Source organism: Jaculus jaculus, chromosome 2 (assembly GCF_020740685.1).
Source record: "Jaculus jaculus isolate mJacJac1 chromosome 2, mJacJac1.mat.Y.cur, whole genome shotgun sequence".
Lineage (NCBI taxonomy): Eukaryota > Metazoa > Chordata > Mammalia > Rodentia > Dipodidae > Jaculus > Jaculus jaculus.
In genome coordinates, this window is record NC_059103.1 from 104,338,485 (window position 1) to 104,474,156 (window position 135,672).

The 135,672-nt window shown below is 40.3% G+C and overlaps 2 protein-coding genes across 3 annotated transcripts; both read left to right on the forward strand.

The window, feature by feature from the left end:
• The first annotated feature begins 58,334 nt into the window (after positions 1-58,334).
• Positions 58,335-60,481, forward strand: LOC101593524 (histone H2A.Z). The gene is made up of 5 exons (XM_004661643.2): positions 58,335-58,490; positions 58,939-59,016; positions 59,297-59,410; positions 59,704-59,833; positions 60,042-60,481. Exons 1-5 carry the CDS (start codon positions 58,488-58,490, stop codon positions 60,101-60,103), a joined length of 387 nt encoding a protein of 128 aa, XP_004661700.1. The 5' UTR covers positions 58,335-58,487; the 3' UTR covers positions 60,104-60,481.
• Positions 60,482-61,387: 906 nt separating this feature from the next.
• On the forward strand, positions 61,388-114,752 carry Dnajb14 (DnaJ heat shock protein family (Hsp40) member B14). 2 transcript variants are annotated; one of them, XM_045144036.1, is made up of 8 exons: positions 61,388-61,580; positions 77,106-77,280; positions 94,673-94,818; positions 105,830-106,015; positions 108,549-108,643; positions 109,543-109,652; positions 110,674-110,846; positions 114,365-114,752. In XM_045144036.1, the coding sequence occupies exons 1-8, from the start codon at positions 61,448-61,450 to the stop codon at positions 114,487-114,489; spliced, it is 1,143 nt and encodes a 380-aa protein (XP_044999971.1). In that variant the 5' UTR covers positions 61,388-61,447; the 3' UTR covers positions 114,490-114,752. The 2 variants fall into 2 exon arrangements, with proteins under 2 accessions (XP_044999971.1, XP_044999972.1); XM_045144037.1 differs by lacking the exon at positions 77,106-77,280 and having other exon boundaries at positions 61,477-61,580.
• Positions 114,753-135,672: the final 20,920 nt, after the last annotated feature.

The window sequence follows — 135,672 nt, forward strand, 5'->3', positions numbered from 1 at the left end:
GAATTCATTATGGAATCTCAGGGTGGCCTCGAACTCAGGGCAATCCTCCTACCTCTGCCTCCCGAGTGCTGGGATTAAAGGCGTGTGCCACCAAACCCAGCGGTTTAAAAATAATTTTATAAAAGAAATATTTTGGGCTGGAGAGATGGGTCAGCAGCAAAGGTGCTTGGCTGCAAAGCCTAAGGACCCAGGTTTGATTCCCAACATAAAGCCAGATACCCAAGGTAGCACATGCATCATCTGGAGTTTGTTTGCAGCAGCTGGAGGCCCTGGCATGTCCTTGCTCTCTCTCACTCTCTCTCTCTCTCTCTGCTTACAAATAACTTAATTAGTTAAATATTTTTTTAAAAAAATTTAATTGGGAGGTAGACCCTACCTTTAAAAAAACAATAAATAAATTAGAGTTGCTTGTGTGGCAATGGATGACAATGGATTCAGGGCTTATTTACTGGAGCATCAGCAACTTATCACTACTGACTAGTCCTCGGAAGAACATGAGGCCCTCTCCCCAGCCACCACTAACTGCCCAGAGCTACTCTGAGAGGAATGGGATTTCTTGAGCCCTTCTGTATCCATGATGGAATGTTGACAGGCTTAGTCTTGTGCAGGAAAGCTGCTGTGAGTTCATGAGTGTCCAGAAGACAGCACTCCTACCCATCCTCAAGACTTGCATTCTTGTTGCCCTCTCTTCCATAATGTTCCCTAGCCTTCAACGGGGTGATATAAATATCCCATTTAGAGTAGCCATATTTCTAAACAAAGAAGCACATGCATATTTTCTAGTTTAATTTAGTCAGAGACAGTAATGCCTGGGCTTGAACCCAGGACCTGACACATGCTAGGCAGGCATTATGCCCCTGAGTTATCACCCCAACCCCCACCCAAGATATATATATTCTTTTTTTTTTTTTTTTCCCAAGGCAGAGTCTCACTCTAGCTCAGGCTGACCTGGAATTCACTATGTAGTCTCAGGATGGCCTCAAACTCACAGCGATCCTCCTACCTCTATTTCCCGAGTCCTGGGATTAAAGGGGTGTGCTACTACCATGCCTGGCAAGAGTTATATTTTTAAGGCATAAGAAACAAAGCTGACTAAAAGAACATGCAAAATGCCTAATGCCTGCCTAGAGCTACTAAGCGAGTTCCAGGTCAGCCTGGGCTAAAGTGAGACCCTACCTCGAAGACCAAAATAAATAAATAAATAAACTTTATTGTGTTTATGTATTATAAGAAATTGCAGTGCCATTTTTATTAGGCAAGTGTTCTACACCTGAGCTACATCCCTAGCTCTGAAAATAAATGTTCTAAATCTGGCATGGTGGCTCATGCCTTTAATCCCAACACTCTGGAGGCTGGGGTAGGAGGATTGCCATGAGCTTAAAGCCAGCCTGGAGATATAGAATGAAATTTCAGGTCAGCCTGAGCTAGAGTGAAACCCTACTTTGAACCACAAAAAAAAAAAAAAAAGAAAAAAGAAAAAGAAAAATGTTTTTAGGCCTTGAAATAAATCATAATAAATAAATAAATAAATCATAACAGGAAAGACAAACACCTGGCATGGCATGGTATGTGTGTGTGTGTGTGTGTGTGTGTTTATAATCCCAATACTAGGAATCAGAGAAAGTAAAGTCCTTGAGGCTCAATAGCCACCCAATCCAGTGTATTTGGTGAGTTTTGGTCATTAAGAAAACCTCTTCTTCTTTTTTTTTTTTTTTTTTTAAGGGTAGACAGTAACAAAGGAATACACACACACACACACACACACACACACACACACAAATAGGCCAGTATGAAATCCTTTCACTAATGAAAGTATGTTAGCTGTCATGGCATTCTTGTCTCTGCTTATCAGAGAAAAATTTGGGGGTCTGTTTTGAAGGCACTTTATAGTTCTTAAGTCATCAGCTGAATAAATGAATATCTTTTTTATAACAAATGAGTATCTTTAAAGAGATATTCATGGTCTTTCCTATGGCCTATGAGTTTCCAAAGAAAATATGAGAGTAAGTTTAAGTTTTCCTCAGTTCTCTCTTCATGATTTACAGTTACATTGTAAGAACAATTTTATTTTATTTGGGTTTTCAAGATAAGAACAATTTTTCATTAATGCCTTAAAATATTTCTTAAAAAGCTGAGTACAGCTAGGAGTGGTGGCGCACGCCTTTAATACCAGCACTCTGGGGGCAGAGGTAGGAGGATCGCTGTGAGTTCGAGAGGCCACCCTGAGAATCCATAGTGAAATAGTGAATTCCAGGTCCACCTGGGCAAGAGTGATACCCTACCTCAAAAAACCAAAAAAGAAAAAAAAAATACAAATAACAAGCAGTGATGCCACATTGAAATACAAATTACTCAACACAGTTGGAGTAACCATTAACATTGCCTGATATTTCTCAATAGGGACTCAATTTATATATATATTATTTTGAGACAATACAACTGTATGAGATACTAAAATAATAACAAACACAGATACAAACTTGATATATTAAAAATAAAGAAAGCAGCCAGGTGTGGTGGTGCACACCTCTAATCCCAGCACCCAGGAAGCAGAGGTAGGAGGATCACTGTGAATTCGAGGCCACCCTGAGACTACATAGTGAAAAAAATAAACCAACTGTGGTAGTTGGAATGTGTGCCCCTCCCCATAGGCTCAGATGCTTTACTTAGCTTGTAACTTAGATCTCCAGCCACCTAACTGGAAGAGGTGTCACTGGGAGGTGGATCCTAGAGTACAGCTTTAAGGTGTGTTTGGGGGCAGGTCTGACTTCTAGCCCAAAGTATGAGCTCTGGTGGGGACCCTGCTCTTTACTGCTGGTTGGTTTTGGTGTTTGCTGGCTGGTGATGTTTTCTCTGCTTGCATGGATGGAAGCAGCTTCTTCTGTCACTGATGGAACTTCCCCTTGTATCTGTAAACTTGACATAAAGCCCTTCTTCCCCTAATCTGTATCTAGTTTGGATGTTCATTCCAGCAACCAGAAACTGACACTGTGATGGTTAAGTTTTGTTGTCAACTTGACGTGTTTAGGAATCCACAGACATTCCTCATGAGTGGGGCTCTGAAGTTGGTTCCAGGAAAGATGAACTGAAGGAGGATGTCCTTTCCCCAGAATGAGCCCTCCCCCAGAGTGGGTAGCCCCTATTGGATGTAGGGGGGGCTTATTAAGGAGGCTCTGGGAAAAAAAGAAACCCTTCCTCCCACCTGGCAACAATGTTGCTTGCTGCCTTCCAGTGTGAACTGCAGACAAACATGGACTGCAGCTATTGGGTTCCTTGACTCTCAGGCCTACAGATTGATTGGACTGCCTTAGGCTAAGCCAATAAACTTTCTTTTAATACAATTCATTCTGTTCCTCTAGAGAACCCTGATTAATACAAACACCAACCAAACAACAAACACACTAATAAAGCAGTAAAACTGAGGTCATTTTCTGCATTATGAAGTTATTTCTTTACAACTATGATATCTTTTTAAAACTTTTTACACTTTCCATATACTTTTTAAACTAATTTATTTTTATGTATTTATTTAAGAGAGAGAGAGGAAAAAGAGACACATAGGGAGATAAAGAATGGGCATGCCTTGGCCTCCAGCCACTACAAATAAACTCCAGACACATGCACCACCCTGTGAATCTGGCTTATATGGGTTCTGGGGAATTGAGCCTGGTTCCCTTGGCTTTGCAGGCAAATGCCTTAACTGCTAAGCCATCTCTCCAGCCCGAAATTTTTTTTATTGACAATTTCCATACTTATAGACAATAAACCATGATGACTCCCTCCCTTCACCCCCTTTCCCTTCATAAATCCACGCTCCATCATATCCCCTTCCTCTCTCAATCAGTCTCTCTTTTCTTTTATGTTATCACCTTTTCCTCCTAATATGAGGGTCTTGTGAAGGTAGTGCTAGGTGCTGATGAGGTCATGGATATTGAAACTAATTTTTCTCTGTTTGAAGTCTATCCAGTCTGATATTAGGATAGAAACACCTGCTTGTTTTTTCAGCCCATTTGCTTGAAATACCATTTTCCATCCTTTTACTATTCTAAGATAGTGTCTGTCTTTTACCAAAAGGTGAGTTTCTTGGAGGCAACAAAGAGAAGGATCCTGCCTTTTAATCCAGCCTACATCCTGTGTCTTTCGCTTGAGGCATTGATGTCATTGATATTAAGAGTTATTATTAGCCGGGCGTGGTGGCGCACGCCTTTAATCCCAGCACTTGGGAGGCAGAGGTAGGAGGATCGCCATGAGTTCAAGGCCACCCTGAGACTACAGAGTTAATTCCAGGTCAGCCTGGACCAGAGTGAGACCCTACCTCAAAAAAACAAAAAAAAACAAAAAAGAAAAAAAAAAAAAGAGTTATTATTGAGCCATGTTTATTGCCACTCTATTCACAGTAGCTAGGAAATGGAATCATCCTAAATGTCCCTTAACCAATGAATAGATAATTAAGATGTGGTGCATTTATAAAGTGGAATTCTATTCAGCAGAAAGAAAAATGAAATTATGAAATTTGCAGGAAAATGAATGGATCTGGAAAGGATTATACTAAGTGAGGTAACCCAGACCCAGAAACCCAAATGTCATATGTTTTCTCTCATATGTGTATCTTAGTTACAAATGTTCAGACTTGTGGGTGAGTTGGAGTGAAAATCAGTAGCAGAGGCACCAGTACACTAGAAAAGGACTATAATGGAGGGAGGAAAGGAGTAGACTTAAGGAGATAGTGCTATATATGTAAGTAGATAGACAGATTATTGCAAGTGGAATGGCCCAAGTGAGGTCAGGAGAAGAGATTGAGTAAAAGGAATGTGGAGGAGTGGTAATCAAAATTCAGGATATTGTGAATAAGCCACATGATAACCCAGAAGCCATAGACTGTTACTCAAAAAATTTTAGTGTCAGGGTGGGATACCGTCCAGTGAGTTGTTGGCCATGGAAGTCCCTGATGCCCCAAAACATTACAGGCCATTGCCAAGGCTTCCCAGGTTTCCCACCAGGAATAGATGATAAAACCCTATTGAGGAAGACTCCACATGCCTGGGCTGCAAGGTCACCAAGAAATCAAACTGGAGCTAAGCTGAAAACTTTCTCCTGGTAGACCAGCTGACAGAAAGCTGGAAAAAGCTGCACTGCATACAGCCTTATGGGAGACAGAAGCCATCAGTCGTGAAAACAATTTATACTGCAAGCCTCAAGTTTGGCCAGCCAGTCCAAATGAGCCAACAGGTACAATACTGGCATATTTGTTATGGGGGAAATCAACTACTCTAATTGGACTAGAAATCTGCTCTATGGGAGGTAATACATGTCTGGGACTGAAAACCTAATCAAAAGCCTATGGTTGGGAACTTCCAGGTAAGATGGTGGCATAGGAACCACACCAAACCAGCCTAGGGAGGAATTTAAGCAAATCCCCAGCAAAATATACTCTTCTTCTGAAAAGTGAAGGAGTATACATTATTGTTAGACACAATGGAGAAGCCAGACAGACCAAGATTAACCAGAAAGTAGGAAAATGGCCACAGTCCCACTGAGGCACTCGTGGCCAACAATCCACGATCTGCACTCCGTGCACCCACATATTGCTGCCCTGCCAGGTGCTCCAGGTGGCAGCAGATTTTTTAACTTCATCAGCCTTCTTGAAAAGTTAAGAAATCTGAAGGAAAGAGAACTGAGATCAACTAAAGAGCTACTGAAAGTGAAAGCAACTCCAGAAGTCTGAACTTGAATGATGATAATACACATACCAAAACTTTTGGGACACAATGAAGGCAGTCCCAAGAGGGAAATTTATAGCTCTAAGTGCATATATTAAGAAATTAGAGGGCTGGGGAGATGGCTTAGTGGTTAAGCGCTTGCCTATGAAGCCTAAGGACCCCGGTTCGAGGCTTGATTCCCCAGGACCCACATTAGCCAGATGCACAAGGGGGCGCACGCATCTGGAATTCATTTGCAGCGGCTGGAGGCCCTGGTGCACTCATTCTCTCTCTCTCTCTGCCTCTTTCTCTCTCTGTCTGTCGCTCTCAAATAAATAAATTAAATTAAAAAAAAAAGAAATTAGAGTTAAAAATAAATAATTTAATGCTTCACCTTAAGGCCTTAGAAAAAGAAGAACAAGGGACACTAAAAATCAGAAGATGAGAAGAAATAAATATTAGGGCAGAAATTAATGAAATAGAAACCAAAAAAAGAAAAATATCCAAAGAATCAATAAAACAAAAAATTGGTTCTTTGAAAGAATAAACAAAATTGATAAACCTTTAGCAAATTTGACCAGAAGAAAGAGAGAAGAAACAAAAATCAATAAAATTAGAGATGAAAAAGGTACCATTACAACAGATACCAAAGAAATTCAGACAATCATAAAGACATACTTTAAGAATATATGTGTCTCTAAGTTTGAAAATCTGAAAGAAATGATTTCCTTGATTCATATGACCTACCAAAATTAAGTCAAGATGAGATAAACCATTTAAGCATATCCCAAAATAATAAAAAGCTATTTATGACAAACATACAGCCAACATAACACTAAATAGGGAAAAACTTGAAGCTTTTCCACTAAATTCAGGAACAAGACAAGGTTGTCCACTGTCCCACTTTTATTTAATATAGTACTAGAAGTCTTAGCTATAGTAATAAGGCAAGAGACACTCATAAAAGGGATACACATTTGAAAGGAAGAGATCAAGTTATCATTATTTGCAGACGATATGATTCTCTACATAAAGAACCTTAGAGATTCTACCAGCAAACTATTAAAGCTGATAAAAACTTTTAGCAATGTAGCAGGATACAAAATAAACATACAGAAATCAGTAGCTTTCCTATATACTAACAACAAACATGCAGAGGATAAAGTCAGGGAATCTCTCCCATTCATAATTGCCTCAAAAAAATAAATAAATAAAGTACTTTTGAATAAACTTAACTAAGTAAGTGAAGGGTCTCTACAATGAGAACTTTAAAACACTCAAGTGAGAAATTTCAGAAGACAAAGAAATGAAAAGACATTCCATGTTCTTGGATTGGAAGAATCAATATTGTGAAAATGTCAATCTTACCAAAAGCAATCTACACATATAATGCAGTCCCCATTAAAATTCCAGTGGAATTCTTCACAGGAATAAAAAAAAATCCTAAAATTCATTTGGAAGCACAAAAAACCTCAAATAGCCAAACCAATTTTGAGGAACAAAAATAAGCTGGTGGTACCACCATACTAGATTTTAAGCTATATTACAAAGCCAAGTAACAAAAACAGCATGGTACTGGCACAAAAACAGACATGTAGATCAATGGAACAAAATAGAGGACCCAGATGTTAATCCAGGCAGCTACAGCCAGCTGATTTTTGACAAAGTGCCAAAAATATTCACTGGAGAAATGACAGCCTCTTCAACAAGTGGTGCTGGGAAAACTGGATTTCTATATGTAGAAAGATGAAAATAGATCCTTATCTTTCTCCAGGCACAAGAATTAAATCCAAGTGGATCAAGGACCTTATATCAGACATGAAACTCTGAAATTAGTAGAGGAAAAGGTAGGGGAAATCCTTCAACATATTGGCATAGGTAATGATTTTCTGAATATAACCCCAATTGTTCAGCAAATAAAACCACTAATCAGCCACTGGGATCTCATGAAATTACAAAGCTTTTGTACAGCAAAAGACCCTGCAAACAGAACAAAGAGACAACCTACATAATGGGAGAAAATCTTTGCCAGCTACACATCTGAAAGAGGATTAATATCCAAAATATACAAAGAACTCAAAAAACAGAACAATAAGAAATCAAACAACCCAATCAAAAAAAAATGGGCTATGGAACTAAATAGAGGATTCTCCTCACAAGAAATACAAATGGCATATACACATCTAAAAAAGTGTTCTACATCCTTAGCCATCACAGAAATGCAAATTAAAACTACCTTGAGATTCCATCTCTCTCCTATCAGAATGGCTACCATCAAAAAAAAAAAAAAAAAAAAGACAATAAATGTTGGCAAGGATGTAGTAAAAGGGGAACCCTTCTATACTGTTGATGGGAATGTAATCTGGTACAGCCATTGTGGAAATCAGTGTGAAGGTTCTTGAGACATCTAAAAATAGATTTGCGGGGGAGGGAGGGAATTACCATGGGTTTTTTTTTTTTTTATAATCATGGAAAATGTTAATAAAAATTTAAAAATTAAAAAAATAAAATAAAATAAAAATTGATTTGCCATATGATCCAGCTATAGCACTTCTACGCATATATCCTAATGACACTTCTCACTACCTTAGAGATACTTGCACAACCATGTTTATTGCTGCTCTATTCACAATGGCTCAGTGGAACCAGCCCAGATGTCCATCCACAGATGAATGGATAATAAAGATGTGGTACATCTACACAATGGAGTTCTTCTCAGCAGTGAAGAAAAATAAAGTTATGAAATTTGTAGGAAAATGGATGGATCTAGAAAGAATTATACAAACTGAGGTAACCCAGGCCCAGAAAGCCAAACATTGCATGTTCTGTCTCATATGTGGATCCTAGCTACAAATTTATAGACTTGTATGTGATCTAGAACTAAAAATCAGTAGAAGAGGCCCATAGTTAGAAAAAGGCTATAAGGGAGGGAGGAGAGGGAAGGTCTTAAGGGGATGATATTGTATATAAGCAAAGAGGACAGATTGTAGGGAGGGGAAAGGCCTATGCAAAGTCAGGGGAAGAGATTTTATAAAAGAAAGGTAAGGGGGAGGGTCAGTCAAAATTCAAGATATTCTGAATAAGACATATGAAAATCTACTGTCTTGAATAATGGCACATCCAGAAGCCATATATTGTTACTAGAACATTTTTAGTGCCAGGGTTGGGATACCTTCCAGTGAGTTGTTGTCCAGGGAGGTCCCTGCTACCTCAACATTCTAGGCTATTGTCAAGACCATTGGTTTCCCATGAGAAAGAGGTGGTAAAACCCTATTGCTGAAGACTTCACATGCATGAGCATCAGAGTCACTGAGAAATCAAGCTGGTGCTGAGCAGAAAACCTTCTCCCTGTAGCCCAGCCAACTCAAATCTGAAGAAAAGCTGCACTTTATGCAGCCTTATGGGAGACCGAAGTCATCAGCAGTGAAAACAGTGGACACTGGAAGCCTCAACTTTGTTCAGACAGGCCAAATGACTGAACAAGTCCAATAGTGGCATGTCTGCTCTGGAGGAAACCAACTGCTCTCTAATTAGGCTGAAGGCCCTCTCTATGGGAGGGAATACATGCCTGATACTGCAAACCTAATCAAAAGCCTATGGCAGGGGAGGTCATGAGCCTTAGCAGTATAAAGCCTGTTCTTATCAGTATAAATGCATATATTACTCCCACCAAATTGCCCTGAAAGCACTACACTTAATGTTCATGCTCATATATTAATGCTACTCTCACTTCTGGTTAGAGAAGCTTCTTTTGTCAGATGGCAATGACCACTGGAATGACTCAAAAGGCAGCATAGTGCTGAGAAGAAGGGGTGGAGGAATATCCAGCACTAAAACATCTCTATCATACCCTCCAAGGGTCAGGATCCATTGCAAAAGAGGTGGCAGAAAGAATGTAAGAGCCAAAGGAAGGGTATCACTCCTTACATACAACTGTCTGGACAGAATTTGACCTCAATATCCAAGACCTCACAGTGCCTAGCGATACCTACACAAGACCCTCATAATAGGAGAAAAAGATCATGACATCAAATTAAAAGAGAGACTAATGGAGAGAGGGAGGATATAAGACGGAGAGCAGAGTGATAAAGGGGAAAGTGGGGGAGGGAAGGAAAATACCATGGTTTGTTTTCTGTAAGTATAGAAGTTATATATATATAAAATTTTTTAAAGCCTGTGGTAGGGGAGGTCATAAGCACTAGGAGTGTAATGCCTGCTCTTGTCTGGCTAAATGCACATATTATGCTGACCAAACTCCCCTGTAAGCACTTTTCTTAATGTTAATACCTATATATTAATGCTACTCTCACTTTTGGTTAGAGAAACTTCTCTTTTCAGATGACAGTGACCAGGGGGATGACCCAAAAGGCACCATAGTGCTGAGAAGACATGACAGAGGAGTGCTCAGCACTGAAACAACTCTATCACACCTTCTAAGGCTCAGAGTCTATTGTGGAAGAAGTGGCAGAAAGAATGTAAGAGCTGACAGAAGGGTAGTGTTGCAGTCAGGTTCGCATTGATGGTAGAAATCACCCAACCTAGAGCAGCTTGTGGGAAAAAGAGGCTTATTTTGGCTTACAGGCTCAAGGGGGAAGCTCCATGATGGCAGGGAAAATGATGGCATGAGCAGAGGGTGAGATCACCCCCTGGCCTACATTAAGGTAGACAACAGGAACAGGAGAGTGTGTCAAACACTGGCAAGGGGAAAATGGCTATAACACACATAACTCCATCCCCAACAATACGCTCTCTCCAGGAGGCAAAAATAATTCCCAAATCTCCATCAGCTGGGAACCTAGCATTCAGAACACCTAAGTTTACGGGGGACACCTGAATCACACTACCACAGGTAGGTCTGCTTGCAATGCAATCGACCAGACAAGAATTGGCCTTGATATTCAAGACCTCACAGTGCCTAACACTATCTTCACAAGACCTTCATAATAGGAGGAAAAGATTATGATATCAAAACAAAAGAGAGACTAATGGAGAGAGGGAGGGGATATGATGGCATGTGGATTTGTGAAGGGGAAAGTGGTGGAGGAGGAGAATTATCATGGTTTATTTTCTGTAAGTATGGAAGCTGTCAATAGAAAAGGAAAAATGGAAAAAAAAGTAAAAAAGAGTTATTATTGAAAGGTGGATATTTATTCTTGCCATTTGTCTTGCTTTATATTGTTTCCTGTTTTCCCTTTATGCTCTTATATTATGTATTGTTTGAGTATGGTTTACTTTTTTCCTGTTTCCTCATGTGTGTGGTTTCCTTTTTCTTCATCATGAAGGATCCCTTCAAGTATTTTCTATAAAACTTGCTAGTGGTCATATATTCCTTTAGTGTGTTTTTTGTTTTTCTTTTGGTTTTTTGTTTTTTTCTTGTGGAATGTCTTTATTTCATCATCAATTTGGATGGATAGCTTTGCTGGATAAAGAAACCTTGGTTGACAGCTGTTAACTTTTAGAACTTGGCATACATCACTCCAAGCCCTTCTGGTTTTTAAGGTTTATGTTGAGTAATCTGCTGTTATCCTGGTGGGCTTCCCTCTATAAATGACTTGTACTTTCTCTCTAATAGCCTTCAATATAAGTTCTTTGGTTTGTGTTTAGTAGGTGAATTATAATATGGCAAGGATCAGGGTGTGGTGGTGCACACCTTTAATCCCAGCACTTGGGAGGTAGAGGTAGGAAAATTGCTATGAGTTCAAGGCCACCATGAAACTACATAGTGAATTCCATGTCAGCCTAAGATAGGGTGAGACCCTACCTCAAAGAAAGAAAGAAAGAAAGAAAGAAAGAAAGAAAGAAAGAAAGAAAGAAAGAAAGAAAGAAAGAAAGAAAGAAAGAAAGAAAGAGAGAAAGAAGGAAAGAAAGAAAGAGATAATGATATGGCAAGGAGAAGTTCTTGCCTAATTTTTTTTGTTTATTTATTATTTATTTATTTATTTGAGAGTGACAGACAGAAAGAGAAAGAGGCAGAGAAAGAAAGAGAGAGAATGGATGTGCCAGGACCTCCAGCCACTGCAAACAAACTCCAGATGCATGTGACACCTTGAGCATCTGGCTTACGTGGGTCTTGGGGAATGGAGCCTCGAACCAGGGTCCTTAGGCTTAACAGGCAAGCGCTTAGCCACTAAGCCATCTCTCCAGCCTCCTTACCCGATTTTTTTTGTTGTTTGGTGTTCTAAAGGCTTCCTGATTTTGTTGAAAATACCTGTTATGCTTTTGGAGTGAAATTCTCTTTCTAGTATACCCTGTATTCTTTTTTAAAAAATATTTATTTATTTATTTAAGAGAGAAAAACAGGAAGAGCGAGAGAGAGAATGGGCACCCCAGGGTCTCCAGCCACTGCAATGAACTCCAGATGCATGTGCCCCCTTGTACATCTGGCTTAATGGGTCCTGGAGAATTGAACCAGTATCCTTTGGCTTTGCAGGCAAATGCCTTAACCACTGAGCCATCTCTCCAGCCCTACCCTTTATTCTTATGTTTGATCTCCTCATAGTGTCCCAAATGTCTTTATTTATTTTTTAATTTTTATTAACATTTTCCATGATTACAAAATATATCCCATGATAATTCCCTCCCTCCCCACCCCCACACTTTCCTATTTGAAATTCCATTCTCCATCATATTACCACCCCATTACAATCATTGTAATTACATATATACAATATCAACCTATTAAGTATCCTCCTCCCTTCCTTTCTCTTCCCTTTATGTCTCCTTTTCAACTTACTGGCCTCTGCTACTAAGTATTTTCATTCTCACACAGAAGTCCAATCATTTATAGCTAGGATCCACATATGAGAGAGAACATGTGGTGCTTGGCTTTCTGGGCCTGGGTTACCTCACTTAGTATAATCCTTTCCAGGTCCATCCATTTTTCTGCAAATTTCATAACTTCAGTTTTCTTTATCGCTGAGTAGAACTCCATTGCATAAATGTGCCACATCTTCATTATCCACTCATCAGTTGAGGGACATCTAGGCTGGTTCCATTTCCCAGCTCTTATAAATTGAGCAGCAATAAACATGGCTGAGCACGTACTTCTAAGGTAATGAGATGAGTCCTTTGGATATATGCCTAGGAGTGCTATAGCTGGTTCATATGGAAGATCAATCTTTAGCTGTTTTAGGAACCTCCACACTGACTTCCACAATGGCTGGACCAGATTGGATTCCCACCAGCAGTGTAGAAGGGTTCCTCTTTTTCCACATCCCTGCCAGCATTTATGATCATTTGTTTTCATGATGGTGGCCAATCTGACAGGAGTGAGATGGAATCTCAATATGGTTTTAATCTGCATTTCCCTGATGACTAGTGACGTAGAACATTTTTTTAGATGCTTATATGCCATTCGTATTTCTTCCTTTGAGAATGCTCTATTTAGCTCCATAACCCATTTTTTTATTGGCTTGTTTGATTCCTTATTATTTAACTTTTTGAGTTCTTTGTATATCCTAGATATTAGTCCTCTATCAGATATATAGCTGGCGAAGATTTTTTCCCATTCTGTAGGTTGCCTCTTTGCTTTTTTCACTGTGTCCTTTGCAGTGCAAAATCATTGTAATTTCATGAGGTCCCAGTGATTAATATGTAGTTTTATTGCCTGAGCAAATGGGGTTGTATTCAGTAAGTCTTTGTCAAGACCAATGTGTTGAAGGGTTTCCCCTACTTTTTCCTCTAGCAGTTTCAGAGTTTCAGGTCTGATGTTAAGGTCTTTAATCCATTTGGACTTAATCCTTGTGCATGGAGAGAGAGAAGAATCTACTTTCATCCTTCTACAGATATATATCCAGGTTTCCCAATACCATTTGCTGAAGAGGCTGTCTTTTCTCCAATGAGTATTTTTGGCACTTTTATCAAATATCAGGTGGCTATAGGTACCTGGACTTACATCTGGGTCCTCTATTCTGTTCCACTGATCTACATGTCTGTTTTTGTGCCAGTACCATGCAGTTTTTGTTACTATGGCTCTGTAGTATAGGTTAAAATCAGGTATGGTGATACTACCAGCCTTACTTTTGTTGCTCAGTATTATTTTAGATATTCGAGTTTTTTTGTGATTCCAAATGAATTTTTGGATTGTTTTTCTATTTCCATGAAGAATGCCTTTGGAATTTTGATAGGGATTGCATCAAATGTGTAGACTGCTTTTGGTAAGATTGTCATTTTCACAATATTGATTCTTCCAATCCAGGAACAAGAGATGTTTCTCCACTTCCTAGTGCCTGCTGCAGTTTCTTGCTTGAGTGTTTTAAAGTTCTCATTGTAGAAATTCTTTACTTCCTAGGTTAGGTTTATTCCAGGGTACTTTATTTTTTTTGATGAAATTGTGAATGGGAGTGATTCTCAGATTTCATCCTCTGTGTGTTTGTTGTGAGCATATATGAAGGCTACTGATTTCTGTGTATTTATTTTGTATCCTGCTACATTGCTGTAGGTTTTGATCAGCTCTAACAGTTTGCTAGTAGAGTCTTTAGGGTCCTTTATGTATAGAATCATGTCATCTTCAGATAATGATAACTTGATCTCTTCCTTTCCAATTTGTATCCCTTTTATGTGTGTCTCTTGCCTTATTGCTATGGCTAAGACTTCCAAAACTATATTAAATAAAAGTGGAGACAGTGGACACCCTTGTCTTGTTCCTGATTTTAGTGGAAAAGCTTCCATTTTTTCCCATTTAGTAATATGTTGGCTGTAGGCTTGTCATAAATAGCTTTTATTATATTGAGATATGTTCCTTCTATTCCCAGTCTCTGTAGGACTTTTATCATAAAGGGTTGTTGGGTTTTGTCAAACGCTTTCTCTGCGTCTAATGGGATGATCATGTCCTTCAACCCATTTATATAATGTATTGCATTCATAGATTTACATATATTCAACCATCCCTGCATCTCTGGGATAAAGCCTACTTGGTCAGGGTGAATGATCTTTTTGATATACTCTTGTATTCTGTTTGCCAATATTTTGTTGAGAATTTTTGCATCTATATTCATGAGGGAGATTGGTCTGTAATTTTCTTTTTTTGTTCTATCTTTGCCTGGTTTTGGTATCAGGGTGATGCTGGCTTCATAGAAGGAGTTTGGTAGAACTCCTTCTTTTTCTATTTCCTGGAAAAGCTTAAGAAACAATGCTGTTAGCTCTTCCTTGAAGGTTTAGTAAAATTCAGCAGTGAATCCATCTGGGCCTGGGCTTTTTTTAGTTGGGAGATTATTGATAACTGTTTGGAACTCCATGCTTGTTATACGTCTATTTAAGTGATTAATCTCATCTTGATTTAATTTAGTTAGGTCATATAAATCAAGGAAATCATCCATTTCTTTCAGATTTTCATACTTTGTGGAGTATATGCTTTTATAGTAAGTCCCTATGATTTTTTGAATTTCTCTGGAATCTGTTGTGATGTTACCTTTTTCCCCTCTGATTTTATTAATTTGTGTCTCTTCTCTCTTTATTTTGGTCAGATTTGCTAAGGGTTTATCAATCTTGTTTATCCTTTCAAAGAACCAACTCTTTGTTTCATTAATTCTTTGGATTGGTTTTTTTGTTGTTGTTTGTTTGTTTGTTTGTTTCTATTTCATTAATTTCTGCCCTAATCTTTATTATTTCTTCCCGTGTACTGATTTTTGGTTTGCCTTTTTCTTCTTTTTCCAAGGCTTTAAGGTGAAGCATTAGATTGTTTACTTGTGACCTTTCTAGTTTCTTAATATAGGCACTTAAGGCTATAAATTTACCTCTTAGAACTGCCTTCATTGTGTCCCAGAGATTTTGGTATGTTGTGTTCTCATTATCGTTTGACTCTATACATTTTTTGATTTCCTTCTTGATTTCTTCAGTGACCCATTCATCATTTAGTAGTGTATTGTTTAGTTTCCATGATTTTGTGTATGCTCTATAGCCTTTCTTGCTACTGATTTATTGTTTAATTGCATTGTGGTCAGATAGAATGCAAGGAATTATTTCAATTTTCCTGAATTTGTTAAGATTTGTTTTGTGTCCTAATATATGGTCTATTTTAGAGAATGTTCCATGTGCTGCTGAAAAGAATGTATATTTTGCAGCCTTTGGATGAAATGTCCTGTATATATCTGTTAGGTCCATTCCTTCTTTCATGACCTCATTTAGTCCAGATGCTTCTCTGTTTATTTTTTCCCAGGATGACCTGTCAATTGATGAGAGTGGGGTGTTAAAGTCACCCACTACCACTGTGTTTGATGTTATCTGTGACCTTAGTTCTAATAGTGTTTGTTTGATAAATTTGGGAGCCCCTATGTTAGGTTTAGGATTATGTTTAGGATTGTAATGTCCTCCTGTTGGAGTGTGCCCTTAATCAATATAAAGTGACCTTCCTTATCTTTCTTGACTAACATTGGACTAAAGTCTACCTTGTCAGATATTAGAATAGCAACCCCTGCTTGTTTCCTAGGCCCATTTGCTTGAAACACCTTTTTCCATCCTTTCACCCTAAGATAATGTCTACCCTTTGTAGAAAGGTGAGTTTCTTGGAAATAACAAATTGTAGGATCCTGCTTTTTAACCCAGTCTGCAAACCTATGTCTTTTGTTTGGGGCATTGAGGCTGTTGATATTAACAGGTATTATTGGAAGGTGTGTATTTATGTTTGCCTTTTTTTTTTTTTTTTGTAGTTCCGGTTCTACCTTTGCTTTCTTGTGTTAACTAGTATTTGAGTATTACTTGTTTTTTCCAGGTTCCTTATATGTGTGTTTTTCCTTTTCTTCTGCATTGAGGATCATATCAAGTATTTTCTGTAGAGCTGGTTTTGTCTTCAAATACTCCTTTAACCTGCTTTTGTCATGGAATGTCCTTATTTCTCCATCTATTTGAATGGATAGCTTTGCAATCTAAAGTAACTTTGGTTGACAGTTGTTATCTTTCAGAACTTGGAATACATCACTCCAAGCCTTCTGGCTTTTAAAGTTTCTGTTGAATAATATGCTGTAATCCTGATGGGCTTGACTTTGTAGGTAACTTGGTTTTTCTCTCTAAGTGTTTTCAATATTTTTTCCTTGTTTTGTGTGTTTGGTAATTTGATTATAATATGATGAGGAGAGGTTCTTTCCAGGTTTTGTCTGGCTGGGGTTCTAAAGGCTTCCTGTATCTGCACTAGCACCTCTTTCCCAATTTGGGGGAAATTTTCTTCTATGATTTTGTTGAAGATGCCTACTATGCCTTTGGAGTGGAATTCTTCTCCTTCTACTATGCCCTGAATTCTTATATTGGATCTTTTCATAGTGTCCCTAATATCTTGAAATTCCCACTCATACTTTTCTATAAGTTTATCTTTCTCTTTGTTGGCCTGTATTAGATCTGCCACCTGGTCTTCTAGCTTAGATATTCTGTCCTCTCCTTCTTCCATTCTACTGGGGAGATTTTCTACAGAGTTTTTTATTTCATTAACTGTGTTCTTCATTGCTAATAATTCTGACTGGTTTTTCTTTATTATTTCTACTTCCTTATTTATGTCTTGTATTGCCTTCTTTATTTCATTAAATTAAATTTCATCTTCTTTGATTTCCTCTTTGATTCCTTTGATTTCTTCTTTCATTCCTTTTATTTGTTGTTTGACTTCTTTGAACATGTTTACAATCATTCTTTTGAAATCTTTCTCAGGCATTTCCTCTAACTCGTTTTCACTGGAGGTCATTTCTGATGCATTAATACTGTTAGGTGGATTTATATTTTCTTGCTTTTTAGTGTTTCTTGTGTTATAATGTATATATTTTTGCATCTTGGATTAATTTAATGGTTGGATTTTCTAGCTAGCTATGTATCCTGAGCTGTATCAATTGATTTGATGTTATATATATTCAGGATAGGAGCTTAAGGTGTTAGGTGTGGCTCTTAAGGCTATCAGAGTATACAAAGTTGTTCCTAGGGGTTGAGTTTCCCTGCTATGGGAGTATTCAAATAGACTGAGTGGAATAAAATACAGGTAGATTCTAAAATTGAACTAAACACTGTACACATTCAATCAAAATCAGCACCAAATATTTATGCAAGAGTAGTTATTATAACAACCAGATCCTCTATCAACAAAGAGATTAAGATTTCTGGTCTGCTGAGGGATCCAAGTCAGCTTGTGACCAAATGAGACTGTTCCCTGGTGCAATCAATACATTACCTTTTTGGATGATTTTGGTCTCAGTCCAGTTACTGGCTGGGTCATTGGACTGCTATCCTGATTTCTGGAGCTGGGAACTGGCTTTTCCTGCAGGGCAAACAGAGGCTGGCAACTGTGGCCCTGTAGATCGGCACCCCCGCTGCTGGAACCACTACTGCTGCTGCTGCTGAAGCTGCTGCTGCTGCTGGTGGTTCCGCCCCTGTTGCCTCTGAAGCTGCTGCTGCTGGATCAGCAGCTGCTGCTGCTGGATCAGCAGCTGCTGCTGCTGGATCAGCTGCTGCTGCCTCTGAAGCTGCCGCTAGTGGATCTGCCACTGCTGGGGCCACTATTTTCAGTGCCAGAGCCACTGTTGTTGGTGCTGGACCCTGCTCCTGCTTGGGTTCCACTGTCGGCTCAAGTGGGCATGGCTGGGTCCCGGGACCGCTGCTCTGTTCACTGGAGCTGGTTTCAGGTGGGGAGGGAGGGGAGGGACCATAGCTGCTCTAGTTCTCTCGCTGTTACACGTGTTCTTCTATCTCATGATCTGCTCCTCCGTTGTTCACTGCTGCTCTCCCTTCATGTTTCTTGAGTTGTGGAGAGCTCCAGTGTGAGTGGAAGCTCCCCTCACCTGTCTTTTCCTGTGGCTCAAGCTGATCCTGGGAGCTTTCTGGTACACTGCTGCCGCCACTGCAGTCAGCAGACCTGCCGGGGCCACTTTTGCCAGCCTGTGCAGGCTCTGGATGCTCTGGATCTCTTCTACTTCTCCCCTGCCATTTCAATTTCCTATACACCTCACTTTTTAGTAAAAGTGTGTACTTTGCTGAGTTTTTTTGGTCTTTTTCCCCCTAGGCTGCTTTGGCGTGGTACCTATGCCACCATCTTAGCCAGAAGTCTTGTTTTCTTCTTTGATTCCTTTGATCTTCTTTGATTTCTTTGAACATAGTTATAATCATTCTTTTGGAATGTTTTTCATGCATTTCATCTAAATCAGTCTCACTGGAGGTCATTTCTAATGGATTTATAATTTTTTTATTTTTATTTATTTTTTTATTTATTTGGGTTTTTTTTTTGGTTTTTCAAGGTAGGGTCTCACTCTGGTCCAGGCTGACATGGAATTAACTATGTAGTTTCAGGGTGGCCTGAAACTCTCGATGATCCTCCCACCTCTGCCTCCCAAGTGCTGGGTTTAAAGGCGTGCACCACCATGCCCAGTGGATTTATAATTTATTTTTTATTTATTTTAATTTTTTTTAATTTTTTTTTTCCTTTGGTTTTTTTGAGGTAGGGTCTCACTCTAGCCCAGGCTGACCTGGAATTTACTAAGGAATCTCAGGGTGGCCTCGAACTCATGGCAATCCTCCTACCTCTGCCTCCCGAGTGCTGGGATTAAAGGTGTGCACCACCACGCCCGGCCAGATTTATAATTTTTGATGGAATTGTTTGGATTAATTTTTTGTTTCTTGTATTATAATGTAGAGATTTTTGCATCTTGATTTAATTTGATGCTTGGGTTTTCTAAATATCTGCAGTATTCTTATATGTGTAAAGCTGACATTATATATCTTCAGGGTAGGAACTTAAGGTGCCAGGTATGGCTCTTATTTACTCCCAGCGTAACAGCAGAAGTGACTCTAGTGTTGAGTTTGCCTGCTATGCAAGTATTCTAATAGGCTGGATGGAGCAAAATACAGGCAAACTCTAAAGTTCAACTGAGCAATATACATACTGTCAAAAGCAGCACAAGTATTTATGTAAGTGGTATTATTATTATTATTATTATTATTATTATTATTTTGGTTTTTTGAGGTAGGGTCTCACTCTAGCCCAGGCTGACCTGGAATTCACTATGGAGTCTCAGGCTGGCCTTGAACTCAAGGCAATCCTCCTACCTCTGCCTCCCGAGTGCTGGGATTAAAGGTGTGTACCACCATGCCCTGCTTATGAGTGAGTTTTAAAACAAACAGGTAATCTAACAAAGTCAAAGTCCCTAAGGGTGTGTGTGTTGCCCCACACCCATAATCCTGTCAATTGGGAGGCTGAGATTTCTGGTCTATGAAGGGCACCAGGTCAGTTTGGGGCTGAGTGAGACCCTGCCTGCAACAGTGACCAAAGAAGACAAATGCCCTATAAATCATGAAGCAAGAAAAGACAACCCCAAAATAGAGCCTATTTAAGAATGGCAAAGATGACCATCAATGAAATCTAACATATCTCTCACCCTGATATGGAAGAGACAATTAGCACTTCCAATTCAGGCCTATCTACCAGGTCTTAGGGCAGGTATTGACCTGGTGTAAGTAGATCATTATCTTTTGTGATGGCTTCAGTATCACCTATTCTGTATGTCTGCTTGGATCCTATTTTACTCCGCGGTGGGTTCAGCTAGGTTGGATGGAGCAGTCGGTCTGCTGTTATCATCTATGCTGGATGCAGTGTGGCTGATCTTCCTTCTCCAGATCTCCAGTGGTTGTTGGCACTGGTGGTTGGGGGAAGGGAGGCTGTGGAAGATGCCTGAAGTTGTACTGGAGCTGCACAGCTGGTCCCCATGGTCCTCTTCCTCAGGAGCTGCTCAGCTGGTCCCTGCTGGCTTCTACTTTAGGTTTTTGACTTTGCAAGGAGGCTGATGTGGAGAGTCCCCCCATCTGGGTTCTTCTCCTGTGGCAGAGGCACATAGCTCTTCCCAGAGACCAAGATTAGGACTGGTACCAGCGCTACAGCAGGACCAATTTTGGCCGCTTCTATGACTGCTAGAAGCTCTGGGTCTCTGCTGTGCTTGATAATTCCTTATACACCTTCACTTTTTTGTAGAAGAGTGTATTATGGTGTTTTCTGCTTATTTCTCCCCTTAGGCTGGTTCGGTGTGGCTACTACACCACTATCTTAAACCATAAGTTTTTTTTTTTTTTAACTTTTTATTGACAGCTTCCAAAAGTATAGACAATAAACCATGATAATTCCCTCCCTCCACTCCCATTCTTCCCTCCTTCTCAAATTCACCCTTCACAATTCCCCTTCCCCTTCCAATTAGTCTCTCTTATTTTGATGTCATCATCTTTTCCTCCTATTATGAAGGACGTTTTTAGGTAGTTTCAGGAACTGCAAGGTCATGAATATCAAATCCACTTTATGTTTGCAAGATTTCTTGGTTCTTACATTCCTTCTGCTACATCTTCCACTTTGGACCCTAAGCCTTGAAAGGTGTGATAAAGATGTCTCAGTGCTGAACACTCCACTGTCACTTCTTCTCAGCACTGTGGTGACTTTTGAGTCAACTGTGATATTTTTTATATTGTTTATTTTTTGTTGTTATTGTTGTTTATTTTTATTTATTTGAGAGCCACAGAGAAAGAGGCAAAGAGAAAGAGAGATAGGGAGAGAATGGGCATGCCAGGGCCTCCAGCCACTGCAAATGAACTCCAGATGCATGAGCCCCCTTGTGCATCTGGCTAACGTGGGTCCTGGGGAATCAAGCCTTGAACCAGGATCCTTAGACTTCACAGACAAGCGTTTGACCACTAAACCATCTCTCCAGTCCAACTGTGATATTTTTAATGGAAAATTTTCTATAATTTGACTTTTATTTTGAGCCAATAATTTTTCACTTGTGTAAAATGAAAGTGGATTCATTTCCAACATTCATTCTTAAAAAAAAAAAAAAAAACTTGCAAGCACAGAGAGAGATAATGAGTATGCCAGGTCCTCTTACTACTGCAAATGAACTCCAGATACTCCAGATTGTCACTTTGTGTATCCAGCTTCAAGTGGGTACTAGAGAATCAAACTTAGACCATCATGTTTTGCAAGCAAGTGCCTTGAACTGCTGAGCCATCTCTCCAGCCCCAACTACAGAATGTTTTTGTTTGTTTGTTTTGAGGTAGGGTCTCACTCTACTTCAGGCTGACCTAGAATTCACTACATAGTCTCGGTGTGGCCTCAAAGGCACAGTAATCCTTCTACTTTTGCCTCTCAAGTGCTGGGATTAAAGGCATGTGCCACCATGCCCAGCTTCCAATTGTGAATTTTTTAATGTAGTAATAGAGCACAGATTCCCAAAGTACAGGGCTTGTTTGGTGACTCTTTATATATATTTGGTTTTTTTGAGGTAGGGCCTCACTCTGGCCCAGGCTGGCCTGGAACTCACTATGTAGTCTCAGGGTGGCCTTGAACTCATAGTGATCCTCCCTCCTACCTCTGCCTCCTGAGTGCTGGGATTAAAGGCGTGTGCCACCATGCCCGGCCGCCCCCATGTTTTCTAACAAGCCCACAAAAAATATCATGTGGAATAGTTCTTATTTCTTTGGCCCAGACAGCCTTGTTTTAGCTGGTATCAGAGTATACCTCTGATGTCCTGTTTCCTATTGGTAGATTTCTGGATCTAGTCCCTGAGTGCCTGAGGGGCATACTTCTTGCAGCCCACTCTCATGGATGAGTTTATGAATGCTGATGGCAGAAAGGCCATCGTTTCCTCAGTATCTTTCGTTGTGGGCAGCCATTCTGCCCCTCCTACCAATGATGTAGCCCAGGCTGGCCTCAAACTCATGATGCTCCTGCCTCTGCCTTCTGAGTTCTAGGATTACAGGCTGTATCTAGCCTAGCATTCATTCTTCTTTTTTTTTTTAAAGATTTTATTTTTATTTATTTGGTTATTAGAGAGAGAGAGAAAGAATGGGCACACTCGGGCCTCTAGCCACTGCAAACAGACTCCAGATGCATGTGCTACCATGTGCATCTGGCTTACATGGGACCTGGAGAATTGAACCTGGGTCCTTAGGCTTTGCAGGCATGCACCTTAACTGCTAAGCCATCTCTCCAGCCCTATGCTAGCATTCATTCTTAATAGTATTTTGTCTGGATATGATGCATTAGCATTGAACAAACACTTCATGTAGGTCATACAAACCCATTGTACTCAAGAAGTGTAACATTCACAAAGGTTAATTAAACTAGTATCTCTTAGCTGGGACATAACAACATCAAATTCAGGCTATCTGAATTCAATTTTCCTCTTTGTTTCACTTTGGCATCATTATTTATTATCTTTTGTGGTCCATGTTGGTATCCTGTGAATGTTTATACAAGTTCCTTGCATGTTATTTTAGTATAACCCAAGCAAAATAAAATTTGCAACAAAAACATTTATACAGATAAATTTAGCTTTAAAGACAGTTAAGTCAGCCTCAGACACTAAAGTGTCCTTTATGTGGTAAAACTAGAGGGCTTGGGAAGCCAGTCTGGGTTGCTGGAATCAAATATTGGGGTTGTTCTTTATACAAAGTGAAAAGATTAAAGCTAAAACCACAATCCAAAACTCCAGATCTCAAGCAAGGATTACTGCACAACCACAAAGCAGAGTCCATGTGTTTTCCCTCCTTTAACCATGAGTGCTCTCATCACTAACAGCTTTATTGCCTTTTCTTTCAGTTCCAACTTTTCCTGAAAAGTTCAAACTGTTAAGTGCAGTAATTAACAATAATCAATATTTTTCCATGTATTTTTATTCCATCTGTACTTAAAAATTATTTTGGGGAGAGGGAACACATTGAAATCCAGAATCACTTCACTTGCCCTTGAATACCCTTAAATATTTTTAGTGAATGAGTCTTTATAATTTTGTTAAAGTGATGAGTTTATTGGGGTTACTTACAGGTGCATGGGTAGATCAGATGTGATGTGAGCCATCACAATGTCCCACCCCATCATGGAAGGAGACCTCATGGAAGCTATACCATGGAGTCCTCCTTTCATTAATCTTCTAGTTTCTATTTTCTTTCTTTTTCTTTTCTGTTTTATGTTTGTTTGTTTGTTTGTTTTTGAGGTAGGGTTTCACTCTAGCTCAGGCTGACCTGGAATTCACTATGTAGTCTCAGGGTGGCCTTGAATGCATGGTTTTTCAAGGTAGGCTGACTGAAATTCACTATACAGTCTCATTGTGGTCTCAAAATCACAGCAATCCTCCTAACTCTGCCCGTGAGCACTGGATTAAAGGCATGTGCCACCATACCTAGCTTTGAATTCTTCTTAAATATATATATATATATATAAATATATATACACACATATATATATTTATGTATCAATCTTAGAGAGAAAGACAGAGAAGGACATCCTGCCATTGCAAACAAACTGCAGAAGTTTGTACCACTTTGTGGGTCTGGCTTTATAGGGGCACTGGGGAATTTACATGTAAGCACCTTTAATAACTGAGCTATGTCTCCAGCCCCTTTAGCTAGAATTCCTTTTTTTTTTTTAGTTCCCTCCTGTATTTTTGTGGTTGGGTCTCGCTCTAGCCCAGGCCTGGAATTCACTATGTAGTCTCAGCATGGGCTTAAACTCCCAGCAATCCTCCACTTCCTCCTAAGTACTTGAGATTAAAAGCATGCACCACCATACCCAGTGTATGTAGAATACTTTAGAAGAATTTTTCCTTGTTAATTAGTTCAGTATAAACAAAAAATATAGTTCATGAGCCAGGTATGGGAAGATAAGGTTGGGGGATCATCCTGAGTTCCAGGACAGCCTGGGCTACAGAGTGAATACCAAGTCAGCCTAGGCTAGAATGAGATCCTACCTTGAAAATAAATAAATAAATAAATCATAATTCAAAGCACACAGATGAGATAACTGCTTAATTAGCTTTGTCAGTCTCTCACACTCCAGTTTCTGGGGACCAAATCAGGGCCTTGTTAACCCAGTACCTTGTGCTTCCTAGGCAAGACCTCCACCAATGAGCTAAATCCCTAACCCCTAATTATAAGTCTTGACAACAAAGAGTTGTGCTGTGGAAAAATCATTCACTGAATTTTCTTCTTCAATTTTTGCTCCCTCTTTCTCTCCTCCTAACCATTGTCTCTCATCGTCTTCTCTCTCCTCTCTTTGATATGCTTCTATTTGAATCCATTTCTTTTCTACTTTTAAACTTTTTATTGACAACTTCTATAATTGTAGACAATAAACCATGATATTTCCCTCCCCCACTTTCTGCTTCACAACTCCACTCCCCATAATATCCCCTCCCCCTCTCAACTTACCTCTCTTTTATTTTGATGTCATCATCTTTTTCTCCTATTATGATGGTCTTCTGTAGGTAGTACCAGGCATTGTGAGGTCATGGACATCCAGGACATTTTGTGTCTGGAGGAGTGCATTATAAGCAGTCCTGCCCTTCCTTTGGTTCTTACATTCTTTCTGCTACCACTTTCACAATGGATCCTGAGCCTTGGAGGATGTGATAGAGATGTTTCCATGCTGAACACTCCTCTGTCTTTTCTTCTAAGCACTATGGTGCCTTTCTGAGTCATCCCACATGTAACCACCATCTGAAAAGAAAAGCTTCCCTAATCCAAAAGTGAGAGTAACATTAATATATGATCATAAACTTTAAGAGAAGTGCTTACTAGGCAGTCTGGTGAGCATAACATATGCATTTAGCCAGATACCAGCAGGTGTTACACCCCTAGGGCTCATGACCTCCCCATATAGGCTTTCAGTACCAGGCATATATTTCCTCCCATGGAGTGGGCCTCCCGTCCAATTAGTGAGTGGTTGGATTCCCCCATAAGAGACATGCCACCATTGCACCCATTTGCTCATTTCTTTGGCTGGTCAAACTTAAGGATTGCAGTGTGCACTGTTGTTTATCTTCACTGATGACTTCTTTCCCATAGCACTGCATGCAACATAGCTTTTTCGAGCTTTCTGTTAGCTGGTCTACAGGGAGGAGGTTTTCAGCTCAGCTCCAGCAAGACTTCTCAGTTAGCTTGAAGCCCAAGCATAAGGAGTCTTCAGCAATAGGGTCTTACTCTCTACTCCTGGTGGGACACCAAGAGCCTTGACAATGGCCTCTAATATTTGGGGGGCATCAGGGACCTCCCTGGTCAACAACTCACTGGAAGGTATCCCATCCCTGGAACTGAAATTTTTCTAGTAACAATCTATGGCTTCTGGGTGTGCCATTATCAGGTGTGCCATTATCAGTATGTTTCCATATGGCTTATTCATACCTTTTAACTTTTGAATAACCCTCCCCCCACACACAACTTTCTTTTACTCAATCTTTTCCCCTGACCTCACCTAGGCAATTCCACCCTAGTAATCTATTGAGCTATTTACATGTATACAACACCATTACCTTAAGTCCTACTCTCTCCTCCATCCCTTATAGCCCCTTTCTAGCATACTGGCCTCTGCTACCAATTTTCATTCCCCAACTCACATACAAGTTTAAACATTTGTAGCTAGGATTCACATATGAGAGAGAACATGTGGCATTTGGCTTTCTGGGCCTGGGTTACATCACTTAGTACAATCCTTTCCAGATCCATCCATTTCCCTGCAAATTTCATAATTTCATTTTGCTTTACCACTGAAGAAAACTCCATTACATAACTTTACTGCATCTTTATTATTTATTCATCTGTTGAGGGACATCTAGGCTGATTCCATCTCCTAGCTATTGTGAATAGAATGGCAATAAACATGGTTCAACAAATATCTCTAAGGTATTGTTACAATTCCATAGGATATATGCCTAGGAGTGATATAGCTGGGTCATATGCTAAATCTATTATTACCTGTCTCAAGCACTTCCACACTGATTTCTACAATGGCTGTACCAGTTGACATTCCCACCAAGAGTGTAGAAGGGTTCCTCTTTTTCTAAGTCTTCACAGCGTTTATTGTCATTTGTTTTCTTGATGTTAGCCATTCTCACAGGAGTAAGATGGAATCTCAGAATAGTTTTAATTTGTATTTCCCTAATGGCTAAGTTTATATAACACTTTTTCAATGTTTATAGGTGTTCCATATTTCTTCCTTTGAGAACTCTCTATTTAGTTCCATAGCCCATTTTTAAATTTTTTTTTATTAACAACTTCCATGATTATAAAAAAATACCCCATGGTGATGCCCTCCCTTCCCCCACTTACCCCTTTGAAACTCCACTCTCCACCATACCCCTCCCCATCTCAACCAGTCTCTCTTTTACTTTTGATGTCTTCATCTTTCCCTCCTCTTATGATGGTCTTATGCAGGTAGTGTCAGGCACTGTGAGGCCATGGACATCCAGGCCATTTTGTGTCTGGAGGGAGCATGTTGTATGGAGTCCTGCCCTTCCTTTGGCTCTTACATTCTTTCTACCACCTCTTCTGCATTAGACCCTGAGCCTTGGAAGGTATGATACAGATATTACAGTACTGAGCACTACAGTCATTTCTTTCCATCATGATACCTTCTGAGCCATCCCAAGGTCACTGACATCTGAAAAGAGAAGATTTTCAACCAAAAGTGAGAGTAGCATTAATATAAGGGTGTGAACATTAACAGAAGTGCTTACTGGGCAGTTTGATGAGCATAGTATATACATTTGGCCAGACAACAGCTGATGTTACACCCCCTAGGGCTCATGACTACCCCTGTTTTAAGTTTTCAGTATCAGGGATGTATTCACTTCCCATGGAGCAGGCCTCCAGTCCAATTAGAGGGCAGTTGGTTTCCCCCATAACAGACATGCCACTATTGCACCTGTTGGCTCATTTGGCCTGGCTGGCCAATTATAAGGTTTTCAGTGTCCACTGATGAGTATCTTCACTGGTGACTTCTCTTTCTCCCATTGCACTCCATGCAGAATGGCTTCTTCCAGCTTTCTGTCAGCTGGTCTACATGGAGGAGGTTATCAGTTCAGTTCCAGTGAGATTTCTCAGTCATAGCCCATTTTTAAATTGGGTTTATTTCTGACTATTTAGTTTATTGAATTATTTTTATACACTGTATACTAATCCTCTGTCAAATGTATAGCTGGCAAAGATTTTTTCCCATTCTGTAGGTTGCCTCTTTGCTCTATTCACAGTGTCCTTTAACATACACAAGCTTTTTAATTTCATGAGGTTCTCAGTGGTTTATTAGTGGTTTTATTTCCTGAGCAACTGGTATTATATTCAGAAAGTCAATGTCTATGCCAATATATTAAAGGGTTTCCCCTACTTTTTCCTCTAGTAGGTTCAAAGTTTCACATCTGATATTAAGGAATTTTATCCATTTGGACTTGATTCTTGTGCATGGAGAGAGATAAGGATCTATTTTCATCTGTCTACATGTAGATATCCAGTTTTCCCATAACCATTTGTTAAAGAAGCTGTCATTTCTCCAATAAATAGTTTTGGCATTTTTGTCAAAAATTATATGGATGTAGATTCCTGGACTTACATGTGGGTCCTCTATTCTGTTCCATTGATCTACATGTCTGCTTTTGTGCCAGTACCATGCTATATTCTGTAGCATCTAGATGGAATGTTCTGTAGATATCTGTTAGGTCCGTTTGTTGCAGGAGTTCATTTAATCCAGATGCTTCTCTGATTATTTTTTGCTGGGATGACCTGTCAGTTGATGAGACTGGGGAATTTAAGTCACCCAGCACAAGTTTGTTTGGTGTTATGTGTGACCTAAGTGTGAGGGTGTTTGGTGAAATTGGGAGCACCCATTTTAGGTGCATATATGTTTTAATTGTAATATTCCTGTTGGATTGTTTCTTCAATCAATGTAAAGTGACTTCCCTAACTTATTTTGGTTTGAACCCTATCCTGTCAGATATTAGGATAGCAATACCTGTTTGTCTTCTAGGCCTGTTTGCTTGAAATACCATTTTCCAACCTTTCACCCTAAAATAGTGTCTGTCTTTTATGGAAAGGTGAGTTTCTTGGAGGCAACAATTAGAAGGATCCTGTTTTGTAACCCACTCTGTGAGCCCATGTCTTTTGGTTAGGGCATTGAGGTCATTGGTATTGAGTTATTATTGAAAGGTATGTATTTATTCTCACCAGTCTTCTTGTTTGTAGTGCTTCCTGTTTTCCCTTTATTCTCTTGTATTAACTGCTATTTGAGTATTGTTTATTTTTTCCTGTTTCCTTCTGTGTATGCTTTTCTTTCTCTTCAGCATAAAAAATCCCTTTGAATGTTTTCTGTAGAGCTGGCTTAGTGGTCATATATACCTTTAGCCTGTTTTTGTTGTAGAATGTCCTTATTTCTCCATCAATTTGTATGGATAGCTTTTCTGGATAACATAATCTTGGTTGGTTGGCAGTTGTTAACTTTCAGAGCATGATATATATCATTCTAAACACTTATGGCTTTTAAAGTTTGTGGTCGTTTGATTCAGGTGTCCCCCATAAACTTAGATGTTCTGAATGCTAGGTTCCAAGCTAGTGGAGATTTGGGAATTAATGTCTTCTGGAGGTAGTGTATTGTTGAGGATGGGCTTATGGGTATTATAGCCAGTTTTCCCATGCCAGTGTGTGGCACACACTCCTGTTGCTATTGTCCACCTTATGTTGTCCAGGAGGTGATGTCCACCCTCTGCTCATGCCATCATTTTCTCCTGCCATTGTGGAGCTTCCCCTCAAGCCTGTTAACCAAAATAAACCTCTTTTTCCCACAAACTGCTCTTGGTCAGGTGATTTCTGCCAGCAATGTGAACCTGACTACAACAGAGTTTTTGTTGAGTAATCTGCTGTTATCCTGATGGGCTTGCCTTTATATGTGACTTGATTTTTTTCTAACTACTTTCTGTATATGTTCTTTGGTTTATGTGTTTTGTAGATTAATTACAATATGGTGGTGAGAGATTCTTTCCTGATACTGTCTGTTTGGCATTCTAAAGGCTTCCTGTATCTATATTAGCATCACATTCCCTGTTTAGGAGAAATTTTCTTTTATGATTTTGTTTAGAATTCCCAGCATTCCTTTGGAATGAAATTCTTATCCTTCTGCTATACCCGGAATTATGATGCTTGATCTTTTCATAGTGTCCCAAAATGTCTTAAAATTCCCATTAATGCCTTCCTATTTGTTTCTTTCTCTTTGTTGGACTGTATTAGAGCTGCCACCTGGTCATCTAGTTTAGATATTCTGTCCTCTCCTTGATCCATTCTACTGGTGAGACTTTCTACAGAGTTTTCTATTTGACTTACTCTGTTTTTCATTTGAAGTATATCTGATTGGTATTTTTTCATTATTTCTATTTACTTCCTCATGTCTTGTATTGACCTCCTTATTTTATTAAGTTGGTTTCCTGTGTTCTCCTGAGATTCCTTCAGGAGTTTGTTTTCTTCTTTGATTCCTTTGATTTCTTTGAGTATAGATGCAATCTTTTTTTTTAAATCTTTCACATAGCCAGGCATGGTGGTGCACTCCTTTAATCCCAGCTCTTGGGAAGCAGAGGTAGGAGGATCACCATGAGTTAAAGGCCACCCTGAGACTACCTATAGTTAATTCTAGGTCAGCCTGGACCAGAGTACAACCCTATCTTGAAAAGAAGAGAGAGAGAGAAAAAAAAAAATCTTTGACAGGCATTTCATCTAAATCAGTCTTACTGAGTGTCATTTCTGATGGGGTTATAACGATTTTGTGGAATTTTATTGTCTTGATTTTTGTGTGTGTGTTTCTTGTATTATAATGTAGAGATTTTTGCAACTTGAGTTAATTTGATGCTTGGGTTTTCTAATTATCTTCGGTAGTCTTAAACATGCAAATCTGACTTTATATATCTTCAGGGTAGGAGTTTAAGATGAAAATGTGGCTCTTATGTTGCTCCCAGAGTAACAGCAAAAATGACTGTAGGTATTGAGTATGCCTGCTTTGAAAGTATTATAGTAGGCTGAGTAGAACAAATTACTGACAAATTCTAAAATTCAAATGAGCAATATACACATTCAATCAAAAACAGCACAGAGTATTTATGTAAGAGTGGGGAGTAAAACAAATAGATAATCTAATAAAGCCAAAGTCCCTAAAGTGTGTGTTGGCCCACACCTTTAATCCTATCAACTGTGAGGCTGAGATTTCTGGTCTGAAATGGGCTCCAGGTTAGCCTGAGGCCAAGTAATACCCTGCCTCCAATAATGACAGAAGGGAAAGACAAAGGCTGTATGAATCAAAGGCAACAATAGCATCAAAACAGCTTATTTCAGAATTGTAAAGCTGACCAAGTAGACATCAGTCTAATCTAACAGATAACCTGCCCTGAAATGGAAAGTGAAATTAGAACTTCCTATGTACCTGGCTTTGTGTAAGCAGGGCTTTGGGGATGGCTTCCAATCTCATCAATGCTGAGTGCCCACCTTGATCCCTCTCTGTTGTGCTGTGGACTTGGTTAGGCTGCTTGGGTCATTGGAACTGGTGTTCTGATCATTTGTGCTAGATGCTGTGCAGCTAGGGAATAGATGCATTCTCTAGTGGCTCATGGCACTGGTGGTTGGGGGAAAGGAGGCTATGCAGGATGCCTGGAGTTGTACCAGAGCTGCTCAGCTGGTCCCATTTGTGTTCTTCTTCATCAGCTGCTCAGTTGGTCCCTGCTGTCTTCCCCTTCCAGTTTCTTGACTTTGCAAGGAGGCTGGTGTGAGTAAAAATCCTTTCACCTGGCTTCTGCTCCTGAAGCTCTGTGCTTGCTAGGTGGGTGTGCAGACTGGGGCTGCAGACACCTCAGGGGGATTCGGGCTGGCTTCCTGCTTGCTGGAAAATCTGAGTCTCTCCTGCTTTTCTGCTGTGGTTGATAATTCCTTATACACCTTCACTTTTCAGTAGAAGAGTATATTTTGCTGCTTCTCTGATTATTTCCCTCTGTAAGCTGCTTTTGCATGCTACTATGCCACCTTCTCACCCAGAAGTCCTGATTTCTTTCAGCTATTGAAGTTTTGGGATTTTTGTTTTGTTTTGTGGTGCTTGAGATTGAATGTAGGCCTCCTAGATGGTAGGCAGTTCATTTCTGGTCATTCTTCCTTCTTCTCTTTTTGTCTCTACAGCATATACCCTGAAGACTGTGAGTAAGACTACTCTGTTAGCATATGGCAACAATTTTCACTTAGGTTTACTTAATCCAATTTTAAAGAATTACAGATTGCTCATTAATTTTTAGTTATATAAAAACATTTACAGGGCTGAGGAGATAGGTCCATGGATAAAGCACTTGTCACACAAGTATTGAGTATCTGAGTGTGGATCCCAGAACCCACACAAAGCACACATAGTGGCAGGTGTTTGCAATCCCAGCATGCCTACTGCAAGAATGAAGGCAGAGATGGAAGAACCTGCTAGGAGCCCAAGGGCCAGTTAGCCTGGTGAATGCAGGGTGGTAAACAAGAGACCCTGCCTCAAATGAAGTAGAAGGTGAAGACCAACATCTTTGACCTCCACACTTGCACCTACATTCACATAAACACATACATGCACACTCTCTCACATTTAAACATATTAACCTAAAAATTAGAAAATTATAGCATCTAGCCAGGTGTGGTCGTGCATGCCTTTAATCCCAGCACTTGGGAGGCAGAGGAAGGAGGATTGCCATATATTCAAGGCTATCCTGAGATTACATAATGAATTCCAGGTAAGCCTGGGCTACCTGGGGGGAAAAAAAGAGAGAAAGAGAGAGAGAATGTTTATAAACTGAGCATGGTGGTCATGCCTTCAATCCAAGCACTTAAGAGGCTGAGGCTGGAGTTCAAAACCAGAATGGAGCTACAAAAAGTGAGTTCCAGGTCAGCTTGGGCTAGAATGAGACCCTGCCTGGAAAAACAAAACAAAAGAGTGTTTATAAATCAATTTCACAGAAAACATGAAATGTAGACAAGCCTGTTTTAAAAGGCCTTGACTTTGATACATAGTGATCCTCCTATCTCTACCTCCGGAGTGCTGGAGTGCTGGGATCTAAGGCATGCACCACTGTACATTTTTAAATGCTATTGTAAATTCCCTTTTTGTTTAATGCTATTGTCAATCCATTTTCTTATCTTTGTTTTTTACACAATTGCTTAGTAGCCACTTGGAATTTTCGATATTCATATGTAGAAGTAGCTAGGTGTGGTGGCTCACTCCTTTAATCCCAGCTCTCAGGAAGCAGCAGAGGTAGAAGGATTGCTGAGGATTCAAGGCCTGCTTGGTGCTACAGAATGAGTTCCAGGTCAGCCTGGGCTAGAGTGAGACCCTACCTCAAAAAAGGTGTCATAATGTAGAAGTATTTATACGTTTGCCATACATATATATTCTACCTTCAAGTATTATATAATTCATAATATTAACTAATCTGTGTATCCCTTTCTTCAAGGGAGTACTTTTTCTACAGTATCATGTTAATGATGTGAAACAAGCCCTTATAATAACACAATAACACTGACTTGCCAACTCTTTTTCCCTACAGATTTTGTAAAATTTCTGAATTCTCAGCTCAGTTTGGAAGGAAATGTAACTTGTTTCTTGGTGGGGACAGTGTCTCTTATGACCAGACTAATCTTGAAATCCTTAGAAAGCTGAGGATGGCCTTGAACTCCTGAGCTTCCTGTCCCCATGTCCTAAGTGCTGGGAGTCATTGAGCCTAGCTTTGTTTCATTTGTGAGTGTGGAGATGAGGACATTGCTTTAAGACAGGGAATAATAAATAAAATAATATAAATAAAATAAAATTAATAAAAAATAAAAACAGCATTTTCCCAGAGTTGTTGGGCTAAAGAATTAATGGAAGAAGAGATGTTTGACTGCTTCCTGTTGAGATTCTGAGCAATTAGGTTCAAAGAAATTAATGACTATTTTATAAGCCATCAGGTTGTTAGAAAAAAAAAACAGTATCCCCCTAAAAAAAAGTGAATAATAAATAAAATAATATAAATAAAATAAAATTAATAAAAAATAAAAACAGCATTTTCCCAGAGTTGTTGGGCTAAAGAATTAATGGAAGAAGAGATGTTTGACTGCTTCCTGTTGAGATTCTGAGCAATTAGGTTCAAAGAAATTAATGACTATTTTATAAGCCATCAGGTTGCTAGAAAAAAAAAACAGTATCCTCCTAGAAAAAAGTGACATTGGTTTGTGCAAATTTGTTCAAGAACAATTTGAATTCCAGCACTTGGGAGGCAGAGGTAGGAGGATAGCTGAGAGTTCAAGGCCAGTCTGGTCAGTCTGGTACTACAGACTGGGTTCCAGGTCAGCCTGGTAATAAGCTATGCTTATGTCTAATCTGAAATGTAGTCAGATCAAAAAGGGACACAGAGTACAATCCAAGGAAAATTTACCAAATGCAACAGAAATACAAATAATCATTAGGAAATATTTTACAGGGCTGGAAATATGGCTTAGCCGTTAAGGTGTTTGCCTGCAAAGCCAAAGGACCCAGATTCAACAACTCAGGACCCATATAAACCAGATGCACAAGAGGACGCATCTGCCTGGAGTTCGTTTGCACTCACTGGAGGCCACTATCTGCCCATTTCTCTCCTCTCTCTTTCTCAAATAAATAAATATATTTAAGTAAATATTTTACAGCAGTTATATTCATTAACAGCATGACTCAAACATCCTAAACCAAGTCTTTTGTTTTATTTTATTTTTTTATTTTATTGTTATTTTATTTTGTTTTGTTTTGTTTTTTGCATTTTTGAGAAAGGATCTTGCTAGTCTAGTTTGGCCTAGAATTTGAGACCCCTTGCCTCTACCTTCCAAGTGCCACCACACCCTACTTGATTCTCAGGTATACTGACAGTTGTTTTGCTGTCGCGTAGTGCCGATGGATGGGGAAGAACTTCACGACCTGTGGTACTCTTGGCCTTGTCTCTGTTCCCTGAAGACGTCTGTGAAGCCAGCATCTAGGACCTAATGATGAACAGGAAAGCAGTCTGCATTATCTGTACAAACACGCAGTGAAATCCCCAAAGCTTTTCCTACTGTGCACATCTCTCCAGTCTGCTTACGTGATTTCTTCTTCATTACTTTCTTTTATTTCTATATATATAGTGTCATAGACTTTTGTTAACTAATTCTTTTCTCCTTTTAGTGATTAAGCACGATCATGTCCCTTTTTGTAAGCCTTACCTGAGAGAAGCAATGCCATAAAATAAAATTTTAAAAAAGCATTAATGAAACTCTGCACAAAATAACTTTCCTCTACTTATCTGTACTTTGTCCCCATGGGTGTCAATGTTCTGTGAAGATGCACACATGCTGCACAGTGAACTGCAGGAAAGATTAGTGTTGTCTCTAGGTCACACTCGTACCTAGCAGTGGGTGACCCAGCGTGCTTTGTCTTCCATGAAAGCTTAAAACAGGAGGTGTTTGACCACCGACAGTGTGCTCCATCGGCTTGGTGTTCCACAGAACTTTCCCCAGAGATGAGTACTGGGAAAGTACAGCTTCAAAACCAGCAACAGCAGCAGTACCGACAGTCCTTGTTTTGGAAGGAAGTTTAAATTCTTTACTGTTGGGACAATTCATTTCAAAACCTGATATGATGTCAATATTGTAAGTATTCATGAGACATAGTCATATTTAGGACAACTGAAGAAAAGCTGGAAAAAAAGAAAAACAAGCAAACTTGGACACTGAAGCAACCTCAAGCATCTCTTTATTTGATGATATATTTTTGTAAGGAAAATAAATATTCAGATGATCAGGAATGTATATAACTAAATGAAATCAAGAAAAAGTAACAGTATGCATTTAAAAGAATTATGAAATTATATACGAGTGCTTAGAATGGGGCTACGGGAAGTGCTGAACTAGAGCAAAAGACAGGAACTAATGTAGGTGGCACCCACTGTAGATGTTTGCAAGTGGCTCTCGTAGACAAACAGGATGATGACAGGCGATCCCTGTGAGCGTCTGAGCCTTGCCTTGCGAATGCAGAAAGAAGACAGTCCTGGTAAACTAGGCAGCAACCCCAGAGCTCTCCCATTCGATGCATTTATTTTCAAAGAAGGCCTTGTTTTTCAGCTTCCTCTGCAGTTCTATGTGAAGATTGATAAATCAGTTTTTACTTGTTTTATTAATAAAATGTAATTTGGAAAACAATTACATTATTTTTATTAATTTATTTGAGAGGAAGAGAGAAGCATACAGAGGGAGAGAATGGGTGCACCAGGGCCTCCGGCCCCTGCAAAAGAACTCCAGATGCATGTGCCCCTTTGTGCATCCGGCTTACGTGGGTCCTGGGGAATAGAACCTAGGTCCTTTGGCTTTGCAGGCAAACTTAGCCTTAACTGCTAAGGTCTCTCCAGCCCTTCTTTTCTTTCTAAATATTATTTGTGTGAAAGAGAGATAAAAAGAGTATGGGTACACCAGAACCTCTTGCCACTGCTAACAAACTCCAGGCACATGTGCTACTTTGGGCATCTGGTTTTACGTGGGTACTGGAAAATTGAATCCAGGTTGTCAGGCTTTGCAAGAAAATACCTTTAACCACTAAACCATCTCTGTAGCCCTTGACAGTTGTATTTTGTTAGCTGTTCATAAGTTATACTATAATAACAAGAGGCTCCAAACCGCTCACCCACACACTATATTAGAGAGGAAGTCCTATAATCCCAACATCAGGAGGTTGTGGGAGCAGGATTGCAAACTTGAGGGCAACCTGGGCTATATAGCAAGACCCTGTCTTCAAAAAACAAAACCAGAAGCAACAGAAAGCTGAGGAAGTCTGAGTATGAGGAAAACACTATTTGGACCCTTCTCTGAACCACTTGCATCCAATCAAGAGGCCTAGGAAGTCACATTCACTGTTTTGGGAGTTTTCACAAAAGTCACACCTTTCATGTGACTTTTGCTTTAAGGTTACATCTGTAGTGGAGAGTGATATATAAGTCGTTGCAAACTTTTTTTGTGGTCCTTCTTTTCTCCTTAAGATGGAGGGAGAATTTGAATCAGCTCTAATACCCAGAAAGCTGAGTGGATTTCAAATTTACAGAATTCAGCCAATAGGCTTTTCTTGGTCATCATTCTATGATAACCTAGGACACAAGATATTTACATAACAATGAACAGCTTTGATAATATATGATTTAGTCACACATAAAAAAAATCTAGAACAATATCATCATCTTCCACAGAGGATAACATTACAGAGCAAAAGGAGATTAATGTTAATCACACCAGGCTAGCAATTCAAATGTGAAAATGTTCTGAACATCAGCATTTAGACATTATAATTAGAAAGATTTTTTTTCTACGAGCTGGAGAATTGGCTTAGAGGTTAAGGTGCTAACATAGGAAGCCTAAGGACCCAGATTCAATTCCCCAGTACCCACATAAACCAGATGTATTTGGTGGCACATGTGTCTGGAGTTCATTTGCAGTGGCACATCCTCTCTCTCTCTCTGTAATAAATAAATTTAAAAAATATATATTTTAAAAAGAAATCATTTTCTAGTGAAAGGGAATTATTGTGTTCACTGTAAACATTGGTCTTTACTCTCCTGGGTTTTTCTTTTCTTTCGTTTGAGACAAAATCTCATGTATCTCACTGTGGCTTAGAACCCACTATGTAGCCAAGGATGACCTTGAACTCCTGATCCTCCTAACTCTACCTCCTGAGCGCTGGGATCATGGACAGGCACTAGCATACCTAGTTTCATGAAGTTCTAAGGACTGAATCTTGAGTCTCATATGTACGAGACTAGTACCCTACCAACTGAACTACATCTTTAGGCCCTCTTCATGGTTTTAACTTGGCTACTTTTTAAAAAATATTTTTATTTATTTACTTAATTGCAAACACAAAGGGGCAGAAAGAACGGCATGCCAGGACCTCCAGCTACTGCAAACAAACTCCATGTGCCGTTTTGTACATCTGGCTTATGTGGGTTCTGGGGAATTGAACTTGGGTCTTTAGCCTTTACAGGGAAGTGTCTTAATGGTTAAGTGATCTTTCCAGCTCCTCCTTTTTATCTTTTAGTTATACTCTTTCCCGTGCTGTTCTTTTCTGTGAACAGAATCACCTCTAGACAGAATGTTCTTTGGTTTATATCTCTTAAAGAATTTAAAAAACATATATATATTGTTTAAATTTAAATTTAAATTTTTTCACTGACAACTTCCATAATTGTAAACAGTATCCCATGGTAATTCACTTCCTCCCCACAATTTCCCTTTTGAAATTCCACTCTCTATCATATCCCCTCCCACTCTCAATAAGTATCTCTTTTGTTTTGATGCCATGATCTTTTCTTCCTATTATGATGGTCTTGTGTACGTAGTGTCAGGCACTGTAAGGTCTGGGATATCCAGGTCATTTTATGTCTGGAGGAGCATGTTGTAAGGAGTCCTACCCTTCCTTTGGCTCTTACATTCATTCCATCGGTGTGATAGAGATATTGCAGTGCTGAACAGTCTTCTGACACTTCTTTCTAGCACCATAATGCCTTCTGAGTCATCCCAAGGTCACTGCCATATGAAAAGAGAATCTTATCTAACCAAACATGAGAGTAGCATTAACATATGGGTATGTACATTAAGAGAAGTGCTGACTGGGCAGTTTGGTGAGCATAGTATAAGAGGTTACACTCCTAGGGCTCATGACTACACCTGTTGTAGGTTTTCAGTATCGGAGATGTATTTCCTCCCATGGAGCAGACCTCCAGTCAAATTAGAGGGCAGCTGCATTCCCCCATAACAGATCTGCCAGTATTGCACCATTTGGCTCATTTGGCCTGGCGAGCCAAATATAAGGCTTGCAGTGTCCACTATTGAGAATGTGTCTTCACAGGTGATTTCTCTCTCTCTCCCATTGAACTGCTTGCAGTGTGGTTTTTTCCAGCTTTGTGTCAGCTGGTCTACATGGAGGAGGTTATCAGCTCAGTTCTAGCAGGACTTCTCAGTGGTCTTGCTGCCCAAGCATGTGGAGTCTTCAGCAATAGGGTCTTATCATCTATTCCTGGTGGGAAACCAAGGACCTTGGCAATGGTCTGTAATGTTTTATGGGCATCAGGGTTCTCCCTGGCCAACAACTCACTAGAAGGTATCCCATCCCTGGCACTGAAAAATTTCTAGTAAAAATCTTTGTCTCCTGTGTGTTCCATTGTCCAAAAAGTAGGTTTCCATATGACTTACTTATATCCTCTTAGATTTTGATTAGCCCTCCCCCACCTTTTCTTTACTCAATCTCTTACCCTGACCTCACTTAGGCCTTTTCGGGCCCATTAATCTGTTCTTCTACTTACATATCTACAATATCATTCTATTAGGTCCCCCTCCCTCCATTTATATTCCCTTTATATCTCCTTTCTAGCTTACTCACCTATGCTACTTAGTTTTCTTCCTACTCATACAGAAGTCCAGTCATTTGTAGCTAGGATGTGCATATGAGAGAGAATATGTGACATTTGGCTTTCTGGGCCTGGGTTACCTCACTTAGTATAATCTTTTCCAGATCCATCCATTTCCCTGAAAATTTCATAACTTTATTTTGCTTTACTGCTGAGAAGAACTCCATTGTGTAAATGTGCCACATCTTCATTATCCAGTAATCATTTGAGAGACAGCTAGGCTGGTTCCATTTCCTACCTATTGTGAACAGAGCAGCGATAAACATGGTTGAGCAAGTATCTCTGAGGTAGTGAGATGAGTCCTTAGGATATATGCCGAGGGGTGGTATAGCTGGTTTATATGGTAGATCTAATTTTAGCAGTCTCAGAAAACTCCACACTAATTTTCACAGTGGCCAGACCAGATTGCCTTCTGTGGTGGTTTGATTCAGGTGTCCCCCATAAATTTAGGTGTTCTGAATACTAGGTTCCCAGCTGATGGATATTTGGGAATTAACGCCTCCTGGAGGGAGTGTATTGTTGGGGGCGGGCTTATGGGCTTTATAGCCAGTTTCCCCATGCCAGTGTTTGGCACACCCTCCTGTTGCTGTGGTCCACCTTATGTTGGCCAGGGGGTGATGTCCACCCTCTGCTCATGCCATCGTTTTCCCCTGCCATCGTGGAGCTTCCCCTCGACCTGTAAGCCAAAATAAATCTCTTTTTCCCAGAATCTGCTCTTGGTTGGGTGATTTCTAACAGCAATGCGACCCAGACTGCAACAGTAAAGTGGTACCGGGAGTGGGGTTGCTGCTAGACACCTGACTGTGTGGCTCTGGCCTTTTGGAGCTGATTTTCAAGAGGAATGTGGGAGGATTTGAAACCTTGGCCTAAGAGATGCTTTGCAGTGCTGTAAGTACAGCTTGATGGTCTATCCTGGTCAGAGCTGAAAGACCTGAAGGCAGTAAGAACTATGGACTGTGAGGTTTGGCTTATGAGGGTGAGAAAGAGCTGTGCTTGGACTGGGCTATCAGTTTGTGAGAGAAGCTTGCTCTTATGCCCGTGTACTGACAAGTTGTGCAGGGTTGCTTTGCGTAGAAATGATCTGGTGTGAGCAGAGGAATATGGCACAGAAAGAAAAATCTTTGGGTGAACTGCTGCCCGTTCAGCTGCAACTGAGAGATTACAACCTTTGAGACTGGGCTAGCTGACCTGTGCTGGGGCAACAGAAAGAATGTCGACTCTTTTGAAGGAGCCTGAGTGCTCAAGGAGTGCCCTGTTCTTCAAAGTCTGCTTTATTCCCCCCTGGATTAACAAATTGGCACCCTACCTGGTATCATGGAGTATAAGAAATGCTGGAAAGAGGGTCATTGAGTTTGCAACACGGTCATGTGTTTTGGAAATGGCCATGGGCAGTGTGAAGCAGGTTTGCTGGTTGCCTGCATAGAGACCCCATGGGGCCATGAGGATGAAGCGTGGCTTGCAGTAGAGACCCAGTGGAGATGCCGGGACCATGAGATGGCTGCCGAGGAGCTGCCGGCCCCTATGAAGTTTCCTAGGACTGTGAGTAGCCTAGCTGGTGGGGTGGAATTGGAATGCCAGAGGCTTGTAGCTGGTTAGAATTATCGGTCTTGAAGATTTCTCACTGGCTAGAGTTGTTGGACTTGAAGCTATAGATGTTTGCCCTGGTTGTTTTAAATCTTGTAATGGTTGAATGTTTCTTTGCTATGCCCAATGCCATCTTTTGCAGTGTGAATATTTATTCTGTGTCATTATGGGTTTTTTGAGGTTATATTTTGGTATTATGGCTCAGTTAAAAGATCTTGAACTATGGGGATGTATGAACATCATTGGAATTGATAAAAACTATGGGGACTTTTAAAGTCAGACTGAAAGCATTGTATTTTACATCATGTATGGATATCAGTTTATGGGGGCCAGGGGCGGAATGTGGTGGTTTGATTCAGGTGTCCCCCATAAATTTAGGTGTTCTGAATACTAGGTTCCCAGCTGATGGATATTTGGGAATTAACGCCTCCTGGAGGGAGTGTATTGTTGGGGGCGGGCTTATGGGCTTTATAGCCAGTTTCCCCATGCCAGTGTTTGGCACACCCTCCTGTTGCTGTGGTCCACCTTATGTTGGCCAGGGGGTGATGTCCACCCTCTGCTCATGCCATCGTTTTCCCCTGCCATCGTGGAGCTTCCCCTCGACCTGTAAGCCAAAATAAATCTCTTTTTCCCAGAATCTGCTCTTGGTTGGGTGATTTCTAACAGCAATGCGACCCAGACTGCAATACCTTCCCACCAACAGTGTGGAAGGGTTCCTCTTTTTCTGCATCCTTGCCAGGATTTATGGTCATGTGTTTTCATGATGATAGCCAATCTGACAGAAGTGAGATGGAATCTCGACATAGTTTTAATCTACATTTCCCTGATGACTAGGGATGTAGAACATTTTTTGAATTTGTATATACCATCTGTGTTTCTTCTTTTGAGACCTCTCTATTTAGTTCCATAGCCCATTTTTTAAGTGTGTTGATTTCTTATTATTTTTTTTAGTTCTTTGTATATTCTAGATATTAGTCCTCTATCAGATGTATACCTGGCAAAGATTTTCTCCTATTTGGTAGGTTGCCTTTTTGCTCTACTCACATTGTCTTTTGCTGTACAAAAGCTTTGTAATTGCATGAGATCCTAGCGGTTGATCTGTGTTTTTATTTCCTGAGCAATTGGGGTTATATTCAGAAAGTCCTTGCCAAGACCAATATGTTGAAGGGTTTCCCCTAGTTTTTCCTCTAACAATTTCATAGTTTCAGGTCTGCTATTAAGGTCTTTGATTCATTTGGACTTAATTCATGTGCATGGAGAGAGATAAGGATCTATTTTCATCCTTTGACAGATCCATATCCAGTTTTCTCAGCACCATTTGCTGAAGAGGCTGTCTTTTCTCCAATGAGTATTTTTGACATTTTTGTTGAGGATCAGGTAACTATAGCTACTCAGACTTACATCTGGGTCTTCTATTCCGTTCCATTGATCTACAAATCTGCTTTTGTTCCAGTACCATGCTGTATTTGTTACCATGGCTCTGTAGTTGAGATATGTTCCTTCTATTCCCAGTCTCTGTAAGACTTTTTATCATGAAGGGATGTTAAATTTCATCAAATGCTTTTTCTGCATCTAATGAGATGATCATGTTAAAATCAGGTATGGTGATAACACTAGCTCAAAATTTTGTTGCTCAAAATTGTTTTATATATTGCAGGATTTTTGTGCTTCCAAATGAATTTTTGGATTGTTTTATCTGTTTGAGTGAATTCTTTTGGAATTTTGATGGAAATTGCATTAAATGTGTAGATTATTTATAGTAAGGTTGCCACTTTGACAATATTGATTCTTCTGATCCAAGAACAAGGGATATTTTTCTATTTTCTAGGGCCTTCTGCAATTTCTGGCTTGAGTGTTTTAAAGTTTTCATTGTAAAGATCCTTCACTTCCTTGGTTAGTTTATTCCAAGGTACTTTACTTATTTATTTATTTTTTTTGATGCAATTATGAATAGGAGTGATTCTCTGATTTCATCTTCTGTGTGTTTTTTATTAGCATATAAAAAGGCTATTGCTTTCTGTGGGTTTATATTATATCCTGCTACATGCTATAGGTGTTTATCAGCTTTAACAGTTTGCTGATAGAGTCTTTAGGGTTCTTTATGTAAGAATCATGTCATCTGCAAATAATGATAACTTGATCTCTTCCTTTCCAATTTACATGCCTTTTATGTGTGTCTCTTGCCTTATTGCTATGGGTAAGACTTCTGGTACTATACTAAATAAAAGTGGGGACACTGTACACCCTTGTCTTGCTGCTGATTTTAGTAGAAAAGTTTCAAGTTTTTCTCCATTTAGTATTATGTTGGCTCTAGGCTTGTCATAAATAGCTTTTATTATATTGAGATATGTTCCTTCTATTCCCAGTCTCTGTAAGATTTTTATCATGAAGGGATGTTAGATTTCGTCAAATGCTTTTTCTGCATCTAATGAGATGACCATGTCATTTTTGTCCTTCAGTCCATTTATATAATGTATTACATTTATCAATTTGCATATGTTGAACCATCCCTGCATCTCTTGGATAAAGCCTACTTGGTCAGGGTGAATGATCTTTCTTTTTTTTTTAAATTTTTTTTTACATTTATTTATTTGAGAGCGACAGACACAGAGAGAAAGACAGATAGAGGGAGAGAGAGAGAGAGAGAATGGGCACGCCAGGGCTTCCAGCCTCTGCAAACAAACTCCAGATGCATGCGCCCCCTTGTGCATCTGGCTAATGTGGGACCTGGGGAACCGAGCCTTGAACCGGGGTCCTTAGGCTTCACAGGCAAGCGCTTAGCCGCTAAGCCATCTCTCCAGCCCCCTGAATGATCTTTCTTATATATTCTTGTATTCTCTTTGTCAATATTTTGTTGAGAAATTTTGCATCTAGGTTCATGAGAGAGATCAGTCTATAATTTTCTTGTCTCATTCTATATTTACCTTGTTTTGGTATCAGGGTGATGCTGGCTTCATAGAAGGAGTTTGGTAGGATTCTTTCTTTTTCTATTTTATGGAAAAGTTTAAGAAGCTCTGGTGTTAGTTCTTCCATGAAGCTCTGGTAAAATTCACCAGTGAATCCATCTGGGCCTGGACTTTTTTTAGTTGGGAGATTTTTGATAACCACTTGGATCTCCATGCATGATAGAGTCTACTTAAGTGGTTAATCTCATCTTGATTTAATATAGGTAGGTCATATAAATCAAGGAAATTATCCATTTCTTTCAGATTTTCAAACTTAGTGGAGTGTATGTTCTTATAGTATGCCCCTATGATTTTTTTAAATTTCTCTAGTATCTATTGTGATGCTGCCTTTTTCATCCCTAATTTTATTAATTTGTGTCTCTTCTCTCTTTCTTTTGGTCAGATTTGCTAAGGATTTATCAATCTTGTTCATACTTTCAATGAACCAAATCTTTGTTTCATTGATCCTTAGCTTTTTTTTTTTTTTTTTGGTTTCTATTTCATTAGTTTCTGCCCTAATCTTCATTATTTCTTCCCATCTACTGATTTTTGGTTGGCCTTGTTCTTATTTTTCCAAGGCTTTAAGATGAAGCATTAAGTTGTTTACTTGCAACCTTTCTAATTTCTTATTATAGGCACTTAAAGCTATAAATTTCCCTCTTAGGACTGCCTTCATTGTGTCCCAAAGGTTTTGGTATGTTGTGTTCTCATTATCATTTGATTTTATGAATCTTTTGCTCTGATTCTTGATTTCTTCATTGACTCATGCATCATTTAGTAGTGTATTGTTTAGTTTCCATGATTTTGTTTATGCTTTATTGCTTTTCTTGCTATGGATTTGTAGTTTGATCCCATTGTGATCAGATAGAGTGCAAGGAATTATTTCAGTTTTCCTGTATTTGTTAAGATTTGCTTTGTGTCCTAATATATGGTCTGTTTTAGAGAATGTTCCATGAGCTGCTGAAAAAAAATACGTATTCTGCAGCATTTAGATGAAATGTCCTGTATATAACTGTTAGGTCCATTTGTTCTATGACCTCATTTAATCCAGATGCATCTCTGTTTATTTTTTGCCAGGATGACCCAATTTATAAGAGTAGGGTGTTGAAGTCACCCACTACCACTGTGTTTGGTGTTATCTGTGACTTTAGTTCTAATAGCATTTGTTTGATGAAGTTGGGAGCCCCCACATTAGGTGCATATATGTTTAGGATTATAATGTGCTCCTGTAGGACATCATTTAATCAATATAAGGTGACCTTCTTTATCTTTCCTAACTAATGTTGGATTGAAGTCTACCTTGTCAGATATTAGGATAACAACCCCTGCTTGTTTTCTAGTTTCATTTGCTTTAAACACCATTTTCTAACCTTTCACCCTAAAATAGTGTCCATGCTTTATAGCAAGGTGAGTTTCTTGGAGGCAACAAATTAAAGGATCCTGCTTTTTAACCCAGTCTGCAAATCTATGTCTTTTGGTTGGGGCACTGAGGCTGTTGATATTAGGGGTTATTACTGAAAAGTGTGTATTTATTTTTCCTGTTTTGTAGTTCTTTCAATTTTACCTTTGCTTTCTTGCATTAACTAGAATATGCGTATGGTTTATTTTTTCCAGGATCCTTATATGTGTGTTTTTCTTTCTCTTCAGCATGGAGGATTCTTTCAAGTAATTTCTGTAGAGCTGGTTTTGTCTTCAAATATTCCTTTAGCCTGCTATTGTTGTGGAATGTCCTTATTTCTCCATCTATTTGAATGGATAGCTTTGTAGGATAAAGTAACCTTGGTTGACAGTCATTATCTTTCAGAAGTAGAATATATCATTGCAAGCCCTTCCGGCTTTGAATATTTGTGTTGAGTAATCTGCTATGATCCTAATGGGCTTGCCTTTGTATGTGACTTGATTTTTCTCTCTAACTACTTTCAATGTATTTTCTTTGGTTTGTGTGTTTGGTAGTTTAATTATGCTGTGGTGAGGAGAGGTTTTGTCTGTTTGGTGTTCTAGGGGCTTCCTGTATCTGCATTGGCCTCTCTTTCACAGTTTGGGGGAAGGTTGCTTCTATGATTTTTTTTGAAAATGCCTACTATGCCTTTGGAGTGAAATTCTTCTCCTCCTACTATACCCTGAATTCTTATGTTTGATCTTTTCATAGTGTTCCAAATATCTGGAAATTCCAATTCATACTTTCCTATTAGTTTTTCTTTCTCTTTGTTGGACTGTATTAGATCTGTACCTGGTCTTCTAGTTTAGATATTCTATCCTCTCCTTCATCCATTCTACTAGTGAGATTTTCTGCAGAGATTTTATTTCATTGACTGTGTTCTTCATTGCTGGTAATTCTGACTGGTTTGCTTCCTAACTGGAGCCATAAAACAAGATGTTTTAGCTACAAACTTCTGCTACTAAGGTAAAAGCCCCAGGCACCATGCCTTCTCCATGGTGAACTGTATCCTGTCAAAACAAAAGCCAAATAGTTCCTTCCTCCCTTATGTGGTTTCTTGTCAGTTTTCACAGTAATGAGAACAGTAACCAGTACACACACATCCAGACAACTATACCATGGGAGAATTGATGTTCTGAGGTGCTCCCTGAACCCCAAGGCCTGAGTTCATATCTTCAAACTAACCAAAGAATTTGCAATTCCAAATTCAAGAAATGATTTTTAAAATACCACATTTTATTCAGATTTTAAAAAGGACTGCAGAGAGGGGAAGGCTGAGAGGTAAGGAGAAATAAAGTGGGGAGAGGAGAAGTGCACCACATGGAGCCGAAAAGCCCATGTGGATCATGGGTAGTTCAGGAGTTAATTTGACTAAATAGGGATTTAAAAAAAAAATGTGAGGGGGTAATTTTCAAAATAATGTGCACTTTTAAGAAAGATCAAAAGTGAAGATGGTAATAAAAGGAAAAAGGTGTTTCTTCTGATCATGGCATGGCCCCAGGTGGGAAAGAGCTCCTAGAGGTCTTACCAATCAGAAGACACTGCTGTCAGCTCCAGAGAGAGGAGAAAATGGCCCTCTCTCTCTCTGTAGGCCCAGAGGGATATAGGATTTGTGTTATCCTGCCTAGGCACACCTATACCAGGTGGCCCAGCCAATTGGTCTGGGCTTAGAGGAGAAATCCAGCCATACCTAGGCAGGGTGCACACTTCAGTGGGATTTAATTGGGTGGGATGGATAAACACTAAATCCCAGAATTGGTGCAGGTGGAGCAAGCTAAGATAGGTGTGGTACCCTAAGACCCCTCCCTTTAAGGGCCATCCTGATCCTGCCTAATTAATCTAACTGCCTATCTTGTACCCCTCCCCCACATATAAATTCTTTCTTTTTCTTTGGGTGGAAAGTTCAAGGTAGGGTCTTTCTCTGGTCCAGGCTGACCTGGAATTAACTATGTATTCTCAGGGTATTCTCGAACTCACAGTGATCCTCCTACCTCTGCCTCCCTAGAGCTATGATTAAAGGCATGCACCACCATGCCTGGCCACACACGCATCCTGACAACTATACCATGGACCATGTTTTTGTCCCTTCTCACACTAATATTGAAACTCAATCCCTAAAGCCAACTGCATCAGAAAGTCTAGCTTTTGGAAAGTGACTGTGTGATGAAGGACCTACCCTTATGAATGTGATCAAATGACTTTATATAAGATCTTACCAGGCCTGGTGAGATAGTTCAGCTGTTAAGGTGCTTGCCTGCAAAGCCTAAGGACTTGAGTTCAATTGCCTAGTACCCACGGATAGCCAGATGCACAAAGTGGTGCATGCATCTGGAGTCCATTTATAGCTGCTGAAGGCCATGGCATGCCCATTCTTTCCCTCTGTTTCTCTTCCATCTCTCTCTGTTTGCCAATAAATTAGACAGATATATAGATAATGAATATATAATATATACATAAGAAATATATATAAGAATATACATATATTCTTTGAAAAATATTTATTTTTAGCTGGATGTGGTGGTGCATGCCTTTAATCCCAGCACTCAGGAGGCAGAGGTAAGAGGATCACCTTGAGTTCAAGACTACCCTGAAACTACATATTGAACTCCAGGTCAGCATGGTCTAGAGTGAGACTCTGCCTCAGAAAACAAAACAACAACAACAAAAAAGCCAAAAAAAAAAAAATTATAAAAGAGCAGTATTCATTTGTTGGAGAGAAAATGGGCATGCCAGGACCTCTAGCCACTACACGTGAACTCCAGATGCATGTGCCACCTTGTACATCTGGCTTATATGGGTCCTGGAAAATAGTACCTAGGTCCTTTGGCTTTGCAGGCTAACACTTAGCCACCAAGCCATCTCTCCAGACTAAATACATATTCTTTTAGCTGGGTGTAGTGGCACACGCCTTTAACCCCAGCACTCAGGAGGCAGAGGTAGGAGCATTGTCATGAGTCCAAGGTCACCCTGAGACTACAGAGGGAATTCCAGGTTAGCCTGGACCAGAGTGAGACACTCTACCTCGAAAAACCAAAAAAAAAAATCTTACCAAAGAAATTCATCCCTTTTTACCTTTCTAACCCCAGGACATGTTATCCCCTCACCTTCAGGGGATGCTCCACTCTGGTGCTAGTTGGAGGTAAAGAGCAGCCCAGCACCTTGACCTGCATCTTCCCAGCTTGCAGAACTGTAGGAAGTGATTTCTGCTCTTTAAACATTATCCAGTCTTCAGCAAGAGCAGAAAAGAAAGCCTAGGGAGGGTAGTTGGAGGGGGAAATATAAGTAAGGTACAATGATATATGAAAATATCATAAGGAAACATTTTTTACATTAATTAACTTAAAAATAAAAACTAGGCCTGGGCATGGTGGCACACAGCTTTAATACCAGTACTTGGGAGGCAGAGGTAGGAGGATAACTGTGAGTTCAAGGCTACCCTGAGACTACATAATGAATTCCAGGTCAGCCTAAGCTAGAGTGAGACCCTACCTCGAAAAATCAAGAAAAAATAATCTAATTAGGCTGGGCATGGTGGTGTACACCTTTAATCCCAGCACTCAAGAGGCAGAGATAGGAGGATCACTGTGAGTTCAAGGCCACCATGAGACTACATAGTGAATTCCAGGTCAGCCTGGACCAGAGTGAGACCCTACCTCAAAAAACCAAAAAAAAAAAAAAAAAACCTAATTAACTAAATAAAAATAAAAACAATTACTCTGTCTCAGATATTTTTCTATCACAGCAACAAGGGATGAAGGCATCACATGTCCTTAGCAGTGTGGTGGGAATACTTCTGTAATCCTAGCATTCAGGAGATGGAGGAACAAAGATCAGGAGCTCAAGGCTAGCCTTGGCTACATAGAGACTTTGAGGCCAGGAGCTGGAGAGATGACTCAGTGGTTAAAGGTGCTTGTTTGCAAACCCTGTTGGCCCAGCCCAGGTTCAATGTCCCAGTACCCATATTCAGCCAGGTGTACAAAGTAACACATGTGTCTGGGGTTCATTTACATTGGAAAGAGGCTCTGGCATGCCCATGTCCTCTCACTCTCTCTGTGTCTGCCTCTTTCTCTATGTTTCTATCTGTCTCAAATAACATATATATATATATAGATAACATATATATATATGGTATGGTGGTGCATGCTAGCACTGGCAAGGATGAGGTAGGAGAATCTCTGTGAGTTTGAGGCCAGCCTGAGACTACATAGTGAATTCCCAGTCAGACTGGGCTGGAGTGAGATCTTACCTTAAAAAACCAAAAAGTGAAAATAAAAAAATAAATAAAAAGAGGAGCTGGGTGTGGTTGTGCATGCCTTTAAGCCCAGCACTTGGGAGGCAGAGGTAGGAGGATCGCCAAGAGTTCGAGGCTACCCTGAGACTACATAGTGAATTCCAGGTCAGCCTGGGCTAGAGCAAGACCCTACTTTGAAACCTCCCCCCACAAAAAAAAGTTGAGGTGGGCTAGAGAGATGGCTTAGCATTAAGGTGCTTGCCTGCAAAGCCTAAGGACCCATGTTTGACTGTCCAGGTCCCATGTAAGCCAGATGCAAGGTGATGCAAGTGCACAAGGTCTCACATGCACACTAGCTGGTGCACATGCCTGGAGTTCAGGTAACAATAGCTGGAGGTCCTGCCATGCCAATTCTCATTCTCTCTCTCTCTCTCTCTCTCTCTCTCTGTTGCTGTGAGGTTCACATTGCTGGCAGAAAAAACTTGACCAAGGAAAAAATGTTTATTTTGGCTCACAGACTCAGGGGGAAGCTCCATGATAACAGGGGACATCACTTCCTGGCCAAATCAAGTGGCCAGCAGCACCAGGAGAGTGTGTCAAACATTGGCAAGGGGACACTGGCTATAATACCCATATGCCCACCCCCAAGAATACCCTGCATCCAGGAGGCTTTAATTCCCAAATTGCCATCAGCTGGGGATCTAGCACTCAAAACACCTTGTATATGGGGGACACCTGAATCAAGATACCACATTCTACCCCTGACCCCATAAACTAATAACCATATATGATGTAAATTGTAATGCATTCAGTCCAACTTTAAAAGCCCCCATAGTTTTTATCAGTCCTAAAGATGTTCAAACATCCCCATATTCCAAGGTCTTTTAACTGAGCCATAATACCAAAAAAAAAAAATCCCCCCAAACCCATAATGACACAGAATAAACATTCACATTGCAAAAGATGGCATTGGGTATAGCAAAGAAATATTCAACCAAAACAAAATTTAAACAGGGCAAGCGTCTAACTCTGTAGCTCCAAGTCCAACAACTCTAGTCAATGACAAGTCTCAAAGTCTGAAAATTCTAAGCATTGACAAGTCTCTAGATTTCCAATATCACCCCTCCATATGGGCTGCTCACAGTCTCAGAAAACTTCATCTAGGACTGGCAGCTCTCCTTGGCAACCATCTCATAGTCCTGGTATCTCCATTGAGTCTCTGCTACAACCCACAGTTCATCCTCATGGCTCCGTAGGTTCTCCATGCAGGCATCCAACAAGCCTGTTTCACATTGCCCATGGCCATTTCCAAAATACAAAACCCTGTTGCAAATTCAATAACCCTCTCTTTCCTGCATATGTTACACTCCATACTACCATGTGGGCTTCCAATTTTTTAATCCAGGGGGGGAATAAAGCAGACTTTGAAGAACAGGACACTCCTTTAGCATTCATGCCCCTTCCAAAGAATTTGCATTCTTCCTGTTGTCCCAATGCAGGTCGACTGGTCCAATCTCAATGGCTGTAATCTCTCAAACAATTGCAGCTGAATGGGCGGCAGTTTTGGACCAAAGATTTCATTTTTTCTGTGCCATGTCCTTCTGCTCACACCAATCCATTTCTACACAAACCAACTCTGATCAAGTTCTCAGTACACAGGCATAATAGCAAGTCTCTCACACTAACTGCTTCTAGCCCAGTTGAGGCAAAGCTCGTTCTCACCCTCATAAGCCAAACATCACAGTCCATAGTTGTTAAAGCATTCAGGTCTTTCAAATTTGTCCAGAATAGTCCATCAAGCTGTACTTACAGCACTGCAAGGCATCACTTAGGCCAAGGTTTCAAATCCTTTCACATTCCTCTTGAAAATCAGCTCCAAAGGACCTAAGTTCCATTTCCCCAGGATCCACATAAGCCAGACCCACAAGGTGGCACATGCATCTGGAGTTCATTTGTAGCAACTGGAGGCCCTGGTGTGCTCATATGCTCTTTCTCCCTTTTTCTCTCAAATAAATAAAAATAAATTAAATTAAAATAAATGTGGTAAATGTCTACAGTCATCTTTTTGGAGTTATGGTAGAAACACTGTGCATAGATTTGTTAAGTTAGATAGAGAGATAAGTATTATAAAATACTAATGTAGACAAGTAAAATCTTTTTTTTTTTTTAAGGTAGGGTCTCACTCTAGCCTAGGCTGACCTGGAATTCACTATGTAGTCTCAGGGTAGTCTTGAACTCACAGTGATCCTCCTACTTCTGCCTCTTGAGTGTTGGGATTAAGGCTGTGTTTCACCATGCCTGACTTAAATTTAGGAAAGTAGTATCAATGCAGAGACATAATTTCCTCTCATATTCCATACTTCTTAGATACCGAATTCCTAATACCTATCCATGCTAGATAATGAAATGAGAAGACCCTTTTTTAAAATGTGTTAAAACAGTAAATTTCCAGAAATTCTGAGGACTTTAGGTAAAAAAGTATTTGCACTGAATTGAAAGAGATTAGAATCTGTAACCTTTGTATACTTTTTCCTGACATAGCAGTCTGGCTTGAATAGATTTTGCTCATGATCTTTGCAACCTCTGCCCTGTATTTGTAAGTCAAATGTATATAATCTGTGGTCATGGAAAGAACAGATATAATACTTGGTTTTAACACAGAATGAAATGGTTCTCTTAGGAGTTCAGGGTTAATTCTGTATAGTCTCACTTTATGAAACTCATTCACAGCTATGCAAGGTTGGTTTATTTGGTGCTGTGAATCATTATTTAATAAAGGAAGAAACTATGGCTCTGAGCTGACCTTAATTCAGGCCACATAGCATATAAGTAGTTGTTATAGTCAATTCTAGCTCTTTTATTATAGGTCAACATTTTTCATTATATCATATTGAACCTCAGTTATTGGCAAAGCCATGTCCTTGACCCAATTCCAGATGTTCTAAGTAAAGAAAATTGTGGTGGTTTGATTCAGATGTCCCCCTTAATCTTATGTGTTCTGCATGCTTGATCCCCAGATAATGGCAATCTGTGAATTGGAACCCTTTGGAGGTGTATTGTTTGGGGCTGGCTATGGGTGTTATAGCCAATTTCTTCTTGCCAGTGTTGGACACACTCTCCTGCTGCTGTTGTCCACCTGATGTTGGTCAGGAGGTGATGTCCACACTCTGCTCATGCCAGTTTCCTCTGCTGTCATGGAGCTTCTCCAGTCTATAAACCAAAGTAAATCCCTTTTCTCCCGTAAACTGCTGTTTATTAAGTGCTTTCTGCCAGCAAGAAGTAGTTAACTGCAACAATAAAACTGGTACCTAGAAGTGGAGTTTTTGCTGCTAGAAACCTGATTCTGTGGCTTTGGCTTTTTGGAATTGATTTGCAGAAAGAATGTGGACAGATTTGAAATTTTGTCTAAGAGGTTTGACCATTCTGGTCAGTGTTGAAAGACCTAAATGCAATAAGAACTATGGACTGGGAGATTTGACTTTGTCAGGACTGGTCTAAAAGCAGTTTGTGTAAAGACTAGTATTCTTCCTGTTTGTGTCCTGGGAACCTGTGCAGAGTTGCATTATATAGAAATTGACTGGTGTGAGCAGATGGATGACACAGGAAAAAAAAAAGAAAAGAAGAAGAAGAAATCTTTGGGCAGAAACTGCTGCCCCTTTAGCTGCAATTGTTTTTGAGATTATAACTATTGTGACTGGACCAGCTGACCTGCACTGGGACAACAGGAAAAAATGCAGATTCTTTTTAAGAAGCCTTAATGCTGAAGGAGTGTCTTGCTTGTCAAAGTCTGCTTTATTTCTCCCCTGGATTAACAAGTTGGTAGCCCATCTACTACTATGGAGTATAACAAATGGAGAAAACAAGGGTCATTAGATTTGCAACACAGTTTTGTTTTTTGGAAATGGCCATATGTAGTGTGAAACAGGATTGTTGGATTACTTGCATGGAGACCTGATGGAGCCATGAGGATGAACCATGAGTTGTAGTGGAGACCCACTAGAGATGTCAGGACTACTAAATGGCAGCCAAAGAGAGCTTCCAGCAGTATACCTGGGACTATGAGCAGCCAAACCAGAAGGGTGCAGTTGAAGCTCCAGAGACTTGTCCCTGATTAGAATTATGGGACTTATCACTCGTTAGAGTTTATGGACTTAAAGATCTAGTTTGTTTGATATTTTGCCTTGTTTTAAATTTTGTTTTGGCTCAATATTTCTTTGCTATGCCTAATGCCATCTTTTGCAGTGTGACTATTTATTCTGTGCCATGATGGTTGTTTTTTTGGTATTATGGCTCAGTTAAAAGACCTTGAACTATGGGGATGTTTGAACAGCATTGAGATTGATTTAAAAAAAAAAAAAACAAACACTGGGCATGGTGATACATGCCTTTAATCCCAGCACTTGGGAGGCAGAGGTGGATCACCATGAGTTCAAGGCCACCCTGAAACCACATAGTGAATTCCAGGTCAACCTGAGCTAGAATGAGACCTTATCTTGAAAAAAAAAAAACAAAAAAAAATTTTAAAAAAGAAAACAAACAAAGAAAAGCAAAACAACAACAAACTAGGGGCTGGAGAGATGACTTAGATTTTTTTTTTTGTTTATTTTTATTTATTTATTTAAGAGTGACAGGCAGAGAGAAAGAGGCAGAGAGAGAGAGAGAGGAGAGTGGGCACACCAGGGCTTCTAGCCATTGCAAACGAACTCCAGATGCGTGCGCCCCCCTTGTGCATCTGGCTAACGTGGGTCCTGGGGAATTGAGCCTCGAACCGGGGTCCTTAGGCTTCACAGGCAAGCGTTTAACCGCTAAGCCATTTCTCCAGCCCTGGAGAGATGACTTAGCAGTTAAGGTACTTGCCTGCAAAGCCAAAGGACCCAGGTTTGATTTCCCAAATCCTACATAAAGTCAGATGCACAAGGTAGTACATGCATCTTGATTTCATTTGCAGTGGCTGGAGGCCCTGACATGCCTATTCTTTCTCTCTCTGCCTCACTCTCCCCCAAATAAATAAAATATTTTAAAATCTATGAGGACTTTTAAAGTTGGACTGAATGCATTGCATTTTACATCTTGGATGGTCATTAGTTTATGGGTACCAGGGGTGGAATGTGGTGGTTTGATTATAAGTATAGGAAAGATAAGACAAAAATAGTAACATGTTTGCTTCATGCCTTTTTCAGGCCAGGAAAGAGAGTAGATTATTACATAGCAAATGTGAAAGCAGAATAAAGTAATATCATCTGCTGTGAAGGAAAACTTCAGTGTAATCAAATTTGGATTTTAGTGGGGTGCTAAATCACTTGGTTGTGCATACTTGGGTAGGCTTGCTGTTTTCACATCAAAAGAAACAAATATACTAGTCAGGAAGAGATTTAGAAATAAAAGATACTTTTTTTCATTCTTCCCTAGTATCCAGTGGGTAAGATAGTGGTGGTTATTTATTATTAACAGTGTGCCAACCACATGACATCATGTATTCTGTAGACCTTTTTCTTTAATCTTTTTTTTTTTTTCTTACCTTTTCAAGGCAGTGTCTCACTCTAGCCCAGGATGACCTGAAATTCACTCTGTAGTCCAAGGCTGGCCTCAAACTCACAGCAATCCTACCTTTGCTTTCCAAGGGCTGGAATTAAAGGCATGCACCATCAAGCTTGGTTTTCTTTAATCTTTTCTAATTTTTTGTTATTTTTATTTATTTGAGAGCGACAGACTGAGAGAGAAAGAGGCAGACAGATAGAGATAGAGAGAGAGAGAGAGAGAGAGAGAGAGAGAGAGAGAGAGAGAATGGGACGTGCTATGGCCCCCAGACATTGCAAATGAACTCCAGACATGTGAGCCCTCCATCTGGTTAACATGGGTCCTGGGGAATTCAGCCTCAAACCCGGGTTCTTAGGCTTCACAGGCAAGCACTTAACCGCTAAACCATCTCTCCAGGCCTCCTTTACTCTTTAGCAGCTATGTGAGTCCAGGTGGCATTACACCCTTTTAACAGAAGTCAAACTTGAGAGTTCTAAAGGTTGGTAACTAGTGGGGCATGATGGAGCACCCTTGTAACTCCAGCACTTGAGAAACAGCTGTAGGAAGATCACAAATTTGAGGTTAGCCTGGCCTGCATAGAAAAGTGTTAGGCCAGACTGAGCTACAGAGTGAGACTGGTAAAAAAAAACAAAACTTACTAATTAGGATGACACGGTGGGGAGGAAGCATTGCAGGCCCCACATAGACTTGCTAGTGAGTTCTTTCTCAGTGTAACAATGGTACATTTATTTAGCTGGGTTTCATCACAGGGAAAAGCTTGACAGAATTATCAGAACTAGAGAACAAGCTGGGCGTGATAGCACACGCCTTTAATCCCAGCACTCAGGAGGCAGAGGTAGGAGGATTGACAAGAGTTCAAGGCCACCAAGAGACTACATAGTGAATTTTCCAGGTCAGCCTGGACTAGAGTGAAACCCTACCCTGAAAAAAAAAAAAAAAAAAAAAAAAAAAAAAAAAAGAACTGGAGAAGGCATTAAATTTGGCTTGTGAAAGTAGTGTCAGGCATTGGGAGGTTGTGAATATAAAGGATATTTTGTGTCTGGAAGACGATATTGTAAGAAGGGATCCAATGGAAGGTCAGTTAGGGGAAAAGGAGAGTGGTAGGTGGGAATTATAGTTTAGTTTATACTTATGGAAGCTATCAATAACAAGTTAAAAAAATCTTTAAAGGGGCTAGAGAGATGGCTTAGTGGTTGAGATGCTTGCCTACAAAGCCAAAGAACCCAGGTTTGATTCCCCAGTGCCCACATAAAGCTAGAAGCAGGGCTGGAGAGATAGCTTAGCAGTTAAGGTGTTTGCATGCAAAGCCAAAGGATACCAGTTTGATTCTCCAGGACCCACTTAAGCCAGGTGCACAAGGGGGCGCATGCATCTGGAGTTCATTTGTAGTGGCTGGACTCGCTCGCTCCCTCTCTCTCAAATAAATAAATAATAATAAATAGTTTTTAAAAGCTACTTGCACAAGGTGACACATGCATCTGGAGTTAATTTTCAGTGGCTAGAGGCCCTGGCACCCCATATTTCTCTCTTTATCTGCCTCTCAAATGAATAGAATATTTAATTATTTTTGAAATTGGCTTGTGAGCCAGGTGTTAGTACCTCATGCCTTTTAATCCAGTACTGGGGAGACAGAGGTAGGAGTTTGAGACCATCCTAAAACTACATAGTGAATTCCAGGTCAGTCTGGGCTACAGCAAGATCCTATTTCAAAAACAAAACAAAAATTGGCTTGTGAAGTAAACATGAAGGAACCTCAGCAAAGCCAAAGTTAACTTTTCTTTCAATGCTGGGATTGAACCCAGTATTGCAAATACCAGGAGATAGCTGTACCACAAAACTGCATCCCCAAGGGCTGGGAAGAGGACCCAGTGGTTAAAAATGCTTGCTTGCAAAGCCTAATAGACTGAGTTCAATTCCCAGTACTTCTGTAAAGCCAGACGCAGAAAGTAGCACATGCATCTATAGTTTGTTTTTAGGGCAAGATGTCCTGATATGAGCCCCCCCTGCCTCTCTCTCTCTCTCTCTCTCTCTCTCTCTCTCTCTCTCTCTCTCTCTCTCTGTGTGTTTGCAAGTAAACCCCAAATCCTTGAAAGAGGATCTCAGTATGTACTCAAGGGTGGCTTTCAGTTCTCTGTCCTCCTGCCCCAGCCTCTCCAGTGCCAGGACTGCAGTCAAGCGCCCAGGTTTCATAATGTTTTATTGTCATCATATCAATCCTTACTAATGATAATGTCATCATAACTATTTAGTTCCAAAGGGAATAAACCTTTGTGTCAAAATTGTTATGAATCTTTTCTCTACCATTAATATCCCTAGAGAGAGAGGTTTTCTAATTTGGTAAAATCTTTCAATGTGAAACCCAATATAAAGTGCTTTAGATTTTATGCTTCAGAATTCATGTTAAAACCATTCAATTATTTTAAAAGTGTAAAATACTGTCAAGTGCTATAAATATGATTTAGATCACTACTGTCATCAAGCAGCTAGTGATGTACACAGGTGTTGCTAATCTAGTTAGCTGGAAGTCGAAGTAGCTGGTATTATGAGAGCTCTGTGTGTACAGTCTTATCCTAGTTTTTAAGCCCACCATTTGTAATTGATTACATGGACCATCTGTAACTGCTTGTGAATCATGTTAGAGTTACCCCACTGACATTTACCGAGCATTTGTCAAGTAGCAAAATGTTTAGTGTAGAAAAGTTGACACATGATAGCTTTGATGTTTCAATACGTCAACTTTAGACACCAAGCTGTAGGCACAACCCACTGATGCGGAGTCTCCAGAAAAATACATGCTTTCATTAAAGAAAATAAATGCCGCTTTGCCCAAGCTTCCTGTGTTGACAGAAATGCTCTTTTGTAACCAAGGTGACTTGACCCACTGTCTGTTGCAGGAACTATCTTTGTGCAGCCGCAGGAGAGGGTCTAAAGTGGTGAGGCTAGCACACGGGCTTGGTGGTACACGCCTGCAATCCCAGTACCCGGGAACCTGAGGCAGGAGGATAGCTGTGTTCAAGGCCAGCCCGAAATACAGAAATTTCATTACAGCCAGACCTACAAAGCCAGCCACAAGCGAAAGGCGATCTATAGGCGGTCGGGGAGAGCCTAGGAAGGAAGAATAAAGTATGGTTTGCCGAGGAGTCGGGAGGATCTGAGCTCCTCTCACAAGGCGCGTTCGCGCCACCTGTCAGCCGGGCGGAGCCTAGGGAAACTCCGAGGGAGGCGGAGGAGGGCGGCCTGGACGCGGCTGCGACCAAGATGCTGGGGCTTGGATTTGCGGCCCGAGGGGCCGGGCTAGACCCTGAGGAAGGCCTCACGTGGTCTCCGGAGCCCCGCCAGGAGGCCCGGGCGGGCGTGGGGGCGACGACGCTAGCGCGCGCCCCTCTCAACCCTGTCAGCTCCTCCTCCGCGGCACGTGACCCCGGCGGTCCTCGGCGCCTGCAGCGCAGCACAGTGCAGCGCAGCACAGTGCAGCACACCACAGCTCGCTCTGTTTCTTCCCTCCCTCCGCTGTGCCCTTCTTCTCCCTCCCGTTCCAATCCCTCCGCCTCCCCCAACCTCCTGCACAGGGCCCAATCGGGGCTCGAGATGGGAAGCGCCCGCCCCGCCGCCCTTTTCTTCGCTTGCTCATTGGCTGAAGTCTCAAGGACGCATCCCGAAGGCGGGCGGCAGCCATTGGTGGGATGAGCGAGCCGAGTTCCCGGATGAGGGAACATTCTGCAGTATAAAGGGAGCGGGGAAGGCGGGAGACAGCGCAGTTTGAATCGCGGTGCGAGGAGGGAGTAGGTGTTGTGAATCTCGCCGTCTCACTGACTTAGCCTCTTCTCTCCCTTGCTTGTGTGAGCTTCAGCGCACTTGGAGATGGTAAACTTGGTGGAGGCGCTGGGTGACTGCGTGGGGTGTTGTTTTTTTTTTTTGCGGGTGGGAGGAAGGCCGTTACCTAGGGAGATGGGGGGGGGGCGAGGCGGCGACGGTTAGGAACGTGCGGAGACGGGATCTGGAGGCGCGGAGGGAGGTGTTTTGTTGGCGGGGAGCGGAGCAGCCTCGAATCTGCCGGCGGGCGGCGACGGTTGGGTGGCGCGCGCGGCGCCGCCGGGGGCCGGCCGGCCGGCGGGAGGGAGGGCGAGCGGGCGCGCGGCCGCGGAGGCGCGCGGCGGGGCCCGGCGGGCGGGGTCGCCCTGGGCGCGCGGCGGGGCCGGAGACCCCGGCGGGGCGCGGGTACGCGCGGCCGCGGTGGGGGAGGGGTGCCGCGCGCCGCCCTGGTAATTCTATCTCCTCGGTTCCTCCGCTCGCGGGCGTCGGCGCGCCGCAGGCTGGTGGCAAAGCTGGAAAGGACTCCGGAAAGGCCAAGACAAAGGCGGTTTCCCGCTCGCAGCGAGCCGGCTTGCAGGTAGGTGGGTAGGCTGCTGCAGGCAGTGTGCGAATGGTGGCCTTTTATCTCTGCACCCCCTTGCTTGCTTCTCATCGCCGGAGATGGCCGTTCATCTTTGCGTGGGTGATGTGTCGATAGGAGATTACTGGGGGTGGGGGGACGCCAATCACGTGTGTACACAGATGCCAGGGCCTCTTGCTGCACCAAAGTCCATGCTCCTTGCTGTGGCGCGGATTTATTTTCCCATCTTAGAATTTCTCACCTTTGTGCTTTCGTGTTTGTGTGCTTTAAAATTAAGTTCCCTGTGGGCCGTATCCATCGACACCTGAAATCTAGGACAACCAGCCATGGACGTGTGGGCGCGACTGCCGCTGTGTACAGCGCTGCCATCCTGGAGTACCTCACCGCAGAGGTAAGCAGGGACCGACCGTCTGCCTGTGATCTGGAGAGGCTGGGGGGGGGGCGGGGAAAGAGGGAAGGAGGAAAGTGATGCAAGAAACTCGACGGCCCTGAGCGCTAGGGGGAGCTCCTGGTCAGTCAGGGGTCCCTCTGCTTGAGGTCCCTGCTCCTGGAAATGGGACTGCGTGTTCTTGAATGCCTCATGCATAACTTGCCTTTCGGGTAGAAGGGTCCTCCTTGAGGTTTGAGTCGCCTTTGATCTTGGCTGAAGGAAAGGTGGAAGATTGATTAGATTTTGCCTTTCAGGTACTTGAATTGGCAGGAAATGCCTCAAAAGACTTGAAGGTAAAACGTATCACCCCACGTCACTTGCAACTTGCTATTCGTGGAGATGAAGAATTGGACTCTCTGATCAAGGCTACAATTGCTGGTGGTGGTATGTAGGAAAATTGTATTCCCTTAGAAGAAATTTTTAGTAGTTTAGAATAGGACATAAGTGTATTATGGTAGTCTAATGAAATTTATTTAACGCAATTTTCTAATTCATAATTGAACCTTGTTTTTAATGTTTCCAAACTGAGCAACGCTGCCTTGGTTTCCATTTACTGCTGCAAAAAAAGAATGAATTAATCCCTGTCTTTCAGGTGTCATTCCACACATCCACAAATCTCTCATTGGGAAGAAAGGACAACAGAAGACTGTCTAAAGGATGCCTGGATTCCTCATTATCTCAGGACTCTAAATACTATTAACAGCTGTCCAGTGTTGGTGATTCCAGTGGACTGTATCTCTGTGAAAAACACAATTTTGCCTTTTTGTAATTCTATTTGAGCAAGTTGGAAGCTTAATTAGCTTTTCAACCAACCAAATTTCTGCATTCGAGTCTTAACCATATTTAAGTGTTACTGTGGCTTCAAAGAAGCTATTGATTCTGAAGTAGTGGGTTTTGATTGAGTTGACTGTTTTTAAAAAACTGTTTGGATTTTAATTGTGATGCAGAAGTTATAGTAACAAACATTTGGTTTTGTACAGACATTATTTCCACTCTGGTGGATAAGCTCAATAAAGGTCATATCCCAAACGAGTTGTTTTAAACCTGCTTTATTGAAATGTATTTTGAAGATCTCGTCTTGCAACAAATACGTTCTTAGTAATTGAACAAGTGATAATGTAGACTGGCCACGCTTGTGTATTGTGACAGTACTGTATTAAGTATACATAGTTAAGGTGCTTCCACAGAATGAGTTTGAATTTAGAGTGCTTCCTGAGTGTCAGTAAATGCTTTTGGTCTACAATGATAATTAATGGGATGACTTTCTTAGAAAATAATCGAGATTTCTTTGAAAGTGCTTTTAGGTAATGAATGACTCTTCGAATACCGTGTAAAAATTGGTGCCCTGAGGTTGGGTTGACAGTGAGGCAAGTTCGCTTCAAAAACTTAATCCGTTCGTGCCCTTCCCCTCACCAGAGACCATCACGTGTTAACTTTAATAGAAAAATGAAAGCCAGCAGCCCTGTCTTGTTTGAGCTTCCCAGGATTACAGCTGACCCGAATAATTCAAGAACAGGTTAAGCCCTTGGGTAGCTGTTGAGAGGGGTTTGGTGCGAGGAGTGCAGGAAAAGCCCCCAGGGCGAGGGTGGCGGGCGCTGCGCTCTGACGCGAGCCGGAAGAGCCTGTTCCCGGCGCGCACGGCTCCTCACCTGACTTTCCTGAAAACGAGGGTGCCCAGGCCCCGCCCCGGCAGGGCGGCAGGCGGGGTCCGGCGGGCCGGCGTCTCCACGCCCGCGGGGCCGCCCCACCGAGCCCCGGCCCACCGCGGCGGCTGCGAGCCTGCGTGCAGGCCGGGCGGCCCGCGGGGGGCGGGGAGGCCGCGAGGAGGCGGAGCCGCGAGGCCCGCCCGTCCCCGGGCCGCCGCCGCCGCGGTCCCTGCGCTCCTCCCCGCTCGCCGCCGCACGCCCCCGCCCCCGCCCGGGCCGGCCTCGCCTCCTCCGCCGCGGCGGCGGGTTCCCCCAGCAGCGCCAGCGGAGGAAACGGAAGGAGGCGAGAGCCATGGAGGGCAACCGCGACGAGGCGGAGAAATGTGTGGAGATCGCCCGCGAGGCCCTGAACGCCGGCAACCGGGAGAAGGCCCAGCGCTTCCTGCAGAAGGCCGAGAAGCTGTACCCGCTGCCCTCGGCCCGCGGTGAGACCTCAGCCCCTCTCCCGCCGCCCCTCGCCCTCGCGCTGCGCCCGCCCGCCCGCCCGCGGGGCCTGTGCCCGGCCGCATCCTGCCCGGCGGGCGGGCGGGCGCGTGGACACTCGTCGGCTTCCGTCCTACCAGTCTGGGGCTGTGGATGTGGGTGCTGGGCGAAGTGGCCCTCTCCCTCTGCATCCTCACCCCCAGTAATACCTAGGCCCTGACGAAGTGAGAGCCACCGGGAACTCGAGGGGCTAAGCTGGGGCTCCACCATCGCCGCTTCTGTAGACTGTTCTCAAAGCAAACATGTTCGAATACCTTAGATGACACTGCTTTTCCTTTACAAGACCAGACCACGCATTTGACTGGAGTAGTGAAGAGTTAGTTACTAATGATGTGCTAAATAGTTACCTCTTTTGATAACACCATGAGTAGCCACAAATTAGCTAAATCTATTAAGGATTAGGGTACTGGACTTCATAAATTGAATTCACCTTATTCATTGTCCTACCTTCTGGCTTCAAGGCAATATGACCAACATAAACACTTCGCAAAGTGACAAGACTTGTTCTTAGAATGTTATGTGAACTGCTTCATCTATTCCCCATGAGAAAAGACTTGGGTGAATGAATGAGGGAATGGAATGAATGAATGAAAATATCTTACCCAAGGTCATACAGTAAGATGTAAAGTCAAAATGTAGTCTTAATTTTCAAACCCAAAAAGCCTTTAACTTCTACACTCTATTTTTATGCCAATAGGATAACATTTTAAAGCATTTACAGGTTAAGAAGAAATTTCTACAAGTTAATAAATATGTTCCCTGCTTTACTTGGTTTTCTTAATTTTGTTTTGTTTTGTTGAATCCGTTTATCTTTGCTTTTCGCCCTATCCTCTGCTTTAGCATTGGACACTGTATTAAGACAGGAAAACAGTAAAGGAAAAAGATAGTTCTTATAATTGTAAAAATCTCAGTATAAAATTTACCATCAGTCATTTTTAGGTGTACAGTTTAGGTGTAAGAAGTATTACATTGTTATGCAAGGGCTCTTAAGTACTTTTTCCATCTTATGTGGAAACTGGACCTGTGAAACAGCTCCCCTCACTAACTCTCTCCGGTGCTCTGGAAGCCATCATAAATTGCTTTAAGTTTCTGTGGATTTACTTCTTAGTTAATTGATCTAAGTGAACTTACCAAACCGTACACTATCTTTCTGTGATCACCTCATTTAACCTAACTATAACGTCCTCAAGTTTCATCCACACAACATGACAACATTTCTCGATTTTAAATGCTGAGTGGTATTCCATTGTGCATACACATATGCACACACATACACCTCACAGTTTCCTTATTCATTCATTTGTCAGTGGATATTTGGTTTCTTTCCACCTCTTGGCTATTGGGAATAACATACAAACATGGATGCCCAAAGAGTCTACTTTCAATTCTGGGTATTAACTGAGAAGTGGGATTACTGGGTCTTGAGCTAATATTTTAATTTTTGAGGGATTGCTACAGTTTTTCCATAGCTGCTGTATTTTATATTCCCATGACAGTATACACAGCTTCCCAGCATCCTCTCCCTACACAAGTTTCCTGGTTTTTGTTTGCTTTGAAAGTAGCTATCCTAATGAGTATTTGGTGAAGTTTCATTATGGATTTAATTGCATTTCCATGATGATACTGAACTTTTTTCTTGAAAGTGTTTATAGCCATTTGTAACTTATCTGTGGAGAAATGTCAAGTTTTTTGCTCATTTAAAAATCAGGCTATTTTATTGTTGATAATGGGTTGTAGGCATTCTTTATATATTATATCCTTATGGTTTGGACATCTTTTTGTTCATTCTGTGGGCTGTGTCCCCATAGATGGTGTCCTTGGCTCTTTAGGGATTTTAGAATTTCATGAAAGATTTATCATCGTTTTTCCTGCTGTGTTGCCTGTGCTGTTGCTGCTTTTGCCAAGAAGCTCTTGACTGAATTATTTTTATGTCCTCTCTACTGTATGCATATGTAATTGTAATTAATTACCATCAAATCCAGGAGGGACAGTTCTAACTTTAAACTAGTAGGTACTCTAGACAAAGTAGCAACTTTTGAAGCCTGGCCCTTCACCAAGTAATTTGTAGTCTTGGTCAAGTTCAATGACTCTAGTTTTTGCCTTTTTTTATCTGGACAGTGGGAACAATGTGCTGATCTTGTGGTACTCTGAGGATTATGTGCATCATACATGTAAATTATTTAACAATAAGCATTCAATTTATTTTGCTCTCATTTCTATTTTTTTTTTAATTTATTTATTTGAGAAAGAGACAGAAAGGCAGGTGTGGGAGGGAGGGAGATAATGGGCACTCCAGGGCCTCCTGCCACTGCAAATGACCTCCAGACTCATGTGCCACTTTGTGCACCTGACTTATATAGGTCTCAGGGTCCTTTGGCTTTGCAGGCAAGTACCTTAGCCACTAAGCCTTCTCTCTAGCCCTGCTCTCTATTTACAAGTGTGAGGATCTGATAATTTTTTAAACCTGCCTAGATTTAGGCTTGGGCTGACACACTTCTAGCATGTAAGCAGTTTGAACCATTCTTCCAAAGGATGCTGTAAACTGAAAGCATAGCTCCACTCTTGCTCTTAAAAGACCTGAACCCAGCAAAAATTAAAGGTGAGAGCGAAAGTCAGTGCTACTGATGCATTATATTGCAGTATGTAATTTTTTGTGGGTTGTCCAAAAATGGTTCTTTTGCAGCCTGTGTCTAACATCTTTGTAACCAGGGACAAGTGACTTAGTTTTTCTAAGCTTTACTAATATCAAGATGTCATCACAGGGTTGATGTGACCTGAAATAAAACTATGTGCAAATATTTTAAGAAGATGTTTTTGAGAATAATTTTAAAATTTGGGGTAAGGAAAGATTCAGATCATTTGCGAAGACCTTGATAAAGATGTTGGGGCTGGAGAGATTGCTCAGTGGTTACAGGCAACACCTTTAACTTTAGCTTGCGATGCCTGGTGGCCTGGGTTCCACCCCCAGTAGCTAAGTAAACCAGATGTTGTGCATGTGTTCGGCGTTTGGCTCTGGTGCACCCATTCTGTCTTGGCTTGAAAATAAAGATTGTTGTTTGCATGCCTTTAATCCCACCCAGAAGGCAGAGAGGTAGGATGATTGCAGTGAGTTTGAGGCCACCCTGAGACTACACACTGAATTCCAGATCAGCTTGGGTTAGAGTGAAAACCCACCTTGAAAAAAAGCTAGGCATGGTAGCACACACCTTTAATCCCAGCCGATGGGAGGCAGAGATAAAAGGATTACTAAATTCTAGGCCAGCCTCGAACTACAGAGTGAGTATCAGGTTGGCCTGTGCTAGAGCAAGACCCTACCTCCGCGGGGGTGGGGGTGGGGAGATTTTGTATAGAAGGAAATTAGAGTTGATTGAATGGAATTGTGTCCCCAATTTTCACCTACTCTAGACTACCACCAAACTAAAAAATTTAGGAATATTCTTCTGGATGTGCCAATAGTAAGGCAAAAGAAAATGCTACATTTTGATTTCTATTACTCTTACCCTACAAGAAATGGAAAGCCATGAAATTAAATTCTAGTTAAATTCCAGGATTTCTGTCATAAAAATTTATTCCTGCCAGGCGTGGTGGTGCATACCTTTAATCCCAGTACTTGGGAGGCAGAGGTAGGAGGATCGCTTTGAGTTCAAGGCCAACCTGAGACTACATAGTGAATTCCAGGTTAGCGTGGGCTAGAGCAAGACCCTACCTTGAAAAGCCCCCCAAAATAAATAAAATACAATAAAATTATATATATATATATATATATATATATATATATATATATATATATATATATTCCTGACAGATCATAAAGAAGTCTGATTGATAAACATTTTAACAAATTGTTGAGTTTTCCTTGAAAAAGTTCTTGATCTCCAAATGCATCTAGGACTTTATTGCTGTCTATGTTTTTATTCAGAATATTACTTGATTGTGCATATCGCAGTGAACTTGTTGATCAGTAGGCATTTCAAATGTTCATGGTATGGTTACAAAGTTTGGTGGGTTTTATTCTTGATGTAGTTTGGACTTGGTTAGAAGGATTGAGTCTCAACTGTTCTCCTGCTGTGTTTACCTTGCTTGGTCTCACTCTAGCCCAGGCTGACCTGGAACTCTGTACCCCAGGCTACCCTCCAGTTTACAACAGTCCTCCTATATCAACTTATTCAGTATTGGGTTTACAGATGGGCACCAATCCTGGTTGTGCATTGCTGTTTTAGTTTTTTCACAGTAGTTGGTGGATAAAGCAGTTAATTTAAATTTCTCAAGAGAAAAGTGATTTTTTATTCTTTTAAAGAATCCACTAGTGATTTGAATAAAATGATGGCATAAAGCCTCATCAAAGGTCATTCCGCATTTGACTTAAGGAATTAGTGAGTTTAAAGGAGTGGATAATCTATATGTGCTATCTGTACAATATCAATTAACAATTCTTTTTGTTTTCTTTCAGCTTTTGTATTTAATACAAAGTTGAAAATTCTATCCTTTTGTTTCACTTAAAATAATAAGTTTTTTGTAAAACCAGCATTGTACATCTGGAGTAATATCAAACCTGTTCCTTTAAAGACAATTCCATTCTTCTCCTAATTGGCTTAATTAAATTTTGGTGATGAGTACAGCAATGCATTCAATGCAGTTATTTCTATATCCTTGAATTATTAGAGAGTGATTTCCAATTCTGTAGTTTAAACAAGTTCAGGTGTTAGACTTAAAGGAAAAAAACATTGTTTGAGTAGTGGTGTGCCTTGGATATATATCTTAATATATTAATATCTTAATATTCCCAAGGCTCAATCTCTTCATCTATAAAGTAGAGATTTATTTAACAGATATTTACTGAAGACCTATTTCTCTGTGCCAAGCAGCAGTCTAGGACTTGGGGATTAGTGGTGATGAGGTCCTCATTTTCATGGAGTGGGCATTCTAGAGGAGGATTTAAGTATTTGGGGGAATCTGCCACTGACTCAGTTCTTATCCACCTTCTTTTATTGTTTGTTTTCTCTTTCTCCTTTTCTCTTTTCTTTCCCCTCCCTACTTCTTTCCCTTTCTCCCTTCCTTTCTTCTTTGTTCCCTTCTTCCCTTTCTTGCTTTTATTTATTTATTTATTTATTTTATTTTTTTGGTTTTTCGAGGTAGGGTCTCACTCTGGTCCAGGCTGACCTGTAATTAACTCTGTAGTCTCAGGGTGGCCTTGAACTCAGGGCGATCCTCCTACCTCTGCCTCCCGAGTGCTGGGATTAAAGGCGTGCACCACCACGCCCGGCTCTTCCTTTCTTTTAAGAGACTCATCATAGTCCAGGCCTGGCCTTAGACTCATTATGTAGGTAAGAATGGCTTTGAACTCCTGATCCTCCTGCCTTTAGCTCCCAAGTGCTAGCGTTATAGACATATACTACCACTCTAGCTCTCTCATTTTGGCTTACAGTTTCAGAGGGCTTAGTCTGTCATGGAAGGGAGGGCATGGCATAGCAGACCAGTTCGCATTATAGCAGGTCAAGAAACAGAGAGTCAACTTTGAGGTACCAAGGATAATATACACTGCTTTCCCCCAAGAATCTACCCCCAGTGACCTCATGTCAAAGTTTCTAGAACCTTCCAAAATAGCTGGAGACTAGTACCCAGCTTTGAAAACATCTTGGGAGAGGAAACATTTCAACTTCAGAGTATCATGTAGTATTACTATGGCAAAAATACTTGTGTGGTACCCTAGAGTTGCTAATACAACAATTCTTTCTTTCTTTTTTTTTTTTGTTTTATTTTGTTTTGTTTTTTGAGGTAGGGTCTCACTGTAGCCCAAGCTGACCTGGAATTCACTATGGAGTCTCAGGGTGGCTTTGAACTCAAGGCAATCCTCCTACCTCTGCCTCCTGAGTGCTGGGATTAAAGGTGTGCCCACCACACCAGGCTTCTTTCTTTCTTTTTTCTTTTGGTTTTTTGAGGTTTTCATTCTAGCCCATCTGGAATTCACTATAGTCTCAAGCTGGCATGAAACTCACAGCAATCTTCCTACCTCTGCCTCCTGAATGTTGGGAGTAAAGGCATGTGCCACCATGCCCAGCTCCATAACTGTTTTAAAAATATGTTTTTTCGCCGGTCATGGTGGCACATGCCTTTAATCCTAGCACTCGGGAGGCAGAGGTAGGAGGATCGCCGAGAGTTTGAGGCCACCCTGAGACTACATAGTGACTTCCAGGTCAGCCTGAGCTACTGTGAGACCCTGCCTCAGAAAACTGAAAAAACAACAACAAAAAAAGTTTTTTAGTTATTTGTGTGGAGAGACAAAAGTATATGGGCATGCTGGTCTCTGCAAATAGACATATGTGCCATTTTGTATGTCTGGCTTTATGTGAGTACTGGGGAATTAAACCTGGACTGGAAGGCTTTGCAATGCCTGGCACTCCACAACTTTTTAAAAAATTTACTTAAAATTATTTATTTATTTATTTATTTATTTATTTATTTGCAAACAGAGAGAGAGAGAGAGAGATAATATGAATATGACTGTGCCAAGACCCCTAACCACTGCAAATAAACTCTAGATACATATACCACTTTGTGCATCTGGCTTTATGTGGGTACTGAGGAATTGAATCCAGGCCATTAGGCATTGCAAGCAAATGCCTTTAACCTGCTGAACCATCTTTCCAGGCCTTTTAAAAAATAATTTTTTAAATTTTCTTTTCTTTGGTATTTTTTTTTTATAGTTTTGATAGATAGAGAAAATGGACACAGCAGGGCCTTTTAGCCGCTGTGAACTAACTCCAGATGCATGTGCCCCCTTGTATGCATGTGTGACATTGAGCACTTGTGTGCATCTGGCTATGTGGGATCTGGAGATTCCAACAAGCATTCTTAGGCTTCACAGGCAAGTGCCTTAACTGCTAAACCATCTCTCCAGCTCTTCTCTTTATTGAGGTAGGATCTCACTCTAGCCCAGGCTGGCCTGGAATTCACTATGTAGACTCAGGATGGCCTCGAACTCATGACGATCCTCCTTCCTCTGCCTCCCGAGTGCTAGGATTAAAGGCATGAGCTACCTCGTCCCGCTCTGGCTGAATTTTTAAAAAAGTATATTTCATTTAATCATTTGTAAGCAGAAAGATAGAAAGAGAGACAGACAGACAGAGAGATAGAGAGAATGGGCTTGCCAGGGCCTCTAGCCACTACGAACGAACTCCAGATGCATGTGTCACCTTGTGCATCTGTCTTATGTTGGTACTGGGGAATCGAACCTGGGTCTTTAGGCTTCCTAGGCTAGTACCTTAACTGATAAGCCACCTCTCCAGCCCCTTAAAAGTTTATTTATTTATTTCCTTAAGGAGGAAAGTATGGGCATGGCAGGGCCTCTTGCTGGTGCAAATGAGCTCCAAACATGTGCTGCTTTGTACATCTGACTTTACATGGGTACCGGAGAATCAAACCAAAAGCTGGTAGGCTTTGCAAGCAAGTGCCTGTAACCACTGAGAAATTTCCCAGCCCAGCTTTTGTAGTTTTTTAGGAACTGGGTTCTTATCTCCCTAAATAGCTAGTTGTTAGTAGTTTTTAGATCATTGCCCAGTGGCAACCCCTTTACAAAGGTTTCTGAGCCTTATAGAAACATCTGTTGTAGTCAGCTCCACTTTGCTGGGGTGAACATCCAAATCGGCACAGTTTAGGGGAGGAAGGTATTTATCTCAAGCTTACAGATCTGGGGCAAGTTCCATCAGTGTCAGAAGAAGCTGCTTCCATACATGCAAGCAGAGAAAAGCCATAACCAGTGTGGTAGTTTGAATATATGCCCCCCAATATATTCTGTATTTTATTAGTTTGTACTTTGCATCTGCAGCCACCTGGCTGGAGGTGGTGTTACTGGGCAGATCTTAAGGTGTGGTGGTGGTTTGAGATTTCAATCTAAAGATATGCAAAGTATGCCTAACTGGAGTTCCTGAAGTGTGCTGTGCTATGCTGTGTAGCTTTTGGCTTTTAGGCTTGTGCTTCTCTCTCTCTCCCTGCTTAGACCTCTGAAGGCAGGCCCGCCTCTTCTGCCATTATGGAACTTCCCTGGATTTGTAAGCTTCAATAAATATCCCTTCCTCCATAACTGTGCTGGTCTTGAAGTTCATGTCAGTGAACACCAACAAGCACAAAACTTACAACAAGCAGCAGGGAACTGCAGCAAGCAGGACCCCTAAGCTCAGACCTTCCTGCTGGAATCTGATCCACCCCAGACACTGCCTAGAGCTGAACCCCCGATCCACCCCCAGTGACACCTCCTCCAACCAGGCCTCTGGAGACCAGAATTACAACCTTTAATAAAACACCTGAGTCTATGAGCCAGGCATGGTGGCACATGCCGTTAATCCCAGCACTCAGGATCACTGTGAGTTCAAGGCCACCCTGAGACTACATAGTGAATTCCAGGTCAGCCTAGGCCAGAGTGAGACCCTACTTCGAAAAACAAAACAAAAACAAACAAACAAAAAACCCCTGAGTCTATGGGGGTCACGTATTCAGATTACCACAGTTTCGAATAGTCTTTTTTAAAATATATTTTCTAAAGCTTTTATTTGTTTTGGGTTGGGGCATGCTGTCTTATGTACATAATAGATTCAGAGTGATATTATCAGTTCTAATCCACTTGTATGATTAGTAAACAGCTTAAAATTTTTTATGTATATTCTTTTCTTTTTTCCATTTTTATTTTGTACAAAACTGTCTTTTAGTCAGTGAAGGACTGTGTGTACAGTGGTGGTTCCTTAAGATTTTATCACCCGGGATAGAGAGATGGCTTAGTGGTTAAGCGCTTGCCTGTGAAGCCTAAGGACCCTGGTTTGAGGCTCGATTCCCCAGGACCCATGTTAGCCAGATGCACAAGGGGGCGCACGTGTCTGGAGTTCGTTTGCAGAGGCTGGAAGCCCTGGCGCGCCCATTCTCTATCTGTCTCTCTCTCCCTCTCTGTCACTCTCAGATAAGTAAATAAAATTAACAAAAAATATTTTTTAAAAAAAAGATTTTATCACCCAATAATATGGCTATTTCTTTCCTTTGTTTTTTTTCTTTTTTCTTTCTTTTTTAATAAGTGAGAGAGAGAGAATTTGGCACATCAGAGTCTCTAGCCATTGCAGTTGAGGTCCAGATGCATGCACCATCTTGTGCTCATGTGTAACCTTGCACACTTTTGTCACCTTGTATGTCTGGCTTACATTGGATCTGGAGAGTTGAACATAGGTCCTTAGGCTTCACAGGTAAGTACCTTAAACCCTAAGCAATTTTTCCAGCCCTAATGTGGCTATTTTTGTTTGTGTAAATGTACTCTATGTTCTCACAATGATGAAATAGCCTAATAACACTTCTCAGGACACCTATTCCTATTGTTAAGCAGTTGTGACTATAGAAATATTGCCGACTTCATATAAAGAATGCTATAAATCCTATGTGCATTTAACTTTGGCTTCAATTAAAAAAAAATCCCACATTATCATATTCACCATCCTATTTTCTTCACCCTTCTCCACATGTGAACAGTTTGTTCTTTTTTTTTTAGGTGGGGTCTCGTTTTAGCTCAGGCTGACCTAGAATTCATTCACTGTGTAGTTAGTTTCAGTATAGCCTTGAATTTACAACCATCCTACCTCTGCCTCTTGAGTGCTGGGATTAAAGGTCTGTGTTACCACCCCCAGCCAGTTTGTTATATATATATATTATAGATACATTTTATATATATATATTATATATATATATGTATATATATAATATATATATAATGTATGTATTATAGATGTATATATTATAGATATCTATAATATATGTGTGTATAGCTTATTTTTATTTATTTATTTGAGAGTGACAAACACACAGAGAGAAAGAGACAGATAGAGAGAATGGACATGCCAGGGCCTTCAGCCACTGCAAACGAACTCCAGATGCGCCCCCTGTGCATCTGGCTAACGTGGGTCCTAGGGAATTGAGCCTTGAACCAGGGTCCTTAGGCTTCACAGGCAAGCGCTTAACCACTAAGCCATCTCTCCAGCCCTTATAACAATTCTTAATCAGTTCACACACAAAAAAGGGCAGGCTGGAGAGATGGCTTAGTGGCTAAGTGCTTGCCTGTGAAGCCTAAGGACTCCGGTTCGAGGCTTGGTTCCCCAGGTCCCATGTTAGCCAGATGCTCAAGGGGGCGCATGCGTCTGGAGTTCGTTTGCAGAGGCTGGAATCCCTGGCGCGCCCATTCTCTGTCTCTCCCTCTATCTGTCTTTCTGTGTCTGTGGCTCTCAAATTTAAAAAAAAAAAAAAAAACTGTTATAGGCATGATATCCTAATACTACTTAGTTCTATATATGTTAAATAAGACAAGGACTTTCATAACCACATTGTAGCCATCAAATTTAGGACATTAGTTCATGCATCTTGTTGAATTTCTGCTAGTGCTCTCCATTGTAGCCCTTTTGTCTTTTTTTTTTTTTAAGGCAGGCTGGGCGTGGCAACGCACACCTTTAATCCCAGCTCTCAGGAGGCAGAGGTAGGAGGATCGCCGTGAGTTTGAGGCCACCTGGAGACTACATAGTGAATTCCAGGTTAGCCTGGGCCAGAGTAAGACCCTACCTCAAAAAATAAAAAATAAAAAAAAAAGGGCACATGTCTTTTTTTTTTTTTAACATGTTGTTTTATTTTCCAGACATCATCTTAGTTTTTGTGTCTTGTGTTCGGCTTTTTTTTTTTTTCAACTTTTGAGGTAGGTAGGAACTTACTGTAGCCCAGGCTGGTTTTGAACTCTTGGCAGTCCTACCTCAACCTACTGAATGCTGGAATTAAAAGTGTGTGTCACCATGCTCAGCTGACTTGAGATTTTTAAAAACTTACTATGATTATTATTGTTTTCAGTTTTCTGAGGTAGGGTCTCATGCTAGCTCGAGCTGACCTGGAATTCACTATGTAGCCTGAGGGTGGCCTTGAACTCTCAGCGATCCTAAAAATGTATTTATATATTTATTTATTTATTTTGGTTTTTCAAGGTAGGTTCTCACTCTAGCCCAGGCTGACCTGGAATTCACTATGGAGTCTCAGGGTGGCCTTGAACTCATGGCGATCCTCCTACCTCTGCCTCCCGAGTGCTGGGATCAAAGGCGTGTGCCATCATGCCTGGCTTAAAAACTTATTTTTTAACAAGGATCAGTAATTACTTTTTTCTTTTTTAATATTTATTTACTTGAGAGAGAGAAAGAGGCAGAGAGAGAATGGGCCATGTCAGGGCCTTCCACCTTTGCAAACAAACTCCAGATGCATGTACCACCTTGTACATCTGGCTTACATGGGTTCTAGGGAATCAAACTTGGGTCCTTTGGCTTTGCAGGCAAGTGCCTGAACCACTAAGCCATCTCTCCAGCCCTAGAAACTTTTTATTGACAACCTCTATACACACAGATAATATATCATACTAATTATCCTCTACCAACACCTTTCCTTCCCCCTGCTTGAATCCTCCCTCCACTGAATCCCTTCTTTCCAACTAGTCACTTCTATTTTGATGCCATCTGTTTTCCCTCCTCCTATTATACAGGAGGAAAACTACTATGTAGGTAGCATTGGCCCCTGTGAGGTCATGAGTGTCAAGGCCACTTCTGGAAGACAATATAATAAACAGTCCTCTCCTTCCTTTGGCTCTTACATTCTATGTCTTCTGCAGTGGCTCCTGGGCCTTGGACAGTCTGACAGAGATGTCTCAGTGCCAAACACTCCACCTTCTCACCACTTTGACAGTGACTGTCATTTTTGATGTGCTGTATAATAAGCCAGTTATATTACAGTATTTCTCTTGATGTGGGTTTGAGTGGTAGCTTCTCATAAGAAATTTTGGCAAAAAGATCATGGAGGTGATATTTTGTTCTTGGAATAGCATACCAAGATGTACTAGATTTTGAATTTGCCCCTATTAGTGAAATTACTTTGATCTCTTAGTTAAGTTTGTGATTACCATGGTGTTTTTTTTCTTCTAAATTTTCTATAAAGCTAACTGCTTTCCCCACTGTAATTAATATTTTGTATGGAAATAGTTTTGAATTTTATAAATGTTCTATTCCCCAGCAGACATACCTCTTTATGGGACTTGTAATGATGACTTTTTCCTGAATGAATTTCTGATGGTTGCCAAAAGATAGCTTTGTTAAAATTTTTTATTTTATTTCTGTGAGGCAGAGAGAGAGAAAGAAAGAGGGAGAGAATGGGCACATCAGGGCCTCCAGCCACAGGAAACAAACTGCATAAAGACACATGCCTCACTTTTTGCATCTAGCTTTATGTGGCTACTGGAGAATCAAATCCCAGCTGTCAGGATTTACCAACAAGTGCTTTTAACCACTGAGCCATCTCTCCAGCCCCAAAGATGGCTTTTTTTTGGCTACTTTACTCTTTTTTTTTTCATCTTACTGTAGCCCAAGCTGACTTTGAACTCATAGTGATCCTCCTACCTCAGCCTTCCAAGTTCTGGGATTGAAGGCATATACCACCATGCCTGACTAAAAGATGGCTTTAAAAAAAACCCATTTTAAAAAATTATAATTATCCGGGCATGGTGGATCGTGCCTTTAATCCCAATACTTGGAGGGCAGAGGTAGGATTGCTGTGAGTTTGAGGCCACTGTAGAACTACATAATGCATTCCAGGTCAGCCTGGGCCAGAGCAAAAAACAAAACAAAAACAAACCCATTTATTTACTTTTTTTTTTTTTTTTTCCCTGTGGTAAAGTCTCACTCTAGCCCAGGCAAACTGGCTCTCTCTCTGTAGTGCCAGGCTGGCCTTTAACTCACAGCAGTCCTCCTACCTCTGCCTCCTGAATGCTGGGACCAAAGGCATTATGCCATCATGCCTGCCTATTTTAAAAAATCCAGATGCATGTGCCACCTTGTGCATTTATGTGCCTCTGGCTTCATGTGGGTACTGGGGAATTGAACCCAGGTCATTAAGCTTTGTGGGAAAGTACCTTAACCACAGAGCCATCTCTCTAGCCCCCAAAGATTTATTTATTTTTTTTATTTTTATTTTTTTTGGTTTTTCGAGGTAGGGTCTCACTCTGGTCCAGGCTGACCGGAAATTAACTGTATAGTCTCAGGGTGGCCTTGAACTCATGGTGATCATCCTACCTCTGCCTCCCAAGTGCTGGGATTAAAGGCGTACACCACCACGCCCAGCTCTACAAAGATGATTTTTTAAATTCTGTCATTTTTTTTACATTTATTTATTAGCATTTAGTTTTACTGATCTGGATGGATTTATAAATTCCTATTTAACCTGTCATTCTTACTATTTTGCTGTTGAAATTTAGTCAATAAGTGTCCCTTTAAGCTGGCTCTTTTGAATGTTGGCATTGTTATATTTAATCACTAGTAATTTGATCAATATTCTACTCTCTTTTTTTTCTACTATCTCTTTTTTTTTTAATTTTTTATTTATTTATTTGAGAGAGACAGACACAGAGAGAAAGACAGATAGAGGGAGAGAGAGAGAATGGGCGTGCCAGGGCTTCCAGCCTCTGCAAACAAACTCCAGACGCGTGCGCCCCCTTGTGCATCTGGCTAACGTGGGACCTGGGGAACCGAGCCTCGAACCGGGGTCCTTAGGCTTTACAGGCAAGCGCTTAACCGCTAAGCCATGTCTCCAGCCCTTCTACTATCTCTTGAGCTACCCTTCCACAAGCATACTCATGTGCACGCACATATTCCATTTTCAGACTAGCACTTGATACTGGGTTCATTCTAGCATTTTTTCTGTCTGTTCTTTTACTTGCTTATAATGAGAAATGTGGCTCACGTCTATTTGTTCGTTTTCATTCATGTCTTATGAATTGCTTCATTGACCTCATTGATGTAGACCCTACTAAACAGCTGGTTTTGGTTAGTAAATGCCTCCTTGGTCCCAATAAATATATACATATATATATGTGTGTGTGTATATATATGTGTGTGTGTGTGGTTGGAGGTAAGGTCTCTCTGTAGCTCAGGCTGACCTGGAATTCACTATGCAGTTTCAGGGTGGCCTTAGACTCACAGTGATTCTTTTGCCTCTGCCTCGCGAGTGCTAGGATTAAAGGCATGCACCACTATGCCCTGCTTAAAATATTTTTATTGATTTGTGGGGCGGGGGGGGGAAGGACAAACCAGAGCCTCCTGCCATTTTAAATGTACTTCAGATGCATGTGCCACTCTGTGCATCTGTCTAACTTTATGTGGGTACTGGGGAATCAAATCTGGGGCCTTTAGACTTTGCAAGCAAGTGCCATTTTTGCTAAGGCATCTCTCCAGCCCCCAATAAGGTGTTTTTTTTTTTTTTGTTTTGTTTTGTTTTTGTTTTTTTTCCGAGGTAGGGTCTCACTCTAGCCCAGTCTGACGTGGAATTCACTATGTAGTCTCATTGTTTTTGCTTTTTGAGCAACCCAGGCTGACGTGGAATTCACTGTGTAGTCTCAGGTTGACCTTGAACTCATGGCAGTCTTCCAACCTCTGCCTCCCGAGTGGTGGGATTAAAGGCATACTCAGCCCAATAATTTTTTTAAAATTATTTATTTGAAAGACAGAGAAAACAGGCATGCCAAGCCTCTTGTCACTGCAAATGAATTCCAGATGCATGGGCCACTTTGTGCTTCTAGCTTTATGTGGGTACTGGGGAATTGAACTTGGACCATCAGGCTTTGCAAGCAAGTGCCTTTAACCACTGAGCAATCCTCTCCACACTCCCAATACTTTGTCTTGACTCAAGCCTCACAGGCAATTGCAGTCAGGTTCACATTGCCTGGTAGGAATCACCCAACCAAGAGCAGATTCTGGGAAAAAAGAGGTTTATTTTAGCTTGCAGGCTCGAGGGGAAGCTCCATGACGACAGGGGACAACGATGACATGAGCAGAGGGTGGACATCACCCCTTGGCCAACATAAGGTGGACAATAGCAACAGGAGAGTGTGCCAAACACTAGCAAGGGAGCTGGCTGTAACACCCACAAGCCCGCCCCTTACAATATACCACCTCCTGGAGGTGTTAATTCCCAAATCATCAGCTGGGAACCTAGCATTCAGAACACCTGAGTTTATGGGGGACACCTGCATCGAACCACCATACAGGCCCTCCCAGCCTCACCAGCAGAAAGGAAGAAAAAAAAGGAAAGAAAAGTTATCTATTAATTTAAAATAATTTGAACCATGTCTACAGTGTCAGAGCATAGTACCAGTACATTTGAACGATGGTGATTTCAAGTTACTATGACACACTAGGAGCTAATGCAGAATTGAGAGCTTAAGACCGGTCTGAGTTTCAGGCCAGCCTTAATTACATACCAAGATCCACTCTCCCAAAAAAGTAGGGGAACAAAGGAAGGAGGGAAAATGACCCAAAGAAAAATCCTTTTGGGGCATTGTTGGTATGTTTGCTAGCTTTTTCCTCCAGATTTTGTGCATATATCTTGATGTAAATAGGCACAGACAGTTTACTTTTGTCTTTCCACAGCGTTATTGGAAATAATTATGAAAAATGGAAGCACTGCTGGCAGTAGTGCCCATTGCCGAAAACCATCTTCAGGTGGTGGAGATCAAAACAAGCCTAACTGCACCAAGGACAGCACGGTGAGCAGTGGTGAAGGTGGAAAAGTCTACACCAAAGACCAGGTTGATGGAGTTCTCAGGTAGGAATAAAAGTGATTCATATCTCTATTATAACTGATACTAATAGAATTCTGTCTTTAAAAGTGTTAAAACCTAATTGGTAGAATAAGTATGGGTGAATTTACTGAGTGTTTCTGTACTTCATATTCTTTGTGAAATCAGTCTGAAGTTTCAAGTCTATGGAATGTTCCATCTTTAAATTTATTTATAAGTCACAAAGATTCTTTTAAAAAGTTTTATAAGGAAAAATAATTTCAACTTTGTTTAAATACATCATTAGGTCATGTTATTGAAAGAGAATAGAAGGACTTTTTTCTGATATATAGATAAAAGTGGGAGAATTTCATAAGAAAGAAAATCGAGGCTAATGGTAACATTTTATTTCCTACTTAAGTTTTTTAAAAATTTATGTATGTACTTTTTTATTTTTCTTTTCTCCTTTTCTCTTCTTTCTTTTTTTTTAAGTTATTTATTTATTTATTTGAGAGCCACAGACACAGAAAGACAGATGGAGAGAGAGAGAATGGGCGCTCCAGGGCTTCCAGCCTCTGCAAACGAACTCCAGACACGTGCGCCCCCTTGTGCATCTGGCTAACGTGGGACCTGGGGAACCGAGCCTCGAACCGGTGTCTTTAGGCTTCACAGGCAAGCGCTTAACCGCTAAGCCATCTCTCCGGCCCTTCTTTCTTTTTTTTGAAGAAGGTTCTCACTCTAGCCCAGACTAACCTGGAGTTTACTCTGTAGCCCCAGCTGGCTTCAAACTGGCAATAATTCTCTCGCATCAGTTTCCCAAGTGCTGGGTTTAAAGGTGTGTGCGGTCAACCTGGCTATTTATAATTTTTGTAAGACTGTGTTTTTATATCTATAAGCACTTTAATGTCTCTCCTCTTAATTTTTTTAAAAAACACTTCTTTATTTATTTGCAAGGAGAGAGAGAGAGAGAGAGAGAAATAAGCATGCCATGACCTCTTGCCAGTGCAAATTCAACATTGCCTATGTCATTTTGTGCATCTAGTTTTATGTGAGTACTAGGGAGTCAAACGTGGACCAACAAACTTTGCGAGCAAGTGCCATTAACTGCTAAGGCATCTCAGCCCTCATTTTAAGTTTTTTTTTTTTTTTTTTAAGTTTTTGAGGTAGGGTCTCACTCTATCCAAGGCTGACCTAGAATTCACTTTGTAGTCTCAGGGTGGCCTTGAGCTCATGGCAATCCTCCTACCTCTGCCTCCTGAGTGTTGGGATTAAAGGCATATGCCACCATGCCCAGCTCCTTTTAAGTTTTCAAAAATGTATTTTTATTTATTTGAGAGAGAGAGAGAATGTGTACGGGTGCACCAGGACCTCCTGCCACTTAAAGAAACTCCAGACACATGTGCCATTTTGTGTAACTGGCTTTATGTGGGCACTGGGGAATTGAACCTGGCCCGCCAGGCTTTGCAAATAAGTGCCTGTAACTGCCAAGCCATCTCTCCTGCCTTTTTTTTTTTTTTAATTTTTAACCTCTGAGTATCATTCTGTTTAGTACTAGTCTTTTAGTCTTACTCATAATATAATTAAAGCAAAACTGAGTAGAGTTAAAAAAAAAAAAAAGCTGGGCTGGAGAGATGGCTTTTTAAAGTGCTTATAGATATAAAAACACAGTCTTACAAAAATTATAAATAGCCAGGTTGACCGCACACACCTTTAAACCCAGCACTTGGGAAACTGATGCGAGAGAATTATTGCCAGTTTGAAGCCAGCTGGGGCTACAGAGTAAACTCCAGGTTAGTCTGGGCTAGAGTGAGAACCTTCTTCAAAAAAAAGAAAGAAGGGCCGGAGAGATGGCTTAGCGGTTAAGCGCTTGCCTGTGAAGCCTAAAGACACCGGTTCGAGGCTCGGTTCCCCATGTCCCACCTTAGCCAGATGCACAAGGGGGTGCACGCATCTGGAGTTCGTTTGCAGAGGCTGGAAGCCCTGGCGCGCCCATTCTCTCTCTCTCCCTCTACCTGTCTTTCTCTCTGTGTCTGTCGCTCTCAAATAAATAAATAAATAAATTTTAAAAAAAAGCTGTGAACTCAGTTTTGGAGATGTGGCTTTACTAATTTCATAAATTAAGAAAGGATTTTCTGGCTAGGTGTGATGGTGCACGCCTTTAAACCCAGTACTTGGGAGGCAGCTGAAGGGGGATCAGCATGAGCTCAAGGTCACCATGAAACTACATAGTGAATTAATTAGGTCAACCTGGGAGCAGGACACTACCTTAAAAAGGGAAAAAAAATATGTGGGGGCTTCTGGAAAGAAAATGAAACTCTTGAGTATGAATATAATTGTCTTTAGAATATAATTTTTTGTTTCCTGTTGTAATTTAAGGAAATTGTGTTGTGCTAAAGTTGCTCTTCTAGGATAATTAAATTTAAAAATGATAGTCTGAAGAGTGATCAGTCAGGACGATCTCAGGGAGAGAGGGTACAGTGAAATAATGTAAACACGTGGTAGTTAAATCTTTCTCTTTTGCCTGCTCCTATTTATCTTTTTTCCTTCCTTCTTTCTTTCTTTCCTTCCCTCCCTTCCTCCCTCTTTTCTTTCTTTTTTGTTATTTAAGGTGGAGTCTCATTCTAGCTCAGGTTGACCTGGAATTTACTATGTAGTCTCAGGCTGGCCTTGACTGACAGGGATGCTCCCACCTCTGCCTCCCTGCTGAGGGCTAGGATTAAAGGCATGCACTATCACACCTGGCTTTATTTATTTATTTATTTATTTATTTATGAGAGAAAGAAGCAGATATATAGAGAGAATGCACGTGCCAGGGCCTCTAGCCACTGCAAAGGAACTCCAGAATCATAAGCCATCGTCTGCATCTGGCTTTACTTGGGTACTGGGAAATTGAACCTGGGTCCTTTGGCTTTGCTGGCAAGTACTATAACCACTAAGTCATTTCTCCAGCCCTTGTTTATCTTTTTATTTCCTTTCTTTCTCACCCCTTTTCCCTCTATTCTGTTTTCCTCACCATAATTTGTAATTATGTGTATTTTGAGAAGAATATATTATTTATTAAAGTGTCTTGATTAAATCTAACATTAGGATATTTGAATTTTGCCTTTTTCCTCTACATATGCTAAACCTTGATTGTATCTTTTTATCTGAATGGGATCATAATGAGTCACAAAAGTTTTCTTGATTTTGTAGTAAAGCTGCGAGACAGGGCATTTGATTAGTGTGAATGGTAGTACAGTACTTTGAAGATGTAAGTAATACTGCTAACCACTTCCATAACAAGCACCCTGTCAAGATGTGGCTGAATAAGTGAATATGTGAGAGACTTGATTTTTGACTTCTTTCAGGAAAAGCTTTATGGAAGCAATATACTGAAGCATATTCCTGGAAAAAAAAACATCTGAAAACAAATTATATTTTCTCATAGTCATTACATTATATTAGGAGAACATATTCTCTCTCTTTGAGAAAATGTCCTCTGAGTGTATCATATGTGGTATATGTGGTACAGGGAATGGAACCCAGGGCTTCATGCACACTAATCAAGCACTCTACCCACTGAGCAATACTCCAGATCCCCAAGAAAATATTCTAAATGAAGGACCTCAAAGTTAATTGTATGTAATTTTTGTGAAACTTTTTTTCCTATAAAGACTAGAATCAAAGCTGGTCATGGTGGCACACACCTTTAATCCCAGCACTCGGGAGGCAGAGATAGGAGGGTTGCCATGAGTTCGAGATCACCCTGAGACTACATAGTGAATTCCAGGTCAGCTTGGGAGCTGGGAGGTAGAGTGAGACCCTACCTCAAAAAAACCAAAAAAAAAAAAAGACTAGAATCATTTACATTTGAAAATTTCACCTTAAAGATTATAGTTGTAAATTTTAGAGAATAACAGTCTTTAAAATCCGGTGTTTAGCCCAAGCTGAATACCCCTGTGTTGCTGCAGGGGACCCCCATGTGGGGATTTCCAGCATGATAAGGAGAGCATGGTGCTGAGTGACTGTATATATGTGTGTGTATGTGAGACAGAGAGAATTTTTCATAGCTCAGAAGACCTGGCTTTAGGCAGGAGGAGACATCTTGAGAATGGAAGAATGAGAGATATTGGTGGGTGTTTATATAATTTATATGTTACTAGAGTTGGACAGATGGAGACATTAAACATTGAGGGAGTTTATGTCTGTTGGCTTCTATTTTCTCTTTGAGGTTAGAGATAAAGCTGTTACAAGAGATGAGGTTTTTAAAAGCTTGAGGAAAATAGTAAAAGTATGACTATTTGCAGAGGAGAGCAGCCAAGCAATAGAAAGTTGACTTAACATTGAGTGCCCAGCCATATTTAAGATAGAAAAATTAGTTTGAGTAGAATTAGTTTTTGTTTTTTTTTTATAAACTTTATTTTTATTTTTTTTATTTATTTTTTTTATTTTTTATTTTTTTTTTAAATTTTTTTTTGTTCATTTTTTATTTATTTATTTGAGAGCGACAGACATAGAGAGAAAGACAGATAGAGGGAGAGAGAGAGAGAATGGGCGCGCCAGGGCTTCCAGCCACTGCAAACGAACTCCAGACGCGTGCGCCCCCTTGTGCATCTGGCTAACGTGGGACCTGGGGAACCGAGCCTCGAACCGGGGTCCTTAGGCTTCACAGGCAAGCGCTTAACCGCTAAGCCATCTCTCCAGCCCTTTATTTTTATTTTTATTTTTTTTATTTGAGAGCGACAGATACAGAGAGAAAGACAGATAGAGGGAGAGAGAGAGAATGGGTGCGCCAGGGCTTCCAGCCTCTGCAAACGAACTCCAGACGCATGCGCCCCCTTGTGCATCTGGCTAACGTGGGACCCGGGGAACCGAGCCTCAAACCGGGGTCCTTAGGCTTCACAGGCAAGCGCTTAACTGCTAAGCCATCTCTCCAGCCCAGAATTAGTTTTTGTTGTTGTTGTTGTTGTTGTTGTTGTTGTTGTTGTTGGCACAGCTCTTACTCTGTAGCCCTGACCAGCCATGAGTTTGTACTGATCTTCCTATGTCTGCTTCTCCAGTGATGGGATTATAGGTATGTGCCACATGCCCAGCTGTATTTTTTAAATTATATAGGACTAGAGAGATGGCTTAGCAGTTAAAGGCACTTGCCTGCAAAGCCAAAGGACCCAGGTTCAATTCCCTAGGACCCATGTAAGCCAGATGCACAAGGTGGTGCATGCATCTAGAGTTCGTTTGCAGTGGCTGGAGGCCCGGGCACACCTATTCTCTCTCTCTCTCTTTCTATCCTTCCCTCGAATAAATAAATAAAAATAAATTATATGTATATTTTTAAATATATATTTTTCTTTCTGGGATTAATTATGATCAGAACATTCTTCTTGGGGGGATTTCGAGGTAGGGTTTTACTCTAGTCCACATTCTTTTAAGAGAATCCCTAAGTTATTAAAAATACTTACCATTACTTTATATGTTGCTTAGCTGAATCATGTAATATTTTGGTAAGGGAACAATTCAGTGCAAAAACTTGCTTGTTTTGTTTTTCAAGGTAGGGTCTTACTCTGGTCCAGGCTGACCTGGAATTAACTATATAGTCTCAGGGTGGCCTCGAACTCATAGTGATCCTCCTACCTCTGCCTCCTGAGTGCTGGGATTAAAGGCATGTACCATCCACCACACCTGGCTTTTTTTTTTTTTTTTTTTTTTTTTGAGGCAGGATCTTACTCTAGCACAGGTTGACCTGGACCTCCCTTTGTCTAGGCTGGCAGTCTTCCCAATTTAGCCTCCCAATGTGCTGGGATTAAAGGTGTGAGCCACTATGCCTACTTGTTTTGTGTTTTACCTGTACACAAGGGATTTTTCTCAAGAAAAATCTTGTTGGTGAGGATGGTTATTTATGCAAACTAGTTGCTCAGTGACAGTTTGGCTCAATGGGGAGAAGCCATGCAATAATACCATGTCCGTTGCATAAGTAAGAGCTAGCTTACAGTAAGACTGAAGAAAAGTTGTGGGACTTTATATATACTATTCTGTGAAACTAAGCTCTGTATGTTATCTTTGATTTGAAATGTACTAAAGAATAATTGAGGAAAATGTCATGAATCTTATTTGATGAAGGTATTAATATATCACTGAAAAAGACCATCTTCCATCTAAACAGACATGATCAGCATGAAATAAAGTGGGCTGTTATTATCTAGAAACATTTTATGAAGCAGTTAACTCATTTGAATAATGCAAATTTGTTAATTTAAAAATGTGTGTGTGTGTGTGTGTGTGAGAGAGAGAGAGAGAGAGAGAGAGAGAGAGAGAGAGAGAGAGAGAAGAGGGGCAGAGTATGGCTGCTCCAGGGCCTCTTGCTACTGCACATGAACTCCAGATGCCTGTATTGTTTTGTGCATATTGTTTTACGTAGGTACTGAGGAATTGAACCCAGGCTGACAGGCTTTGCAGCTGAGTCCTGTTCCTTTTCCTTTTTGTAAGTAAGCACCTTTAACCACTGAACCATCTCTCTAACCCTGTTCATTTGTTTTGAGGCAGGGTTTCATGTAGCTCAGACTGGTATCAAATTTGACCTATCGCTAAGGTCTACCTCCTGAGTGCTTAGATTGTAGCTGTTCACCACCACACTTGGATAGTATTGGAGATTGAACCCAGTACTTTGTACTTGCTAGTAAGCACTCTACAAACTGACCTACGTTCCTAGCCTGAAATTATGGAGATATAAATTTAAGAAGTGATTTAACCTTAGGTTTTCCTCACCCCCCCCCCCTTTGTTTAGATAACGTCTTGCTGTGTAGCCTAGGCTGAACTTGAATTCATGGTCCTCCTACCTTAACCTCCCTCTTGAGAGCCACCAGGCCCATCTTATTGTTTCATGCTTTAGTTCTTGAAATGAAAGAAAGATAAATCATTTTTGCTAAGCTCGAAGAAACAAATGATTCCTTGTCTTAGAAATGAGTATTTCCTAGCTGGGCGTGGTGGTGTACACCTTTAATCCCAGCACTTAGGAGGCAGAGATAGGAGGATTGCCGTGAGTTTGAGGCCACCCTGAGACTCCATAGTGAATTCCAGGTTAGCTTGGGCTAGATGAGACCCTACCTCGAAAAACCAAAAGAAAAAAAAAGAAAGTATTTCCTTATATACCAGTTACATTTGGAGTTTGTTTTTCAACTAGTTTTAACAGTTTTTGTTTGTTTGTTTTTGTTTTTGAGACAGAGAGAATGGGTGCACTAGGGCCTCTTGCCATTGCAAACGAACTCCAGACATGCACCACTTTGTGAATCTGGCTTATGTGGGTACTGGGAAACTGAACCTGGGTCCTTAGGCTTCTCAGGCAAGCTCCATAACCATAAGGGCTGGAGAGATGGCTTAGTGGTTATGGTGCTTGCCTGTGAAGCTTACAGACCAATGTTCTACTCTTCAGGTCCCATGTAAGCCAGACGCATAAGGTGACACAAGTGTGCAAGATCACTCGTGTGCCCTACAAGGGGGCACATGTGTCTGGAGAGCTATTCCAGTGGTTAAAGGCCCTAGCACACCAATTCTCTCTCTCTTGCTCTTTCTTTCATTAAAAAAAAAAAAAAAATAAGCAGGGCTGGAGAGGTGGTTTAGTGGTTAAGGCATTTACCTGCAAAGCCAAAGGATCCTGGTTCGATTCTCCAGGACCCACGTAAGCCAGACGCACAAGGGGCACATACATCTGGAGTTCATTTGCAGTGGCTGGAGGCTCCGGTGTGCCCATTCTCTCAAATTAATAAATAAATATTTTAAAAAATAAGCCAGGCATAGTGGCGCATGCCTTTAGTCCCAGCACCTGGGAGGCAGAGAGAGGTAGGAGGATCACCATGAGTTTGAGGCCACCCTGAGACTACATTGTAAATTCCAGGTCAGCCTGAGTTAGAGTGATACCGTGCCTCGAAAAACTAAAAAAAAAATAAAATAAGTATTTTTATTTATTTGAGAGAGGGAGGAATGGGAGTGCTAGAGCCTCTCATCACTACAAATGTAGTCAAGCGTATGTAACACTTTGTGCCTCTGGCTTTACATGGGTACTAGGGAATTGCAAACAAGTGCCTGTAACTGCTGAGCTATCTCCCAGCCCTTTCAACTTTTGAGATTTTTATTTATTTATTTATTTATTTATGAGAGAGAGATAGAGAATAGGCACGCCGGGGCCTCAAGCTACTGCAAACAACCTCCAGACACATTTGCTGCCTTGTGCATCTGGTTTATGTGGGTACTGAAGAATTGAATCTGGGTCCTTAGGCTTTGCAGGCAAGAGTGTTAATGGCTAAGCCATCTCTCTAACCCCCCCTTTAAACTTTTTTTTTGTTTTTTTGAGGTAGGGTCTCATGCTAGCTCAGGCTGACCTGGAATTCACTATGTAGTCTCAGGTTGGCCTTGAACTCACTGCAATCCTCCTACCTCTGCCTCCCGAATGCTGGGATTAAAGCCATGCACCACCACAGCTGCAGTCCCTTTAAACTTTTTTATTGGTAATATTTGTACATTTACATATTTTATCAATATCCTCTCCTCTTTTTTTCCTTCATCCCCCTTATTTATCTTTGGAGACAGGGTTTCATGTGTCACAGGGTGACCTCAAGCCCTTTGTGTAGCTGAGAATGGCCTTAAATTTCTTAGCTTTCTTCCTTCATCTCCCCTGTGTTGGGATCATAGGTGTTTGCCACCATGCCTGGCTTATACTTCATTGAGGTTCTCACCCAGAGCTTAATGGATATTAGGCAAGCACTCTACCAACTGAACTATGTCCTCAGCCTGTACATATATTTAACAATAAGCTGTAACCCATTAAAAAAAGAACACATTGAAAGAAGACCCTCCTCTACTGTCAGTATTGCTTTCAATCATGTGAAGAAGACATAAAGGCTGGACTAAACATGTTTCCCATTATTGATTTCCAGAGTCTTGTTATACAACATTACATTCTAAAATAGCTAATGGGAGTTGGACAGATAGCTCAACAGTTAAGGCACTTGCCTACAGAGCCTAATGACCCAGGCTTAATTCCCCAGCATCATATAAACCATATACACAAAGAAGCACATGCATCATTTGCAGTTCATTTGCAGTGACTATAGAGACCCTGGTGCACCCATTTTCTCTGTCTCTCTTCTCTCTATCTTGCTGTGCTTGCAAATAAATAAATAAATAAAAATATTTAAAATAGCTAATGGAGTCTCTCTACCCCATTTATCCTTTTTTTTTTTGCTTTATATTTGAGAGAGAGAGAGAGAGAGAGAATGGGCTCACCAGGGCCTTCAGCTGCTGCAAACAAACTCCAGAAGCATGCACCACATTGTACATCTGGCTTACATGGGTTATGGGGAATCTAACCTGTGTCCTGTAGCTTTGCAAGTTAGTGCCTTAACTGCTAAGACATCCCTCCCGCCCTCTCCTCTCCTCTCCTCTCCTCTCCTCTCCTCTCCTCTCCTCTCCTCTCCTCTCCTCTCCTCTCCTCTCCTCTCCTCTCCTCTCCTCTCCTCTCCTCTCCTCTCCTCTCCTCTCCTCCCCTCCCCTCCCCTCCCCTCCCCTCCCCTCCCCTCCCCTCCCCTCCCCTCCCCTCCCCTCCCCTCCCCTCCCCTCCCCTCCCCTCCCCTCCCCTCCCCTCCCCTCCCCTCCCCTCCCCTCCCCTCCCCTCCCCTCCCCTCCCCTCCCCTCCCCTCCCCTCCTTTTGTTTAGGTTTTCAGTATCAGGCAGGAAGTTCCTCCAGTGGAGCAGACCTCTAGTCCAATTAGTTGGCTTCTCCTGTAACAGACACACCATCATTGCACCAGTTGGTATATGCAGGGTCCACTACTGTTGATGACTTTTCTCCTCTAATAGGCTTTCTAGCATCCTGACAGCTAGCCAACAGGGAGGAAGCTTCCAGCTCTATTCCAGCTTAATTTCTCAGTGACCTGCAGCCCAAGCATGTGGCTTCTTCAACTGGAGGGTCTGACCATCTACCTTACGTATTTATGTGCAAGATGAGAGAGAGAAAGAATGGGTTTGCCAGGGCCTTCAGCCACTGCAAAGAAACTCCAGATGTATGTACCACTTGTGCATCTGGCTTTATATGGGTACTGGGGAATCAAAACCAGGTCATTAGGCATTGCAAGCAAGCTCCTTAACTGCAGAGCTATCTGTCTAGCCACCGCTTCTTTAAAAAAAAAAATTTTTTTTTTTTTTTTTGATGGGGAGAAGATTCCAGTCTTTCAGAAAGAAGAAATAAACCACCTGTGACAAGCATATAGCTGGTGAAAACAGTCATAATGACAGCAATATGCATTAAAAATGATACATGGAGCATGTATGGAGCCAGAGATGGTGGCCTTTAATCCCAGTACTTCGGAAGATGAAGTAGGAGAATCTCCATGAGTATGAATGAGGTCAGCCTAGGCTACAGAGTGAGTCCCAAATCAGCCTGGGTTATGGTGAGATCTTGCCTCAAAAAATTTTTTTTGAGGGCTGGAGAGATGGCTTAGCGGTTAAGCGCTTGCCTGTGAAGCCTAAGGACCCCAGTTCGAGGCTCGGTTCCCCAGGTCCCATGTTAGCCAGATGCACAAGGGGGCGCACGCGTCTGGAGTTCGTTTGCAGAGGCTGGAAGCCCTGGCGCGCCCATTCTCTCTCTCCCTCTATCTGTCTTTCTCTCTGTGTCTGTCGCTCTCAAATTAAATAAATTAAAAATTTAAAAAATTTTTTTTGATACCTGTATGGTAATCTCTTTTTGTTTTCAGTTTTAATCTTTTCTTTTGACTAATTTTTTTTAATTTCTTTTTTATCTTTTCACAATTTTTATTAACATTTTCCATGATTATAAAAAATATCCCATGGTAATACCCTCCTTCCCCCTCTCTGTACTTTCCCCTTTGAAATTCCATTCTCCATCATAGTACCTCCCCATCTCAATCACTGTAGTTACATATATACAATACCAAACTATTAAGTACCCTCCTCCCTTCCTTTCTGTATGGTAATTTCTTGTTTTGGTGTGAAAAATTAGGTGAATGAGTATATTTGGAGCAGTACTTAACATATGTAGTCTTTACCTGTTCATTCCCATTGCCTGTTAGTAGTGGTGACACCTCTATAGTTCTCTACTGGCTACTTAAGAATTTTTTCTCTAATATGTCATGAATTTTCAGATGAGGAGATACACTTGAGCTGGATGTAGCTGAGAATTATGGAAAGAATTTATTTTCTTGACTAATCTTTATTCTCTTTAAAATGTTCAACTTTTTGAAAATTCTAGCCACCTTTTCTCTTTGTGTAAGAGTGGTGTGCATACATTACATATGTGTCCATATGTTTGTGCACACACACATGTGTGCAGGTTCAGGTGTGTGTATGTCTACCAGAGGTCAATGTTGAGGGTTGTGGTGGTTTGATTCAGGTGTCCCCCATAAACTTAGGTATTCTGAATGCTAGTCTCCCCAGTTGATGGCAATTGGAAATTAAAGCCTCTGGGAGGCAGTATATTGCTAGGGACGGACTTATGGGTTTTAAAGCTGGTTTCCCCTTGCTAGTGTTTGGCACACTGTCCTGTCCCTGTTGTCCACCTTATGTGGGCCAGGGGGTGATGTCTACCCTTTGCTCATGCCATCATTTTCTCTGCCATCATGGAGCTTCCCCTTGAGCCTGTAAGCCAAAAGAAACCTCTTTTTCCCACAAGCTTCTCTTGCTTGAGTGATTTCTACCAGCAATGTGAACCTGACTACAACAGTGAAGTGGTACCAAGGAGTGGGATTGCTGCTAGATACCTGACTGTGTGACTTTGTTCTTTTGGAGCTGGTTTTCAAGAGGAATGTGGAAAGATTTGAAACCTTTGCTTAAGAAATGCCTTGCAGTGCTGTAAGTGCAGCTTGATGGACTATTCTGGTCAGAGTTGAAAGACCTGAATGCAGTAAGAACTATGGACTGTGAGATTTGGCCTGTGAGGGTGAAAAAGAGCTTTGCCTGGACTGGGCTACAAATAGTTTGTGTGAGAGACTTGCTGTTAAAACCGGATCTTAAGAAGTTATGCAGGGTTGCTTTGCGTAGAAAGGGACTGTTGTGAGCAAAGGGTTATGGTGCAGAAAGAAATGTTTAGGCTAAAACTACTGCCTATTTAGCTGTAATTGAGAGCTTACAATCTTTGAGCTTGAGCCAGCTGACCTGCACTGGGGCAATAGGAAGAATGTAGACTTTTGAAGGGGCCTGAGTGCTCAAGGAGTGTCCTGTTCTTCAAAGTCTGCTTTACTCCCCCCTGGAATAACAAATTGGCATGGCACTCTACCTGGTAGTGTAGAGTTTAAGAAATCCAGGAAAGAGAGGGTCATTGTTGCAACACTGTCTTGTGTTTTGGAAATGGCCATGGGCAGTATGAAGCAGGTTTGCTGGATGCGTGCATGGAGACCCCATGGGGCCATGAGGATGAACCGTGGCTTGCAATGGAGACCCAATAGAGATGTTGGGACCATGAGATAGTTGCTAAGGAGAGCTGCTGGCCCTGGATGATGTTTTCCAGGACTGTGAGTAGCCTAGCTGGAGGGATGGAATTGAAATACCAGAGACTTGTTGCTGGTTAGAATTACCAGACTGGAGACTTGTCACTGGCTAGAGTTATTGGATTTGGAACTCCAAAGTTTGGTGTTTGCCCTGTTTAAATCATGTATTGCTTGAGTATTTCTTTGCTATGCTCAATGCTATCTTTTGTAGTGCGAATGCTTATTTTGTGCCATTATGAGTTTTGGGGGATGTATGTATGTATGTATGTATGTATGTATGTATGTATGTATATTTGGTATTGTGGCTAAGTTAAAAGACCTTGGATTATGGGGATGTATAAACATCAGTGGAATTGATAAAAAACTATGGGAACTTTTAAAGTTGAATGAATGCCTTGCATTTTATATCACGTATGGTTATCAGTTTATGGAGTGTCAGGCGGAATGTGGTGGTTTGATTCAGGTGTCCCTCATAAACTTAGGTATTCTGAATGCTAGTCTCCCTAGCCGATGGCATTTGGAAATAAAGCCTCCTGGAGGCAGAGTATTGTTGGGGCTGGGATTATGGGTTTTATGGCCAGTTTCTCCTTGGCACACTGTCCTGTTCCTCTTGTCCACCTTATGTGGGCCGGAGGGTGATGTCCAACCTCTGCTCATGTCATCATTTTCTCTGCCATTATGGAGCTTCCCCTTGAGCTTGTAAGCCAAAATAAACCTTTTTTTTTTTTTTTTTCCACAAGCCGCTCTTGGTGATTTCTACCAGCAATACGAACCTGACTGCAACAAGAGTCTTCTGGGTCGTGTTCCACCTTACTCTTTGATACCGGTTCTCTTGTTAAACCACTGATTCAGCTGGACTATCTAGCTAGTGAGCCTCTGGGATTTCATGTCTTCACCTTACCAGTGCTAGCATTACAGGCATGTGTCACCATGCTTGGTACTTAATGCTGATGCTAGGGATCCAACTTTGGGTCCTTACACTTGTATAGCAAGCACTTGACACCCCCAACCATGTCCTTGGCCCTCTATACTACTTAGCAGCCATCTCCAAAGCTGCTGTTTTCTGTTGCCCCCTTGTGCATCTGGCTAACATGGGTCCTAGGGAGTCAAACTGGGGTCCTTAGGCTTTTGCAGGCAAACACCTAATCTTCTAAGCCATTTCTGCAGCCCAGGAATTTGAATTCTCAGAAAAACAGCTAAGCTGAGGTCTGAAGAAACTGTGGAAACCAGGTTAGCAAGAGGTAAAGAAGAGCTGTCTTGATATCAAAAGTAGTTATCTGGGCCAGAGAGATGGCTTAGTGGTTAAGGTGCTTGCCAGCAAAACCAAAGGACCCAGGTTTGATTCCCCAGTACCCATGTAAAGCCAGATGCACAAGGTGGCACATGCATCTAGCAGTTCATTTGCACTGGCCCAGGCATGCTCATTCTCTCTCTCTCTTTCTCTCTCTCTCTGCCTCTTTCTATCTCTGTCTCTCAAATAAGTAAATAAAATATTGCCTCTGCTTGAGTTGTGATAACGTGGGAAAGGAAAGATGGGTGTGGTGGTGCATGCCTTTACTCCCAGGCCTGGGGAGGCTGAGGTAGAGGGGGACTGTGAGTTCCAGGTCAAAGAGGCCTCATTTTTTTTTCTTTATTCTGGTTTTGAGACCACAAGATTTTCAAATCAGAGAAACATGTTTGAATCCTTGTGAGGTTTCCTTGATTATCTTACTTAAAATAGCAGGCCTGCCCTTTGGCTCTCTTCCTGTTTGCCACTTTATTTTTCTCCATATATTTATCACCATATGAATGTATTTATATTTTACTTATGCATTTGTTCATTATTTCTCCATCTTCTGACTATAAATTTAATGTGATTATGGGTTGGGGGCTGCTTTTCTTTTCTTTTTTTTTTCTTTTTTTCTCTTTTTTTTTTAACAAAAACTATTTTAGCATGGGAAGCAGTGCCTCACAGAAGCAGGTGGTCAGTCTGATTTTTTCAAAGAGATAAATTCCTTTGTTTTCTTTTGCTGGTGCAAGAGATTCAGCCTGGGGCATTTTACTTCCTAGGCAAGTTCTCTGCCACAGAGCTGGATCTCCAGAGACTGAAAAGAGGGAATTCTGATTCCCATCTATTACTTAGTTACATGACCTTAGGTAATTCACTTAACCACTCAAGGCCTGGGTTTCCTCTTTGGTGAAATATAAATAACAATTATCTTACAAGGAGTAAACACAGAACTTTGTGTTAAATAGTTAGCATAATAGAATTTAACAGTTCTTTATGAGAAATTTTTATACTCAGTTATAATTTGGAATTATTCATCTTCTAAAAGCTCAACACTATTAGGCATGATGTAAGAATTTAGCAACGTTTGGGCATTAATCTGTAACCAAGTAGTAATGTTCTGCCAGCAGAACTTTAAAATAGTCACACAAATGGGATCAGTAAATATTCCTTAGTAGCTTTAAATCACTTCAGATCACATTTTGGACTCTAAAAGCAGTCAGATCATTTTTCCACAGCTTTGTGGCTGTTGGTCATGGGATGATGTACCTAACATACAGTAGGTGATTTATAAGTGACATCTTCTTCATTTTTCTATCACATAGTTTCTAAACATCTAGGAGAATGTCTCCAAAGATAGGAATTTCTGGGTTGGGAAGATGGCTCAGTGGTTAAAAGCACTTGCTTGCAGTACCTGTCAGCCTGAGTTCAGGTTCTTCAGTGCCCATATAAAGTCAGAGTCACAACATGGCATGGCTAACACACGTGGGGTCATAGTTGGTGTCCAGTATTATTGACTAAATGAAGGACATGTTAGATTTTTGCAAGAAAACTAATTTATGTTACTACGTTTTCAAATTTAAAGTAGAAAAATCAAATTAATGATATAAAGGTAAACAAAATTTTTTGTTTTAAATATTTTTTGTTCATTTTTTATTTATTTATTTGAGAGTGACAGACATAAAGAGAAAGACAGATAGAGGGAGAGAGAGAGAATGGGCGCGCCAGGGCTTCCAGCCTCTGCAAATGAACTGCAGACACGTGCGCCCCCTTGTGCATCTGGCTAACGTGGGACCTGGGAAACCGAGCCTCGAACCGGGGTCCTTAAGCTTCACAGGCAGGTGCTTAACCGCTAAGCCATCTCTCCAGCCCAGTAAACAAAATTTTTAAAAAAATATTTATTGATTTATTTTGAGGTAGAGAGAGAGGCAGATAGAGAGAGAGAGAATGGAGGCACCAAGGCCTTTAGCCACTGCAAATGAATTCCAGACACCTGCGCCACATTGTGCTTCTGGGTACTGGGGTAATAAATCCAGGCCCTTAGGCTTTGCAGGTAAGTACTTGCCTTTACTGCTGAGCCATCTCTCAGCCCTATAAGCAGATTTTTGCTGATGTGATTATATGAAAATTCTGTAATTTCTATAATCTTACGTGCCTTCTCTTCTTTCCTGCTGATGCACAGAAAACATAATGTTTTTATCATAACAGGAGAGCTAAGGTTCAGAAGTTTTTTTCTGAGAACCTATCATGTATTATGCACTGTGGTGACTGATAGGTTCCACAGTAAAAATAAAATAAAATAAATTAAAATAAATCTACCGTGTCTTCTTTTCTGAGTCAGTTTTTAGAGCTCTTTTTTCTTCTTTGTTTCTTTTTGACTATGTATCTTCTCTTTTCCCTTCTAGTCTCCTTTTCTGTGTTTCCTTTCTTTGCTGCCAGTGACCAGTTATACCTTAGGTTATTTTACCTGGGTTGTCAAGACACTGAACGTGGAACACAACATTGTAAAGTTCAAAGAAATTCAAAGAAAGCCAAAAATGTACCTTGCCCACCCCCACTCCCTACATCCTGTACTGGGCATTGAGCTCAGAGTCTCTGTGTGTGCTCTGCCACTGAGCTCTCTCTTTTTGGCCTTTGAGATCCTAAGTCCTTGAGTATGGAAGGAGGTTGGCATCTGGTAGTATTTACTATTCTCTGATCTAGTTAGTATTTCTTTTCTATTCCTGATATACTTGACATGCCCAGGCTTAAATGTGTTCTGTCTTTTAAGGAAAAAACTATATTAAGTAATTTCTAGTAATGGGCTGATGGAACTTGGGTATAATGAATACTTTTTTAGTCCCACATTCTGTTTTGCATTTTATGTACAAAGGACCCATGATCCTTTTCAGAGTGACTCAGATAAGTTCTCATTAGTATAATGGTGCTGAATTACCTTGCAATCAGACTATAGGTTACTATAGTTGCTTTCTATGTACTAAACTGTTGCTTTTGATTTGGTTAGATCTGCATTTTGCAGTGACAGAATCTTTGGAGTATAATATACAATCATTCTTAGCCATGACGTACTTTTGAGGAGTTTAGAATTTAATTATTACTGTGTATAGTGAGTGTGTGTAGGGATATTTGGCTCTCCTTCCACGTTGTTTGAGATAGGGTCTCTCTTTCTGTGTCTGTCTTTCACTGCAAAGGCCAAACTAGCTGCCCATAAGCTTCAGGATTCTCTTGACTCTAGTGCTTATTGCCATGGGTGTGTTAGGATTACAGATGCATGTTCCCTGGGTGTCTGGATTTATGTGTGTGCTGGAGATCTAAACCCCAGTTGTCAGGCTTCAGGATTGCCAAACAATTGCTTTTAACCACGGAGTCATCTTCCTAGTCCTGTGTTTTTTTATTTTTTGTTATTTTTTTAATCATAGTTACAATGAATGTACTGCCAGCCATCTATAATTATCATGGGCTTTACTTCACTGCATTTGTGATAAATTATGTATATGGCTTATTCTCCTAAGAATGGGAAGTGGTTGGAGGAATGGTCTGTGGCCAAAAGAGAGAATGGAGAAACTAGTTCTTAAAAGGATAAGTCGTCATCATATTTTGAAAAGACGACCCACAGACAGTTCTTTGCACTATTCTAATAAGTTGGAGGTTTACTTAATGTTCTTTCTTGAAATTTATGTTATAACACTTTCTTGTTCACAGCATAAACAAATGTAAAAATTACTATGAAGTACTTGGAGTTACAAAAGATGCTGGTGATGAAGATTTGAAAAAAGCTTATAGAAAGCTTGCTTTGAAGTTTCATCCAGACAAAAACCATGCACCTGGAGCAACAGATGCTTTTAAAAGTAAAGTAAACTTTTAAAAACAACTTCACTAAGTTCTTTTAGAATTCATTTTATCATGTTTCAGAAGTATTATATTCTGCTTTTGTACTGGTGCATTTAGAAACCAGCTTTGGTAAGGGAATGAAAAATTATCAAAGATTTTATTCCTAGTTGGCTTTACTCAGAGACAAATGCAAATTGGCTGTAAAAAGCACTGCGCCAGTCGTGATAGTCCGTAGGAATGTTTCTTGGATCTATGTATGCTTTCTTGCTCAGCACCATGCCAGTCATGGCTGTCCTTAGGACGTTTCTAGGGTCTACGTAGCTTTCTAGTTTAGCACTGTGCCAGTCATGACTGTCCTTAGGACGTTTCTAGGGTCTACGTAGCTTTCTGGTTTAGCACAATGCCAGTCATGACTGTCCTTAGGACGTTTCTAGGGTCTATGCAGCTTTCTAGTTTAGTTTAAACACATAGGCTGATGATTTGCATGCACTTCTAGCACTGCGTCATCGGGACCTCAGTAAAATAAAGGCAAAATAGAGATTTTATGAGTTTCTGCTAGAGTCTGTAGAAGTGGGATGTTTTAGATCATCTCTACTTTAGGGCCGTTTGTTAGAATAGCTGTCTTTAGTCCTCTTGTATTTGAACCTTGGCCAGTTTTTTCATGGTTGATTTTTGTTTTCTGATACTAGGGATGAGGCCCAGGCCATAACATGGTAGGCAAATACTCTGCTGCTTTTGGTTGGTGAGCCATATTCTTTCTGTGTAGTCCAGGCTAGTGTGGTACTTAGTGCTGTCTGCTTCAGTCTTTGAGTGCTGGGAATATAGGCATGCACAACCATGTTTGGCACAGTTTTTGCAATCTATATATATATATATATATATATATATATATATATATATATATATATATTTCTAGTAATTGATTCTGTTTACAAATTGGTTTCTTATTTCTTTCCCATTTCTTCTATTTTTGTTCTCAGCATTCCTGTAGTTTTTAGTCAGTTGAGTAAGGGAAATTATTTTATATCTTGTGATTTATAACAGAAGTCACATGAATATCCTCTCTCTCTGCCTCCCTCTCTCACTTTCCATTCCCCATGCTCCAGTGTACTTTGTTGTACTTTCGCCTGTTCATTTAGTGAAAAGACATGCTTGGCAGCTTCTCTCTCTGTTGCCAGCATCAGTATTCAACATGTTTGGGATTATTACTAAGTCAAGGTTTACTTGAAGACAATAATAATTTCATATTTTGTCACAGCTTGTTTGTAATAGCCAACATATCATGCATAATAAATATTTAAATTTGTGAATTTTTTTATTCTTGTGAATCTGGTATTGAATAATGTAGAAAAGAAGTATTTAAAGCCGGGTGTGGTGGCACATGCCGTTAATCCCAGCACTCGAGAGGCAGAGGTAGTAGGATCGACATGAGTTCGAGGCCACCCTGAGACTCCATAGTGAATTCCAGGTCAGCCTGGGCTAAAGTGAGACCCTACCTCGAAAAACCAAAAAAAAAAAAAAAAAAGTATTTATATTTCAAATATGTCAAAAATAAAACTGTGTTAGTCCTTCATAAAAATACTATTTAGATTGTTTACAAGCCAGGCATGGTAACATGCCTATGTAATCCCAGGAGGAGTAGTCGGGAGGCTGACAGTGAAGGATAACAAGCTTGAGGCAAGCCTGGTCTACATAATGAGTTTGAGGCCAGCCAGAGCTGTATATAAGACTGTCATTGTCCCCCCCACCACCAAAGAAGAAATTATTTACAAACAGTTTTATGTCTTGAAGAAGTTGCCAAGGAAAATGCATTTGGGAATTAATCATGTATACCAATGAAAGCATTGCCAAAGTTGTGCTGATGAGAAAGTAAAGCAATATTTCCTTATGTAAAAGGTGACATGTTGAGAGTATATGGAGAGTTACCCTAGTCACAAAAACACAACCTAGGCAGGGCATGGTGGTGCACACCTTTAATCCCAGCTTTTAGGAGGCAGAGGTAGGAGGATTACCATGAGTTCGAGGCATCCTCAGACTGCATAGTGAATTCTAAGTCATCCTGAGCTAGAGTGACCCTACCTCAAAAATTCCAAAAAAAAAGGCAAAACCTTAAAGAAAAATCACATTTCTGTCAATGCATCATGTGAGGAATATATCCAGAAATACCTTTTTGTCTTTGAACTGTATTTTTCATTATAAGACAAAAAAAGCATAGAAAATAGCACTTAAATTATTCTAATTTATTATTACATGAACTTGAAAACATGGGAGAGATGGCTCAGCAGCTAAAGCTCTTGCCTGCAAAGCTTAGTGACCCGAGTTCAGTTCCTCAGTACGCATGTGAAATCTGATGCACAAAGTAACTCATGCATCTGGAGTTCATTTGCAGTAGCTAAAGGCCCTCGTGTGCCCATACTCGCTGTTTAAGTTGAAAAATATCTAATAAAAATTTTTAGTAAAGTGATAATTTGTTTAATTGCTGGTATATAATTTACACAAGGAATTTAAATTTTTGTTTTGTTTTGAGATAGGGTTTTACTCTAGCCCAGGCTGACCTGGAATTCACTATGTAGTCTCAGGGTGGCCTCAAACTCATGGTGAGCCTCCTACCTCTGCTTCTCAAGTGCTGGGATTAAAGGTGTGTGTCACCATGCCTGGCAAGAATTTAAATTTTTAAATTTTTACTTATTTTTATTTATTTGTTTGAGAGAGAGGTTGTGGTAGTCTGAATGTATGTTCCCCTTTGACTCAGGTGTTAAAATTACATTTTTAACTTGGATCTCCCTCCAGCTGTCTGGCTGGAGGAGGTGTCACTGTGGGCAGATCCTGGAGTCCAGCCCTAAGGCGTCTGGGGGTGGATCACAATTCCATCCCAAAGGTATGCAGAGAGCCTTGAGCTGGGGGTGGAGTGGTGGTTCTGCTTGCCGCCAGTTCATGTCCTTTGCTTTTTGGTGCTCATGTAGGTTAGTGTGTGCTGGTGCTGGTGTTTTGCTTCCTGTAATTGTTTATCTGCTTGGATGTATGGAAGCAGCTTCTCCCACTGTTAAAGGTCGCTTCCCTGGCCAGATCTGTAAACTTGCAATAAAATCCCTTCCTCCAGCCCAGCAACAGAACTGATTACTACAGAGGTAGAGAGCGAGCAAGTACGAGCATACCAGGGTTTCCTGCTGCTGCAACTGAACTCCAGACCCTTGCACTTTATGCATCTGGCATTATGTACGTACTGGGGAATTAGACCTGGGTTATTAGGCTTTGCAAGCAAGTGCCTTTAACTGCTGAACCATCTCTTAAAATTTTGATAGTTTTAAAATGTTTAAAATATTTTAGTAGTAGGTAATTTGTGTGCTTACAATCTGCTCGTACTTTCAGTGTTCTTCACTAACATTAAGAATGTTAGGCTTTAGCACTTGGGAGGCAGAGATAGGATTGTTGTGAGGTCAAGGCCACCCTGAGACTACATAGTGAATTCCAGATTAGCCTAGGCTAGAGTGAGACCCTACCTTGGGGGGGGGACTTTATTTTATGTATTTGAGAGAGAGAAAGAGGTTGATAGAGAAAATGGGTGTGCCAGGGCCTCAGCCACTGTAAACAAACTCTAGATACATGCACTACCTTGTGCAGCTGGCTTATGTGGGTCCTGGGGAGTCTAACCTGGTACTTTGGCTTTGCAGGCAAGTACCTTAACCACTAAGCCAGCTTTCCAGCCCCTCAAAACCCATTTTTAGATTAAAGTGATTGCATGTATATATTCATATGTATATGAAGTGACATTCTTATTAATTGCCAAATTTTCTTGAAAACATGCATGTAATGTGTATACACATGAATAAAATGATCTGTAGAAGCAAGGTGAGGTGGGAAACAAGCAAGAGACCTATAATGGTTTGAATATAAAATGTCCCCCATAATCTCGAGTGTTTTGAGCACTTGGTTCCCAGCAGGTGACACTTGGGAAAGTTGTGGAGCCTTTGGGAGGTGGAGACTTACTGGAGGAGGTATGTCACTGGGGTGGACCTTGAGGTTATTTTAATCCAGCCAGTTCAGAGGTAGCTCGTTCTGCCTACTTCCTTGCTGCTGTGACAAGATGTGGCACTCATGCTCGGTGACACTCATCTTTCCCCACCATGATGAAACTTCCCATTGAGACTGTGGGCCAAAGTAACTCTCTCTTCTCATCAAAAAAAAAAAAAAAAAAAAAAAGAATATTAGGCTTGGCTGATACTACCTACACAAGACCATTATAATTGGAGGAAAAGATCATGATGTCAAAATAAAAAAGAGACTGATTGAGATGGGGAGGGGATATGATGGAGAATGGGTTATCAAAGGGGAAAGTGGGGGGAGGAATCATGGAAGTTGTTAATAAAAAAAATTTTTTTTAAGAATGTTAGGCTTGGGATGTAGCTCTGTGATGAGTCATTTATCTAGTATATAACAAGGTTCTAGGTTTTACCCCAGAACAACAAAAAGGAAAAGCAAACATAAAAATCCCTGAAGGATGGCTGTTAAACTACTGTGTTGAAGTCATGTCAGCGCTGCTGGTCTTAGAATAATACTGAGTATATACACCTGTATTTCTGCCATTGCTCTTGTCTTTTAAAGAAGTGAGTATCATAAATGTCACCCCACAAAGCCAGTTACACACTTAGTTGAGGTTTTACAAAGCTGGTTGTCTTTTGGTGTGTACTTTCAGGGTTTATTGTTCTGCTTTGTAAACGAAAAACAGTACTTACCAACTTGTTTTCTAGAGAAGAGGCTCACATTATTCAATAAACAAGGGTTATATATATCAGAATGCCAATTTATTAGTCCCAAAGAGGATCAGAACTGGGGAGTTAGTTGCTGAGTCCTTTTTCATAAAAAGGGATCCAGGTAGAAAATCTAAATTGTGGAGCTGAGGAGATGGCTCAGTAGTTAAGAATACTTGCATGAGGGTCAGAATCTGCCAAGTTCAATCCATAGAGCCCACATAGAAAGCTGGGTGTGACCGTGCACATATTAACCCCAGGCAGTGGGGAGGGACAGAGTGAAGACCAAAAAATCTCTGGATACATGTGCCACTCTGTGCATCTGTCTTTACCCAGATAGAATCCAGTCCTGCAGACCTTGCAAGCAAGCACTTTTAACTGCTGAACCCTCTCTCCAGCCCTTGCTGAGACTTTCTGATAGCAGCTTTGGGTTGAGGGAGAACCTAATCACATATACATACACCATACATCACACACACCACAAACACCATACACATACACACACACAAAATAAGTAGATAAATAAAATTGAAGCATAGGGAAGTCAGGTGAGGTGGCACACTCCTTTAATCCCAGCAGTCAGGAGACAGGTAGGAGGATCACTATGAGTTCAAGGCCAGCCTGAGAGTACATAGTGTATTCCAGGTCAGCCTGGACTAGAGCAAGACCCTACCTCAAAAAACTAAAATCCCCAAAAGGGGGGGAGGCATAGTAGAGACACTCATTGGCTAAAGCTGCTTACTTATAAAGGCTGTTAGCCTTGGTTCTATTCTTCAGTCCCCACATAAAGCCAGATGCACAGTGGCACATGCCTCTGGTCTTCTTTGCAGCAGCAATATATACTGGCCATGCCCATTCTCTGTCCCTCCCTCCATTCTTTCTTTCCTCTTCCCTCCTCCCCTCTCAAATAAACAGAATTACTTAAAAAAAAAAAAAAAAAGAAGGGCTGAGGAAATGGCTCAGTGGTTAAAGGCACTTGCTTGCAAAGCCTGCTGTTGTGTGTTCAGTTCCCCAGTACCCATAAATATCATTGAAACATACCTAAGCTTCAGATGTAGCTCAAGACCCTCATCATCACCTAGTACCCCAACAGAAGTACATCAGAGATTACATGAACAGCATGTCCCTCAACATGACTATAATGAGAGAGCATGTATTAGTTGTTGACTTGCTTTCAGAAGTAATTATGGCCGGGCATGGTGGCATACACCTTTAATCCTAGCACTGACTAGGCAGAGGTAGTAGGATCCCTGTGAGTTTGAGGCCAACCTGGGATTACATAGGTCAGCCTGGCCTAGAGTAAGATCTTATCTTGAAAAACAAACAAAAAACAGTAATTATGGATTAATGCTATTGTTTGTTTAGGTCAGGTAGTTTAATATTAGTATCTAGAGTATGTGTCTCAGAACAAAGAAGTTAATTCTACCTTTTGGACTACTTCTTGACAGAGATATACAGTCAGATATTCTGAAACTCTTCCTTAACAGTACTTGTAATTCATATATGAACATTTAAAGTATAGCAATATCTAGTATTTGGTATTTTTTATTTTCATTTTTTTTCCATTTATGCTTAATTAAAATTCTTGTGAAGGCCATCATAGTGCTTCAAGCCTATTGTCCCAGCACTTGGAAGTTGGAGTCAGGAATATCAGGAATTCAAAGTCAACCTTGGTTACATAGAGAATTCTAGGCTAGCCTGGGCTATATGAGACCCTGTCTTAATTTTTTTAAATAGAACTAATATAATCTATTTCACAAATAAGAAAATTAAGACCCAGAAGGATGGTTAATTTAACCGGTTTTCCCCAGAAGACTGACTGTAATGACAGTAAAACAGAAAGGGCTATCTCAAGAAAAGTGACAAAGGGGAAGTAGAAGTGGGCCTGGCGGTGACACCTGTGATCTCAGCTGTGAGGAGGCTTAGGCAGGAGGTTGAACAGTTCACGGCCCCTCTTAGCTCCATATTGAGTTCAAGGCCAGCACATGTAACACCCTGTCTAAAAAAAATTATGAAGAGGGCTAAGAGTTTTTGTTTGTTTTTTTAAGGAAGAAAAATGTTGGAGCTGGCCCCGAAAGGTCTGATTATTTCCTTTTCCCCAGTGTACACTTACTCTAGCAAAAGGCTGCAGGTCCCTTTGAGGAAGGATAGGACTACCTTCTTGTTAAATCTGTTAACTAAGTTAAAACATTCTTTCTACTAAGGAGCAGGAAACCAGGCCAGAGTGAACAGAATTAAGTCTAGTTTGGTGCGTTGGTGGCATAGTGGCAAGCATGGCTGCCTTCCAGTCTGGGTTGGTGAGGCAGTTCAATGGTGAATGTCTTGTCTAACATGAGCAAGGTTTTGGAATTATTTCCCAACACTGTCCTCCACCAAAAAAGAAAAAAAAAATTAAAAACCCAATCAATATGTGATAAACCAAATAAATAAGAATGTTACTCTACATGGTTGTGGTAGCGCACTTCTTTAATCCCAGCACTTGGAAGGCTGATACAGGAGGATCACTGTGAGTTCAAGGCTAGTATGGTGACTACAGAGTGAATTCCAGGTCAGCCTAAGCAAGAACTTACCTCAAACAACCAATAAATAAAAAAGGTTGGAGACGTTAGTGGCTCAGTGGCTGGTTACCATGAACAAGGCTGGAGGTTCAATCCACAGTAGTAGTACAAAAGTGGGAGGGGAGTCTAGAAAGAGGAAGTAACAGTGTGGTAAGAGTAATTGGGGAATACTTCACATACTAGGTGAGAATTAATGGGTTTTGTAAAATAAGCATGATTTTTATGGCTAGAAAAGAGAGGGAGAATGAGTCAGGGCAATTTAAAAGTTTGATTTTAAAGATAGCATAGATTCACTTGCCCCTGTTCCTCCCACTGAGTACAACTGAAAACCTTGAATTAGACATTAAATAAATACCATGAACATGGAGTGAAAATGGAGCAACTGTAGACTAGCTCAGAACCTCAGGACTCAAAAGAGCAGCCTGGTAGTGAGTTGCTTGGGTATTTTATAATTTTGTTTTATATTCTAGATGGGGTGCTGAAGGAATTAGGAACCCCAGAAAATCAAAGCACAGAGGCAAAAACAAAACAACAAAATAAGAAAAGTTTGTTCTCTTTAAACCAAATGATTAGGAAGAGTAACAGAAACAAAAAAGCTACTGGTAACAAATACAACAGGAAAAAAATTGGCCTCACTGAACACACACTAGTTTCACCCTCTCCACGTGGCAAGAAGATGCTCGGGTCCTCATGTAAGGGTGGATGCTGACAAAAAAGGATTAGTTGGATACTTTGGTTTTCATTCATACTGAGCAGTACAAATAGATCTGTTCATGTTTTCCATTCTTTCTCACACTGTCAGTAGAGATAATGGAATGGGATGGACTGGAGAGATGGCTTAGTGGTTAAGGTACTTGCCTATGAAACCTAAGGACCCAGGTCCAATTCCCCAGTACCCATGTAAGCCAGATGTACAAGGGGGCACATGCATCTGGAGTTCGTTTGCAATGCCTGGAGGCCCTGGCACACTCATTCTCTCTTTATCTGCCCCCCCCAATAAATAAATGATAAAATTGATTCATTTTTAATTAAAGAGAAGAAGGAAAGAGGGCAGACAGAGGGAAGGAGAAAGAAACAGAAGTCATGGCAACCCCAGATTTTATTATTATTTTTTTAAAAATTATTTATTATTATTTATTAACAGCTTCCATGATTGTAAACAGTATCTCATGGTAGTGCCCTCCCTCCCTCCACTTTCCCCTTTGAAACTCCATTCTTCATCGTATCTCCTCCCCCTCTCAATCAGTCTCTTTTACTTTGATGTCATGATCTTTTCCTCCTACTAATATGGTCTTGTGTAGGTAGTGTCAGGCACTGTGAGGTCATGGATAGCCAGGCCATTTTGTGTCTGGAGGAGCACATTGTAAGGAGTCCTACCCTTCCTTTGGCTCTTATATTCTTTCCGCCACCTCTTCCGTAATGGACCCTGAGCCTTGGAAGGTGTGATAGAGATATTGCAGTGCTGAGCACTCCTGTCACTTCATCCCAGCACCATGATGCCTTCTGAGTCACCCCAAGGTCACTGCCCTCTGAAAAGAGAAGGTTCTCTACCAAAAGTGAGAGTGGCATTAATATATGGATATGAACATTAAGAGAAGTGCTTACTGGGCAGTTTGATGAGCATAGTATATATACATTTAGCCAGACAGTAGCAGACGTTACACCCCTTGGGCTCATGACTACTTCCGTCTTAGGTTTTCAGTATGGGGGATGTATTCCCTCCCATGGAGCGGGCCTCCAGTCCAACTAGAGGGAAGTTGGTTTCTATCATGACAGATGTGCTACTATTGCACCTGTTGGCTCATTTGGCTTGGCTGGCAAAATACAAGGCTTGCAGTGTCCACCGTTGAGTATCTTTACTGGCGACTTCTCTCTTTCTCTCCCTTTGAACTGCATGCAGAATGGCTTCTTCCAGCTTTTTGTCAGCTGGTCTACATGGAGGAGGTTATCAGCACAGTTCTAGCAGGATTTCTCAGTGGCCTTGCAGTCCAAGTATGTGGAGTCTCCAGCAATAGGGTCTTACCATGTATTTATTCCTGGTGGGAAAATAAGGGCCTCGGCAATGGCCTATAATGTTTTGAGGACATCAGGGACCTCCCTGGCCAATAACTCTCTGGAAGTTATCCCATCCCTGGCACTGAAAATTTTATAGTAACAATGGCTCCTGAGTGTTCCATTGTCCAAAATAGGTTTCCATATGATTTATTTCTGTCCTCTTAGATTTTGATTAGCCCTTCCTTCACCTTTCCTTTACTCAATCTCTTTCCCTGACCTCACTTGGGCCTTTTCACCCCCATTAATCTATTCTTTTACTTACATATATGCAACACCATCCTATTAAGTAACCCCCTCCTTTCCTTTCTCTTCCTTTTATATCTCTTTTCTAGCTTACCGGCCTTTGCTACTGAGTTTTCTTCCTACTCACACAGAAGTCCAATCATCTATAGCTAGGATCCACGCATGAGAGAGAACATACAACGTTTGGCTTCCTGGGCCTGCAGTTCTAAATTTTGACTTTAATTTAGCCAGTTTCGAGAAATATTTGAGGGTGGTCCATGCCAGGGCCTCTTGCCATTGCAAATGAACTCCAGACTCCAGACACATGCACCACTTGTGCTTCTGGCTTTATGTGTTTACTGGGGAGTTAAATGCAGGCTATCAGGCTTTGCAAGCAAGTACCTTTAACCACTGAGCCATATCCCCAGCTCAGTTTAGCCATTTTGAGCCCAATCCTCACTGTAAAATTCAACACGGATCTACCCATGCACACAAGCATGCTTATACATAACTCTTTGGAGCTGTAGTCATTCTTGCTCATCACTTTGCTAAAATTCAAAATATTAATGAAGTAATAAGCATTTGGTAGAGACATAATAGTCAATAAACCTTAGACACTTGTTAAAAACTATATGTTAAAATTTTTTTATATTCATTTTTTAAAAATTTTATTTGTTAGAGAAAGAGGCAGATAGAGAATAGGCTCACCAGGGCCTTCAGCCACTGCAAATGAACTCTAGACGCATGTACCACTTTGTGCAGCTCACTTATGTGGGTCGTGGGAAATCCTGGGTCCTTTGGCTTTGCAGGTTAGTGCCTTTACTGCTAAGCCATCTCTCCAGCTCCTTCATTGTTTTTTTGAAATAGGTTTTTCTATGTTGCCCAGGGCTGGCCTTGAATTTGTTATCCTCCTTCTTCAATTTTTCATTCACTTATTTATTTTTGAGGTTGGGTCTCACTTTAGCCCAGGCTGATCCCCATTGATTCTAGTTCCAGGCTGGCATGGAACTCACAACTATCCTACCTGTGCCTCCCAAGTGCTAGAATTCAAAGCTTATGCTACCATGCCTGGCCTGCTTCAACTTTCTGAGTGCTGGGATTATAGATGAATACATCAACATCCCTGTGTTGTAGTTTGAACAATCTTGATGAATGGTTAGATTAGGGTACTCAGAAAACAAGAGGCAGGATTTTAGGGATGGAACACAGTATTCAGAAAAAATAGATAGAGATGAAGGCAGTAGTTTTGGGCTGGATAATATAAAAAGTTATGTTGAGAGATAATATGTGCAAATGTAAGCTGTAGGTAATATAAGAAATTCTTACTGTTTGATAAGTTTTTGATGTGTCTCACATAATTTTTTACATGAACCTGGCTTACACTAGGTAATCTTTTACAAAATGAAAATTTTGCTCACCAGCTTTGTTGCTTATTATTTTTTCAGAGATTGGCAATGCTTATGCTGTTTTAAGTAATCCAGAAAAACGGAAACAGTATGATCTCACAGGCAATGAAGAACAAGCTTGTAATCACCCAAACAATGGCAGATTTAATTTCCATAGAGGCTGTGAAGCAGATATAACTCCAGAAGACTTGTTCAATATATTTTTTGGTGGTGGCTTTCCTTCAGGTACTTTAATGCTAACTACAAATTCTATGGTTTACAAGCCAGTGATCAGTGATCTTCATCTAACTTAAGGTTTAAACTCTTTCCTCTCTCTCTCTTAGCTTTTAAGGTAGAGGACTCTGGCCCAGGCTGACCTGGATCTCCCTCTGTGATCCCAGCCTGGTCTCGAACTCACATTATTCTTCCTACCTCTGCCTCCTGAGTGCTGGGATTACGCCTGGCTTAAACATTTTGATAATGACTTTATAAATTGTTAACTTGAATGGATTTAAAAGATCCTTGTCTGGCCGGGTGTGGTGGCTCACACCTTTGATCCCAGCACTTGGGAGGCAGAGGTAGGAGGATTGCCATGGGTTCGAGGCCACCCTGAGACTACATAGTGAGTTCCAGGTCCGTCTCAGCTAGAGTGAGACCCTACCTTTAAAACAACAACAACAAAAAAAAACGAAATAAAAAAGATCCTAATCTGTATTTACATTGAAACATTCACGTCTGATTCATACATAAACTGTTTTGGTTTCTCTTTATTATATTACTATAGAAATAATCACTTGAATGTGGCTATCAAAGGGGAATATAGCAGTATCACTAAATGAATAGACTCTATAGTACCAGCATAAGTAATGTTGAACTCAACTTTGATTTAGCATGAATTGTTTATGTTGTAATAAATTTGAGAGCACCTTCTTAATGCAGTTAACATTATACCTGTAGGCTTGCTTTGGGCTTTTTCTTAAGTTGCTGAGTGAAATATCCCATTCAGAATGAAGAGAATCATGGAGAAGGGGGTAGAGTTCAGTTGGCAGAATGCTTGCCTAGTATATGGGAGGCTATGGGTTCAAATTGCAGCACCACATAAGACCAGGCCTGGTAGTGCATGCTTGTGAACCCTGCACTCAGGAGATGGAGACAGGGGGATCAGAAGTTCACAGTCAGCCTCAACTACATAGCGAATATGGGCTATATGAGACCCTGTCTCTAAAAGAAGATGCAGCTGAATGTGGTGGTATACACTTTTAATCCCAGCACAGAGGTAGGAGGCAGATGTAGGATCAGCTTGAGTTTAAGGCCAGCCTGGGACTATTTAAGTTGAGGTAGTCCAGGTTAGTTTGGCCTAGAGTGAGACCCTACCTTGATAAAACCAAAGAGAGAGAGAGAGAGGAGAGAGAGAGAGACAGACTATGAATGTAGCACTGTAATTTAGCCTGGTTGCCTGTCTTACTGTTACTGAGGAAGAACATTGTCATTGTTAGCACATTTTTACAAAGTATCCTTGAAGGAAAGGACATGTAAAAAAATGTAAATTAATGACTGAAATACAGTCTTCTTTTGTTTGTTTGTTTTGTTTTTTGAGGTTGTGTCTCACTCTAGCCCAGGCTGACCTAGAATTCACTATATATGTGGTCTCAGGGTAGCCTTGAATTCATGGTGATCCTCCTACCTCTGCCTCCCAAGTGCTGGGATTCAAGGCGTGTGTCACCATGCCCAGCTCTAGTCTGTGTTTTGACAAATTGGAATACCCAATTGCCTCTCAGAAAAACTAGCAGTTTTGACTGAAAATTTTGGGAACAATTAGAGATCTCTGAAGCAGTAATGATTTTTTTCCTGATATTTGATTTTTAGTTCTTTGCTAATTATAGTATAGTATATTTTGTCATTAATAGCCATTTCTGGTTCAGTATCTTATTTGAAAACAACTTAAACATTCATCTGTAATCTTCGTATACTGTAACATATTAAGCAGTTTATTTATTTATTTTGTTGTTGTTGTTTTTTCAAGGCAGGTGTCCCATTCTAGCCCAGGCTGACCTGGAACTTACTCTGTAGTCCTAGGCTGGCCTCAGTCAAACTCACAACAATCCTCCCACCTCTGCCTCCTGTATTTATTTATCATTTTTGCTGCTGGTGGTGGTGACAAGGTCTTATTGTGGTCCAGTCATATCTGGAGGTCAGTAGTTCAAGCTAGCCTCAAACAGTTATATTCCTATGTGCTAGAAATCTACCACATTTGGTAGCACTTTTGAAAATGAGAATTAGAGGACTACGTTTTAAATTCAAGAGGTGTCTGGTTGATTTAAATGCAGAAATGAGTTTCAGAGTAAGGATCCAACATTTGTAGAAACAACTGTCAGTAATAGAAGGTTTTTATGTAATGCTACTGAAGAACTTACCCAAATGTTCACAAATTTTCATAAAGAAGAAACTTAAAAATCCAGATGTGGTGGCAAAAAGTTGTAATGCCAAGCATTTGGGAGGTGGGACCAGAGGATCAGGAGTTTAAGGTCATCCTTAGCTACATAGGATATTTGAGGCCAGTCTGTGCTACATGCAATCCTGTCTCCAAAAAATAGAGGCAAAGTTGGGAAAAGTCCTCCTTGTTTCTCTCCACCTTTCATTCATAAGAGGACAGGGCAATAGACATGGGTTACTTAAAATAAGCATCTGTCATTTTAATAACTTTTTGAAAATTTTTAGAAATATATTTTTCGGGTCATAGTTGCCTTTCTCTAACTTAACCTTGCTTTTTATTTTCTAGGGAGTGTACATTCATTTTCAAATGGCCGAGCTAGTTACAGCCATCAACATCAGCACCGGCATAGTGGACATGAAAGAGAAGAAGAAAGAGGAGATGTATGCTTGGCATATAATTTAAATTTCAAAATGAAAAATTTCAAATTAGGAAGTGCAATTAAAGTTGTCTAAAAATAGGGCTGGAGAAATGGCTCAGCAGTTATGGCATTGCCTGTGAAGCCAAAGGACCCAGGTTCAATTTCCCCCAGACCCATGTAAGCCAGATGCATAAGGTTGAGCTTATACCTGGAGTTCATTTACAGTGGCTGAAGGCCCTGGTGTGCCTATTCTCTCCCTCTCTCTGTCAAATAAATAAAATAAAATTGTCTAAAAATGGAGCAAGTTGTTTTAGGAAAGAGTGAATTTTCTTTTACCAGAGATATCCCCAAAAGAGTAAGGTAGGAACTAGAGGAGGCCAGGCTAGGAGGTGTTAGGCAGCATGACACCTCAGGTTTGGTGTCTCATGATTGGGTGCTGGGGAATTGAGCCCTGTTTGGTAGGCTTTACAAGCAAATTCCTTTAACTACTGAGCTATCCTCCCAGGCTTGACATCCTCATGTCTTAAGTAAGGTCAAATTATGTTCAGTGTTGGACAGTTGTATTTATTTATTTGTTTATTGGGGAGACAGGCAGAGGGAGAGAGAGAAAGGGTGTGCCAGGGCCTTCATCCATTGCAAACGAACTCCAGAAGCATGCACCACCTTGTGCATCTGGCTTATGGGAATTTTAATTGAACCTCGGTCCTTAGGCTTCTCATACAAGCACCTTAACCACTAAGCCATCTCTCCAGCCCCAGTTGTATTTCTTAATATTCACCTCAGGTGATTGGTTTTATTCAGCAGGTTGAAAACATTAAACTAGATGATGTCAGGTATCCTTTAAGCCTTAAAAAATGTTTGACAACTATGAGATTATTGACATTTACAGTTACAATTGTTATTCTTTGATGATTTTTATAGGGAGGATTTTCTGTGTTTATCCAACTGATGCCTATTATTGTATTGATCCTGGTGTCATTGTTAAGCCAGTTGATGGTCTCTAATCCTCCATATTCTTTATATCCCAGACCGTAAGTAACTAAGTCAACTTTTACAAAGATTCATTGTTTCTTATGTAACTTCTTTTATATGTCCTGTGTTGTTTTATCCTTCTAAATACCCAATATTTTACCACAAGTATACCCCAAATTTTAAAATCTCTAATGTGTTTTAGGTAGGGTCTCTGTCTAGCCCAGGCTGACCTGGAATTTACTATGTAGTCTCTGGCTGGCGTCAGACTCATAGCAATCCACCTAACTGCCTCTGGAGTACTGGATTAAAGGTGTCTGACACCACACCTGGCAAAAATCTCTAAACTTTAAAATAGTTAACATAAATGATAAATTTGTTTTAATGTTGCTGGTTTCCATTTGTGTTCAGTGGTGAATCAAGACACAAGCACTGTTTGAACTTGAATTTGAATGTAGTAGGTAGACTATTAGCATGAAAATAAAAATAAGGCAAAAAGTATAGCAACTGATCTTATATAGATTTGTGTCAAGTAGAAAATGACTTTATGAAGAAGTCAAGAGATAAAGAAAATTTATTCAACATTTATTGTAAACAACTTTAACAGTGCACATAAGAGAAACTAAGCAAAACCATACTGACAAAGAGTTTACAGTTATTAAAAACAAGATTGGTCTAAAATAAGAATACTTTAGCTTGGTGTGGTGGTACACACCTTTAATGCCAGCATTTGGGAGGCAGAGGTAGAAGGATCAATGTAAGTTCGAGGCTAGCCTAGAACTACAGAGTGAGTTCCAGGTCAGCCTGAGCTAGTGTGAGACCCTGCCTCAAAAAAACAAAAACCCAAGAATAACTTATTTGTTTCAACTAAGACTCTTACTAACTATAAAGATTGAGAGAATTTTGTAAGAACATATTATACTAAAAATGTGCTTATCATGTGGTTTTTAGCAACTTGAGAGGGTGTAACCAATACTACTAGTAACTTGTAAGCTATTTTTTACTTTTGTGACCTTGGTATGCAGTAGCATTAGAATGCCTGGTTTTAATTACAAGAAGGCTGATTATACATTTCTTTTGCAGTGGATCAGGGCAAACTATTAAAATGCAGACAGAAAACTTGGGTGTTGTTTATTATGTCAACAAGGACTTTAAAAATGAATATAAAGGAATGCTATTACAAAAGGTAGAAAAGAGCGTGGAAGAAGATTATGTGACTAATATTCGAAATAACTGCTGGAAAGAAAGGCAACAAAGTAAGTCTATTAAGCCTTGAACATTTAAAAAGAAAGCTTTTCAGCCTTAGATTGAGTATTGTAGATTTTCCTACTCAAGAACTACTCTGAAATTCCCTGGTATATAAATGAGAAACAGCTCCTTTTCTCTGGGGGTCATGGATTCAACCAGTTTCTAATGAAAAGTACTCAAGGAAAAATTATATGTAAAGTAAAAGGTAATAAAATTATATCTGTCCTAAACATGTAAGTTTTTTTTTCTTGTCATTATGCACTAAGCAATATAATATAACAACTTTGCATAGTATCTACATTATATTAGTCAGTGTAAGCCAGGTACAGATAATATATACAGGAGGATATACAATGCCATTTTATGTAAGGGAATTGAACATCCTTGTATTTTGGTATCTGGGGGACCTGAAACCATGGATACTAAGAGTTGATTTTAATATATATGTGGCATAGCATAGTGGTTAACATATAGTAAGTACTTACAAATAACATTTGTTATCAATAAATATTTGGCTGAATAAATGACTTACAATTAAAGTCCAGGCTCTGAGATTGCCTTACAAGGTACTTCTCATAATATATTATCCAAGACCTGGTTACTCAACCTCTCCAAATTACAGTTACCTTATAATCAAAGTAAGAGTCATAACAGTATATACTGAGCATTTCACATAGTGTCTTACTTATACCAGAACTTGAGAAGGAAGGAGAGTCTCAAGTTCCAGACCATGAGAAGGCAAGAGCAGGGGAAACCCAAGTGTTTTATATAATGCAAGCAGAAATTTGAAATATGTTAGTAGAAAGAATATTTGACTAGGAGTTGGAAAGTTAGCCTTAATTCTAGGTTCTGTCATTAACAGTGTGAAGTTTTTTTCTTCTTCTTCAAGGTAGGGTCTCTTTGTAGCCTAGACTGACCTGGAACTCACTCCGTAGCCCCAGGCCCTGAGCTCAGGTTGATCCTCCTACCTCAGTCTGCTGAGTGTTTGGATTTAAGGTGTGCAGCACCACACAAGGCTCATCAACATCAAGTTTTGGGAAGAGCCTTCTGCAGCTGAACTTTTTTTTTTTTTTTAATAAATCTTCCATTTCTCTAGACAGGGTTTTATTAAGGCACCAGATTGGCTTTGAACTCACTCTAGTATGGGCCAATCTTGAACTTTGGATTTTCTTGCCTCAGCCTCCTAAGTAGCTGAAATTACACCACCACACAAGGTAGTGAGTAGTCTTTTCCAGTTTATTATGTGTAGGAATATATATGCTGATTAAATGTTTGTCCTGGCTGAATTGATTGAATAAATTCTTCTGGAAATTGTTCCAAGTGTCCTTGTTTCTGCTTTGCTCATTAGTTAGATTGTCTCTACTACTTCCACCCTTTAGATGTGTTAGTGAACAGTGAAATGGCTGACAGTAAGAGTTTTATTGATGTCCATATGTATAGTCGTGGTTGACTGTGCCATCCAAATTGGATGAAGCTTCAGAAGTGCTTATTTGCCAAATACCACTATTATGACCATATAACAGGTGTTATCCTATATTCCTATGGTAGCATTATGTTTTTATTCATGTGAACTCAAAGTAAGATTTCATTTTTTTTGCCAGATGTAGTGACACATGCTTGCAGTCCTAGCTTTTGGATGCTAAGTCAGGAGGACCACAAACATGGCTTTGTAGTGAGACCCTGTCTCAAAGATGAAAAATTGAAAGAAGAAAAAATTTCCTCATATTTCTTACAGTTATTTGAAACTTTGACAAAAGATCACAGCAGAAAAGAGAAAAAGAGAGAGAGGGAGAGAGAGAGAGAGAGGGAGGGAAGGAGGAAGGAAGGAAGGAAGGAAGGAAGGAAGGAAGGAAGGAAGGAAGGAAGGAAGGAAGGGAGGGAGGGAGGGAGGGAGGGAGGGAGGGAAGGAAGACAAAAAACAATAATTTAAAATAAAACCACCCACTTGCTGGTAGTCTTGGCTGTCACCTATCAATGATGTTTGTAGGAGGAGAGGCCTAGACCATGCTTCAGACCAGTGGTCAAGTCAACCACTGGACTCAAGAGTAAAAGGGAAGGGTTCTGACATAAGTTGTCAGGATTCAGTTCTTAGTTTTTGTATGTGTTTTACATACTAGCCTAAGTTAGACTTATTTAAAAAAACACTGCTTTTTGTTGTTTGTTTATTTTTCGAGGTAGGGTCTTGCTCTAGCCCAGGTTGACCTGGAATTCACTGTGTAGTCTTAGGTTGGTGACCTTGAATTTAACAGTGAAAATCCTACGTCAGCCTTGGAAATTCTGGGATTAAAGGCACTGACAAAGCTGTTTTTCTCAAATAGTTTTTCGGAGTAGTACTTAGATTTCTTCTTCTTTAGTGTTGAGGCAAGCCCAACAAACTGGCCTTTTTTTATGAGAGAGAAGGGGGAAAAGAGAGAGAATTGCCATACCAGGGCCTCTAACCACTGCAATCAAATTCCAGATATGTGCACCACCTTGTGTGCATGTGTGGCCATTTTTCATCACTGTGCATCTGGCTTACATAGGACCTGGAGGGTTGAACATGGATCCTTAGTCTTCACAGTTAAGAGCTTTATCTGCTAAGGCATCTCCCTAGCCTTCTTTTTTCTTTTTTAAATCTTTTTTTTTTTTAAAATATTTATTTAGGACTGGAGAGATGGCCTCGCAGTTAAGGCACTTGTCAGCAAAACCTAAGAACTTCTGTTCAAATCCTCTAAATCCCACATAAGCCAGACACAAGTGATGCAAGCATGAAATGCCATGCATGCCCACAAGGGGTGCACATATCTTGACTTCATTTACAGTGGCTGAAAGGCCCTGGTGCACCCATTTTCTCTCTTTGTCTCTCTTTTTTTATTCTCTCTCTCAAAAAAAAGCTTTGTAATTATTTTTTTTAAAGAAAGGGAGAAAGAGAGATGAAGAGGCAGATAGAAAAAAAAAATGGGCACACGAGGGTCTTCACCTGTTGCAAACACACCCTATATGCATGTGTCACCTTCTGCATCTGGCTTACATGGGGAGTGGGAAATCAAATCTGAGTCTTTAGGCTGTGCAGGCCTGATTTCTTCTTTTTTAAAACAAAAAGTCAATTAATAGAAATATTGAAGATCTATGGTGGAGCATGGTGACACATGCCTATAATCCTAGGATTTGGGAGGTTGAGGCAGGAGGATTGCTGTGAGTTCAATGCCACCCTGATACAAAGTGAATTCCAGGCTCAGCCTGGGCTACAGTGCCCCTACCTCAAAAAAACTAAAAAAGAAATGTTGAAGCTCTGTGATGAAGTATTATTTGATCTTCAGAAACTAAATGAGCTGGGCATGGTAGCACATGCCTTTAATCCCAGCACTCAAGAGGCAGAGGTAGGAAGATCATGGTGAGTTCAAGACCGCCCTGAAACTGCATTATGAATTCTAGGTCAGCCTAGGCTAGAGCGAAACCCTTCCTTGAAAAACCAAAAACAAAAACAAAAGAAAAGAAAAAAAAATAGGTGATATAAATTGCTATAGCAAAATATTTGTGTTCACAGAAACAGACATGCAGTATGCAGCCAAAGTATACCGTGATGACCGACTTCGTAAGAAGGCAGATGCCCTGAGCATGGACAACTGCAAGGAACTGGAGCGGCTGACCAGTCTTTACAAGGGAGGATGACCTGGCGTTTTTATGGAGACCTCTTATTGTACTCTTACCTTTTATGTAAATTTTGTTTCATCATAGAATCTGAAGAAAAAGATTTGATATTAAGAACTTCTTGAAATCTTGGACTGTTTGTGACCTACTGGCTCATTTACACAGTAAGAACTGAAAACTAAAATTTAATATTTTAGTGTGCTTCTGCATTATTTTTATTTTTAAAGCTGCTATGATTCCTTAAAATGCTTGGAGAGGATTATCATACCTGTAGCAATTTCTAGTTTTAGTGATTTTCATTATTCCTTCATCATGGAAATATTTAAGAATGATTTTATGTACATATAAGTTACTTCTTTTTTATTTAAATTATTTTAGTGTTTAGCTCCATGAGGCACTTCATTTAACTTATGGAATAAATGTTATATGATAGTTACATTTTCCTTGTTAGTATTTGAATATATGGAGTTGAAACAATGATGCTTCTTCAAAAAGAAAAAACTGTTTAACTCTATGTAAAATTGTATAGCATTAACAATGTAGAAGGAGTTGATATTTTTAATATTGTTATTATATTCCAGAATATATATTGAGATAAAGGAACTGGTATAGTTTCAATTTGCCCTTTAATTTTATGAATTGCTAAGCCATACATAGGAATGAAATCCTATACTGGTAGATTTTAAGGAAAATATAGGGATAAATATTAAACTAAAAAAAAAAAACAAACTTCAATGGTCAGTTGCAGTTATGCCATTCAAAGTCTCAATAAGTAAAATATAGCCCCACGTGTTCATTTATATGTATTTGAAGGCCACTAAGTTTATGAAAAAAAGGACTCACTCCCACCAGCCATGGAAATTTATAATTTCTTAGAGATAATTTGAACAGGACCAAAGCATCCTTCTACAAATAAGTAATAAGAAAAATTATTGCTACCATACAGCTTTGTGCCTTTTGTCCTATTGCTGACTCCTAAACAAATAACTACAATGCAGTTCACATATTTGATCAGAGCATGATATGTTTGGCCAGATACACCAGTCAGCAGAAATACAGTGACAGCTACAGTAGTGACTTACTGCAAGTCATCTTTAAAAAGTTCCCAGCTATTGTTTACCTTTGAGCAATTCATTAACCTTATAGGAATAAGCTCCTTATAATTAAATCTGTAATATGTAATGAGGGGCAAAGAACAGATGGAAATTGCAGCTTTTGGTGTTCATTGGGTGTGAAACTATTTGAGTTTTTTCTTGTCTTCTATGTTCAATGGTTGTAATAGTCTAATGGTTTGGTATCATACTGTTAATGGAATCCAGACTTTTTTGATAGCCCTCCCCCACCCCCGGTAAGAGAAGAGTGGCTTTGTTCTTTTGTTTAATGATATTTTTTCCTAAATATTATCTGTTGACTAAAATCACTATAATGACATTCTCTTAAAAATATTCTCTTGTGGGGCTGGGAAGATGACTTAGTTGCTAAAGGTGTTTGCTTGCAAGCCTGCTGACCCAGGTTCGATTCAAAAGCCACCCACATACACCAGAAGCAAAAAAGTGGTGCAAACATCTGTTGCTTGTATATAGTGGCAAGAGGCCCTAGCACATCCATCCATACATGTATATATAATTTTTTTATAAAATTATTCTCTTACATCTCCTTTGCCAGATATATCAGTAGGTGTGTCCAATTAAATCAGCAGGTTAAATTAAATATGCCAGCCTAGGAAATCTGTACAATTTAACCAACTTGCTCCTAGAAATGAGACCTTTAAGATTTTCTTTTTAAAGTTTTTCACATAATTTAATGGGAAACTATTAAAATGTTATTATAAGCAGTCATCATCTTTTTAGTAAAAGTGTTTTTCTTACAGTCCATATATACTTGTTGCTCTCCATAAAATACCTCTTAACTTGGTTTGTTATCTAGATAAGGGCAAGAATCAAATTCGGCAGCAGCTTCTTCTACCTTTGTGCTTAGTTTCTGTCAGCTCTGCCCACATCTTGGATACATGTCTGCTCTTGTGAGAAAGCTGAGGACTGACACAGGAGGCACTGAGGCTTTGCTGGGATAAAACAAGAGTTTTACACATGAATTACGCTTTGAAGCACAAGGACATTTTAACACAAGCCTTATATAGAGTTTTGCAACATTCTGTTCTGCTCCTAAGCAGAATTTCTGTTCTGACTTTAGCCTGAGATTTAGCATTGTTTTTTATGTGACAGTTTTCCAAGTTCACATTCTTCTAAGTAGAGCTGTTTGTATTTTTTAATTCTCTCATTAGAATCTTCTTTAGCTATTTTATTTCATTATTTTTTCTTTTTTAAAATTTTTTTTAAAATTTTTATTCATTATTTTTTCTTTAATATTTTTATTCAGAATTTTTAATACATGAACATCCTTTAATTTAATCATATTCCTGTCCTATTACTTTGTCAAGCATCCAACTCTTCCAAGTAGTCCTTCTCTTTGGATGACATTTTGTGTTTGTGTGTGTGTGTATGTGTGTGTGCACATGTGTGCGCACACACATGCTTTTCTGTTCTCTGTGTCAAAATGTTGATAGGCTCAGAATTGTGGAGGTCTAGTGTTAATGACAACCATTGTGAGGTCATGAATGCACCAGTCAGTTCATCTGAACAACAATGTTCCTTAGTACTTACCACCCTGTGGGTTGGGTCTTAAAAGTCTTTCAGCCCCTTCTGCAATATTTTTTGAGCCTTGGAGGGCATGACAGAGAGCTTTCAACAGCCTCTCACTTCTACCTGGAGTTTTGAGTCTCCTCAGTCTCTTGCACCCTTTCTGTAGTTAAGATTCTCTGGTTAGTAGTGAAAGCAGCACTAATATTCTTTCATGACTTCCAGTGCAATGTTCTCTGGGCCCTGGAAGGTGTAGTAGAGATGAGTTGTCCTGTGTTAAGCATTGAGTCAACTTGTTGGATAGTTTGAATTTGATAGTGTAAATGTATGCCCCATAGATACAGGTGTATTTAAATAAATGTTAATAAAAATTTTTAAATAAAAAATTGAGCTGGAAGCTGGGCGTGGTGGCACACACCTTTAATCCCAGCACTTGGGAGGCAGAGGTAGAAGGATTGCCATGAGTTCAAGACTACATAGTTAATTCCAGTTCAGCCTGAGCCAGAGTGAGACCCTACCTTGAAGGAAAAAAAAAAAAAATGAACTGGCAACTTAAGCCCCTAGCAGACAGATCCCTGATGTGTCACTGACAGTGAATCTCAGAATCTAGCCCTGTCCAAAGGTGGGTGGAGAGCAGTTTGAGCTCTGGTTGTTTGTGCTTGCTGGTGTTGATGGTTACCTGCTGCAGTTGTTTCTCGCTGCTTGGATCTATAGAAATAAGAAGGTTCTTCCACCATTGATGGAGTTTCCCCAGGATTTTGTAAACCTGAACTCAAACCCATTCTTCCATAAGCTGTGTGTAGTTGGATGTCTGCCTTAGCAACAAGGAGCTGACTGCCAACAGGTCTCCTCAGTATTCACCACCATTTTAAAGAAAGCTTCTCTAACCACACACATTAATCAATAGGCATAAACATATATTTAGAAGACAATTTGATTGGTTCAGTGTATCCATTTAGTCATCCATCTAGGCCCATGCCCGTGCCCATCCGTCTAGGGCCTATGCCCTTCCAAGTCATATAGGCTTTTGACTCAATAATCAGTATCAAGCGTGAATTATCTCCCATTGAGGGGGCCTCAAATCCTATCAGAGAGCATTTGGTTACCCCATCACTCACATGCCACTGGTGTACTCGTAGGTAACGTGTGGCTAATTGTTTAGTTTGCAGAATCTGCTACTTGTCAAGACTGTTGATGATTGTTCTCCCACAGCAGCCAACATCATGATTTTGAGGAGTATGGCAGCTAGCCAGTAGGAAGGAGGCTTCCTCAGCTCCATCTCAATTTCTTAGTGTCCTGCAGCACAAACATGTGGGGTCTTCAACAATAGTGACTTATCATTTACTTGAAATGAGTAATCAAGGGCTTTGAGGCACCTTATGGACCTCCCTGACCCACAACTCTTAGTGGGAGAGACTTATCTATGGCATATAAGCTTACCTTGCAATAACCTAAAGCTTCAGGTAGGGTATTTCAGTTCCAAGTCTCTTTAAATTATATTTTTATTTTATGTTATTTTAGTTATCAGAGGTAGGGTCTCACTCTCTCAGGCTGGCATTGAACTCACAGTGATCCTCCAACCTCTCATCATAGAGCTTCCTCTCAATTCTGTAAACCAAAATAAACCCTTTTCCCCACAGGCTGCTGTTAGTCAGGTGTTTTCTGCCAGCAATGTGAACCTGACTGTAACAACACTCCTCTGTCATTTCTCAGTACTATGTTGCCCTTTGAGTCATCCCAGAGGTCATCATCATCTGAAAAGAGAAGCTTCTCTTACTAAAAGTAGAGTAGCATAAATATATGAATATGAATGTTTAGAGAAGTACTTACTGGTTGGTTTGGTAAGCATAATATATGCATTTAGCTAGACACCAGTAGGCATTATACCTCTAGGCATCATGACCTGCCCCTTCACAGGTTTTCAGTACCAGGCATGTATTCCCACCCATGAAGCTGGACGCCAGTCCAATGGTTGTTTTCCCCCATAACAGACGTGCCACTATTACACCTGTTGGCTCATTTGGCCTGGCTGGCCAAACTTAAGGCTGCAGTATCCACTGTTGTTTATCTCCATTGATGACTTCTCTCTCCCACTGGGCTTGATACAACATAGCATTTTCCAGATTTCTGTCAGCTGGTCTACAGGGAGGAGGTTTTTCAGCTCAGCTCCAGCAAGACTTCTCAGTCCCCTTGTAGCCCAAGCATATGGATGGAGTCTTCAGAAATAAGGTCTTATCATTTATTCCTGGTGGTAAGCCAAGGGCCTTGGCAATGGCCTGTAAAGTTTTGGGGACGTCAGGGACCTCCCTGGCCAAAAACTCACGGGAAGGTATCCCATCCCTGCTACTGAAAGTTTTCTAGTAACAATCTATAGCTTCTGGATGCACTGTTTTCCAAAAATGTAAGTTTCCATACAGCATGTTCATACCCTCTTAAATTTTCATTAATCCTTCTTCCACTCTTCCTTTACTCAGTCTCTTCCCCTGACCTCATTTAGGCCATTCCACCTCCAGTAATCCTTTCATCTATTTACATATATGCAGTTCTATCCCCTTTAAGCCCTCCCCTCTCATCCCTCCTGTTGTAGTCAGGTTTGCGTTGGTAGAAATCACCCAATCAAGAGCAACTTCTGGGAAAAAGGTTTATTTTGGCTCGAAGGGAAACTCTACAATGGCAGGGGAAAACAGTGGCATGAGCAGAGGGTGGACATCACCCCCTGGCCTGGTGGGCAATAGCAACAAGAGAGTATGCCAACACTGGCATGAGGAAACTGGCTATAACACCCATAAGCCTGCCCCCAACAATACAGTCCCTCCAGGAGGCATTAATTCCCAAATCTCCATCAGCTGGGAACCTAACATTCAGAACACCTAAATTTATGGGAGACACCTGAATCAAACCACCTACCCTTCCTTATAGCCCCTTTCTAGCTTACTGGCCACTGTTACCAATTTGTACAATTCACATAGAAACCTAAACATTTGTAGCTAGGATCAATATATGAGGGAGGACATACTGCATTTGGCTTTCTGAACTTGAGTTACCTCACTTAGTATAATCCTTTCCAGATCCTTCCATTTCCCTGCAAATTTCATAACTTTATTACCTCTAAATAGAATTCCACTGTATAAATTAATGTACCACATCTTGATTATCTATTCATCAGTTGAGGAATATCTAGTCTGCTTAGGTATTGTGAATATAGGGGCAATAAATATGGATGTGCAAGTATCTATAAGTAAGTGAGATGAGTCCTTAGGATATATTCCAAGAATGGTATATCTGGGTCATATGGTAAATCTATGTTAAACTGTCTCTGCAACCTCCATACTGTTTTCCACAATGTCTATAGCAGTTTACATTCCCATCAACAGTGTAGAAGGGTTCCTCTTTTCCACATCCTTGTCCTAACCCTAGTATCTTCTGCAGTTTCTGTCTTGAGTGCTGCAAAATTTTCATTGTAGAGATCCTTCGCCTCCTTAGTTAGGTTTTTTCCAAGGTACTTACTTTTTTTGAAGCAATTGTGAATGGGAGGAATTCCCTGATTTCATCCTCAGCATGTTTGTTGTTAGTAAAAAGGAAGACTGCTGATTTCTTTCTATTTATTTTGTATCCTACGATGCTGCTAAAAGTGTCTCTCAGCTTTAATGGTTTGCTGGTAGAATCGTTAGGGTCCTTTATATAGAATCATATCATCTGCAAATAATGATAGTTTGGTCTCCTCCATTCCAATTTGAATCTCTTTTATGTGTGTCTCTTGCCTTATTGCTATAGCTAATACTTCTAGTACTATAGTAAATAAACATAGGGACAGTGGACACCCTTGTTTTGTTCCTGATCTTAGTGGAAAAGTAGCAGGTTTTCCCCATTTAGTATTAGGTTGGCTGTAAGTTTATCATAAGTAGCCTTTATTATGTTGAGATATGTTCCTTCTGTTCCCAATTTCTGTAGGACTTTTACCATGAAGTGATGGTGGATTTTGTCGAATGCCTTTTCTGCATCTGTTGAGATGATCATGTGATTTTTTTTAATCTTTCATTCCATTTATATGGTGTATTACTTTTATAAGCTTGCATATTTTGAATCATCCCTGCATCTCTGGTAGAGTGAATGATCTTTTTGAAGTATTCTTGTATTCTGTTTGCCAGTATTTTGTTGAAAATCTTTGCAACCATGTTCATGATGAAGGTTGACCTGTAATTTTCTCTTTTTGTGTGTGTGCTTTGACATTATCTGGTTTTGGTATCTGGGTAATGCTGTCCTCGTAGAAGGAGTCTGGTAGTATTACTTCCCTTTTCTATTTTATAGAAAAGTTTGAGAAGCATTGGTTTTAGTTCTTCCATGAGGGTCTGGTAAAATTCACCTGTGAATCCATCTGGGGCTAGAATTATTTTCAGTTGGAAGATTTTTTGTAACTCTTGTGATCTCCATGATTGTTATAGATCTGTTTAAATAGTTTTTCTCATCTTGATTCAATTTTGGTAGGTCATATAAACCAGGGAAATCATCCATTTCTTTCAGATTTTCAAACTTAATGGAATATATGTTCTTAAGGTATGTCCTTATGATTTTCTGAATTTCTTTGGTATCTGTTTAATGGTGCCAGAGCTTATCAATTTTGTTTATCATTTCAAAGAACCAACTCTTTGTTTCACTGATTCTTTGTATTGTTTTTTCATTTTATTTTTGCTTTCTATTTATTTTCTGCCCTAATATTTATTATTTCTTCCCATTTTCTGGTTTTTATTTTTTCTCTTTCCAAGGCCTTAAGGTAAAACATTAAGTTCTTTACTTGTGACCATTTTAATTTCTCAATATAGGCACTTAAAACTATAATTTTCTCTTTTAGGACTACCTTCATTTTGTCCCAATGATTTTAGTAGGTTGGGTTCTCATTATCATTTGTATCTATGAATTTTTTCCTTTCTTGATTTTTTTTTTCATTGACCAACTTGTCATTTAGTAGTGTACTGTTTAGTTTTCATGCTTTTGTGTATACTCTATAGCTTTTCTTGCTGTTGATATGTAGTTTGATCCCATTGTGATCAGACAGAGTGCAAGGAATTATTTCAGTTTTCCTATATTTGTTAATATTTGCTTTGTGTCCTAGTATATTGTCTATTGTAGAGAATATTCCTTGTGCTGCTGTAAAGAATGTGTATTCTGCAGCTTTTGGATGGAATAAATACCTGTTTGGTCAGTTTGTTGTTATGTGCTCATTTAATCCAGATGCTTCTCTGATTATTTTTTGCCAGAATGACCTGTCAACTGAGAATGGGGTATCAAAGTCAGCCACTGCAATTGGTTTGGTGTTATCTGTGACCTTAAGTCTAGTATTGTTTGTTTGATAAAATTGGGAGCACCCATGTTAGGTGCAAATATGTTTAGAATTGTAATGTCCTCCTGTTGGAGTGTGCCTTTAATAAATATAAAGTGACCTTCTTTATCTTTCCTAACTAATGTTGGTTTGAACTCTATCCTGTCAGGTGTCAGGATAGCAACCCTTCTTGTTTTTTTTAGGCCCATTTACTTGAAATACCATTTTCCATTCTTTCACCCTAAGATAGTCTCCATTTTTTTATGGATAGGTGCGTTTCTTGGAGGCAACAAATAGAAAGATCCTGCTTTTTAACCTAGTTCATAAGCCTGTGTCTTTTGGTTGGGGCACTGAGGCTGTTGCTATTAAGACTTATTGTTGAAAGATGAATATTTATTCTTGCCATTCTTCTTGTTTTGTAGTTCTTCATATTTTTCCTTTACTCTCTTGTATTGACCATTATTTGAGTATGGTTTATTTTTTCCTGTTTCTTTCGATGTGTGCTTTTCTTTCTCTTCAGCATGAAGGATCCCTTCAAGAATTTTCTGTAGAGCTGGTTTAGTGGTCATGTATTATTTTAGCCTGTTTTTGTTGTGGAATGTCCTTATCTCTCCTTCAATTTCAATGGATAGCTTTGTTGGATAAAGTAATCTTGGTTGACATTTGTTATCTTTCAGAACTTGGAATATATCATTCCAAGCCCTTCTGGCTTTTAAAGTTTGTGTTGAGTAATCTGTTGTTATCCTGATGGGCTTGCTATAATATGTGACTTCATTTTTCTCTCTTAACTGCTTTCAATATATTTTCTTTTGTTTGTGTGTTTTGTAGATTAATTAGGCGGTAAAAGGTTCTTTGTTGATTTTTGTCCATTTGGCATTCTAAAGACTTACTGTATCTGTATTGGCATTACTTTTTCTAGTTAGGAGAAATGTTCTATGATTTTGTTGAAAATACCTACTATGCCTTTGGAGTGAAATTCTTCTCCTTCTACTATACTTTGACCTCTTCATAATGTCCTGAATGTCTTGAAATTCCCTTTCATGTCTTCCTATTAGTTTGTCTTTCTCTTTGTTGGACTATATCACATCTGCCACCTGGTGTCTTTAGGTTAGATACCCTGTCTTCTACTTGATGCATTCTACTGGTGAAACTTTCTACAGAGTTTTCTATTTGACTTACTCTGTTTTTCATTTCTAGTATTTCTGATTGGTATTTTCCCCATTATTTCTATTTTCATACTCATGTCTTCTATTGACCTCCTTATTTCCATAAGTTGGTTGCCTGTGTTTTCTTGGGATTCCTTCAGGAGTTTGTTTTCTTCTTTGATTCCTTTACTTTCTTTGATTTCTTTGAACATAGATGAAATCATTTTTGTTTTAAATCTTTGTCATGCATTTCATCTAAATCAGTCTGACTGGAAGTCATTTCTGATGGATGTTTAATTTTTTGTGGGATTATATTGTCTTAATTTTTTTGTTTCTTGTATTACAATGTAGAGATTTCTGCATCTTGAGTTAATTTGATACTTCATGTTTTAATTATCTGCAGTATTCTTAGATGTGTAAATCCAACTTTATATATCTTCAGGGTAGGAGTTTACAGTGCCAGGTGTGGCTCTTATATTACTCCCAGAGGAATAGTAGAAGTGACCCTAGGTGTTGAGTTTGCCTGCTATTCAAGTATTCTGGTAGGCTGAGTGGACCAAGTTACTGGCAAATTCTATAATTCAATTGAGAAATATACACATTTAGTCAAAATCAGCACAGAGTATTTCTGTAAGAATGGGGATTAAAACAGAGAATCTAATAAAGCTGAAGTCTTTAAGTGTGTGTGTGTGTTTCTCCACCTCTTTAATCTTGTCAACTGGAAGGCTGAGATTTCTGGTCTGAAATGGGTTCCAAGTCAGACTGGGACCAAGCATATCTCTGCCACCAATAATGACAGAAGAATGATAAAGGTTCTATAAATCAGGAATTGTGAAAGGCAGTAATAGTCAACTCCAAAATACAGCTTATTTCATAATGATAAAACCAACCAAGAATACATCAAACAAATCTAACACATAACCTGCCATGATATGGAAGGTGAGATTAGCATTTCTAGTACAGGCCTCTGTACCTGGCTTTGTACAAGTAGGCTCTGTTACCCTTTGGGATGGCTTCCAATCTCATCTGTGCTGAGTGCCCACTTCTATCATTTTCTTTTGCACAGTGGACTCGGTTAGGCTGCTTGTGTAGCTAGATCTGGTGTTGTGTTGGATGCTGTGTGGATGGCGGGGGAGGTGGGTTCTCCAGTGGTTCACAGCAGTGGTGGTTGGGGGAAACTAGGCTGTGCAGGATGCCTCGGATTGTACCAGAGCTGTTCAGCTGGTCCAGGGTTTGTGATCCCCTTCAGCAGCTGCTCAGCTGGTCCCTGTTGTCTTCCACTTGGGTAATTCTTGACTTTGTGAGTAGACTGGTGTGAGTGGAAAATCCCTTTACCTGGCTTCTGCTCGTACAGCTCTGCGCCGGCTGGGCAGGCACAACTGCAGCTGCCTTAATGGGATTTTGGCTGGTTTTCTGCTTTGGTGAAAGCTCTTTGTCTCTTCCACTTCTGTGCTGTGGTTGATAGTTCCTTATACACCTTCAAGTTTTGGTAGAAGAGTGTATTTTGCTGTTTTTCTGCTTATTTCCCTCCCTAGGCTGCTTTGGTGTGATTACTACCTTGCCATCTTACCCAGAAATACTGGTTTTCTTTAATTGCTCAGGTTTTTTTGTTTGTTTGTTCTTTGTATATTTCTGTCCTTTATAGAGCTGGCATAGTGCTCAGAAATTCCTTTAGCAAGTTTTTATCATGAAATGTTTTTCTTTTTCCTTCTATTAGATGAGATAGTTTTGCTGGATATAGCAGTTTATTTTGGCAGCTTTGATATTTTAAGTATTTGAAATAATACATCATTCCATGCTTTCTGGCTTTTAGTGTTTCCACTGAAAAATTGGTCATTATTCTGATGCATCTGCCTTTGTATGGGATGTTTCTGTCTTGCAGCTTTCAATAATCTTTCTTTATTCTGTATATTTAGAGATTTACTGTAATATGACATAAAGGATTTCTTGTTTGGCCTAGTTTCCGTGGTACTCTGTAAGCCTCTTTTACCTGGATGTGCATTTCTTTCCTTGGATTTGGGAATTTTTTTTCTATAATTTTGTTAAAATATTTTCTGTGAGAGCTGGGGAGATGGCTCAGCTTAAAGTTGCTTGCACAGCCTGTCAAACTGTGTTCATCTCTGAAGCTATCCACATAAACCAGATGAAAAATTACAGTAGCAAGAGGCTGTGGTACGCCTATACACACATACACAAATAAATTAATTAAATCTAAAAATATCTGTGCCACTGGCTTTAGGTTCTCCTTGTGTTACCATAAGTCAGACATTTGGTCTTTTCACAGTGTCACACATTTTTCTTACTAACATTCTTTTGAATCTCTCATTAGCTTTGACTAATTGTTCTAATTTTTCATCTCTGTCTTCAAGGCTTGGTCTTCTATTTGATCTATTCCATTGGAGAAACTTGCCATTGTATGTTTGACTTGTATTTTTCATTTCCAGTTTTATTTCAGTTTGATTTGTCTTTGAGATTGATCTCTTTGTTGAGCTCCATTTTCTTTTCTTTTAAAATTTCTACCCTCTACTCACAGCCACTACTTTCTTATTTTTATTTATTTATTTGAGAATAACAGACAGAGAAAGAGGTAGAGAGAGAGAATGGGTGCGCCAGGGCCTCCAGCCACTGCATACAAACTCCAGATGCATGCGCCCCCCCCCCCTTGTGCATCTGGCTTATGTGGATCCTGGGGAAACAAGCCTCAAACCAGAGTCCTTAGGCTTCACAGGCAAGCGCTTAACTGCTAAGCTATCTCTCCAGCCTGAGCTCCATTTTCTTATTCTGCTTAAGACTTCCTCATTTCATCTAAGTGTTTGTGTCCTCTTTGAACTTATTCAAGATTTCATTTATGTGTTTTTCTGTGTGTTCTGTGAGCTCTTTGTACATAATTTTGGGTTTTTTATGCTTTTTTAAGAAATTTATAATCTTTACTGTATGAACAAATCACAAGTTGGTCCCATTCCCTTCATGTTATCCTCTTGTAGCCCCTTTTCCTCACTCATTCCACTGAGGCCCTCCTGTGTGGAGCTATTGGTACTCACTATGGGGTGAATGTATCAGTCAGTCTCTGTGGTGGGGGGCAGTGCCTCAGGATACCCTTATCACCCTTTGGCTCTTAAATCTTTCCACCCTCTCTTCTGCAATGGTCCCTGAGCCTTAATAATGTGTGTTATAAGTCTACTTTAGTTTTAAGCTTTCTGCAACTAATAGATTTCTTTCTTTCTTTTTCTTTCTTTCTTTTTTTATTTTTATTTTTAAATTTTTTTGGTTTGGTCTCAGTCTAGCTCAGACTGACCTGGAATTCACTATGTAGTCTCACTGTGACCTTGAGCTCAAGGTAATCCTCCTACCTCTGCCTCCCCAGTGCTGAGATTAAAAGCGTGTGCCACCACACCCAGCCTGGATTTCTTTTTTTTATGAATTTTGAGTGTTCTCTGTGTCTGTTGCCATCTTCCTAGAGCAGGTTGTGAGGATAACAGTGTTGGCCATACCCATGTTGTTTTTAAATTTTTAAAATGTATGTATTAGAAAGAGAGGGAATGGGTGCTCCAGGGCCTTTAATAGCTGCAAACAAACTCCAGACACATGTGCCCCTTTGTCTGTCTGGCTTACATGGGTCCTAGGGAATGGAACCTGGATTCTTTGGCTTTGTAGGCAGATGCCTTCATCACTAAGCCATCTCTTTAGCCCCGCTCTCATGTTTAAATCACCACTTCCTCTCTGATGTCTCCTGGGTCCTGGCATGCCTGCTAGATAGAAGTGCCCCATCTTATACCATACAGGTATTTTTTCTTGTCATATTGATGTATCTTGGTTCTCCTTGGTGTTTGGTGTCACCTGTTAAAAAAAAAAAAAAAAAAAAGATTCTTCACCAAAAATGAAAGCAGCATGGACAAAAGGGGTAAGCAATGTTATTTAAGAGCTATTTTGATGAGTATAGCCACTCTTCTTGTCCAAAGGACTAGTGGGAGCTTCTCTCTGGAGTCTATGATCTTCCTAGCGATACGATTCTGACTTGGTTCTCTGTACTAGGTATTAGTTCTCTCCACTGAGCATGGCTCCTACCCAATCACAGATGACCCCTTGGCTGTATGCCACTACTGCACAGGTGTCTGGCTGGTTGGTTTTGTAGCTTGTGGGGTTCCCCACTTGTTTATGCTGTTGTTGGCTATTATCCCCAAGCAGCTTGCATAGCACTTTCCAGCAGTATGAGGGCTAGCCAACAGGGAGCTGGCTTCCTTCTAAGTTCCTGCAGTAGGGTCTTTTCACATATTTATAATAATTCTTTTCAGGCCTTTGTCTGGAGTTTCCTCTAGATTGCTTTTATCAGTGCCCTCTGCAGTGGGTGTGGAGTTTCTGAGGAGACTGTTGGCTTGTTTTTCATGTTATATGAGGACTGAGCCATATGCACATGGTGAGGTCTTTCTGGCCCACCGGTGTTGATTGAGTACTTGGAACAGTGCTGCTGTTTCTTTGTGTGACTTATCTTTTCTCTGCTTTGTGGTGTTTCAAGTTCAGATCTGGAGGTAGTACTGCTTCACAGATCAGTGGTCCCAGTTCACTTGTTGTGTGCTCAGACTTTAATTGACTCCCAGCCCAAATGGGAGACCTTTGGTGGCCTTCTCCACCACCACCATTTGGGGAAGAGGGTTTTTGAAGGGAATCTGAACACTGGACCTCAGCTGGGGGTCCTAGCCTCAGTGGCAGGCCCACTGTGCCCATGGGCTTTAGGGAAGATTAATTCCTTTTTTTCCCCCCTTACTCTAGCATAGGCTGACTTGGAACTGAAATTCACTCTTTAGCCTAGGCTGATCTCAAACTCATGGTGATTTTCTTACCTCAGCCTCCCAAGTGCTGGGATTAAAGACGTGTATCACAGAAAGATTTCTAACATGGAATCCAGCTTCTGGAACACAAACATCCTTCCCAATTAGGTCTTAATCAAGATGGCAGGCCCTGGGTGCTGGGCAGTGAAGGGGAGGGATTTTAAAGAAATATTTTGTTTTATTTATTTATTTGACAGAGAAAGAAGGAGCGAGAGAGAGACAGAGAGAGAGAGAGAGAGGATAGGCATGCCAGGGCCTCCAGGCAGCCACTTCAGACGAACTCCAGACGTGTGTGTTCCCTGTGCATCTGGCTAATGTGGATCCTGGGGAATCAAACCTGGGTACTTTGGCTTTGCAGACAAATGCCTTAACTGCTAAGCCATCCCTCCAGCCCAGGGGAGGGCTTTTTGATGGTATCTGGCTGCTTTAACTCAATGCTCCTGTCTAAGAGAAGATAGTAGGTCCTGTACCTCAGGCTTGCATTTTATTTTATATTTATTTTATTTTATTTTTTCCCCTCAAGACAGGGTCTCACTCTTGCTCCAGCTTACCTGAAACTCACTCTTTAATCCTAGGTTGGCCTTGAATCCACTGGGATCCTCCTACCTCTGCCTCCCAAGTATAGAGATTAAAGGCAGGTGCCACCACATCTGACTTAGCTGTCATTTTAGAGTTCAGTTTAAAGATTTCTAATTCTGAATTCTGCCTGATTCTATTGAACTCTTTCCTATGTTATATGGCCCTGATGTGATTGTCATATTACTTTCTCAGTGTTTTTATTTTTTTATTTTTTCTTATTTTCATGGTGTTTTAAATGGATAGTTAGTCCTGCTCATACACTGTATTTTTGCCTTCAGAAGTAGATATTTGGATTATGTAGTTAGCAGTTTTTCTTTAAGATCCTGGATCTCTTGTTTTAACATGTCTGTTGAAATATGGTTTTCAAGTTCTCTATTTTATAAAAATCTCTATGGCAACTATATTCATTTTCATGTTCATGTAACTTCTTTCTGTGACTTTTAAGAGGTTCTTAAATTCACTGAGCTCGTTTTCTACTGATTTTTCTTCTTTTTATCCACTAGCATCTTAGAGATTGTGTTATCTCAGGACATTTTTCTAATTTCTTTTCATCTCCAGTTAAAGTTGCTCTGAACAGTTAGTGAACCTGTTCATTTCCCTTGCTGTTTTAAAGAAATACTATTTGAGAGAGAAAAAAGGAGGTAGAGAGAAAAAGAATGGGCATGCCAAGGCCTCTAGCCACTGCAAATGAACTCCAGATGCATATGCCAACTTGTGCATCTGACTTTACGGGGTACTAGGGAATTGAACCTGGGTAGTTACAGGCAAACTCCTTAACTGCCAAGCCATCTTTCCAGCCTCTTGGTTTTTAGCATAATTTTTTAACTCAGAATATTCAATTTTCAAGCTTCTGGAAGAGATCCTATATCTTGTTAGAACTTGGTATATTGACAAGTTAGAACTTGTCTATCCTGTGCTTCCTGCAACTTTGTCCCATCCCGTTTCTTAAAAAAAATATTTTATTTGTGCCAGGGATGGTGGCACACACCTTTAATCCCAGCACTCTGGGAGGCAGAGGTAGGAGGATCACTGTGAGTTCAAGGCCACCCTGAGACTACTTGGTGAATTCCAGGTCAGCCTGGTCTAGAGTGAGACCCTACCTCAAAAAAAAAAAAAAATATTTGCAAGCAGAGAGAGATAGAGACTGTTGGTGCACCAAGGCCTTCAGCCACTGTAAATGAACTCCAGATGCGCATGCACCATCTTGTGCATCTGGCTTACATGGGTACTGGGGAATCAAACCCAAGTTGCTAGGCTTTGTAGGTAAGCGCCTTAACCATTGAGCAATCTCTGCAGTCCCCCCATTCTGTTTTTATCTTTTTCTTTTTACATGTAAGTGTCCTTAGCTGTCATCTTGTTGGTTCACTTAAATGACTGTTATATTTCTCTTTTCCTCTTGGTAACTGTCTTAATTTTTTTTAAATTTTCTCTTTGTGTTTTTGTTTTAGTGGAAATCTCCCCTCTCTACTCTTTTATGGTTTAACCATGATCTTGCTGGTTTTATTTTTGATAGCTTTTCTTAGGCACATGAATCTCATTTTCTACTTTTCTACTTGCTCTCATAAGTAGTTCATGGGCCTATTTTTAGTCCTGTTCACTTTTTAGTTGAATTAAAAATATGGAGCACACACTTAACAAATTGGCCTGAAACCTTGATTCAAGGCCACACTAATCTCTTATTGTTCCAATTTTAGTATCTGCTGCTGAAACAAGCATAAGAAGATTGTTTTAAATATTTTTGTCAACCTATAGAATGTTATTTTAAACATAGGCTGGGTTTGGTGGCACACACCTTGAATCCCAGCATTTGGGAGGCAGAGGTAGGAGGATCACCCTGAGTTTGAGGCCTGAGACTGCATAGCGAATTCTAGATCAGCCCAGGCTAGAGCAAGATCCTACTTTGAAAACCACCCCCCCCAAAAAAAAGTAGTTAATAAATAAGGTCATTGCATTCTAATTAACTTTGAGAGCTCATGTATGTTAGAATTGAAAATGTTTAGACATCTTCATATGTATCTGAAATGTATTTTGATCATGTTCGTCTCCCATTACCTTCTCTTCTTCCCCTGCCTCTTCTACTGAACCTGTTCCTCTTTCCAAGTAGTAATCTCAGAAAATTACAGAAATCTAATGAAAATTTTCCATCTACTTTTTTTCCAGTTTTCATGGGAAATTAATATTATTGTGGTTGATACTTACATAAACTAAACCATCTTAAATCTCAGCTCTAAGTGAATAGACACAGGCGAAGTTACCAAATTAAGTGAAGAGCTATACATCATAAAGTTCTACCTGGCTTTTGCACAGTATTTTATTTAAGGCCATTGCTGCTCTAGGTCACACTTAACTTCCTAGGAGAAATGTGTTAGATGAAATAAAACTTTCAAGTAGCTGTGGGAAATGATTGATCGAGTGCCTGACAATGTAAAGTACATATAAAGTATACAAGTAAAGATTTAGTCCTTAATGTCACCTATATTTTGGGGTAAAGAACTAATAAGTATATTTGAATTATAGTTTAACTTTACAAAATACTCTAGATGTCTTGAGCTGTAAGAGCTTTATGTTATATGTTTATGATAACAATCTTAGTATTTTACCATCTTGTTTTCTGTTCCATAAGGTTTGTACTTGCATTCATCATCACAGTCACACCTAACAGCCCGCTCCCTCTTCATAGTAACTAGGTTCTCTACATGGCCTTTTGGAAGTTGACAGCAGTTATTCTTCTATTCCTTTAGACATACAGAAAGAGCCAGGCATGGTGGCACATGCCTTTAATTCCAGCACTTGGGAGGCAGAGGTAGGAGGGTCACCATGAGATGACATAGTGAATTCCAAGTCAGCTTGGGCTAGAGTGAGACCCTACTTCAAAAAACAAAAGAACAAACAAAAAAATACAGAAAGAGACACTTAAGGGAAAAGGAAATAGTTTATTTTCTCCTTGCTTGATTCCTTCATTTCTAAGTAGATAAATAAAATACAAATTTAGTTACTTGTAAATTCCAGAATTTATTTTGATCAAATAAAATAATTGAATGTCAAAAAATTTCAAATTTTCCAACTAATAGATGAAAATATTATTTTGAGAACTGATTACACTTGAATGCTTATTGTTTGTTTCATAATCATTACTTGATTATTTATGATTCTCAAAGATTTCTTAGGAAAAATAAAGTCCTTAAGCAGCTCAGGTGTTCACAGGAACAGGAAAGTGGAATAGCAGCTCTTAACTTTAAATGCACTTTTATGCTTAATTTTATTTCCTGTTAATCTTTTACACTGGCATGTAAAATAAAGAGAATGAATTTTATTTCCCCTGTTACTAATAATGTTTATTAATGTTTATAATACAGCTGTTGAACACATGACATGCTGTTAATGTGTTCTTACATATTCTGTTAAAAAATAAACATCCTGCTTTTTAAAATAGTGAAATATTTTTTGATGGACTAGAGAACAAAAATGAGCCATTTTTCCAATAAGTGTTAGACAAAGAACCAAGTCATTAGAAGAGGAAACTATATGTGTATATTTAGCTTCTCCATGTGAATTTGGACTAGATCCTAAAAGATGACAGAAGTACTGGTGCCAGGAGTGCTAGAGACACACTTCCGGCAGAGTCCAGGTCTCAGTGCCACTTACATACCAGAGCGCAGCCTGCCTTAGCCGTCTTGTTTGAATGAAGCAAACTCTAAAGGAATTTATAACTGTTTTCTGATCTCAACTGAATAATTTTTATGAAAATGAAAAATCTAAATTTTAATCTTTACCAGATAGCTAGAAAATCACATCTACTGGTTATGTTAGAGTAAAAATCCACAAAGTTCTCTATAAGCCAATGAAAAAGAAATTTGGAGGTAGTAGCCTCCAGATTTTTCAAAAGCCCAATTTTCAATTATAAATATAAATGTACAGGTCAGACATGGTGGCTCACACATGGAGTTTCAACACTTAAGAGGCCAAGGCAGAAGAATCACAAGTTTTAGGCCAGCTTGAGATATTTAGCAAGACTTTGTCTCCAGTACAATAGAAAACAAAACCAAAAATGAATAGAATCAGTTTTTTCAAGGAATTCTTATGCACCCTATAATAATCTGTCAGGCCTCACAGTCCTAGAATTCAGGCTCCTTTTTGGTTTCATTACTACTAGACAGACACTTTCCTATAATATAAATGGAAACATTTTCCCTCAAATCATTACTTCTAAGCATACTCCTTATATTAAGGATTATGTATCCACATTTTTATAAATGCCCTTCGTGAAACTTTTTTCCTATTATGTGATACCTGTTTAGTTAATTTGATTATCTGCTGGTATAGGGGCCAATAGATTTGTGAATATTCTATGGAAGTGTCTATATATATATATTTCCAGCTAATACCTCAGATGTGTGATTGTTTAACATATACCACACTGTTTGCACAGAACAAGGCTTCCATTAACAGTGGGTATTCTTATTTCTAAATTTGAAAATCAGTCATAGACTTTGATTGAAGTCTTTCTGTTGATCTTTAACATGTTGTAATACAGAAATACTATTATATGGCCCATACTTCAAGGCAAATTGTATCTTTCCAAATCAAGTAATATAGAAATAGGTAATTAAGTTTTTCTGGCCAGGCATGGTGGTGCATGCCTTTAATCCCAGCACTTGGGATACAGGAGTAGGAGGATCACTATGAGTTCAAGGTCAGCCTGAGACTACATAGTGAATGCCAGGTCAGCCTGGGCTATATACAGCAAGACCCTACCTTGAAAAACAACAACAACAAAAAAAAAACAACAACAAAATTCTGGAAATGTCTTAGTTTAGTAAGTTACTAAAAGTTGGGGTGACTGGTTATTAAGCTATCTAGTAACTACATAGTAGATGACAGACACCTGGGTGGAATGTGAACAAGTCATTCATTTCAGCATATACCTCTGCTTTGCCTTGAAGAAGGAGGATTTGCATTGACTTGGGAGGATTCTCATCATTGCTTTCAAGGTGAATTGTATGGAATTTTGACTACAATAAATAACATGGTTGAATTTGTGATATGTATTAAATATGTTTCAGTTTAGCTTTACTTTTGGTTTTTGATTGCTAAATAAGTCTTGCCACTTAAAGTTTAATTTTAGTTTGTTTTAACAAGCTACAGGTAATTTCAAGGTGTGATGAGAGTTTAATGGAAGCCTTGTGTAAGTAGAATCAAGTGATATTGGTAAAGGAGATCTTTGTTTATAGTGCATTCAAGATTATATAATTAGGTTTAAAAATGGAATGTCTGATTTGTAAAATATTTAATGGACTATCAGACTTATATAAAATAACATTTTTCTGTGTGAGAACTCTTAAATTGCATTTGGTTTTTAATGAATGTTCTAATGAACAACTTATGAATTTTTGTCATCAGTCTGTAGTTTATCTCAATATATTAATAAAAAGGATTGTTCTCACCATAAAAGGGTTGTCTTTCATCATATTTCATGTTCTCTTTTGTTTGTGTTTGTTTCTTCGAGTCAGGGTCTCATTCTAGCCCAGGCTAACCAGGAACTTACTTGGTTTGCCCGAGGCTGGCCTTGAACTCACAGTGATCCTCCCAAGTGCAGGGACTAAAGGTTTGTGCCACCACACCTGGCTTATATCTATATTTTGGTTTTCCAGGTAGGGTCTCACTCTAGTCCAGACTGACCTGAAACTCACTCTATAGTTCCAGGCTGGCCTAGAATTCACAGTGATCCTCCTACCTTTTTGTTTGTTTGTTTGTTTGCTTGTTTGTTTGTTTGTTTGTTTGTTTGAGGTAGGGTTTCATTGTAGAATTCACTATGTAGTCTCAGTGTGGCCTTGAACTCACAGAGATTCTCCTACCTCTGCCTACCGAGTGCTGGAATTAAAGGCCTGTGCCACTGCTCCCAGATTTTTTATTCTTGATATGTTCATTTTCTCATTCAGCCACAAATTAAATGCCTGTTACATCATAGGTAATGAGCTAGGTGGGTGCTAGGAATTAATCACTGAACCAGACAAAAACTCTTACGAAGTTTACATTTATTCAAGAAAATACTAATGTCAAGTAATTACTTTAAATTTTGGTAAATGTGACAGTCACAAGGCACAATAAAAAGATATATCTAAACTAGCCTGGAACGATCATGGACAGTTTCTCTTAGCAAATGAATTTAAGCTAGGGCTGGGGAGATGGCTCATTGGGTAAGTTACTTGCCACACAAGCATGAGGACCTGAGTGCAGATCCCCAGCATCCAGGTAAAAATGCTGGACATAGTGCCTGTAATCCCAGCGCTGGGGAGGTGGAGATGGGGGATGTCTGGGGCTCACTGCACAGTTATTTGATCAGTTGTTGTACTCTGGGTTTGACAAGACTGTCTCAGTAAATGGAGTGTGACTGAGGAAGATGCCTGATGTTGACATCTGGACTCTACACACATACACATGTACACTTCCACATGCACACATACACATATAAGAAAATGACTTATGCTGAAACCCAAAAGATGAGAAAAGAGTGAGGTGAATGCTAAAGACATATTTATTTCTGGTGTTTTCATAAAAATTACAGAAATTTCCAGCACTCGGGAGGTAGAGATAGGCTGGTCTCAAACTCACAGCATCTTCCTGAGACTACATAGTACATTCCAGGTCATTCTGGACTAGAGTGAGACACTACCTAAAAAAACAATATAGAGAAATGAAAG

What these genes read in the sequence shown, in the direction of transcription:
- LOC101593524 (XM_004661643.2), top strand. An exon ending in TGGAGTACCTCACCGCAGAG is followed by an intron (nt 59,411 to 59,703) that starts GTAAGCAGGGAC and finishes TTTGCCTTTCAG; the next exon opens with GTACTTGAATTGGCAGGAAA. An exon ending in GGCTACAATTGCTGGTGGTG is followed by an intron (nt 59,834 to 60,041) that starts GTATGTAGGAAA and finishes CCTGTCTTTCAG; the next exon opens with GTGTCATTCCACACATCCAC.
- Dnajb14 (XM_045144036.1), top strand. Translation starts at nt 61,448, where the DNA reads ATGGAGGGCAACCGCGACGAGGCGGAGAAATGTGTGGAGATCGCCCGC. An exon ending in CCCGCTGCCCTCGGCCCGCG is followed by an intron (nt 61,581 to 77,105) that starts GTGAGACCTCAG and finishes GTCTTTCCACAG; the next exon opens with CGTTATTGGAAATAATTATG. An exon ending in TGGTGGTGGCTTTCCTTCAG is followed by an intron (nt 106,016 to 108,548) that starts GTACTTTAATGC and finishes TTTATTTTCTAG; the next exon opens with GGAGTGTACATTCATTTTCA.